Source organism: Microtus oregoni, unplaced genomic scaffold (assembly GCF_018167655.1).
Source record: "Microtus oregoni isolate MIOR12 unplaced genomic scaffold, Mior012 000069F_ref0000032, whole genome shotgun sequence".
Lineage (NCBI taxonomy): Eukaryota > Metazoa > Chordata > Mammalia > Rodentia > Cricetidae > Microtus > Microtus oregoni.
In genome coordinates, this window is record NW_024543976.1 from 6,948,128 (window position 1) to 7,092,306 (window position 144,179).

At 40.2% G+C, this 144,179-nt stretch overlaps 1 protein-coding gene and 1 long non-coding RNA gene across 3 annotated transcripts; both read right to left on the bottom strand.

The window, feature by feature from the left end:
• Positions 1 to 394: 394 nt before the first annotated feature.
• Positions 395 to 1,826, bottom strand: LOC121440630. Its single transcript, XR_005973373.1, has 2 exons — positions 1,777 to 1,826; positions 395 to 1,737 (listed from the first exon to the last, which is right to left on the bottom strand). It is a non-coding gene; the product is annotated as an uncharacterized LOC121440630 (long non-coding RNA).
• A 38-nt stretch (positions 1,827 to 1,864) lies between these two features.
• On the bottom strand, positions 1,865 to 72,128 carry LOC121440614 (solute carrier family 12 member 2). 2 transcript variants are annotated; one of them, XM_041641385.1, is made up of 27 exons: positions 71,289 to 72,128; positions 52,785 to 52,904; positions 51,807 to 51,882; positions 51,106 to 51,201; positions 49,845 to 49,984; positions 49,122 to 49,232; positions 47,647 to 47,755; positions 44,984 to 45,111; positions 44,804 to 44,888; positions 43,218 to 43,369; positions 42,042 to 42,149; positions 40,565 to 40,688; positions 39,805 to 39,906; positions 38,434 to 38,589; positions 37,010 to 37,109; positions 30,731 to 30,842; positions 28,425 to 28,565; positions 20,323 to 20,429; positions 16,801 to 16,880; positions 15,229 to 15,354; positions 12,875 to 12,922; positions 11,416 to 11,538; positions 10,030 to 10,141; positions 7,698 to 7,784; positions 6,756 to 6,891; positions 6,275 to 6,342; positions 1,865 to 3,402 (listed from the first exon to the last, which is right to left on the bottom strand). In XM_041641385.1, exons 1-27 carry the CDS (start codon positions 71,997 to 71,999, stop codon positions 3,267 to 3,269), a joined length of 3,594 nt encoding a protein of 1,197 aa, XP_041497319.1. In that variant the 5' UTR covers positions 72,000 to 72,128; the 3' UTR covers positions 1,865 to 3,266. The 2 variants fall into 2 exon arrangements, with proteins under 2 accessions (XP_041497319.1, XP_041497321.1); XM_041641387.1 differs by lacking the exon at positions 12,875 to 12,922.
• Positions 72,129 to 144,179: the final 72,051 nt, after the last annotated feature.

Sequence of the window (144,179 nt, forward strand, 5' to 3'; positions counted from 1 at the left end):
GAGCTGCTTTCTCAAGAGTAACAGGCCAGCACGGGTGGCACACCAGCAAAGGCCCGAATGAGAATGGTACAATGCTTCCCAACACTTCAGTCAGCTCACCAAAACCAAACCAAATCCCAGGAGCAAAGAATCAACAAGTTCAGGGAATATGAATCCTATTTAATCTTGTAGTTTCCCCTGAGAAGCCTGGCCCTAAATTAAAAATTAGAAAATCTAAATCAGTTCAAAAACAATCATACGGTGCTGTACTTCGTACAGTTCACTAAAGTCAGAACCAATAGTCATTCTTAGGAGAGGTGGTGCACAATTCATTCAGCTTCCCCAAGGTCACCTAAGTGAGATGAGATCACAAAGCTGACATAACATTATGAACAGGTAAAATTAAGAGTAGATATTGAAGTTTTAATGAGTCCACTTCCTTTATTGCAGTAACTTCTGTACAAAGCAGCAACTGCAATACTCAGGGTTAAAACATTACAAAAGCATTTGTGACAGGAACAGTACAGTATTATCAAAATATTACATTTTCAAACTTAGCAGATAATCATCCACCAGAGCTCAACTCTTTAAATTATTTCCATAGTCTTAAAAAAACACGCATGTAGAAAGCAATATGAAACGAGTGTAAAGGAAAACTTAAAGCACAAAGGAAACATTGCAACAAATAAATATTTGATTCAGTAACTGTTAATAATCAACACCAACATTCTCTGTGAACCCACAAATTCTTTACCCATCATAACAATGAGTTCAAATGCCACTGCATAATTATCTTCAAGTGATTATCACTGATTAGGACTAAAAAATAATTTGGCATCAAAAGAATCAAAATTCAGCATAAAATAAAAATAGCTTTAATACTAGCTAGCATCTCCAAGAATTGTTGAAACTTTTCATTTTAGAGTACTACCGCAACCTTGAAAATGTCTGACCTGGTATCTAGTGTTAAATGAATGTAATGTAGTTTTTAAAAGAGGAAAGCTTCTTACATTGTTTCACAAACAACGCTCCCTATTACGTGTACTGAGATCCATTTTATGTACTTTATACACAAATGTATGATGTATGACATTTAGTTTCTGTAGTACAGATCACAATCAAGTTTTCCTGAATGGGGAAAAACCTTTAAAAATAAAAGGCAAGTGTACCTGTGTTCATTTCAAGACAGCAGCAGTCAGCCTGGACCGTATTGTCCATTCAGAAAAATCATGCATGATATGGTTTATTGAATATGACACTTCTATATTGCCTCCAAACTCTGCAGAACTTGAAATAAATGGAACAATGTTGTATTATAATGTAGGGAAAAACCTTAGAAAAAAATCACTTAACTTCATTTTTTTTTTCATTTTCTGAATGGAAATGACCAGACATCCAGCTGGTATAAACGTAGGTCATATTCATGCAGCAGAAGTACTGCACCACTGAAAATGCTTTCCTAACACTTTGCTCAAGATGACGGAAACCTGCATGTTCTCCACTCCTGAAACTGATCACCTACTCAGCAGCACTGGATCTAACTGGATAACCACATGAAGCTACACTATGAGCTTCAAACTGTCTTGGTCCTCCATGAGACCTGTAACCCCTTGATCTGACTTCAATGTTTATTAAAACAAAACAAAAACCTGTCATCTACTGAGCTGTGGTCACTTTCAAGTTGGAGACACAGTGACAGACACACAGACATGCATGTGCACCTGTGCACGCATTGCACACACAGACATGCATGTGCACCTGTGCGTGCACTGCACACACACACACATGCATGTGCACCTGTGCGCGCACTGCACACACACACATACAGACATGCATGTGCACCTGTGCGCGCATTGCACACACACACATACAGACATGCATGTGCACCTGTGCGCGCACTGCACACACACACACAGACATGCATGTGCACCTGTGCGTGCACTGCACACACACATACAGACATGCATGTGCACCTGGTGCGGGCATTGCACACACACACACAGACATGAAGACACGAATCCCTTGAAATGTGTTCAGGAAATCCTTCCCTGGAAAATGAGAAACTTCACATTAAAAACTGTAGATAAAGCTTCAGGACAGCACATCACACTGTCAAGTGCTCGAGTAGGCGACAAGGTCAAACGCACAAACTGGCAGTTTTCTTTAACACAGAAGGTTTAAAGTATTAAGAATGGATTAAAATTCAATGCTCAGAATAATCTGTTCAAACCTGAGTGTATTAAGACTAAATGTACTTGACACTTGAATAAATTAAGCCTAAAACCATTTCCACTAAGAAAACAGTGGTCCATTTAACCATTGATAAAATTTTAAGTGATTTTTTTAAAAAAATAAAGGATGGCATAGGCTAGTGAAACTCCTGTAGTGTTTATTGAAAATGTTCTACTAAATGGCATTTCTTTGTCTAAATTTTCTCAAAAAACACCTGTCAGCATGTCTTAAAAGTCCCTCACATTTGAGAGGAATTCTCAATTAGAACACATCGTTTAAAAAATAATACAAATGATCTCAGATTTTGCTTGAAAAAGGACATGTGACTTTTCAGCATCATATAGGAAATACTGGGTAGATCCTCACCCTTCTCTAAGATTTACAAGAAATAATACGTAATTTCAATGGAATTAAAAATGGTGTTTTGGGCCTCTATTTCCTAGCTCTACATGTACACATACTCACAGAAACCTAAACTTGGGCTTCATTTTTTGGATACTTTCCCCCATATATTTTATTAGTTTGTTCTTAGTATCTAACAGATACTTTTACAAAAGTAATACAAAACACACAGTACTCAGAACTAACTGGTCAATGGAAGATGAAAGGAGTGTCTACTTAAAGTGACATTAGAAATAAAAATATCTGAAGGCAAAGTTTAACATTCTATAAATTTACAAAAGACAATAGATATATGGATGAAATTTGGTTAGTTTCAGAAGGCACCTCAAGGCTAAAGGCTTTTGTACTCCTTTCCTCACTCAAACAATAACACACTCTTATTGCTTTCAAGTAGCAAAGGACAACTTTACTCTCACGAACTTCAGTCCGACGGGAAAGACTACCCGGTCACTGAGACTGAGATGTGGAGTCCAGTAGAACTCAAGTCTACGTCTATCTACCAATGGAGCAACTTTTCCCTGTGCTTTCAAATAAAGAAGACTGAAACAAAGTCCCAGTTCACCAGTGTGATAGGAAGGTGTTACTGACGATTTCAGCGCTTTCGCTAGGCACTGAAGTACCATTCCTGGAGGGCAGTCCATGGTGCAGAATAATTAAGAATAGAAGGTAAGGACGCTCTGATGATTCCCACGAACTAAGAGGATTGGTGGCAGGTCTTTAGATAGAGCTTCTAACCAAGCCATATACAAAGCACTGGACACAGCACCTTTCCGTGCAACTGGGAGACTCCTAGGATCAGAATGAGAAGACAATGAGCAATGCTTTCAAGAAGAAAATGAAACAATCATTAATTAGATCCCAATTCCCATGATAAAATCTGAGTGGAGGGAAACTGCATATATACAACAGTAATTAGTATACATAGTCTCATTTCACTATCCTCAGATTCAATGGATTTTTCAAACATTTGTCCTTATTCATAAGTATTTCTGTGAACTTCAATATATGTAATTCATATTTATTATTAAAAATAATAACATATTATTATTCAATCAAATTTACTCTTCACTAAGGACAGGTTTCTTTAGAAGAAAAACATATTTGTATTAGAAATCAGACAGTGGAAGTTATAGATGAAAAGTGAAACATAATTAAATATGTGTTAAATTTAACTTTTCTTGTGAATTTTAATTTCTATTTATCAAGCTATTTATAGACCTATAAGGGTTTATAGAGGTATTCATAGACCTACAAGGATTCATTCTAAACTTCTATGGTTTAGTGTCTTTCACTATAAAACTCTACAAACCATCAGCACAAATTGAAAACATTGGGTTTGGAGTTACCCTAACAGTTCCTTAGCACCAAGGCATTTATTTCATCTTGGTTTCTGGGTGCCTGAGCTTTTCTTTTCTGTTTAGAGTCTCAGAACTGAAAAAAATCCAGGATCACATCATCTCTAATTAACATAGATCCGCAGAAAAAAGGCTGGGGTAGGCTCCAACACTTCTATCTAGTTCAGAGACAGCATGTCTGCATGGAAAACACTTGCAAGGGAAACATGGGGGTGGATTCAGGCAAAAACTGCTGTACCGGGTTAATATTCTAAACAACCTTTCACACTTATCTTTATATGAGAAAGTTGCCTGGGGTCCAAATTCTACTGTGAGCCCCTCCTGTGCCACCCACACCTGTGGCCGTGCTAGGGAATTTTGAAAAGGTGAAAAAGAAATCAAAGAATATGAATGTAAAAGTTCAGAATAACCAACCCAAACAAACTACTCAGACTGACACAAGGGTACACAGTATCTCTTGTTCATGCATAAATGCTAGCTCCACATACTGAAGGCAACCACATTTTAAACTTTGAGTTTTCCTTTTTATAGATAATATCTTTTCAATACTCTGAGTACTTATTTACTGGGCCTTGTAGTACAGGACTGAAATTCCAGCACTTGGGAGGTAGAGGCAGAGTCAAGTTTAAGAACAGCCTAGGCTATAAATTAAAAACAAAACAAAAAAGCAAACCACCCAAGCTGTGACTGTTACTGTGGAACCAACCGCGTTCTGACTGGATCTGAGGCCTGCTCTAGAGGACGGAAATCACGGCTGGTCTTGTAATCAGTGTCAAAAGCTCCTGCCCAGGTTGTCATTGGCCCTAGGGGTTAACCTACTTCTATTGTTTTATTAAACAGTTAGGTAGACAAACTACCTTCTAAATACCCATATTTAGAAGTGCTGCCCTCAACTCTGTTAAAAAAAAAAAAAGCTTCTCATAGAGGGCAATAGTTAATGCAGAGACTCATAACTTGTCAAAACACTGAGTAAGCAACTGAGTTCTTGGTCATGAATGGGCATCTCTTATCACACACGTGCCTTCCACTTCCAGCCAAGACTCAGAGTGCTGAGGAAGAAGACAGTAGGAGCCAGAGGGCAGGGAGGAAGTCTGTGAGAGGTTACTTTCTGGAAATGACAAGGCTCCTGTGCACATGAACGCACATTGATGTGGCTATCTGCACAGGTCAAAATTCCATCATGAACTGGGGAGAGGCTCCCAAGGCCCCAGCCCTATCTGAGAAGCTACTGGAAGTTAAAGGCTGCTTTGGGAGGGACAGTCTTCTTTGGGGGTTTGCTCACTGAGAGGTTGTCCCACATTCATACACATACGGCAGCACCAATTGGACGCAGTTTCTTATTTAAAAAACACAAAAAAAGGGACTGAAGGGATGCCATGGCAATTAAGAGCACACACTGCTCTTTGGAGGGCTCAGGTTCAACTCAGTGCCTACACAAGGGAGCTCACAACTGTAAACCAGCTCCAAGGACTCTGGAGACTCTGGCCTTTCCAGGTATATGTATGCCACACTCATATCCCATAGAACCTGGAGCAGAACCTACTAACACGACTTTTCTAAACTAGTCAACTTCTAACTACATTTTAAGTCCTTATCCTTATGTAGCTCACTCATGAAGAAAGCTTTTTTGTAGCACACAGAAACCATTACAGACTACAACTGGTCACAATGCATAGAACAACTGACTTTGGAGCACTCAGCCCCACTTAATACATCCACAACCACAACCCCTATACCTAAATAAGGCTTGGGGAACATGACTAAAGAGGGGGCGGCAAGACTGTAAAAGCCAGAGGACCTGGATGTCTGCATTCTATATCAAAGGGAAGTTGTGACCATGAGATAAGACCTAAACAGTGACAACACAAGCTGACATGCCAATGTGCATAGGGGAAATGCTGTGAGGCATCACACGAGATGAAAAACTAAAGGCAATTAAGCAAATTAATTTAAAAATAATAATTAAGTAGATTAATTAAAAAAATCCAGGGATGAGTCCCCAGTTACAAAGGCTGACCCAATTATAAGTGGTCAGCCTTAAAAACATACATATGAGCAACACTGTGTATGTGCATATCAGTTTATTATAACAATAATTATTTAGTAACTTATAATAACTAAAGAAAAGTGACAAATATGAGAGGAAGAAAAATGAACAGAGGAATTGAGAGGAGAATGATGTAAATACATTACTCATGAAATCCTAAAAACTTTTCAAAAACCATTAAGTACTGTTACAATAGAGACACAGACACATGCACACACCTTCATGAAAATAGTCCAAACCTTATTCCAACAATACTTACATGACAATAATATTGGCTGTATTTGAGTGCTCCTTTAATAATTCATTTAACCTGATCTGCCGGTATGTCTGAAATGGAAAAGGACAGAATCATTCCTAAACATCTGACATTTAGAACTGTGAACAAAGGCAGACTGTAGTTCAGTAACCAGTGTGTAAGCCCAGGTAGCTATGTGCTAGATCTTCAGCACTACGAGAGAAAAAGGAGGCACAGGAAGGAGGAGGAACGGGAAGAGGAGGAGAAAGAAGAAACCACTATGGTTTGTAAAACAAGTAGCAAAAACAAATTTTGTATAAAAAAACACTATTTAGAAAAATATTTGACGCTGCTTCCTAGCTTCCCACCATTCAAATATAAAACACCCTTAATGGAGGTTTAGCTTACATAAGCATTTGCCTCTGTTTCAAATCACAGTGCTTGGTATAGCGAGTCTATGAAATCACATGTAAGATTAGTGAAAAGGAGACAGAGTGAAGAGTACCTTGGTCTTATAAAGCTCAAGCTCATTGTCTGTTATTCGCCAAGGCTCGTCTTCCTTCATTTTATCTGCAATGTCCTGTTCTTTGTCATCTTCATGAAGTCTGTATGGCTCAATCATGTCCTCAAAAGCAGTAATACTTGAAAAAATAGACAGGATACCGACAATTTTATTTTGAATTATATATCACAAATAACTTGTTACAAACTTGTAATCATTTGTATCACTGGGTAAGAAAACAGTAATTTTCAGTCTCTCAGACTGCACAGCTAGAACTGCACAGGCGTTAATAAGGCTGGAGCTGAAGCTCACTCGTCAAGCTGTCTGCCCTCGCCTGTGTCAACCCTCAAACTAAAGAACGGCGCACCAGCCAACGTGATTCCTGAGCGATACCTAAAACACAGCAAATCATTCCCAACTCAATGTAAAACATCATCTTTGCTCAGCTCTGTAACTCATTTAACACATGCCAAAAATTAGTTATTCCTGATAAAATGTATACAGACTGTAACTGCCTCTCTGTGCCATTTTCAGGAAGACTATTTATTCCAAGAGTAGAAAGTGTTTGAGTAAGAGACTCTTGACGGCCACTATTACTGGGAAACTCAGATTTTCACTATAAAAGTAAACAATGGAAGTAATACACATGTAAGTTAGCATCAAATGCTTTTAGTGACTGTGGGCAAGAAACACCTGGAACATAAAACCTCTCTGCAATTTCTGGGGCACTAACAGTTTCCAGAAAGCATGTGAGAAGAGTGAACCCCTTCTGAAAACTCAGTTCTTTACAGCTTATTCAGTATCACTGGCCACCAATTACCAGATGGTTTCACAGAACTCGGGGCAGAGAAAAGGCCCTGATAATCATTCCAAGTTAAATTATCTGTGTCTGCACATGCCAAAAGAGTTGGAAATTTATACAGAATAATTTATCCAGCAACTTACTTTTCTTTATTTGGTTTGGTGTTGATATCTCCTAGGACCATGATATCAGAGAAATCTATTCGGAATTTACTAAGTAAAGTAGCCATCCTATGACAAAAAAAAACACAAACCAGCATTCAGACATGCAAAGGATGTTAAGTATTTTTACTCTCTACATATGTGATAAGGTAACTTAAAGAGAAAGTCTATCAGTTGCTACACAAATGTCCTGAATTAACTGATATTCTCCATTAAAAGAAAGCACTGAAACTGCCTGAGTAGAGATGACTAAGTCTCTATCCCTGCCTACTATCTACAATGGTTAATCTTCACTCTCAACTGGACTGTATTTGAAATCACTTAGGAGACATACTTCCGCGTGTGTCACTGAGGAAATTTCCATAAAAACTGAGCAGTGTCTTCTGTTTCCTGACTGCAGATACAAAGAGTCTTTGACTGCTGCACACCGCAGCCAGCATGCCTTCCCCATGCTGACTGTCTTCTGCAACCTAAGCCCTCACAAACACTCCCCTTTCCCACGCTGTCCCTCAGGCACTCAGTTACAGCAAGGAGAAAGTAACTACTACAGCCCAAAGGGCTGAGCCAGGGCTATCCATAATGCCATGTGACACCCAGCTTGATAAAAAGTAATTTTAATCAAGGCATATTGGAAGGATATATCTGATAACAAGCCTCTTTTAAGTTATTTTTGGGTTACTACCTATTGGATTTATGTTAAAATATCCCAAGGCCCAAAAAGAACTTAAGGCCAAACTGAAGATCCAGTTCATGAAAGAGTAGTTCATAGTGTTTGTCTTTGAAGAGGTCAGGGAAAGGAGTACAACAAGCCTGGCCTTTGGCAAATACCTCGTTCAAGGTCTTGTATGAGGGGGGTCATGTCAACAAAAATCTGAAACACCCAAGAAAAGCAATCAATAAAACAAGATCCTATGTTTTATAAAATGACAGCTTTAGAAAGAAAAATATGAGAAATATGTCTTCCATAATTCCCTGTTGAAAATGAATACCTAATTGAATTCAGTATCTCTTAGTCCCAAACTGCTAAACATTACAGAGCCCACAGAACTAAATTTTAAGAAAGTGATGCAAGTGGCCTCACATGTTAACTGACTGAGGAAGGAAATGTGCAGGAGAGAGAAAGGAAATATGGTAAGGCCCAGCACTGGAGAACTAAACCGGGTTCAAGAAAGCCCAACATTTTGTTGTCTAAGTTTCCTCCAAGTTTGATATACTCCACCCTGCAAAGAAGCTCCTTAAGCAGGAAGGCAAACAATACAAAACAGTCTCAGAAAGTTCTGGAAACTGACCATATTCACTGGGCTCCTCCCTCCCAGAGATGCCAAGCTCCCAGGAAGAGGGTTAGACCAGAGTCACCGGCAAAGGGCACAAGGGCACTCTCCCACTGTGGGCAGTGCAGTGGCTGCAGGTTTCCAGCTTTCAGGAGCTGTCACCACGCTGGGGTGGGCCTTGGTAATGCGACTGTCTTCGAGTCTTCTCTGCTCCTAAGAACCCCTCAACCATACTCCTGTAAGTATTCCCAATAAAACTCAGTGTTTCACCAGGTAGGACTTTGGGAGTGTCCGCGTGGTCTTGTCATGCGCTCCTGAGCTGGGGTGAGTAGATGTGTATGTTGTGTCTCCCCAGGAAAAGTCTCGCAGTACAACACATTTACACAGATGAATGAGGCAAAGGAAGAGCTATGTGTATAAGAAAGAGATAGAACAGGTAGACCAAAAATGCCTGAAATCCCCCAAATGTAGACAGCATGTAGGGGTGGGGACAAGAGAGAAAGGGAAGAGACAGAGTCAGAAACCTTTCTTTATGCCACACGGCTGCACTCACATGAGGAGGCTACAGGACTGTGGGAGGATCAGTCACAACTCTCAGACTTTCTACGTGAAAGTGGGAACAATGTGTGCAGTACCCTGCAGGGACAAGGCCAGGAGAGGAGCACCAGAATTGAGACTCATGGCAGTACAGATGGCAATAGTATGCTAATGTCTTCAAAGTCATACAATTTCTCTACATATGAAAAGGCAATTTCTATGCACTTTCTCTCAAATGATTAGAGATATGCTTCTAACACCTAAAAAATACAGGTATTAATAAAAACTTTCTAAAATGTCAATGTGTTAGTCTATCACATTTAAGTAAAATTATGCACTTATAATTTAAATATAAATGTCAAAAAATAAAGAGGATGAGGTTCTATTTAATGAAACTTTTGCAGTATCAGTTAATACTTCATGGTCTATATATGGATTTTATTTTATCAAATCTCTATCATGTCAAGGCTATTTGATTAATGCTCTCCAACTTAAAACAAACTTACGCTCTCCGGTCATGGTCTATTCTGTTTATTTTTCCACCAATGAATACTCGGATCTTACAATCTTTCCACTTTTTCTTGGTAGTCAGAAGATAGGGTATCAACAAGGTCAAACCTGAATTACAAAAATATAATAAACTCTTTTTAAAAAATGCTTTTATCTCAAACAAAAATATTTATTTTCAACTTGGTCTCAAAAACCACATTTATTATATAACTCAATGTAAAGTAAAATCTGTCCTCCCCTGACAGTTCTGTCAAGGAGGGAGTCCAAGGGAGTGGTTCAGCCCAAGAACTGCAGTTCTTTATGTAAGCAGTAGAAATGGATGGTGGCCTAGGGCAGTCAAAAAATTGGTTGTGGACAGAAAGGGAAAGGAAATGAATATAGTCTAATAGGGGCAAGTTTCACACGGAAATGAGAAAGACGAAAAGTTATATGGAATTGGCTTCTTTCAAGCTCTAGATAATGCACACATGCGTACATACATATTATATATATTCCCCAGCTTTCTCCCCTGAGGGGGCCTGGTAACGAAGAATTATCCTAGAAGTCACAGGCATACTGCTTCTAAGTACTGCTCTTGACTAAAAGGTCCTTTCCATATAGAGGAAGGGATAAGTCTAGGATACCATCGTATTTCAGGAAGCAACTGCCAAAATGAGTGCTCTACGACACATGAACATATTAAGTCACCTTAGGGAAGTGAGAGATGACCCTGCTGGCTGGATGTGGACAATCAGAGAACTAAACAAATGATGACAGTAATAAACTATATCCTTTTGGATAAACCAAGAATCAATGACTCGAAGAGACGAGCTCTTCTTTACAATGAAATGCCGACCAATCAATGAGGACAGAACGGTGGGGGTGAAAATGAATCACCTGGAAGCACAAGAGTCCTTCAGAACCTGAGCGACTGAATGTGAATCCTAGTGTAACGGCTGAGCCTCCCAGGAACCATTAAAGGGGGAAAAACTTCAAGGGTAAGTCTGAAAAATCACACTTTCCTCAACAACTTACTTTACACCAATATACCACTCTTGGTGAAATGCAGACAGAAGAGAGCAGTATCACTTTTGTGCTGTTTCTGCCAAAAATTCATAATATGAAACTAATTCTGACCAATCTAACTGCACTCCAAATCAAGTGACAGTCACAACCTGGTCTGTAGTAGTTAATAAAATGACACTGTCACAACGCTCAAGAACGGACTAAAGCACCCTGAAGGACCCTGAAGGGACGATGCATGATTCTCACACTGATTCTTGTGCTGTTGGAGTGGGATGCAAACCTGAATGTGGTAAACACATGAAAATTGTATGCCATTTCTTAGCACTGTTCTTACATATTAAGTAAATTTCTAATTATTTAAAAGATAATGGCCTTACCTCCATCATCAAAAAGCCACCAGACATCAATAGTATTCTTTCCTTGTTTTTTCTGGAATTGTGTACTGGCTTCAAGAAGCTTTTGGTCAGCTACATTTAAAGGTGCAACAGGATCTTTGGATTCTAAAGGAGTAAGCAAAAAATTACGACTGATAGGAAGTAAATGTCAAATCTCCTTTTACTATATTCCTAGAATTTCCTAGCATTTCTAAATTCAGATATATTTATATGCAGATAGTTGTATATGACTTCCATTATAAGCCAGTAGTAGCTTATAACAGATTTTAAAAAGTACTTTTTGTCTTATAATAGGTAAACTCACCCAAACTACCCAAGTGTCTAGTATTCTGAAGTATTCTGGTGAAATCTGCTGGAATGCTAAATCCATACATTTACCGATGGAGTTCAGCTTTCCTAGAGAGCTACTTTAGGTTAATAGATCAAGCCTTAATACTATACTTGTCCTGTGAGGTTTCTTTTATTATCTGCTATCTCAATGATTTAGAGTTCAAAGGCACTACTAAATAAAAAGCTGTATTTGGAAGATGGTTGGATAAATACTAATATATACTCTTACAATTACCAAGGAAGTGTGCTTATTAATCATTTGTCCTCTCAATATGTGATACACAATGTCAAAGACATAGCCACATCTTTCTGAGTCACAGACAGATGGTAGAAAGTCCTGGAAATGGTACAGATACGCTGCATGTCTGTAAAGAGTTCCAATTTACATTTCTAGGAATTAAAAAAAAAATCAGCATTGACTCTGTGAGCAAGCAGATGACTATTATGAAACTCCACTACCACAATTTTAAAAACAGAAATTTACAGAAGGAACTCTGGTCCTTTTTCCAGAAGGTCCATCATTCACTTTTCATGCTGCCATGATGTAAGCAAACATGACAAATGATTTGCATGATGACGTAATATGGCTACCAAACCGCACTGCTCCGTAACTCTCACCTCTATCTCCTTCTCTTAACATTCATGTACGCTGACATGACTGTATCTCCCAAACGCAGCACGACTGTGAGAAATAGTGCAATTTTTGAAACAAAAAATATATTAGTATCAAAATCAAGAATTTGGCTGGGTACAGATGGTAAGGAGTGTAAGCGATACTGTGGACACGCCTACTCCAGTGTCCCTGCTTATTGGACCATGCAGTTTAAATCAGGAAAAGACCCAAAAAACAAAAACCCTGACTTTTCAGGTTTGTGTATTTCAGAAACACCATGACGATTCAAAAGACTGTAATAACAGTTTGTCCCAGTGAGACTTAATGCTTTCATTGGAATAAAATTAATTTTACTAATCTGCATTTAATAGGTAACTGTAATATCACCTCACCATGGAAATAAAAACTAAATTAAAATAAAAGGAAAACAATAGAGCTGGAATTAGAGAGTTAACAGTATGAGAAGAGGATTAAAATAAAATGATGAACAATGCCTGCCTTTTTTCAACAGTGGCTGAGTTGGAGTCTTGCCATCCTCTTCCTCATCTAGATTATGTTTAAAAAACACAAAATATGAAGTTAATCGCCTTTATAATCATAGAGTAATGGAAATGTAAATAGAGCACATTATATACAAGACAGTGTGAAGAAACAGCCCATGAGAAATGATTACTACTGAAAGTTACTATTTTCTATACTGAGTGTTTAATATTTTTTAAAACACATATTTTTATAAAGACCATACAGAGTGAATGATGAACACCCACACTGAAATTTTATATCTGTAAAATTATTCAGAAGAGCCAGCAGATTTTGTAAACATTAAACTTTATACTTGAAATTAGCTGAGAATGTCAAAGCGTGTAGAGTGGATGCATGACTCTGAGCGACCACCTTGGCAGATCACACACAAGCTTCATACAGGTCACCGCACCACTACACAAACGGCTGAACGCACCTGGATTGTACGCGGCAATCAGAACTTGGAATATTAAGGAATTTCATCAGAGTAAAATGCCAGTTTATAAAGGAATTATTTTCTTCAAATAAAGTTTATGTACACATACATATGTGTGCATATATTCACCAGCTTATATTCAAATATTTACCAATTTGCTTTCTGGGGTAAGTAGTTTTTCTAACTCCTTTTTTCCCCATAAATGTAAATTTACTTGTTTAAAGTAAGCAAACTCGAGACTTAGAAATTTTAAGAACATTTTGCAAAGGGAGCCAAAGGAAAATTCCCAGCTTTCAATAGTATCTCTCACACTATCCTCTGGGAACCAGACCTGGTTAGTTGATGCCTTGTTTTCTCACTGGTAGAAATGTACCTACCCCTTAAGGCTATAGAATTGCAAGCCCTGCTCAAAAAAGCTGAGGCTGGTACAAACTAAGTACTTACAGGGTATTCTCTTCTTGTCCCTTTGTACACTATATGCCTTAGTAAGCAAGACAGATAAAACCAATACTTGGACTATATATTGGAATGTTTCTAATCCTGAAAAGCTTTTTTTTTTTACAAAGTTTCCATTTTTCTTAAAATATCTATGCTGATTTTGAGAATTTGTCAATAGAAAACAGAAAAATCAACCTATATAACTGTTACTTTTTATGCATGTTATGGAAAAACTAATTAAATTTTAAATATTACTGTTATAAAGTATTAATATCTGCTTTTGAAAATTTAGTAGTGGATGGTTTATATTCATTTAAAGGAGTTTATATGCCAAAGCCACAGAGGCATTTAAAATGACTGATAATATTACCTATCTGTGCAGGTGTCTGAAGGGGACAACTTAGAGCAGTCAGCTCTCTCCTTCCACTTTATAAGTCCCAGGGATCAAATTCAAGTCATAAGACAGCGCAAATGCCTTTTTCCAACAGGGCCTTACTACCCACCAAAGTAACTCTTTAAGTCAGGCTAAATGCATCTAAAATTTTACAACAGAGTAGAAATGTACTAACCTAGTTTCCTACTTTTTAAAACTATGAAGTTGTAGCACACATTGATAAGTTAATGTTTTATTACTATCTTCTTAGATGTGAGTGCAGAGTAGCTTCTAGGAAATGATCAATACAACTGCATGCATTGATTCGTAATAGACTACACAGAAAGGGTCTGTTTCAGACAAGAAAACGGGGGAAGGGCAAAAGAATGTACACATAAATTAAAATAAATGCATAACAAATAAACAGAATCAGTTTATGGAATGCATAGAGAACACAAAAAAGAATAATAAAGCCACCAAGGACTGAGAGGAGAAATGTGTGCAGGTCACACTTTCTACTACTGCACTAGGCAGGCAATTACACAGGAAAGAAAAGAATAAAAAGCAACATTAACGCTTTCAAATAATCTAAAAGATAAATTGTGCAAAGACATGGTTTGTCCAAGGCTATCAATTTCATAAAAAGATGGTAGTCATCTTAGAGAAATAAAAAGTACACTATGGCTTGATGATTTACAGTGCAGATTTCTTTCTTAGTGCGTTATCAGCTGGAATAGGACAGAGGAGATACGAGTCTCAACAGAGGTCGGAGAGTGAGGGTAGGAGAGTAAGATTTGGAAGTCATCCCTCTTCTTAGGGCAGAACACACAAGCTTGTGGATGGAACTATCTGTAAGCCTCATGAAAAAGGAGGTGCTCTTCCCAAGTTCAAACAAAAATATTTGAAAGCAAATTACTTAAAACTATATTAGTAATAATTAATTGGCATGGTTTCTGTTTTAAGGAAAAAGCAAACAATGTCTAGCTTAAGAAAAGGAACTTTGTAATGTATGTTATACTCAAAAGTCAATCCCCTCCACTTTAACACCAACTCTTGATAAAAATCTCTCTGAGTGGAAATTACCTTTATGTGTAATGGATTTTTCACCAGATGACTTGCAAGTATTTTGATCTGACTTTTTACTGCAGTCCACATTCACCACCACATCCTTGGTACCTGGGGATTTTTCTTGTGAAGATAGTAATTCTTCTGTAGATATGAAAGTATTTAAAACAGTATCAAAGATTGTATTTTAACTATTCAAAGTGACATGGCTTCATAGTAAAAAGGTAAACCAGTATCCCTTGTGAAATAGTAAGGTGTGATAAGTGGTTTCTTAAGAAACAACCGAAGTGTTTAAAATGATTGTCCATGTAAATATGTCAGTACTAGTGGCTAAGTAGGGTCCTGGGGAGTGAGTAAGTAATAAACGTCAACTGGAAAACACATATAAAGACAATACAATACAAAATTGATAATCTGTCCATAATGCTCATCACTAATTTGTATGGAGGTACAGAAGCAAAAGGAGATATGGGATCCAAGTGCCATAATCTAAGGGGTTAAAAGAATTCACCTCTTTACTGTTCAGGACAACCCTATGAGGTACATCGCTAGGCATTAACAGACAAGCAAACAGGCCCAGAAGCTACCAAACCTGCCCAGGCTACAAAATTATGGGAAAAGGCTGTAAGTTTTAGAAGACATCCACCTGGGCTTAACACCAGATATCAGCAAAGGACAAGGCCTTCAAAGAAGTACTTCATAATGATCATAGATACACAATACTTTTAAAAAATGTTTCAGTCACATTCAAACCCCACTAAATAATAGAATTGAATAACACATTATTCCTGTGAGTGACAGGGGCACGGCTTCTAATTATGCAGTGTTAATGGGTATGAGTCAGATTCTCTAAACATAGTCATTGGTACAAGGCTTCAAATGAGGTTCTGCTAGATTCATTCCAGAGAAAGAAAAATACATTTTCAGCCAGCAAAGCGTGTTTATTTCATAGAGAACTCAAAGTGTTTCTTCAAAGTTGCAGAGTTGCAAAGTTACTCTTAAAGGTGAGCAGTGTAAAGTCAAAGAGTTTAAATCGATGAGCTGATTACAAGTTTTTATATGCTTCTTGTCTTTTTCAACTAATCTGATGATTTCATTAATTAACTGTATAAGAGGAAATGGTAACTATTCAGTATTTTTGAATTAGCAAAAAATTAGAAGGATATGAAAATTTCCATTCTCATAAAATCTGCAAGAAAGTTATACCTTAAATTGGGTCTTAAAATTGTCACTTTAAAAATACTTTAAATGTATGCATTGTATTATTTAACTTACAGCCAAAGTAGTGATGTAAGTATTTTAGGAGAGGTTCAAATATTTTTCTCATCCAAATTTTACAAAAAATTTGGTTGGTCAATTTACAATCTGCCTTTCTTAAGTGTATGATTTATAAATCATAAATTCTATCCTCTCCATTAATAATAAATTAGCCATGCTTTATGATGCAGACATTGTTGGCTTCTAAGCAAGTCTGATTCAAGACATAAAAATGATGGCAATTATGAAAGTCAGTGAAGGACATGTAACAACTAGGCATGATTTTCTAACAAAGTGATACATACAAGGCAACCTCTACTGTGGAGCACTCACCTTGTCCCTGGAGGTGGGATATGTCCAGGCCCTCCTTCAGGCGGATAACCACAACTCCATATTGTATGTCGAAAGCATCACTGCGATGGAGAAAGGAAGCATCACAGAACCGTTATGCTCTGTAGGAAGTGAAAGGACCTATACACCTCTAAAATTACTGTCAGCTCTAAATGTCTGTTTTCTTTAATATGCTTTGAAAATCAGTCAGTGGGAGATGAATCATGTTAGTTCCGAATCCCACACCTTTCTTCTATAATACCCTTGATACTACGCAAGCTTCTATTACAGTAATGTGCGACCTGATGCTCTGGTCAGAAGCACACTGTATACACAACTTCCCACGCATAGCCTAAGTGCAGCCTAGCTCTCTGCACCTACTTTCTCTCAAAGCCACCTCACAATATACTTCCTGGAATTCACACCATCACCAAGCACCACAACTGACTCATGCAGCAGCTTTTTAGAGCAGGAACAGATTTGTTTGGTTGGTAATTGTTTGGTTGTTCATTTATTTAAATTTTATTTTATTTTTCATTTTGCGTCTGTGTGTAGAAATGTGTACCTAAGTGTCTGTGAGGATGTCCCTACAACTGGAGCTACAGCCACCTGAAGAGGGTTCTGGGAATAGGAATTGGGTCCTCTGGAGCTGAGTGGTCTTAAACACTGCACCATCTAGCCCCCTCCATTTGCAAGGCAATATGACAGAAAACAACTATTACAGCAATTCTACTACACTTAAACTTAGGTATATTCCTTTGAAGTTAAGAGAAACATATGCTAACTACCAAAGCATTTGGACCCTTTCAGGGCCATTATGATCGACTACAACTACTGCTAATGTTGGAGTATAAATCCATTTCCCAAATGCTGCTTCTCTATCTCCTAGGCTAATTACTCCATTGCACTGCTCTTGAGCCTGTGAAGAAAACAGCATAGCCCGGTACAGCTCACAGCTTTGAGAGCTCATCGTTTAATCTTTATTTCTACTGTCTGTCTTCTGAGGCATAGCATATACAAGGCACAGAACTAGACAGCTGCAGTGACTGTTCACCAGATGGTCAGGATGTCCTAGCTCTAGACTTTAGCCTTACTAAAATCACCTAACAATGTAAGGGTTCATTTGTCACCTGCAGGCATTACTAATCAAAGTAGACCTCCTAAAAGAGCAACTATGATCTCTGATCATTTCCGGAAAGACTTTTGAAATAAACTATGAAAAAAAAAATCTATAAACAAACCAGGAACTTCAGGAAAAGGGGCCACTGCAGTAAGTTCCAAGTAATCCCACCAAAATTCACAGGAAAACTGGCGTGTGGATTCCATCTTAGAACCTCTTTGCTAAAGGTAAGAGTTTCTCACTGATGTTTGTTTTTAAAGACAATTATTTATATGCAAGGTAATACTGTACAATAATAATGGCACTGTGAGAACTGTTAGTATAAATTACATTGGTTGAGCAAGTTTTAACAAGTAAATCTGGTAAAAAAAAAGTTCTCTCATTGAATAATTCAATTCTACAAAACACTGGTAGGATTAAATATATACACAAAAATCTATGAACCAGAAAGGCAAAGTAGCAAAGAAATAAAAAGAACCCACTAGACAAGCTGTGAGAAGGAAGTTACAGTGATGTGAAACAAAGCTAAGCTGCATGGTAAACAAGCAACCCAGAGGAAACGAGAACGGTGAGCTCAAAACAAGACTTCAAGTGGAAAAGGCAAACAAGCACGTGTAGCTGCAAACAAGAGCAACTCAAAGGATGAAGCAGAGACCAGCGTGGGAACAAAAGCAAATCTCTGCAGCTGCTCAGTGTAGGACATAATGAAGACCTTACAAAGCTGACTCTGTTCAGCTACTGCAAAAGCACAGGAAGAAGCCTACCAGCTTACACAGGAAGCAGGTACCTATACACACCCACTCTTGTTCACAGTAACACTTCTACGAAAAATTATTCAGCTGTTAAGAAAATTGAAAATGAAATTCACAAGTAAATTGATGGGAGTTAGAAACATGCACATTAAATAAGAAAACCTAAATCCAGAAAGATAAATATTGTATATTTCCTCTCATTTCTGGATGTTACCTTTGAATATTCACATATATGTGTTCCATTTGTAATGTCCACAGAAGTCGGGAATTTATTAAGGGGAGAAGTGGCCTTCAAGAATGTGGGGATAGAGCACAGTAGTACAAAGTATTAAGGGGGAGCAATAGAATAAAATGGGCTAAACGGGGGTGGAAGATGGGAGGCAAAGTAAAGAATGAAATATGGGGAGAGAGGGGTAATTAATATTAAAATCCTTTGTAAAAAACTTGGAGACCTACTACTGTAGAAGCTTCATAAGATATAGATGTATATAGAGGTATAATGGTGTTACCCTACAATGAGGGGAGGCCATACCCCAATCTAACAAATTACCCCAGTATCAAGAATTAGGTTACCATTTTTTTGAGTTGTTAGTCAATGGTGTCACACAGACCACTAAGTATAACATGCTAACCGTCATAACTTGATGCTAAAAACCTATTGCTGAAGACACTACATACTTGAATCACAGACCATGGGGACATTGAGCGGGCATTCATCCTTACTACCAGAGCTCATGGGGCTGGAAGAGTCCATGACCAGTGCTATAGAAAAGTAAGCCTCAACCTCATCGTTCATGAAAATCTGCAAGCTACAACGACTGGCCTGGCAAGACAATGTCCACTGGTGCCACCTCAGACGCCTCTCCTAGCAGTAGATGGCAATTAGCAGAGACTCCAATCTGGTCAAATGTGCAGAGATCACACACTGGATGCTTAGCCCTAAGTCAGACATTCACATCACACCCTTTGCCCCAAGGCTCAGCCATCATCTCTGAAGAGAGCATCTCTTAAGAGCTAAAGAGGAATGTCAAGGAAAGTTTTCTAGATAAACAGGACAGCTGCACATATGAACTCACAGTAAAATGACAACAAGCTCCAGCCAGACAAAATTCCAAGACAGAGGGAGGACAGTGGACCTGTGATCCTACCACTAGCTGAGGAGGAGAGAACAAGGGAGCATTTTAAACGGGATCCCTGGGAAACTGACCACACACTAGTTGGTCAAAAAAAAAAAAAAAAAAAAAAAAAGGACTCAATTGGAAAAGAAAAAAAAAGAAGCAATCTCAAAGTTGAGTAGAAATTAAAGAGTTTAAAAGGATTTAGTATGTCTCAGATACACTGAAATTATTAAAGAAGTAAAAAAAAATACAACAAAAAGGTCAACAAACCATTTTACATACATGAGCTATTCTGTAGATGTATTTGCATCTGTACCTATACGTAAGTACTTGTACATAGGTTTTATATGAAAAGAGAGATCATTATTGTCCTAGTAGGTCACCATTTTAAAACCCAAATAGTACATGAGGTTCTTTCTCATTTTTATGCACCTATTAAGAAAGGACTACATAAAATAAACAAGGTAAAAATTGAGGGAATGCTTCAAAATTAGCATTTTTCTGTTAAGTACATAACAATTCAGAACATACTTACTGAAATAAGTTTATATACATGTCCACATCCCTCATATCTGCTTGTAACCAGTCTTTCTTAAATCCAAGGACAAGCGTGTTTGGTTTCATACGACCAAGACCAGCAGCCTAAAATATAAAACACAATTTCAAATATACACTATTTAACAAGCCAATTTTTAAGAGGTGAAGTATTTCCACATTGACAGGATTTTTTTTGTAAATTATACATATAAAATTGACCCCTAATTACTTATACTAAATACAAATAAAAACAGATATTACAATGGAACACTTGAAAGCTACTAAATTCACTTTTATATCTTGATGACATGAAAAATTTTGTACTTTTACTAACCAAAATAAGGTATTTAATTTAAAAAGAAAAGAAAAACAACAGTTGCATTCCCCGCCTGCTTGATGTGTTTTGAGAACAGTCATTAATGCCTAGGTGCACTAATGTCCGGAGTTCTGAATTCTTCCAATAGGAAATTGAATTCTTTCAATCATTTACATGTTCTTTCTGAAATCTGTTTGGTTCCTTCCCACAACAGTTCAAGTATTCATCTTGCAATCTCACCAAGAGCTACGTTGCAAGCCAAGTATGGTGGGTGCATGCTAATAATCCCAGCATTCAGGAGGCAGAGCCAGACTGCAATGAGTTTGAAACCAGCCTAGTCCAGATATAGTGAGTGTCATAGGTTATATAGTATTTGAGACAGATAGGAAGATCCAGTCTTAAAACACACATGGACACAGAAACAAAGAGCTGCAATTAATCATAACAATTATCCCTCAAAGTCCAAAAGAATCTCTTTTCTGAGATTTTGTTTTATTTCTCAAGTATACTGAGAAATTATATCCTGGGAGGGTATGACTTTTTAAAAATTGTGGTAAGGGCTGAGGAGATAGTTTGCATGAAGACCTGAGTTCAATCCCAGAATCCATGTAAAAGCCCATGCCTTGTGGCACACACTTGCAATAACAGTGACAGAGACAGAGACAGGCAGATCTCTGGGACTCACTGGCCAATCAAACTAGACAGACTGGCTCGTTCCAGTAAGGAGTGAAAGACACTGTTTATTAAGTCCACACACGAACCTGCACAGACAGACACATACGTAAATGAATCATGGTAAAAAGTTAACAAGTTTACCATGTTAAATAGTATTTATTGTGTCCACAATACTGCCAAGTAATACATCACTATTTCTAGAACCTTCTCATCACCCCAACCAGAAATTCTGCAACGGCTGTGTAACAGCCATTCATAGCTAGTCATGTTCTTCTCCCTTGTGGCCCTTGTGACATTTAATACACTTTTACCTGGTTACTTCATGAGCAAAATCCCACAACTTTGATGGTTGGCTTACTTCACTTAGCAGGTTGTCTTCTAAGCTAATGCAAAAGTGAGTACCGTAGTCTTTTCCTCAGATAGACAGTATCTTTGTATTTAAATATCCACATGTCACATGTGCTTATCCATTCGTCTGATGATGAACACACTGGCTGTGTATAGCTTGTACCTTCTGGCTGCTGTGCACAATGGTGCAGTGGCAAATACCTGCACTAGAAAAATCTAACTGTTCCTTCAGTTTTTAGGAATAAATGTCAAAGAATGCAGCCTATCAGTTTATGCTGACAGTCAACAAAGCACAAGTTCTCATATTTCTACAACCCCACTAACAGTATCTCACTGTAGTTTTGATTTACAATTCCTTTATAACTAATATCAAAAATATTTTTCATGTTTACTGGAGATTATTTAGTTTTATTTTTTTACTAATTCTGTGTTTTATTATTATTGTTAGAAGTTTTTGAATACATATTATGGATATCAGAACCTGTGGTGGTTTGGAGGAGAATGGCCTCCATAGGCTCATATATATGAATGTCTTGTCCCCAGTTGGTGAACTGTTTGGGAAGGATCCGGAAGGGTGGCTTTGTTGAGGTGTCACTGGGGATGGGCTTCAATGTTTCAAAAGCCCACACCAGGCACAGTTAGCTCTTTCTCTGCCTTGCATTTGTGGGTCAGGATATAAGCTCCAGCTACTGCCAGATCTCCATGCTTGCCTGCCTGTCTCCCTGCCCCCATGCTCACCGCACTGATGGCCATGGACTCACCTCTGAAACTATAACCCACAATAAACTTTCTTTTATAAGTTACCTTGGTCATGGTGTTGCATTACAACAGCAGCTACTAAGTTATACTTAGTTACTAATGCAAACCCTTTATTCACAGTGACTGGAACTTTCTCCCATTCCCTAAGTTGTTTGCATTTTCTTCACAAAGTCCTCTGTGGAAGACATCTGAATTCTGAAAACGTCCAATTTATTGCTGTTTTAAGGTTCATGCTTTTGGTGTCATAACTGAGCCTACTGCCAGATCCAAAGCCATGGAAAATTTAGCTCTGTTTTCTTTAAGTTTTATGGTTTTAGCTCTCATTTATGTTGATGATACATTCTAATTTGTTTTTGTCTAATGGTTCTAAGTAACATCTTTAAATCTTTTTTTTTTTTTGCAAAACATAAAATGAATCCAAATATTTATCAAAGGCATGGCCATGAGTCAGTGTCCAAAGTATTTCAGTAATTAAGGTGCAGAAAGTAAGGGACAATAAAGAATATCCCAACTTTCTTCTAAAATGAAAACTATCTGCTGGGTGGTATAACCATAGAAGTCTCATATTTGTTTGTTTGTTTGTTTGTTTTGCAGGGTGGAGGCAGAGTCAAAGGTGTTGAACAGAACCAAGCAGTGTTTTCAGTATCTTCAGGCACAACAGCTGTTTAACAGAGTCAGTTACAAAACAGCAGTGACTTGTTGATGGCACAAAATACTATCAAGGTCATGTTTTTGGGGTAAAAACCTATGTCATAATCCTATTATAATGAAAATGGCACGTTTGTTTGAGTGCTAAGGATTAAACTCAGGGCCTCACACAAACAAGCAATGCATACTACCACTGAATAGTTTCTCAAAGTTTTAACTTTATAAAGTATGGAATAAACATCCTGTAAGACACTCTGTGTACTTACACTTTCAGAGGCATTAATGCACTAACTCTCTCTAGGATTACTCAGTATTTTCACTGCCACATGTATCTCTTTCACCTTTAAATATTTCACTCAGTGTAGCTATTACAAAAGAGATATTATTTCCAATTCCTATGAAGCAGTGTGTATTTAAGAAAACACTTTACTACTGAAGAAAAGCATCTTCTCCAGAAAACACCTCATTGGTGTAATCAGTTTTCAGATTCTATCCTTAAAGAAGAACAACACAATGCTTCCCTCAAGCCTCTCCTCCTGCAGTGCCAGCTCTGTATTTTCAGCACTGTTCTCTATGCACCTTGTGTCAGAACTTAGTGACAATAACCGCATTCACTCTGTCATTTTGTATGTCATCACAACCATAACAGAGGAACGGGCTATATAGCTTTTCATTTTTGTCTTCTACTATTAAGCAAAACGATGATGACCTCACTTTATCAACACTTAGTACATCACAGCACACTCTATTCCTAGAGCCTGGTTACAGTATTGGATATAAACGTGTAGTATAAACAATTTTATTAGCAATTCCCAAATTCTTTTGATTTATGAATTCTAGAAGAAAAACAAGGTTTTTGTTTGGTTGGTTTTAGTTTTTCAAGACAGGGTTTCTCTGAGTAACAGCCCTGACTGTCCAGGAACTAGCTCTTGTAGACCAGACTGGCCTTGAACTTAAGAGTTCCACTTGTCTCTGCCACCTGAGTGCTGGGATTAAAGGCATGCACCACCACCGTGTGGCATACCAAAACAAGTTTTAAAAACACTGTTAGCCAGATTAAAATTGTAATCTCAGCTCAGGAAACAGACACAAGAGGATCATATACTGTGATTCAAGGCCAGGTGGGTCAACACTATGAGGTCCAGGACAACCAGAGTGAGATCACAAAAACCTTTTTCAAAAACAGCCACCACCATCACTCAACTGTTTTAGCATGACCAATGAAGTCTAAGAAGATGCTAGACAAGATAATTCTAGGCTGAAATTATAAATAAGCAACTGAATTTGAAGAGTCATCTCTTTGGAATATTAAGAACAGTATCATTTTGCTATATAAAATAAAAGTTTAAAAATGGTTGGAGAATCAGATGTCTACTGCCTTTTTAAAAAGAAAAAATCCAGCCGGGCGGTGGTGGCGCACGCCTTTAATCCCAGCACTCGGGAGGCAGAAGCAGGCGGATCTCTGGGAGTTCGAGGCCAGCCTGGTATCCAAGAGCTAGTTCCGGGACCACCAAAGCTAAAGAGAAACCCTGTCTCGAAAAACCAAAAAAAAAAAAAAGAAAAAAGAAAAAATCCAAAACATAAATCAAGAAATTAACCATGCTAACATCTCACTGTTAAAGTTCTCATTAGCAAACTAGTGTAATGAAGGCTGATATCTGAATGCTAGTTTAATGATAAATTCTGATAGTCAAGATGAGCTAGACAGAAAGAAAGAAGAGAAATCAGAAGTTTAGAGTATAATTTCTTCTGAAAGAATCAACTACTTAAAACCATATTGCTAGAATACCGGCAGTGAAGAAAAATATGAACGGAACACTTTTTGACAATGATTTAAAAAACAAGATAAATCTAATACTTATGTGATAGGTTTCCACAAGGAAAAAGGGAAACAAGATCTTCCAGTGGCTTTACACTAACTCCGCAGAAGTAGGCTGCAAATAAGCGAGAACAACTGTCAGCTAGCTCCGCCCCTTCCAGAGGTGCAGTGCTACAGCTGTGCTTATTCTGTCTTCCTCTCACAGAGAGAACCCTCCTGATCCATAGAAAGCACGTTAGTTGGACGATGAACACTAGATTAGTTTGAAATCCTGCCAGATTACAAGGCTGTACAGCACACAGGCTTTCTAGGGCAGTGGTTCTCTGGCTTCTGAGGCCGTGCAGCTCCACTGCAACCTTTTTCACCATGAGAGGAAAAGAAATCTGCTCTAGTGAGTTCTCTTTAAGGAAGAATTCCTTCATAAAATTTATTACATATGTAAGTGGTTATCAAAATATTTCTGAAAGCTTACAAAAGCCAGCAGGATTAACTCATCACACACATCGCTACCAGACATAGTAGACACACGAAGTACTAAACTATTACAAACTACAAAAAGTTCACGCCTTTAATCCCAGCACTTGGGAGGCAGAGGCAGGTGGATCTCTGTGAGTTCGAGACCAGCCTGGTCTACAAGAGCTAGTTCCAGGACAGGCTCCAAAACCACAGAGAAACCCTGTCTCGAAAAAACAACAAAAAAAAAGAACAACAAAACCTACAAAAAGTTATAAATCACAAAGCAATAAGCACAGTTCAGACAGACATATGAAATACACATGAAGAACTGCATGTATCTACATGTGCACTTATCACATATATTAATAATTCTATTGTTTGGAGACATATCCAAGTAAAGGTTTTACAATTTTTAAAAATTGCACCTCTATTTTTTCATGTACTTTTAAGAGCTGCTATTTTTAACACTAAGATTTACCCACATGTGATGGAGGAAGGTCATTGGTTAAATAAAAAGAAACTGCTTGGCCCTCATTTGTTAGAAGATAGGTGGGAGGAGTAAACAGAACAGAATGCTGGGAGGAAGAGGAAGTGAGCTCAGACTCCACAGCTCTCCTCTCAGGGGCAGATGCCTCAGAGAGAGACGCCATGCCCCGCTCCCGGGCAGACACACGCCATGAAGCTCTGACCCAGGATGGACTAGGCTAGAATCTTCCCGGTAAAACCGGTTCTCACAGATTATTAGAGATGGGTTAATCGGGATATCAGAATTAGCCAGTAAGGGCTAGAGCTAAAGGGCCAAGCAGTGTTTAAATGAATACAGGTTGTGTGTTGTTATTTGGGGGCATAAGCTAGCCAGGCAGCCGGGGTGCTGGGAACGCAGCCCCGCCGCCCCTTATTACTACACACATGGCTGTGTGCAGTTTTCACCTATATGCAGAATTCTATAGTGATACACTTTACATTTTAATTATCTGATGTTTGTTGAAATTAATTATAATTGTGTTAAGCTATTACAAATGATGCTGCGAAGTGGCAACAATGAAATCTTCTCTAGTGACCTCACTAGCCTGTGTAATCTGGCTAGGTTTCCAGTACCAGCCATGATTACTCTCCTGATTGGATCTAATTAGACAGCTGTTGGTTGCCTCCAACATGTGAGTGCCACTTATGCATATTTTGCCATGCTGGTAAAGTATCATGTTTCAGAAACATTGCAACATTGGTGAATTATTTATTTAAGAGCTCCTCACCCCCCTCCCCCTTTAGCTTCTTAAATAGCACTTTCTGGAACCATGAAAGCTAGACTGTAGGAAAAGAGGCTTTTAGGTCAGACCCAGATCAAATCATCTAATTCCCATGTCCTAAGTGAATGGTGTCATCAGCAATAAGGGCCCACCCTCAGTCTCTGAGAGACAACCAGGGGCTCCACCAAAATTGTTTTGGGAGCTGATTAGACAACTCTAACTAACCATTCACAAGGTGGTTTCTTGTGCCTGAACTTAAAACTGCAGATTCATCTTTACATGGGAAGAGGTGTATGCGTGAAGTCTACTCTTGTTCTATCACCAGGCTCTTGTCTAGCAGTGATTGTGGCAGTTCAAACACATCCAACTTCTCTTTACCTGACAGAAGTGGTCCTGGTCGTTATGGCTACAGAACTGCTTTGACTCTAGTCATGGCATCTAGCTTCCTTCTTTGATCCACATCTTCCCCTCTCCCCCTTCATTTACTGGCCTACAGCATATCCAGACACACCGCTCCATTCTTTTACTGGCTATATTTCAGGATTAGTATGCTCCCATAATGTTTATGTTTCCCTTAAAATCTCAAAGATTTAAACTTTTAAAAGATTAGTGATATTTTTCACAGTTCTATTTTCTGGGTTTCATTTAGAAAATCATTCTCTGAATATTTTATATATTCTCCTAATTTTTAAAATTCGCATTTTATCTCTAGGCTTTTAATTCATCTTTAAAATAATGGTTTTGTTTCAATTTTTACTTAAGACAAGGTCTCACTATATAAACCTGGCTGGCCTGAAACCCATGGTGTAGACCAAGCCAGCCAAAAGCACGGGATAATCCCCAGTCTCCAAAGAGCTAAGCCTGCAGCTGTGCACTACTGCATCTGGCTCTCTTTCTATTTTGTAGCCATGGAAGGCTACATGGAAGCTTATCCTTACCATGTATCCCAAGCTGGTCTTCAATCAATGGCATCCACAAAACCTTGCTTCAAAATGACTTTTGCCCAGTCTTTGTAAGGACACATTTCATTCCTTTTCATTGACAGCAATTACAGACAACCTTTTCAAAGCCACCTGTATACAGTAAATTTTCTCATTTTCTGCCGTCATTAAATTGCAGCAGCTTCCATGCAGCAGGGTCGTAATTACTTACAACCTACTCACCGCTTGGCTTTCCTAAAGTTTATTTATTCCTAACAAAGCTCCAAAGATTATTCCTACGTTCTAAGAAGCATGCAGCAGAGCTAAAAATCTCACCTCACCTTTAACAGACAGTTCTAATCACAGCGCTTTTTACTTTTAATGTGTACTTGTTTGGTTTTAAGATTAAGTCGGTAAACACTGTTTCAATTTATATCCCCTATTATCTTTAGGAAAGTGAAAACAGAGTTCCGAAGTTAAGTAAATAGTTCGGTTCAAGATCCATAATAAGACAGCAACAGCACTAACATTTAAACCTGGGAATGATTCCAAATTTCCTATTGTGGTGCTTATAAAATACATAAAGTCTAAACTAAGAGCTAGTAAATGAACAAATACAAAAGACAAGAATTTTCGAAAAAGCAAAATAAAGATGGCTATGACTCAATGTTTTAAAAACAAACCTGGTGGGTAAAGGAAGTGAGAAACACCTAACAGAGAGAGGTGAACAGGTTAAGAGAATTTCTAATAGGCCCTTTGTGTCACCCAACAACACAACATTTCTGCAGATTTCTAAATTACAAAATGATTAGTGGTTTGCTAAAAGATATTTTTAAAAAGATATAGACTACATGAACAATTAAGTAGAAAACATAAAAGCTTTAATGTCCAGCCACGTGAAAAACTCATCACCTGCATCAAATACTGGGCACCTTCTCTCAAGTCATCTGCATGAACCGGAGCATAGAAAGCCTTCATTTTGTTTTTAATAAGCCATCGCTGATATTTGGCTTGATCAATGGACATCTCTTTCATAGCTTGTCTTCGAGGGCCCTTTAAAACAAAATATTATCAGAATTTTTTACTTGACACACAATTCCTTTTACACTTAGAAAAGGTATCCTCTTGCATTGGTCTGAAAGAATGTGCTTGTGTGGATGGGGGAGAAGTGAAATAACAGTCTTTCATTTTCCCTGAGGGAATTCTAATACCTAAGGTTATGCAAAAAGGCAGAGCACTGCTGGTGCCTGGAGAAGGGAGGAAAAAAGATTTTAAAACAAAATATTTCAATCCTAAATTAATGAGTGAAATTTGCAATTACTGAAAATGGAAAGATATTACACAATGCAAAATAAAGCCTTCTATTTCTCTACAGAAAGTCTCCAATTTTGCTTTCTGTTTGGTCTAAGTGTCTGGGTTACTGAATCACAGTAAATTGAGAATATCAGTAAAAAATCAAAGTAAGGCATATACTTCTATAAGATGAAGGAAATGGGCTTTGCTAACTCAAAATTACATTTTTTTTCAAAATTCCATTTTGATACTTTTATACAATCTATAAAATTTGTTAGGCACAGATATATAAAACAAAACTTTGAAAGTATTTAAAAGTATATATCTTAAAAATAAGTATGTCAGGGGCTGGAGATGTCAGTGGTTAAGAGTACAGGCTGCTCTTCCAGAGGACCAAGGTTCAATTTCCAGCAAAACAATTTCCCACAAAACAACTCACTGTTTCATACAGGCAAAACAAAGTACATAAAATAAAAATAAATTAAGCTATAAAAATAAAAAATATGTAGAGAAAAATATCTCCTAATAATGGAAACTGCCTTCTTTCTAACATCTTGTGCTCAAGGCACTGACTTCAAGGCTCAGCTAGAAACAAACTAGAACACTCCATGTACCCTGAGTGGGGTCAATGCTGACGACAAACCCTCCACACAAGCCCAAGTGTGCACATGGATATTTGTGGCCTTGGCTTTGCAACCATACAAGAGCGACTGTTACAGGAATTGCAATACAACGAACAACAAACATTCTGGCACCTAAATAATTGAGCAGAGTTTGGGGAAAAAACAAATACGACATTCTAGTTTTTCTTTTTTTACCCTCCAATGCCTATCATTTATTTGTTACTCTTAAAAGACTTATTTTTAACTGGACTCAGATTTACAAATAGAAATTCTCAGTGAGGACAGCCTACTCTCTTGGCAATCTGTTCCTGGCATTTTTTGGTGGCTTCCCTTCATTCTCTTGGGCAAATGTTTACCATATTCTGCAGCCTCCTCATTTTCTTATCATACTGTCTGTTCAGAGCAGTGTCACAGGATGCGTGGAGTGACATGATGCTGAGTCTTGGCTGGTCTGGTCCTTTGTTGCCTACCTTCTTTAAGGGTTTTCTGATAACACATTGGCACACATCATTTTAGAGAGACCGAAAAGTTTTCAGGTTATGCTCGCTCTTTTGGACCCCAGCTGCTGAGGCACAGTACTTACTGTACAGAAATATCCTTCTCTCCCTTTTTTACAGTAGCCAAGCTAACAGCCCTTAGACTGTGTCCATGATGCATCTCAAAAAGACTTGTGCCCTCTCCCCAAATCCTCCTTGATCTACAGCAGGAATGCCGCTCGCTCAATAGCAGGCACATGTTACTGTGGAGCAAGACACCTTGAGTCATGGAAAACTCTGTCATTCCCACTGACTTGGACCACAAAACCCTTCCAGAACATCTGCAGCTACTTCTGTGACCATGTGCTCCTCAGGAAAAAAAAAAAATTTTTGTCATCCACTTCAACAAGTATCCAACAATCAATGGCTGGGAAGGAAATAGTCAGCTTCTCTTGACGCAGCTGGCCAGGAGGTGCCACAAAAAACAAAACAAACAAAAAAAAAAAACCTCACCTCAGCTCCAATGCACAATGCATCATTTCACAATTATTTTCAAGATTCAAAATGATATTTTTTAAAAAAGTACTACTTTGGGGGTGAAAACTTACTATAGATATTTTTCTTACTCCTGATTCAAATCACAAAGTATCTGTTTAAAAATGCTACTTTGTGACTGTGACTTAAAGGAAAAAGCATTTTGAATAAAACATCTAAAAGAAATCCTACAAATTTGTCTAACGACTTCTAATCTACAAAGTTTGTAATTTACAATCCCAGTTGATGAGTGAAAGAATGATTTACTATAGAACACAAAACTAATACATACCATATGCACATGGCCACAGATCATCAAACCAACATTTTTCGTGAAGTCATGAACAAGATGAAGTAAAGCAGGGCGCGAGTTTGGAGACCCTGTCATAACAAGACACTGTGGCCTAATATGAGATAAAATAAATAAAATAAAATTAGAACAGTTTGAAATCTGAAGTTTGTATGTGGTTTCTCTAAGAGCAAAGCTACAGAACTTTAGGAAGATGCTGGCTATGTGGGACTGGAGGGATGGCTCAGTGGTTAACAGTGTTTGTTGCTTTTCCAAAGGACCCAAGTTCAGTTCTCAGCAGCCACGTCAGACAGTTCAAGGCTACGTGTAACTCCAGTTGGCTGTCAAGGGCCCCTGGAGACACAGAGCACATTCGTACAGACAAATAGACATATATAACACATAAATAATACCAAATGTTAAAAAAAACCTTGTAAGAAATAGCATACCAGATACCCCTCCAAACAACACTGAGTTTCTGGGAATGCCACAGAAATTACTATTTTGTTTAAGAATGAGATAATAATTTTTTATCTTCAAAGGTCAGAAATGTTCCAGCCATTTCATAGATCCTAAAAAACTTACTGAGCACAACGAAACCACAATATAAACAGGTGAGTTCCATCTCAGCATAACGGCATCACTTCATGTATCAACCCTGTCTAATCCAGCTTACTTAAGACTTCTGTGATGTAAGTAGAATCAACTACATGTTCTATTGGACTAAAATATTTTCATTCTAGTTAATAACCATGAATGCCAAAATTGCACTCAAGTATCTCTGCAAACATGAAAAGGTGAAAAGATATTTAGATGTTTTAAACTTGCTTTTTTGTTGGCAACAGCAGTGCACACCTTTAATCCCAGCACACGGGAAGCAGAGGCAGGCAAATCTCTGCGAGTTTGAGACCAACCTGATCTACAATAGCAAGTTCCAAGACAGCCAGGAGTACAGAGAGAGACTCTGTATTGAAAAATAAAAGCTCATTCTCACTAACTAAAAGAGGAAATAAATTTTGTTTATATAATATCCAGGTATCAATTTATCCACCAAAACAGATAGCAAAGTTCCTGAAATTAGCAAAGAACTGACTGATTCCTAAGGTTAGGATTGGAAAGATGCTCAGTAAGGACTCCTAAGGTAAGAACCCAGAGAGCCTACGAGCACTTCCTGTTCTTGCAGAGGATGAGGGTTCCAGTACACATAGGGCAACTACCAACAGGCTGACACTTGTTTCAGAGGATCCGATGCCCTCTTCTGATTCTCAGACATACATGTAGGCAAGGACACACATATACATAAAACAAAACTAAGTGAATCTTTAAATTTTTCTTTAATTCTAACTTAAACACTAACTTTTTGACTCATCCCTAAAATAATAAAAGTATTAACCAAGATTTAGAGATTTAGTGAGGTAGCTCAAAAATCAATTCTGTCTGAGAGGTGCTTTGGAGTAATCAAATGTAACGTTATGGCCCAAACAGCTCAGTGCCCTCTTCAGACTGTCTTGTCTCACCTTTCAGCTTCCACAGGTAGCATGATTCTTCAGCAAAGGAACTCTGAGTATTTTACAACCCATAAGGTGTTTGTTTTTCAGACTATGCTACTTAAAAGTGAGTTGTTTCCCATACTTTCTTTCCTGTAAGCAAGATCATGGGTGTAGTGATGACTTTGATCACAAAGACAAAACACATCTTCTAGGGGCAAACAGAATGGCAATGTATAAGGAACAGTAGTGCCACATGGCCAAATCTGCCTACTTGCCATGAACCATTTATGTCTGAACATCTGTCAACTCCTTCAACATTTAATTATTGCTTTTTAAAAAGCTTCTTGTTAGAGTAGACTCCCCCATAAACAATATAATTCTGTTAAAGTGATAAAACCATGAAATTAACAAACCCATGAGTAACAGCACTACAATATTGAAAGATATAAAGCAAGCAGCAGAATGGGGGAGCAGACCATCAGGAAACACTAAATGAAGAGGAGGCTGTGAAGCTGCTGATTCTATACCACAAGTGCAGCAACGCCGCCTAGAGTGCAAGGGTCTGGAAACAGCAGTGATGATGTGTTAAAGAAATCTGAATCAGGAACATAAGAAGTCTACATAAGAAGCAAGTAGACTGAGCCGTCATTTCCATCACCATGGCTTCTTGCTAAAGAGGCCTCTGTGGTCCAGAAGACACTGAAATAGCTAAGGGCAGAAGTCAGCAATCTAAGCTAGAGGATTAGAGGCTGTTTATGGGCAACACTCCGAAACATTCACCTCCTTCCCTACCTAGCTCTCAGAATTCTGGTAACAATGACATATAAACAGCTTAAAATATTCCTTTCTGAGAAATCTAATCAGATCAAAAGAAAGCCTTAAAAATGACTTAAATTCCCTGAAGAATGGCAAAGCCACATTAATCTACATTAAGAACTTGACTAGCAAGGAAGGCCTCAGCACCAGCGCAGAACTTCTTTGTCAAGGAGCATAGAGACTGCACTTTAGAAGAACCCAGACTCAAGAAAAAGGAAACTATCTTGTCTACTTCCCATATCCAGGAGGATAGCTATATGTTTTTCTTTGGGTTCACCTTCTTATCTAGCTTCTTTAGGATAACAAATTATAGACTCACTGACCTTTATTTATGGCTAGAACCCAATTATGAGTGAGTATATCCCTTGTTCATCTTTTTGGGTCTGGGTTACCTCACTCAGGATACTATTTTCTATTTCCATCCATTTGCATGCAAAATTTGAGAAGTCATTGTTTTTTACCGCTGAGTAGTACTCTAATGTGTATATATTCTACACTTTCTTCATCCATTCTTCCATTGAAGGACATCTAGGTTGTTTCCAGGTTCTGGCTATTACAAATAATGCTGCTATGAACATAGTTGAACAAATGCCCTTGTCATATGATCAGGCATCTCTTGGGTATATTCCCAAGAGTGGTATTGCTGGGTCCAGGGGTAGGTTGATCCCGAATTTCCTGAGAAAGCAAAACACTGCTTTCCAAAGTGGTTGCACAAGTTTGCATTCCCACCAGCAATGGATGAGGGTACCCCTTCCTCCACAACCTCTCCAGCAGAGGCTATCATTGGTGTTTTTGATTTTAGCCAATCTGACAGGTGTAAGATGATATCTTAAAGTTGTTTTGATTTGCATTTCCCTGATCACTAAGGAGGTTGAGCATGACCTTAAGTGTCTTTTGGCCATTTGAACTTCTTCTGTTGAGAATTTTCTGTTCAGATCAGTGCCCCATTTTTTAATTGGGTTAATTAGCATTTTAAAGTCTAGTTTCTTGAGTTCTTTATATATTTTGGAGATCAGACCTTTTGATGGCCAGGCAAAAATCGGGATCTTAAGGGTGGGGTGGGAGGGGGGTAAGGGGAGATGGGGAGAGAAAAGTGAGAAGGGTAGGATGGGGAGAACTTGGGGCAACGGGATGATTGGGATAAAGGAAGGTTGGATGGGGGAGCAGGGAAGCACATATCTTAATTAAGGGAGCCATCTTAGGGTTGGCAAGAGACTTGGACCTAGAGGGGCTTCCAGGTGCCCAAGGCGAGGTCCCCAGTTAGTTCCTGGGGCATCTGAGGATAGGGAACCTGAAATGATCCTATCCTATAGCCATACTGATGAATATTTTGCATATCACCATAGAACCTTCATCTGGCGATGGATGGAGATAGAGACAGAGACCCACACTGGAGCACTGGACTGAGCTCCCAAGGTCCCAATGAGGAGCGGAAGGAGGGAGAACATGAGCAAAGAAGTCAGGACCACAAGGGGTGCACCCACCCACGGAGACAGTGGGGTTGATCTATTGGAGCTCACCAAGGCCAGCTGGACTGTGACTGAAAAAGCAGGGGATAAAACCGGACTCTCTGAATATGGTGGACAATAAGGGCTGCTGAGAAGCCAAGGACAATGGCACTGGGTTTTGATCCTACTTCATGTCCTGGCTTTGTGGGAGCCTAGCCAGTTTGGATGTTCTCTTTCCTAGACCAGGATGGAGTGGGGAGGACTTTGGACCTTTCCACAGGGCAGGGAACCCTGACTGCTCTTCAGGCTGGAGAGGGAGGGGGAGAGGAGTGTGGGGAGGGGGGGAGGAGTGGGAGGCTGGGAGGAGGTGGAAATTTTTTTTCTCAATAAAAAAATAAATAAATAAATAAATAAATGAAAAAGGAAACTATTAGAAAGAAACATCAAGTAACTCAAACTTTTGGCAACATTGATGAAGGCTAAGATAAGCACAAAAATTAAATATAAAAAGAATTATTAATTTTAATACAACAAAGTAAAAAATTATACTGTATCTACCATTTAACATCATAAAAATACAAATATTAAATATGAATTAATCAAAGTAACACCAAACAATGTATTGCAAGTATGGGAAGAGTACATCTATGCACTATAGCCAGAAACAGAGAAAATAATGGCCATCAAAAAATCAGAAAGCACGGGAAGATAAATACGGCTTTATGGATACAAAATGAACAGGTAACAAAGCAGTCAAATTGCAGAAACCGCTGCCTATGGTGTAAGAAAAGAACATAGAGGATAGATAAGCTAAGTATTGGTTTTCAAGGCAAAATTTTACAAACTCTCCCCTTCATGCTATGTCTATTATAATTTTTATAAAAATTTAAAACAGGGGGCTGGAGAGATGGCTCAGAGGTTAAGAACACTGGCTGTTCTTCCAGAGGTCCTGAGTTCAATTCCCAGCAACCACAAAATGGCTCATAACCATCTGTAATGAGGTCTGGTGCCCTCTTCTGGCACAGAGGTGTATTGTATACATAATAAATAAAAAAATATATTTAAAAAAATTTAAAACATACATGGGAGCAGAGACAGGAGTATACTGAGTTACAGAATAGTTGAACTATATAAATTATTAAACAGCAAAAAACCAAACTGGGATAAAAAGAACTTAAAAAAATTCACTCAATTAAAATAAGTCCAATCAAGTTTTTACTTGGCTTAAGACTAATTGTAACTTTTGTTCATATATTCATTTATGTTACACAACTCACAAAACAATAATTTCTATTTTTCTGTCACATCAACTACCCAAAATACACTAACATTTGAGTTTTTCTACCAGGGTTCTCATTCTTATTTTTCCTCCCCTCTCTCACTTGCAAAGCTGCGGTCTCTGGAAGCTTTTCATTTCAGAGAAAAGGGACAGTGGGTGAGCAGGTGCCCAAAAGAGCAACATAAGGAACACACACAAATTCTCCTTCTCAAGGGAACAATTGTTTCCTGAAATGTATCTCCTCTTCAAAGATGTTCTCTGGAACAACTTGTGTGTTCCAGAAAGACAATTACAGACAGAAGCCAATGAAAGGTGATGACTCATGACCAGAAAAAGTCACCTCTTCACAGCTAAAAAATTTGATCAATTTAGAAAATATTATTTTATGAAAATATTAAGTATAAGAAAGCTAAAAGGTCTTAGACTTCATCTACATAATATTTCTGAATATAGAAAAGCACCTCTCTACAGTGCTTTGGCACTACATTAGAGAAGCTTCACTGGTGACTAATAGACTACTGACAGCCATTCCCTGAGAGAAGTACAAGGCAAGCACTCTGGCTAAACGCAGTCGATCACTGCAAGTGGTTTCCACTTAGTTGCTGAGTAATGGGAATAATTCAGAATTATTTAGTCTAAATAAATTACAGAAATAGGTGTATCAAAATGAGCCTACAGCAGCAGGCATGGCTGTGCTCGCAGCACTCAAGCAGCAGAGGCAGGTGGGGTCTCCGAGTCGAAAGGTTGTCTGGTCTACACAAAGGGAGTCCCCGGCCAGCTGGAGTGAAACATATACATATACAGCAAAACCCTGTCTCAAACAGATAAACAAAAAAACCCTTACAGGGGCCAATTACCAACACCACATAACAATTCACAGTTGTGTGTAACCCCAGTTTCAGGGGATCTAAGCCTCTTCTCTGGCCTCTGCAGGCACCAGGCATGCAAGTGCACAGGCACAGACACAGCAGAATGTCCATACACATAAAAAATATTAAAAAAACTCATAAATAGTAATCAACATGAATGATTACAAAGAGAAAAAAGTTATTTTTCTTTAAATGACAGTTCCAAAACTTTCATAACAGTTTGAAGGAAGACAAATTTTTTTGCATGATTTGATTTTGAATAATTAACTGCCCAGGGCCATCCAAACAAAACAGAATATCCTGTACTAATCCATACAGAAATGGTTTAAGAACTGAATGACCAGCGACCAGAGAACGCCTCCATGGTCCTCGTCACCTACCTGAAGTTTTTCACGTGGTCTTCCACCCCAGAGAGACGAATTGAATGCTGCAGTGCACTCAGGTAAGTCAGGGCTTGAGTGGACGATCCCCAGTTCACATCTGTGGGAAAACAGGGTCACACAGTGTGATACCAACAGCAGCCAATTCAGACATATGGGATTGACAGTAAATAGGGCAGAATCTTCATGTTTATAAGTCAATTGCTAAAATAAAGCACTATTCTATAACGTGGCATAGTTCCAGTATATAGAAATATATGAAGATATCATATCTGTCGACGCAATTTAAAAAGGCATAACCTAATAAGGGCATGATGATGGCATGTTCACATAACTCAGAACAATCTCTCAACAATAAAATATTTAAAATTATTCATTCTGTAGCTGAAGGCATATTTTAAGTACAGTAAATACATTCAAGCTATTTAAACATGAAAATGTCTTCTACTATTGAATAAAAAGGTTGGTCCTTAATTTTAAACACATTAATATATGCTTAAGAGGTATTTTGAAGGAATAATTGCTCTTAAAAGTTAAAAATATAGCTCCTTTGCCCTTTCACTTCTACAGCCACCGTCTGAATCCAAAAGCTCATCACTTCACATCCAGACCGAAATGTCTCATCGCTGCTGTAAACTGCTGGACCTGCTCCTTCTCAGATTATGCCAGTGGACCAAACTCTCCTGTCTTTTTTACGCTAGATCTTTTTCTGAACACTGAAAAAAATCCTAATAGCCCTCACCCTCATCACCTTACATGGAGATCTACCTAGACATCTTAAATGTGGAAGATGATAATCACTAATTATTTCTCAGTTAAGAACATTCGTTATTAGCTGGGCAATGATGGTGCACAGCTTTAATCCCAGCACTTGGGAAGCAGAGGTAAATGGATCTCTGTGTGTTCAAGGCCAGTTGGTTTACAGAGTGAGCTCCAGGACAGGAAAACCCTGTCTCAAACAAACACACAAATACACAAACTATATATATTTACTTTCTTTGGGAAAGACACATCTTCCCAGTGCCTGAACTCCTTGCCATACAGCAGCTCTAAGATGACAAGAGGCTACATATGTGTGTGTCACACATGCAAACATACACATACATATTTTGCTAGTAGTTACTAGAGTGCTGCAAATCTGGAACCTTCAGGACAATTTTAAAACATAACCACAACAGAATGTTAGTTTATTATTTTTCTTAAAAAAGGTTAGTCACATTTAATTCATGGGTGAGAATGAAATTCTATAGGAATAAAACATTTTAAATGTACTTTAAAAACAAAAAAAAATTTATTTGGAAAGAAGGTTTTGTAAGTTTTACATGTAACACCTTTTCAAATATACAAAAGATGCTTGAATAAAAAGTAACAAGAATTTGTCGACATTTTCTAAGTAAAACTACTAAGCAGAAAAGACTACTGACCTGGTTTTTTGTAGGTAACATAAATATACAGTCCGAGAACTATCACGTAGGTGAGCAAGGCCGCCCACCAGTTAATGACAAACATGACGATGCAACACAGAATGGCTCCAAGAAGGGAGATCCACATGTTGTAGTACTTGAATGCAGGACGCCATCCTAACAATGACAGACAGAAAACGTAATCAGAGTTTTCATCTGCTTTACACAGTGACACTAAATTATGTATAAAATAGTTTTCATTATGGTTGCCACACTCAATTTTAAGTTCAAGGATAACATCAAACAATAAAGTCAATGACTATTATTGAGCATAACTGGTTTTGATAATTCTTAATGACTGTGAAGATAATATTTTCCTATTACTGCATCTTCTCAGACCTTCAGTCAATACAATCTTTGAAATTTTAAATCAACCCATCATAGTGAACACTACAGAAGCACCATAAAAAGGAAAGACTTCATGTAGACGTGCTCCTGGGTGGAGCAGCTTTCCCCTCTGGTCATCAGCATGAGACACAGCCATGTTCTAATGAATTTACTAAACATTTCAAACAACCTACCCATGTAACTAAATCTTGGTGTGACTCCAAGAAATTCATACCTTTCCATTAGTATTAGTTACATACTAATAATATATATATAAATTAATAAAATATAATGAATTAAAAACTACTCATAACCTTATCACTAATAGTCAAAAATACTTTTTATTTAAAATTATTTCAATAAAATTTTATTTTGAAAGTAAAACTGAAGCTAAGACATGTGTTCATACTTCCTTTCCTTTTGAAAACCCCACCTGCTACTGGCCTGTTCTGTACTTAAATCCTTCTGTACTTTCCATTCTCTTCCTGATTTTAGCCCTGCCCCATTTAGAACACAAGCAACATGGTACTTTTTCAGTTGACAGAGGCCCCTATGCTAGAATTCTACAAAATTCACTGTGCAAAAACATGTTGGGGGCTGGCACTTAGGCTCAGTGGGGAAGAGTGTGCTGTGATTATCATGCCTGGAGCACCAGCTCAATCCTCAGTACCAAAAATTCTGAACAGTTATTAAATAATGACAAAGTTACGAGAACTGAATCAGATAAGCAAATAGTAAAGAAATTCTCAAAATAGGACTAATTCTTTAATATGCCAAATGCTCTTTAATGTTTTGAAAAGAAACAGCTTATTATCAGTGTACTTCATAACAAAAGACCTCTGAGCACTGAATTTGACATAATTATAAAAGAAAACAACTATAATTATAAAAGAAAACAACTCTAATGAGCTAAACTCACAAACACCAAATTTAGAAAACTAGAAATTTTGTTTTCTCAGAAATCATAGCCATTAGCATATACAACTTTCTAAAATGTGAAATCACCTGGAGATTTTGCAAGTGATGCATGGAACACTGAAAAATTGATTAACGCATATGAGGCAAGGAAGAAATTTGAGATAATTGGAGCAATAACATTCAATTCAGCTGCAAAAGAAACAAGAAAAAAATTAATGTATTTAAAACTACAAATTCTGAAATATTAACTTTTAAATAGCATAATAAATACCCCTAAATCTACCACAGACTGATACTAATATCCTGCTATCACAACTGATGGCATAATCAAGTTTCAATCAACTAATTTGAGGGTCTAGACAATTCTTTAGAAAGCCTAATGTTATCTTTAGAATAATCAACAGGATCCACAGCTTTGCACATGATCACAAAGAGGCATTATCTTCCTGGGCACACTAGTACCCTTTTCCTACACTATCATATATTTTACGAGTACATGCTTACAATCCTAGTCCTTGGGAATAGATGCAAGACCATCGGGAATTCAAGAGTATATTCGACTACAATTGTGAATAATAGGAGGCCACCCTGAGCTACATGAGTCTTAAAAAAAAAAGTGTAACCTCCTCTATTTCCTCCATCCCTAATTTCATGTAATAGCAACAATTTTAGTAAATAATATCTGTCACTATTATTTGCAGTATTTTACTTACTCTTCTTTGATTAGAAATTAATTTAGTGCACTAAAGCAAGGCACATTTTGTTAATAATTTGATATTCATGATTATAGGTAATGCTATATATAAACATACCAAAACCTATATAATATATCCTTCATAGAACTAACCAATTAGGATGAATCCAAGTGCAATTAAGAATGTTAAGATGTAACCACGAAGAGGTTCGTTATTTTTTCCATAACCTTTAGCAAACATCTGGAAAGCTGGGTAGATATTGTCCTTACATAGAGCCTAATAAAAGAATACAAACATTAAAATGAAATACATGAAAATTAAGATACACAAATCTGCTAACAGTTAAAACAGGTTAATAATGAATTGGAGCCCGTGTCTCTTATTTCCGATGCTTTTTGTTTCTTGTCTCACAGTGTTTCACCTACAGACTATAAATAAGGGCTAGGTAAAATAGTTCAAATAGCACAAGGGTAGTTTGTTTATATAACACTGCTTAAGATGTTGTCTTACCCCACCCCATGTGGAAACTCTTCCTTTGAAGAATCAGCAAAGCAGACATTTGAAATAATAGTACAATAAAAAAGAAAATTGGAAGCTGGTAAGTACAATACAGTGTACCTATGACTTTAAGAAACTAAGTTCAGGGATGCTGGAGGGATGGCTCAGAGGTTAAGAGTACTGACTAGTCTTCCATAGGACCTGGGTTCAATTCCCACCCATGTGGCAGCTCATGTGTATGGCTATTCATGATTGTCGGTGACTCTTAAGATTTGACACCCTCACACAGACTTACATGCAGGCAAAACATTAATGTACATAAAATAAAAATAAGTAATTTTTAAAAAAGAAACGTTAGGTCCAAATCTGAAACATAAAAGTAGATTTAAAACCCTAATTATAAAGTTTAATCACTTTTCTTTAAATCTTAATAGATGCTACCTTAAAAATCATATTCTACACTATTACTATACTTTTTTTGGCTATAAATATAATATTAAGAACAAGGATAGAAATTTAACACTTATATGACTTAGTAATTAAAAATATCCAGTATTAGCTACTTATGATCACTACAGGGAACAATGCTCATTCTAGTTATCACTGTACCTACTACAATTACTGTAATGTTAGCCACATAAAATATTTAAGTTGGCAACATGCTAACTGAAACTATTATTTACTACTTCTGATTAGTCTTAGACTGCACTCCTAAGAACCCTAGACTTTTATGCTAAGTATGTCAAAAACTCTTTTATCCCTAAAATACTTACTTTGGTCATTTTTAATTATGTATATGTCTGGAGTCATAAGTGATTATGAGTAACCCAATGTACAATCTGGAAACGGAATTTGGATCTTTTGCATGAGACCATACAATTGAGCCATCTCTCCAGATCCTCAAATCATCCTTTCTAAGCATATACCATGACACTAGAAAAATGCACAAATGTTTGTATGGATCCACATAGCATTTATATACATAAAATTTATACCAGTTTTAATATACGTATAGGCAAACATAACAAACATGTGAGATTGATAAAGGTAACCTACTTGAATATAGCAACAATCCAAAAATTGAAATGTCTTAACATTCCCCCAATAAAAATTATACTATGAAACATTTACCTGAAATATTTTGGGAGCACTCACGAGAGAGGCTAGAGCTGATGAAAGTGTGGCTGAAAAGATACCTGCAGAGATCAAGGGTGCAAACCCTGACACCATGCTCATCACCTAAATGAAGTGGCAGAATTGCAAAAGAAGTCTTAAAAACGGTTGACAAAGAGCAGAGGATTGAATAGTCACAGTTTGAAGATTCTAATAAAGGAAACTAATACTGGGGAAATCTTAGAGTAGTTTGGTAAATAGCATGAAGAAGTAAAGTACAAGTTATTAAAACAGATTTACCACTAAAAACCTCTCTCTTGTAAATTTCCAAATGAACATATGACAGAAAAAAGAGGATGATGAAGCGCCACCTGTCACCAGGTTCCAATCACGGACAACTGGGCCCGAGCCCACATCATTTGCAGCCCTACATTTTTAATGCATAAGGTTCAGTGTGTGTCTGTTAACAGGCAGACATTTGGAAATTGTAGCTAAAGCCGCTGGCCCGGCTTAATTTGGCCAGCCCATCACAGTAACACACATCTAGTTACCAATCAAATTGCTCAATTGTCCCCATTGTCCTGGTCATTTCAAAACAGGCTTTTTATTTTTTTTTAAATCAGCTCTCAAAAATGATTATTATATTTGGGTGATACAGTTTTTCTCATACTCGATCTCTCACAACCCTCAGTTTATCATGGGCATGGTCACTGTGTTAATGCAAGACGCAGGTGTGTGCATACTGCTACCATTCGCTACCTCCACTCAGTGCTTCATTTGGAGAGCCATCTTGCCTTTCATCTTTGCTGCTGTGTTGTGCTGCACTGATATTACCAGTGGTTTTGTTGAGTATCACTCTGTCCAGTCTCACCATTAGTTTTAGAGAATGCCAAATATTCAACTGCAGAGCCAGAGTTTAGTTGGCTTTTCATTTCCCAATACTAAGCATAGGGCATTGATGTTGATTTGTGTAAAGGACAACACAACCAGAGAATGAGCCTGATTCATGAATCGTCTCAAGAGTTTATTTACTCTTTCATGTATTTTCCATTTGCCTAGTTAGTGATAAACAGAAAGTAACAACTGTCTTCCCTTCTAATGTATAGCTATATTCTAAATGGCCAGATTTCATAGTGGTCTAATCCCTAGATAAATACAGAATATCTTTATCATTGATAGAATGTCAATGCTTACCTGAAAGTTGTTCATTAGTCCATAATAACAAGGACTGCTTTCACAATAGGAAAAGTCAAAGTTTAATTTGCAGGCTGCAGAAGTACAGTTCGTTAGCTCTGTGGTAATGGTATCATTAACATTCCCAGTGGCATCCCGAACAACACAAGAACCTGAAGCACAAGCAACAGTCAGAGTAACTCATACACGCATTCCTCTTAAAATCCTACACCCATTCATAAAGAAATCACAGTACTGTCTAGGAACATATTCATAATAGCATACACTTCATGCATATGCACCTTTATTCTGAAGGAAGTAAGAAACTTTGTGGTCACTAAAATTTAAGTAATCAAACTAAACATTCTATTAAAAAAGTGCTACATTTCAGGCATTTTATAAGTGGTGGGAAAACTTGAATAAATATTTCAATCATCATTTTTTTTTCTCTGCCTTTCAATCATGTTGCCAAAAGCATCTACCTCTAAATGCACCTCTGAACTATTACAGGACTACAGAGAGAGAGAAAACACTTAAGTCTCCAATCAGCTTGAGAGCAGGCATACTTTCATGTTCTGTGCATCACATTTACAAGGAAAATACTGAGCACCAGGACCACATGTGTGTGCTGTACCTGACAGCTTGGGGATAGAGGTTCTGTTTCTTTGAACTAGCTACACAGGCACTGGTACTGAGTGAGCTCTTTCCCAGCCCTCTCCTGAACACCAGGAAGAAGGGTCAGTTCCCCTGCTCACTGAGGACAGACAGAATGAAGTCAATGTGAAGTCTAGCAAGACCAAAGGGTCAGACTAAATAGCAGAAATGTATCAATGGCAACAAAAGATTTTAAAAGTTGGAACATAATCAGTTATGATATTAGTTAAATTAAAAACAAACCTTTTTTAGCTAGGCTATATATTATATAAGCATATTTAAAAGTTTAGGTAAGCACTTGGTTTTTGCAGATGAATTTTAGAAATATGTATTAAAAATAAATTAAATCCAAAATCATTTTTAAAACACAATTTGGTCCATCATGATATTGTCAGCATTTCTAACTTTTGTTCAGCCAAATTTCAAAATTACCTTGAGAAATAGCAATAAAATTCTGAAATAGAATTGTCACTATTTCTGAACAAAACAATGAAAAAATGTGGTAAAATTTAAATTATTCTTAGTAAAATATACATGGACCCCTCTTAACATGAGATTAACAAACTCGGAACTTATATTTGTATGAGCATAAAGAGGTACATGCACAACAGTGTGCTGGGCCTCCCAAATCTTTACAACTTTAAAGAGTAAAACTTACCTCCATGTGTGAATACAGCATATATGTTCAAATAAAATGCGAGTTTACAGGTACCATTTTACATATATTTTACATATACTTAGTATAATAAATAAATGACAGAAAGGACCCCACAAAGCATTTGGTGGTTTTATGTCTCTGTAAGTCGCCACTAGTCCTTAAGCGGCCTTTGCATTAAAACAGGCAACTGATTCTGTGCCTTTTTACCTAAACTATTTTGGAATGTTCAAGTCAGAAAACATGCTATGAGCATCACAAAATTTCTAAGACATATAAAGAAATGAAGGTTATTTACCTACGGACACTGCAATTCCTATGTAAACCACTGTAGTAATTAAAATGGCTAAAAGTGTTCCTTTGGGTATGGCTGACTGAGGGTCCTAGAAGACAAGAAAATTTTTTAGTCTATAAAAATAAACGCATGGAGAGCATTTTTAACATATCAGTAATCAATACAACACTTTATAATACTTACTGCAAGATCACCTGAGATGTTTGCCCCAGCTAGAATACCAGTTGCAGCAGGGAAAAAAATGGCGAACACAGAAAAGAAAGTCTCTTCGTCTCGGAAATCTGGTCCAAAGTTCTCATTAAATATTTCAGCTACAGAGGACAAAACATTGCATCAGTTGCTAGACAGCAAATGAGAACAAAAGAACTTAAGTCAAGAATAATTAGTATATATGGTCTCCCCACAATGGGTCATTTTTACTTAATGCTAATTCAGTATCTGTGCTCCTATTATCTGATGAAATTGTTTGCTATCAAAATGGTGATGTAATCTAGGATATGCCCTACCTTTTGATACCTTTTATGAGTAATTGTTTAAGAACCTCCAAACTTGACTGTCATCACTAACTCAAATGAAAATTACAAGTATAGATTACTGACCCACTTTCCCAGACTTCAAACTAAGAAAACACAAGAAAGAAGGTAGGGAAATAAAAGGAAACACACTGATCTGGAGCCAGCCTCTACCCTACTCTCCAATACCCACTTCCATTATCACCTATATAGACTAAAAGAAATGGTTTAGAGGAGCAATTAAAAAATAAAAAGATAATCTCCTGAAGTTACTTCAAACTATGAGACTAGATAACACCAAAATAAAGAATATAGGTGGTGGGCTTATATGATGAACACAACTGTGTGCACGGGAAGGAAAAAGAGGATTGCAGCAGTTTTGTCAACTTGACAAGCTGAAGTCATCTGAGAGGAGGGAACCTTAATTAACAAAATGCCTCCAGAAGATCAGGCTGTAGGTGAGCCTGCAGGACTTTAATTAGTCATTGATGGGGAAGGACCTAGCCCACTCTAAGTTATAGACAGAAGTTTCTCTCCCGCCCAGTCCCAGAGTCAGTCCCAAATAAACACACAGAGGCTTATATTAATTATAAACTGTTTGGCCTATCGTTCAGGCTTATTACTAACTACCTCTTACAACTTAAATTAACCCACAATTCTGTTCTATGTTTGGCCATGTGACTTGGTATCTTTTCTAAGTAAAGTGTTCTCATCTTGCTTCCTCTGCATCTGGATGATAACTCCATCTCTGCTTTCCTCTTCCCAGAATTCTCTTAGTCCGGTTGCCCCACCTATACTTCCTGCCTGGCTACTGGAAAATTAGCATTTTATTAAACTAACATGAGTGACAAGTCTTCACAGTTTACAGTAGGTGGTGCCATCCCTGGGCAGGTGGCTGTGGGTTCTTTAAAAAAGCAGGCTGAGAAAGCCATGAGGACCAAGCCAGTACTTGGCACTCTCCATGGCCTCTGCATCAGCTGCCTTCAGGTACCTGCCCTGTTTGAGTTCCTGCCCCAACTTCCTTCTCTGATGAACAATGATAGGGAAGTGAAAGCCAAATAAACCCCATCCACCCCAAGTTGCTTTGGTCATGGTGTTTCATCATAGCAACAGAAACCCTAACTGAAACAGAGGGTAAGAGGAGTAATAGAGCAGTCAATGAGTCAAGCAGAACATCAATTGGACAGCCAACAAGGAAAGACTTTCAAAAAGGAGAAGACTGTGACTAAAGAAGACAGAGCAATCTATGCTGCTCCACGTCATTGTGACTTGACAGACTGATGGATTACTAATAAAACCATCTGGCTAAAGTCAACTGGGGGCAAGGCTAAGCACTGTCTCAAAGTATTGTTTATTAGCTGACAACCAATGGCAACTTCCCAACCAAGAAGCCTCTTAGTCCTCACCTTAATAAAGACATAAAAATTAACATCAAAAGTAGGGAAAGCTAGTTCACTCTGACCCCCTATTCTGGGTGCTGAGGACACACTGCTTTCTGGCTAATGTAAATAACCCAGCTGGAGAGATGACCCCCCCAACATACACACACACACACCACACACACCTATTATCCTGAAAACTGTCAAGATGAAAAAGCCTAATGAGACTGAGGATTACGTCTTGAGTCAGTTTTGTTTTGTTTTAAAAAGGAAAGTGAACAACTTAATGCAACTGATTCTGGACAAGGAACCTGCAGTTGCTATTAGGATCCTCATGAAACCTGAAAAACATCTATGCATCGTGCCAAAGAAAAAATTCCTGAATTGCCCTTTTCCGTAGTGGATATGTGCTATAGTATTTAGAGATAAGAAGTCAGTATTTTGGCCACTTTCATCTGCTTTCACAATTCATAGCACTTTTAAACTGGTATGTTTTTAAAAAAAGTCACATGCCAAGTAGCATTTTGGTCAATGATGGGCAATATACTTAAAGGGGTCTATAACTCTATGATGTCATCGACATCTTAGTTTGGGTAGGTATACCCTCAGATGCTTGTGCAGCAATAAAATCATCTAAAGATACATTTCCCACATCCCCATCACCAAGAAACACATAACTAGATGTATAATGAGAGCCATGCAGGCACCTCCTTCTTAGTACCACTGGCTTCTCTATACTGAACCACCTGTTTTGCTATCATTGAAAAACAAGATGAAAACGAAGCAATTTTACTCTAATTGTACAGTCTATTTAAAGAGGACAAAACTGAACTATGAATTAGTGTGAATCACTAGACCAAACTTAATCACTATATAAAATACCTAAAATATACTTAGTTAACAGCAGAGTGCTGTAATTTGCATTCTTAACAAAGTATCCATCCTTTATACTTACATTTATAGCCAAAGAACCCCTTGGGCTTCTTGCTCTCCAGTGAGATAAACGTTCCTATGACAAAGTCAGCGATGGCCAGCAGAAGAATCACCAGGAGGACGATCTGAGCCTACGGTTCAAACCCTGAGAGTCACAGTCTATCTCCACATTCTCCTCCATTACAGACTGCCTGTCTCCTGCACTTTCCTCCAGTATAGACAATCTGTCTCGTTTTGCCTTTCTGCCAAATGTCTTAACGGATGCAACGCATCAGTATAAGTATCAGTAGATATTCAATAAATGCTGTTACATGAATAACAGCTCTTAAAGAACTTTCTTAAAGTCAGGGCAGGGCCATGAGCCTGAAGTTCCCATCTGTCAGGAAGCTGAGGCAGAAGGACCACAAGTCTGAGACTAGTGAAACTCTGAGTTAGTAAGACCCTGCCTCAAACAAAACTATCTGAGAATGTTTAATTATGGGTAGAATCATGCCACTCATTTCTACAATAAGCCCTAAACATTGTTATATCACCAGCCAAGTCACAGGCTTTTCATTCTATAAAGCCCTCCCCACCAAGACTAAAGTCTCAACAGGGAGAATATGCTTGTGAGCAACACGAGTTTCAGAGCAGGTCCAAACACAGTGGTGTGTCTGCCTGCAATGCTGCAGGAAAGGAGGAAAGACAGAAAAACGTGCCAAGTGGGGGAACTCAGAAACAGTGACACTGGGGGGACAGAAAGCCCTTAACACAAACTTTTCTCTAACTTTAGCTACTCAAAAAAGGTAGGCAGATACTATTCGCAACCAAAACTTTTTTTTTTTTTTTTTTTTTTTTTGGTTTTTCGAGACAGAGTTTCTCTGTGGTTTTGGAGCCTGTCCTGGAACTAGCTCTTGTAGACCAGGCTGGTCTCGAACTCACAGAGATCCGCCTGCCTCTGCCTCCCGAGTGCTGGGATTAAAGGAAAGTATTTTCAAATATGATTACTATGGGAAAGGGAGCCACATGCGCTGCAGTTCATGTGTGGATCCCGGGGGACAACGTTAGGGAGCTGGGTCTCTCCCTCCACCTGCCTGTGGCTTCCAGGAATCCAACTCAGTCCCCAGGACATCCTGTAACAAGTACCTTTACCACTCAGCTGTCTTGCTGGCCCAGCAAGAATTCTTGTCTATGACCCAAGTAGGTGTTTTCAATAAAGTCAATGTGCTACATGAGTAAATAAATGAAGGACTGGAATATACTCAGTTGTAGACAAAAAGTCTATCATGCAATGGGCCTTAGATGCAATTCTTAATTACTCAATGATGAGCAAAGTAGTGTTTAACTGAATTTAAAATGGGTTATCTTTAAGTATATCATTTTAAATTCCAATAAGCTATATACCATAAACTTCTATAAAAATGGCTACCTTTCCACTAGATTCTGAAAATCAGTTTTAGTTTCACAAAACTTGGGTTTTTTGGAGCAAATGCTTAGAGATGCTCTGCCACGACTTACCTTGGCTTCCCACTCCATCCCGGCTACTGAGATGCCCAGCAGAATCACTACTGTGATGGCTCCAATAATTCGGATGTCATTGATTTCATCTATCATAAGTATGGAATGTTCCTACAAAAGAGAAAAAGCTGTAGACATTCAATCAATGCTTATTAAGGGAATAGACAGAGTATGCCTGTGTTCCCAGCATGTGTGAGTCAGAGGCAGAAGGACTATCAAAATTTCAAGGCTTGCCTGGTTTATACTACACATTCTCAGTAGTCACACTACAAGACCTTGTCTCAAAACTAAGTACTAATTACCATCAGTTGTCATTCAGGTACCTTATATTTCTAATTGAATTACACATGCTAGTACATCTGATATGGACCCAATAAATCAAGAAGAGCAATTACCAATCAAGGAAATTATAATCTGACTGGCACAGTTAGGTTTTATAAAGTGACACAACAGAAATGTGTTCTGTGTTTGGTATGATTAGTGAACCCATGTTTTAATGTTCTTTTATGATATAAAAGGGAAAAAGAATAAACCTTCATGCTATTGTCAAAACCACACAGTTCCTATTACATAAGCAAATTACTTATAAGTGTTAATAATGTTGGCAGCATTTTTTTTTAAGTTCACCAATAGGTTAAGCTGTGTGTGTGTGTGTGTGTGTGTGTGTGTGTGTGTGTGTCCTGTCAGTGAAGATCTGGCAAGCGAATGACTAGGCCCAATTACCTTAAGCAGCTCCACCACAGTTTCAGCAAATCCAACAACATACATAGCAACTGCCACCGCATTGGCAAAGGCAAAGATCAAGCCAATTGCACCACCAAATTCTGGCCCTAGACTTCTAGAGATTAAATAATATGCTCCTCCTAAGAAAAAGAATGAAAAAGTTAGAGTTTTAAATGCCAACAATTCCTTTAATTATACGAGGGAACTCACAAAACAGATTTAGCCATGTATATGAGTGTATTTTCAGAAGAAATACTCCAGAAGACAGGTATCTGAGCTACTCATGCTTACAGGAAGTACTGTAGTACAGTCAGTTCCATTAATAAAAAAGGAACTTCAGAACTGTCTTTTGTAGCTTCTACAGATATTTCATTGATCTGAAAGTTACAATTTGAAGGAATATACCTATCACAGGAAAGAATATGGAGCTTCCTGCTTGGTAGTAAGTACTAATCATCCACAGTTACACAATGGATTTAAAGACAAAAACTTGACCATCGATATAGCCTGATTTTATTAAGACAGTGCTTTTTGACACATAGTGGAAAATGTTAAGGTTTCTTCAATTTCAGTGTTTTGATTTTACTGTTACAAAATGAAGCTTTCAATTATTTCAAAAAATATTTTTGGACATTTGAGACCAGGCTGCATAATCTCCATCAAGTTTAAATTTTAATAAAGCATCCACATAAATTGTTTCCTATCTGGTCCCATTAGTCATACAAATGATGACAGTAATAAACAACAATATTGCATTTATCAAGATAATGTATGTCAGAACCATGATATCACTCCCAGTCCCTAGGTGACAAACAATGACTACTACTATTTATTATATGATCTTAAGTCCTTAGAAAACTGGATCTTGCCTGACACTGTTACAAACCCAGCATGTGCCACAAGGTGCTCAAAATTACCTGACTGATTGAAGTACAAATAAAATACACTTCACCTAATCCATAGAATAGGCTAATTCATATTAATTTCGGCAGTAAACTTAAGTAACTTTACATGGTGTTCATCTTGGTGCCTGTGGTAGCTGTATTCAGCTGTAGATGGGAAGAGACTGATCTGTGCAATGGAAGAAGTCAAGTCTGAATGATGAGACTGAGAAGCAGTATTATCTAAGGGCAGAATCAACACAACTCAAGCAAGGCTGGCCAAGTACAAGCTCTCAAGAACACAGACTTGATATACAGAACAGGCGACTTAAAAAGCATGAATGTATCTTTCAGGTTGGGCCTGTGCAAAGGCAACTCACCTCCTCTTACAAACCCATTGGTAGCTATTGCTGAAGTAGACAATCCTGTGATAGTCGTCACGACAGTGGCCATCACTATTACAAGAACGGAGAGACCTTTAAGGAGGAAAAAGAAACCATGAACTTTATATTCCTAAACTTGCCACTTCCTAGAACTAGCAGAGTTAAGCACTGATTTGGACTGTGGTGCTTTGAAAGAGAATAGTCCCGGTATGTTCACATTTTTGAATGTATGGTTTCTAGTTGGTGGACTGTGTGTGAAGTATTTGGCTTTCGGAGGAAGTGCGGTACTGGGAGAGGGCTGCAGCAGGCCCAGACTCACTCTCTCTGCCTCCTGCTTGTGGGTCACAAGTAAGCTCTCAGTAACTGCTCCAGCGTCATGCATGCTGCCTGCCTGCCATCATGCTCTGAACTATAATGGTTATGCGCTCACTCTCTCAAACTGTAAGCAATCCCTCAATTAAATGCTTTCTTATGTAAGTTTCTTTGGTCATGACATTTCTCAACAGAAAGAGATAAGTAACTAAGACACAGGCCATAAATTACCTAATTCCAATCTCAATTTTGAGAAATAAAGTCAAAACTGTGAAAGTCAATTATGGTAGCAATCTACATAATAAAGACAACACAGCCCAGTCAGCAACTGCAGAAAGGCACACAGCTAATATAACGTAGATCAAGAGGTGTGAAGCTTCCCTTACCTATTCCAGCTTGACCCACAATCCACGACAATCTAATAAAGAGCATCACACCCCAAATGTTCAACATACAACGTACCTGGGAGAGAAAAAAGGGCACAAGACACAGCAATAAAAATTAAACAAGTCAAAAGATAAATGTGACTGAAACTATGAAAGTGTTTTGAAATCTAACTCCTTTACCTTAAGTTTGTCAAAAGGGCTTACTGAGGGTTTATGTTAGCTGATGTACGTAAGAGCCATCTAAGTACGTTTATAAGTAAATGTGCTCACCAAGAGTGTCAGAAACACAACAGAAGACTATTTTTAAGACTACTGACTGTTTGTTTGTTTTTGAAGACAGGGTTTATTTTTTCTGTGTAGCCCTGACTGTTCTGAAACTCAGAGATCCACCTGCCTCTGCATCCTAAATACTGGGAGGCACTAAAGGCCTGTGCCACCACACCTGGTAACACTTCCAATCTTAAAGTTACAATTTGTCTTTATCATGTAAGTTTTGCCTATGCTTTGATAACATCTGCCATGAATGGTTAAGGCAGAGTTAAGGATTGCGTGTACACCAACACAAATGTCAATGGATCACACCATTCCCAAAAATTTAAACTAAGTATTATACTCCCACAACTTGAGCTTATATTAATTTTTTATTCTATGTTCCTCTCTGTGTATTGTTACAACTGATTCAGCACCTGGGAGGCAGAGGCAAAATGAGTTCAAGGTCAGCCCGGTGTAGCCCAACCAGGGCTACCAAAAGCAGAAACTTGTTGAGTTTCCAATTCTATCAAGATGATGTGTATAATAATAAACATTTCTCCCCTAATGAACATTAATATCATAAAGGAAAGAATACACAAGGCATTACTGGGTCTTCCATAGTACCCACAAACAAATAGGCAGAAAACCAGTAATTCTCTCGAGAACATGAGCTAGGTTTGCTAATCAACAGGATTGGAACCATAAGCAGGGTCTATGCATACATACTAATACGCCCTTGATCCAGCCGAACTTCACAACCCCTTTACTTTCGGCAGTGTACGTAACCACAGCATCCCTGGTTGGAGTGCTTTCTTCTCCATTTGCAAAACCATCCTCAAAAGGTTCCTGGTTACAGAAAGAAACATGAATGCAAATTAAGAATTAAATAATCTTGAATCACTTGATAAAAAACAAACATAACTAAACATGGTTAACTACACGTAGGATGACAAAAACTTATGAGAATGAAATGTGATAAATTACATAGTTTATTTCTTAGACAGGTTCAAAAATGGGGAGTCTGGTCCCCAGTACAGTGGTACTGGAGATGTGGAACCATAAAAAGAGAGGCCTAGTTCAAGGTCCCTACATCACCAGGGAAGCTACCCTGCCAGCATGTCTTCTGGATGTGGGTGATGTGATACTCTCACCTGCACATGCTCCTTCTACTGCACTATAAAGTGACACAGTAATGGGAAAGTCCTTACCAAAGCCTATAACATGCTGTCTGGGCGTTCATCATTCACAACTGGGAGCCAAATAAGCCTTTCTTCCTAAATAGCTTGACTCAAGTATTTCAATATAATAAAGATAGGTTGCTCAATCAAAGCAATAAAGTAAAAGGAAAACCTAAAATAAGTGTCACTATGACATAAATCCATTTTAATGATTCCAATTTTTAAAATGGGCCTAGTGGTACAAACTTATATTCCAAGCACTCAAAAAGCAGAAACTGAGTTCAAAATCTGGACACCAATATAGGCAACAAAGCATGACCCAGTCTGTACTAATAATGAAAATAACAATAACGAATGTTTTTATACTTTGATGGTATCTGAAGTCTGCAGTGACTGCTGCCTGCCAGATTAATCCAGACAGGACAAAAAATTCAGAGCTACTACTAGGCACGTGGTGGGATGGGCCTGTAATCCCAACAGTCAGGAGACCAAGGCAGAAGGACTGTGAGTTCAAGGCCAGCCTGTCCCAGTTCCAGGTAATCTTAGTAAGATTGCATCAAAGATGACAAACAGGCAGATAGTAAGGTCTTGGCTCCTTAGCACAAATTTATATCATCTAGCTGCCATATTCTTTCCCATATCTGAAATATCAACATTAACAATTTAAAATTCCTTTTTTGTTTGTTTGCTTATTTTTCACAACAGGGTTTTTCCATCTAGCCCTGGCTGTCTTGGAACTTGCTCTGTAGACCAGGCTGGCCTTGAAGTCAGAGGTCCAGCTACTTCTATTGGAGCACTGGGATTAAATATAAGCACCACCACTGCCTGGCTTAAAAGTCTTTCCCATCAACCAATACAGAATATTCCCAAGACTCTTAAGATTCGTTCAGAGCCCCATCTCTACACTGATTCTACATGTTCTTAGTCACTCTGGTCTATTGACTTTTTCAGAAATCACACAGTACATTCTTGCTGTTGGTCTTTCTTTCTTAGGTAAACTTCATGTCTAATGCTGTAGCTCTTAGTTTTTTATTCTCTACTTTATGTCTCAGTGGTTCTCACCATCGGTTCAGTCTTTACTGGAACACACAGGGCCAGACATCTCCAAACTAGTACTACCAAGACTTAAGGCAAACTGTACAACTCAGGGTAGAAGGAAACGGCTTAGAAGACAGACGCTCTAAGTCTAACATATGACCTTCAACACCATTACCATGGTTTTTAATCCATACTCTCAACACCAGGGAACAAAACACAGCTATATTTTGGGCACTAAATTTTTTTATGAACACAGTCCAACTTTTAAAACTAATTTTAGTGCTTCAACACTAAAGTGAATTATGAATATAATAATGAAAAGAAATGAGTGATGGAAAGTTATGTGTAACCACAGAACCGCATCTATATACTTATCCAATCTTCCCTGGCCTCTAGCCTATTACTGTTCTTCTCTTTATGTACACTCCGGTGTAAACATGGCAACTAGCAGTCATTAACCTTAACAGAAATGTGGAGAAATTAGTTTTTCTTCAACGTGACTAGACGTCAGTGCATCACAATCCCAGTTGGGTTTTACTCCCATTGTTAAATGTTTCCCATACAGCAGAGGGGCAAAACTGACTCCAAACAGTAAATAGAAACTCTTAATCCAGATTTCACCATTCCCCCCAGCTGCTCAATTATTCAAATAAAGTCACAAGGAGAAACAAGCCTATCAATTTATTAATCTTGAAGCAAAAAGTCCTTAATTTTCATGCTGCAATAGAAAGCCTATAATATGCACAGAAAAGGAATCTCTTTCCATCTCTGTTTAGAAACTGAATATGTATGTCCCTAATCAGCTACTTTTCCCAAGGCTAAAGTGCAATGTGGGTGTCTTTTGAGCAATGCAAAAGTATGCAGGCATCCTAAAATTTTTGTTGTGGGTGCTTATCAGAAACTCACATGCAAGTTGAAGGTCTAGCAATTATGCTGGTTTCTACCACAGTGTGAACACTGTGAAATACTGTTCAAAAGACAAGTATTTTCTAGCTTTTATGAAATAACTTTAGAAAACTAGCGATGTGTTCACAGAAAACAAAAAGTTACCTTCCTAATCACCCTCTAGCAAACCTCCTTTTAAAAGTTTTAGTATTAATCTCTAAACTACAATATACAACTAAAGCTCGGTGCAGTGGTGCACACCTGCACCCTCACAGTTATGGGGCTGGTCCAATAGCAAGCTGATGTGAGCCTGAGGCACGCACCCTGAGCTCCAGGCCGAGCAAGGCTACAAGACAGACCCCAACCAACCATCCAAACAAACATCCAAAGCTAATCAAATAACTGTGCTATTTGTGGCTGAATAAATGGACTGAAGTGTGATGAAACTGGGATCGGAACTAAATTAATTTCCCAAAATAAAAAGAAACCAGAGTTTGTTTATTTTGGTGATGTTGGGTATCCAACTCAAGGCTCTACTACTGAGCTCCAGACTCAGTTTTGAGTTGTTTGTTTAATATATGAGCTTTCAAGGAACAAGAAAATCTCAGGAATGACACCCTATACACCTTGGCAAAAACTTACATGAAAACATCACAAGTAAATAAAAGTTCAAATATGAAGCTAAGTAAGATAGGCCAAGACAAAGGTACAAAAATAACAATTTTCAGTATTTACTATCTTTTCCACAATAGTAGGTGGAAAGTAAAAACTATTTAGTGGCATTTTAGTAGGTAGATAAATTAATTTAGCATTATTCTAGGAAATACAGCTCTGAAAAAGTAGCACTGTGATTCTGAGTTTGGAGTCGCAACAGAAATAAACTCAGAAGAGAGGGAGATGGGAAATAATGGAAGGCAGACGGATGTTGCACCTGCTGTAACTGGAAGGATTTCTTATAAAACAAGCAGACCCACCAGTGCAACTAAAGAGAATATGTCAGCATGCCGAGAATCCTAGGACTGGGCTACAAGATTATTCATCTGAATTCAGCCTGGGCTACAAAGCAAGATTCTGTTTAAAGGGAAATTGATGAAAACAACAACAACAACAAAACAACAACATTCAAACGAAGTGTAGAATAAGGGGGCCAAGAGACAAGAGAATCTATCAGGCAGCTTAAAAATCCATGAATGGAACTTAGAAGAGGGGCCAGGGATAAACAGCCAGTAGGTGAGTGCATGGGAACAAAGAGACACATACAGAGAGAAAACATGGGCGTGGTGTGTTTCTAAAGATTCAGAAAAGACAAGAATGGAAGAATTCTAGCTCCCATGGTTATTGTTTCTTTGCAGGAAGTAGGAAAAGGAAGAATTTTCTGTGGACTGGGTGTTGTTTGTCTTGTAGATTCAAAGCTCCCCCTCAAACATGGACAAAGTCAGAGGACACACTGGTATCAGGATGCAGGTCCCTGACTTGCTTGAGACAGGGTCTCTTTGTTACTTCACAGAAGTAGCAAGCTGATTTACAAGCCTCCAGGGACTGTCTCTGCCTCCCATCTCCCCTAAGTAAGGAACACGGTATTACAGACACATCACCATGACTGGGGGTATGGGGACTCTGGTCCTCAAGTTCAAATGTCCAGGCTGGTCGCCAACTCAACCATCCCTCTACTGAAGCCTCCCGTGTGTAGGACTACAGACATGTGTAATCACCTTTACCTACAAAAACTATTTTTGTCACAGGTCTCCTCCCTGCACCAGGGAAGGCATTAACGCTGAGGAGTGCAGTCCTTAGTACAGCGGAAACACTATTATAAAAACAGATTTTAGGCAATGTTTATTAACACATATTCACTTTTAGTACAAACTTACTTTATTTTTTTTTTATAAAAAGTATCTTTACTCGGTGATTTTAGGCAAACATAATAAACTGTATACTTTTGTAACTTGGGGTGTTTTGCAAGAACAGTGGGGCAAAGCTGTGTCATAGTCTCTTTAGGGCTCGGAAAGCTATGTCTCTAGAGTAATTTAAAGCCAGCTGAACATCAATACCTTTTAAGTAGGAAAATGAGCCAGTACCTTAGTGGTGCCAATGTGCAACAAGAGTCCTAAGTAACTCTGATGTTCTTCTCCCTGTATAGTTTTGCACTCACAAAAGCAGTTTTCTGGGCATAAATAACAACCATATCCTTTGACTCATTAGCACACAGATATTAACACCATGCTAGGTGTTAACATCAGTCACCATGCTAGGGACTTGTGAACCATCTTTAAAGGTGTAATTTATTTTTTCAATAGAGACAAATGAAAAAGGTGTCTCCTACCATCACTGAGGACCTTTTCATATTGAATGCAGCCTCCAGGAAATGTTTAGCCCTGTCAAAGGCTACATACCTTTTTTCAATGCCCACACTTTACTTTTTATGTTATATTCCCTCTCTGAGAACTGGTTTCCTCGGATAGATGGAGATAATAATTTCTCCCCATCAATATCATATCCTGGAAGGTTTTAGGCTCTCTAGATAATATGACAGACATATATAAAGCAAGTGAGATGTGTTTTTGGCTACTGAACTGATACACCATAATTTAAGTGTAAACGTCACAGTCCAAGTGTGACAGCTGTTAAGTCAAATCTATAGAAAGACATTTCAGGTGGTTTTTGTTTGTTTGTTTGTTTGTTTAGTCAGCAGATAGTGGGAAAGTTGTCCTTAGGTGACCTGCCTTTTCAATTTCTGGCTACTCTTCAGAAGGAGAAAGTTTAGCCAGCTGACCTATGTGAGTGAGGCTAAGCTTTCCTGGACTACATGCACTGGTGTGGTCATCCGCTCTGGCTACTCCTGCTTAGAAGCTCTGATTCATTGTGATAAGGGAAGATCAAAGGCAGGGTTCCCCAGTGCTCTCCACTCCTTTCCCAATGATCACCGGTGAATACACAGATTAAGTTTTTGTCAGTTTTGTGGACAATGAACAAGTCTGCTTTTAGGCAAAGAGATACATATTTAAGAGGAACAAGTTTTCCTTTTAGCATCACCTATGAAAAATGAACCATCAACTACTGTATTACTTTACATAGTGAGCAGGAAGGAAATAGAAGGCACTCATTTAGCAAATATACTAGGATGGCTATTCATTAAAGATGAAATATTGGAAAGAAATATTGGAAAGAAAGAATATTGGATATAGAAGGTTTTTAGTTTTTCAGTAAGTCAAAATCATATGAACTGGAAAACATACAGTACATTCTCCTGACAAGATCTATTCAATACCACTGACCCTAATAAAAGACAACAAGGGATTGCTACACTGAAAGCCTTTCTCATACTCTACCTATGAAATAAGTCTCGATTCTATCACAATTTAATTGGTGTACCTTTTATATTGTAAATCCAACCTTATAGTGACCTAAAGAGACAGCAAAGGAACTGAACAGAAACAAAGATGGAGAACAGAATACTCAGAGGATGAGATGAATACAGAATAGTAGCTATATCTGAGGGGAAAAGGGCATTTTAGAAGTCAAAATCATACCCTTATTCAAGTTATCCCTTTTCATTACTCTGGGGTCACACCATCTAAATGACTAAACACTTCAGCCAATCACCAAAAACAGACAAAAAAAATTAACAGTAAAGAGGAATACACATAAGTAAAACAAAATGAACCTTCCCTGAGTTAAGCTTTAAATGGAAAAGCAGTAATGAACTGTGCTGCCCTCCCAGCTATGCACAGTCCCATCTGCTTCTGAGGCCTTCCACTACCGCCACCACCCACCAAAGTCTACAGTGACAATCAGGTGCTTTCTCCACTAGTGTGCCACAATGCCAAGGAATAATCTGGCTCTTCAAAGTCTGGGGAGCAGACCCTGGCAGAGACTCCCACCCAAAGTAACTCAGGTTTCCTGTGGCAAACACCAGATCCTCCTGTGCCTAACACGGCAAGACACAAGTTTCTTACGAGTTTTAAAAGACACAATGACCACAGCCAGCTGCATCACACCACCTTCGAAGGAACCTGCCCAGATGTGTTCCATCCAGGAAGGGATAGAAAATGTGTGACACGGAACAGGTGTGCACACTAACTTAACTTTCAAATGTACTGAGGCTGTTTTGATAGGTGGAGAAGGTCAGTCCAACTGGCCAATCATTCAGTCCCTGGGTTGTAATGAGCCACTCAAACTTGCCATCTCCTTTTAGTCAATATTCCTGGTGATACTCAGCTCTCTTATTCCCTTGCAGACTTTACCTTCACAAGCCTGGCGTCTGGGCCTAAAGTGTCCAAGAAGGCTAGGAAAATAAAAGTATTCACACTGAATTCTTTGAATTCAGTTTTTTAATAAATAATATCTGATACAATTAAAAATAAACATTAGACTGCTAACAAGAGGGAAATTCTCACACTCTTTTTTGTGTTGAGTACACTTTGTTTTGAGGAACAAAGAGAAATTCTAACTTTGAGACTTTCTCTAGTCAAGTCTATAAAACTATGACTGAATTTTTTCACTGTCTTCAGAGTTTACTGCCCAATGAGATATGCAGAAATGAACATGAAATGACACATACACACACAACATTTATAAGCAAACAAAGTTCTCATATTTTTCTAACCAAAGACAGCTCTAATTTTATTAATTTTCTTTGAAACGCTTCCCCTGCCAATTCTTATGCTTCCAATTAGAAAATTATTGCAAGTTCACATCAAAATATTAACTGATGCAATTTTCCTTCAGCTGACAGGTTTTTCTGTTTATTGAGAAGTGGTCTCACCAAGAAAAGCAGTCTGGCCTTGAACTCCGAGATTTGCAGGTGTTTGTGTCTGGAGTGTGGGGACTGACGGCACACACCATCACTCCCAATGTGGGAAATCAGTTGTAAACTATTTTCTCCTAAAGGACTTTCAGCTCAAACTCCCTCTGCCTGTAATTTATCTTAAAGGGACCTAGCACTTTCTCCACCCAAATCCTAGATAGACTGAGTCTAGCCTCGCTGACTGGGTGGGTCCCACTGCTCAATGTTTCTGAGCTCCATCAGTGCATGCACCATATGCTGCAGTCCTCTTTAAATACAGCATTCAGATTTTATAACGCACACACTCACCTCCACTCCTCCAGAATGTGTGAAAATGGAACAGCATTTTAACTGAAATACAGTAAACTAAAATAAGTTTTTATGGTAAGTCTTTTCTCTAAATAATACCTTAAAATAATATACTGGGTCAAAGTGTTAGCTCCCAAATAATCCTAGCCCTGCTACTCATTACCTATAGAATTAATTCCTAAAAGTTTGGTTCCAATACCTGTGAAAAGGGATACCCATCACATATAGTTAGAAAAGACAAAATGAAAAACTGTGATGGTTTTATACAACATAAAAACTCTCACACCAGCTAAAAATAATTTCAAAAGAGAAAAGCTGTTAGTATTTTCAAGTTATGCCCCAGGATTTCATCATGAAAGCTTAGCCTGGCCTTAAACTCACATTCTCTGAGTACTGGGCTATTATTGCTTTAAATAAACTCAAACTAATACATCAAAAATGTAAAGGCTCATCAAAAAGTTATTTACATCCTAAAAATAATTTTTGGATTATAATACTGATAAAAATCCTTAAAACACCAAAATTTCTCATACCATTAAGCACAGCTTTCAAGTCTAAGCCAAAATGTTACATTAAAATAGCTTACTTAGAATTTAAAATACAAAATATTGTATATATGCATATATGTAGCATATAAAATACTGTGTATATGAACAAATCTAGATGTCCAAGAAGCTATTCTAATAACTGTTCTAATTTTTTAGCAAGTACTAGCTAATTATATCATCCCAAAGCTGCAAATACTTCCTATCCGTGCTGTCGGTGATTGGTGTATTCAGTGTAATGCTCCCCATACAGACTACGCTTTCAAAACAAAGTATTGTTTTACACAAATCCAAGTTGCTTTGGTTAACAATGCTCTATTAATATCCAGAGGCATTAATGCAAGCTCAAAACTCAAGTGCCACACAGATAAAAGTGGTCAGTGTGATCATGTGACTTCACAATGAACCAAGTCAGAACTGCTGATCCAAGTCAAAGAATTCAGCACTAGAACTAGCTCTGCATGTTCTTTACCAAAACTTCAAGTATGAGCTACAAAAGAATGCTTTACAAATAACAACACAGGAATTACTTCAAATCCCACACAACGTGCTAATGTCAACAGATTAAGAGCTTGAAACATTTTAGATAAAATTCCCAGGAAAAATTTACCTTCTGTTAACAAAAAGTAGCCCTGCCAACTTGTATTTCTAATTGTTTAGGGGAAGAAGACCCCAAAATTAGGAAGAACCTGAAAAAACATGACAAGCAGCATCCGAACCAAGTCAGCACTGGAAAGGCAATCTGCATGGAACCCATGAGCGGACAGATAGCACTGGGTGTTTCTCTTCTGTCATCTTTCCTATTTTCAGTTCAGGAACTCAGAATCAGAGATGGTATATCCTTTTTCTGAAGATGTATTAGGTGGAATGATCCAGATTTAACCAATGGCCAAGAACTGCAAACTGATAGCCCACCTGTTTGCTCATGGAAAAGAAACCAAAGAAAGTAGGGCTGGGAGCACAGACTGGAGAGGAAACATCTATGTAACTGCACTAGTGAAAGTATGAATTTGCTGCCTTTTCACTAAGTCTTCTCAAACTGACTGTGGTAAGAGAGAAGCCACACCAGTTTGAAATAACAGAACAGAGTCACAAATCAACAAAGGAACTGGGAAAATCATTTGAATTTCTGAAAAAACAAGAATAACAGTAAGGGTAAATCCCCATAACTAAGCTGGCCCCCAAATGTAGGGGAGACTTCCAGGAGCCAAACAACAGAGGCAGGTACAGAACAGAGACAGTAGCTACCCCATGATGTCTGAGCCTAGCAAGGCACAACACACCAGCAATCTTAGCCTGAGCTGCACAGAGCACCCAGGTCAGTGTGAAATACACGGTGAAATACTGTCTCAACAAAGAAAAGGGAAATCAAATTCAGAATATTAAAAATAAAATTTCACAGTCACCACAATGTATTATCTACACATTAATTTTCCCCTCCTCAAATTAATAGATGTACAAACAAATAAAATGTTTCCCATTCAAATGTTTGTGGTAGGAACCAAATATCCTTTACAAGACACAAATACTTCAAAATCACTATAGAAGTCAAGGGTAAATCACATTAGCAAAGCATCTAACAGAGATGTGAAAGCTTCATTGGAAACTTCAGAAATTCTAGACTTTGGTACATTTTAAAGAAAAGCACAACATGTGAAATGATAAATTCACTGAATGGACTTCAGGTGGAAATAACAGAGGAGAGAAATAGATAGAATCACTAACTGATGGATGCAAGAAACTCAAAAACCTAGAAAAGACACACACAAAGGAAAGTATCTGCAGACCAAACCTTCAGTCCTAGAGACACTACCCATCCTCTCCTGTTGGCAGACTTCTGTCCAGCAGCAGTGGAGGCCAGACACATTGGGACAGTACAGTCAAAGGGCTCAGGGAGAACCTGTCCACCAAGGCTATAGCTGGAAACTATCAAGTGCGAAAGAAAGACATCTAAATAAAAACAGTATGTTGGCAGCCTCCCTCTATTACAAGAAGTTCTCAAGGAAGGAAAGAAACATTAGATGGAAGAATGTATTTCTGAATGGAGTTATTTTGGCCTCAATTTTTATAAAGCTGTATGTTAAAAATAAGGAGTACAACAATGTATTGTTGGGCTTATCATTTATAAGACAATGACAAGGCACTAGAAGTATTCTCTCTTAAGATGCCTGTATTTTAGCTAAATAAACTCAATACACCTAGTAGAGCAAGCACCACTAGCCCCATCATGGCAGAACCTTAGTATTTGTAAGATCCTATTTCAAACCTACCTCTTCTATAGAGGGGGTCAGTCTTACAAACAGCTACAGTGTGAAGCTGTTCAAGTTCTAATTCATTAGTACCTGCAATTTTCTAGGACTTGCCCCATTGTAGAACAGGTTTAGAGAATTATATCCCACTGGATCTACCTAACCCTACTCCTCCCAGTTCTCGCCTACCTCCTTAAATAGTAATTCCATTCTAAAAATAAAAAATAAAAATAAAACGTAACATTTTTCTTTCCATACACATTTCATCCAAACTTCAGCAAACTCCCTACAATCCTCCCTTTAAGAACCCTTGTATCTGAACCTCTGCTCTACCAACCAGCTCACCTCTGTAAAAATCCTATTCGGCTTCTGTTGTCCTGGCTCCCATCCTTAAACCCTACAGTATATTCTCCACATGGCAATCATTCACATTTTTAAGTTTTAAGTCAAATCCCACCAAATCTGAGTTCAAAGCCCTCTCAATGTCTCCTCCATGTTACTGAGAACAAAACAAGTCTTTATTACGAACTGTGAGGCTCAGCACCAGCCTCTAACTTTTGTCACGGTCTTCTCTCCCCAGCCTTGGCCTCCCTGGTCACAGTCCCTCCTCAGTCTCAGGCACCTGTCCTTGCTGAGTCTAGAGCAGCCTTCCTGGTATTTGCATGGGGGAATCCCTTTCCTCTTGGCTGGTGTCTTTTATTAAGACCTTGCCTCAACTACTCTAAAATGGCAACTAGGCCACCAATTTCTCTCCGTGTTTTAGTTTCTTCACTGTAGTACATCTGCCTTATTTGCCAACTGTCTCCTACAACTACAAAGTCCTGGGACTTTGTTTTGCTTACTGATGTATCCCCCACACTTAGAAGAGTGCTGCTGTTGATGTTCAGTTAGGATTTGGTGGATAACCCATGTCACTCAGCAAGGACCTAAATCAACTGGTATTGTGGACTTCCCAAACACATGCAAAAAATGATGAAAAGTCACTGCAAGCAAAGATATGAAACATAAGACCCAAGAAACTCAACTTGCATCTCTCTGGTTCTAGTCCCACAGCATAGGCATGAACATAAATATACACAGATAATGCATCAAGTGCGACGAGTAATGCACAGACCTTTTTCCTGCCTCATTTTAGATTCCCAAATTTATCTTTCATTTTACCCAAGTAGCATTTGCTATTTCTACTTTAAGAATGAATACAGAAACTGAAAGCCAGACTATAGTAGCCAGTAACGTGGATATAGCAGGTCAGGGCCCCAGCAAAACTGAAATCTGACTTTCCACATGCAAATGTTTATCAGGGGCCACTTTACTCATATCTGGAAACTATTCAGATACCACCCAAGCTGTGACCTATTCTTTTTCTTCCAGGGTGACTTTCAAGGCACCAAGCTATATCCTGAAATAATTATTTGCAGGACGTAGAACCAGCCCAGTGTTAAGAGGCAATACAGCGTTTTCCTTAAAGCCTTGTTAAGTGGCAGGAACTGCCAGCCCCGATACATCCAGTGAACAGATCTGCACTGGTACCTAATCTCTGTATGAAAATTAATGAGACAAATGCTCTGATTCTAGTGAAGGACTAATTAACAACTGCACCATCAAGTATCCTCTTCCTTATTGTCAGGATGTCAACACGCTGAAGTGATGATGGCGACCCTTCCAGCAGCTCAAACATCTTACAGCAGGTCGGAGAGATAGCCAAACAGATGTGATACAGAGAAAGACCCCGGTAAATATTCTAGCGTCAGACAGAAAAGCAAGTATGAAGTCTTGCTCTATAGTTTAATCAAAATGGCTAGTAAACCGTTTTCAGTTTCTATGAGATCATTTATTAGTAGTAAATGTGTAAAAGATTTCTTAGGAATTAAAAGGAAAAAAGCTCATTGATAAAACACTGATGCTTCCTTTACTAATGAGAAAGGCAAAACAGGCCGCATCCAATGACTTGCCAATGCTAACAACATGATTCTAACCCCAGGTCTAAGAACAACTGCAAAGATGTTATTTTTAAAAGAGGAAAAGGTCAGGTGGGGTGAAGTCGGGCTTAGTAAACAGCCAGGTGTGAGAGCCCAGGTTTGTAACCCCAGAGCAGGGGCTCTGTGGCCAGCTAGTCTATAGCCTAATCTGTGAGCCTAGGACACTCAAGGTTCAAGGCTTCTGATGAACAATACCAAATGTTTCACCACAGTGGTAGCTCTGCTCCACTGAAACTCTTTCCTAGGGTTCTAACTGCAGTTACAAAAGACAATGATGGATGAGGATACTGAAGATGATGCTGAGTCCAACAGCAGCAGACTGTGTACCTACCACCCCACAACTGATAATTATGCTCCCAATCGCACATGCTAAAGTTGTCCAGATCAGTTTTGGTACTCCACTTTTTATTTCTTCCTATAGGAGAAATCAATACTCTGATTGGGGGGGGGGGGGGGAGGACACAATTATTTTTAAATCAATTCCTAGCATCAATTTTTAGAGTTCCTACCCTTTTGAGAGAGAGTTTCCCTATTGAGCTCAGTCTAGCCTGGAACCATCTAAACAGCCATGGCTGCCTTTACCCAAAAGGTGCTCCTGCCTCAGCCTCCCAGGACTGTAGGCATGTACCACTATGCCCTTAGTGTCTGCCTTCTTCCAAATGTCTGCCCTTCTAGGATACTGCTTTCCAGACTATGAAGTCTAGTTATTAAAAGTCCCCAACATAACTTTAGATGATCTCCGGACCTAATCCTTGACCATACTTTATGTTTCTTTATCAACCCAATATTTCACTCATAACTAAGGTACTTCAACCATTTACACACACACACACACACACACACACACACACACACACACACACCTTCTGCCTGAAAAATGTGTCTTACAAAGAATACAACTAGAATTCTCATCACTCAAATCCATTCCAACTTAAATTTTTTCCAAGTCAGGGTGCACAGCCCCACTCACTATTCAATTACTCAAGTCCAAAACCTGAGAGTCAGCCTCTCTCACATCTAATCTGTTTTGCATAAATCCTTATAATCTCTAAGTCACACCAACAGTTTAAGGTTTTCTTTCCAGTCATACCTTAGAACACATTCTCTGGCCAGCAAAGATTTTCAAATAAAATAGATCATGTACTCTGTCCCAGAGCATCCCTCAACAGCTTCCAACTACGTCTACAGTAAGATATACAGGCCTTTTGTGTCTGTTGCATGGACACAGCACGCTTCTTCTCACTACCTTCACAAATACAGTCTTTATTCCAGAACGACATTCCACCCATCAACTTATCCTTCAGGCCTGGGCTCCAATGCCACACTTATTTCTTCCCAAGGCCCAGTCAAAACTGAATCCCATGATACCCTGACTGGTGATGTTTCCTTGCACCGCACCGCTGTGTTAACAACTATTATTGTTTTTATGTCTGTGCAGGCAGAGACAGACTTGCTACTCACTTATCCACCATCCCACATTTCTAGAGCACTGTGGACAACACAGTCACCCTTTACCTGGCCAACAGTTCCTAACTGGAAGGCCACTAGCCTTCTTCCTAGAGTGGCTCATAACAGCAAGGATATTTGTTTATTCTCTGCAGCTGGCTAGTAGGGAAAATGTTGACTGAAGTTTCTGTCCCACCCGGTCCCAGAAATGGCTCCCACGTGGACAACTGTATCCACATAAAGCCTGAGAGAGCTTGGGAAGTAATTCTAGACAGAAAAGAATAGAGTTAAGCATGGCTTATTGATAGCAGCACTTTCTTGGGTGGGCTCTCTTTGCTAGAGACAAGCGCAACTCGTTTAAGAGAGGCTTCCTGACTCAGCTTTAGCAACAAAACCTTGCAGCTCTTTTAAGAGCCCCTGCCACCATACATTTAAATGGTGTTTATGAATAGCTGACAACATGCTTTTTGGTGGTGGCAAGGACCATGAAATGCCATAGAGTTGTGGCAATAAACATGGCTCCAGCCAGTACCTCCACCATGAGGCTAGACTCTAAGAAAGGTAAGAAATAGGGTGGATCCAGCCATTAAAGCCAAGGCTTTAATCCTAGCCATATCACTTATCAAATTAAAGACTCATGTGGGTCAGAAAAAGAGAGATATAGTAAAGATAGATTCAGATGAAGAAAACCTCTAAATGGTTTACAGTGTGTTTAAAAATATATGTAGGCTTGGGAGAGAAAAGAAAAAGGATAGAGTCCTTAATATAAAAAAGAGAGTAGTCGGGTGTGGTAGCACACATCTTTAATCCCAATACTTGGGAGGAAGAGGCAGGCAGATCTCTGTGAGTTCAAGGACAGCCTGGTCTACAGAGTGAGTGTCAGGACAGCCAAAGATACACAGAGAAACCTAGTCTCAAAAAAAAAAAAATTAAAAACAAAAATAAAAGAAATAAGAGTTTAAAATAAAGCCACTTAAAGATGGAAAATACACATAATCTGTTATTGTGTTGTCTTTGAATTGTTTAAATACTAAGGAAGGAGCAACAGCTAAAAGACATTTGATTTTAAATGCTGTTGGATTAATCCAACATATGTATTTTGAAAATGCCCTGACTTAAAAATTTAAGTCAAAAGGTATGTTACTTTGGAGAAGAGGTTTTACTTTTGTTTCCACTGGAAATGAGAGGCTGTGGATTCATTCTGGATTAAGAAAAATAAGGTTTGATCAAGAAAGACGCCCCCCAACCCGAATCTCTGATAGGAGCAAATGGCCCAGATGTCTGAGTTCTACATCCAGAACAGCCTCAAGACTGCTAGCTGAGATGATCAAGCCTCGTGGAATATTCCAGCCAGGACTTGACCTTAATTCTAAATTTTCTTTAGTTCCACATAAGATTATCAGCACCCTCAGTTAGCAGTTAGTAGCCTGGAAAACTATGCCCACATTCCCAAAAAAATGGATTATGGATGTTTTTCTTTGTTTAGAGTGTTGGTTACAAGTTGTATGGATAAGGGTCAGGAAGAAAGCTAAACAAGTGAGATTCAATTCATAGTTCTTGTTTTGAAAAGGGAGGGAGTGTTGTGGAACAATGGTTTTACCCTGTAAAGACTTGTTTCTTGTACTTGTTTAATAAAACACTGAATGGCCAGTAGCCAGGCAGGAAGTAGAGGCAGGGCAACGAGAACAGGAGAATTCTGGGAAGAGGAAAGGTCAGTCTGCAGGCATCACCCAGACACAGAGGAAGCAAGATGAGAATGCCTTGCTGAAAAAGGTACCAAGCCACGTGGTTAACATAAACAAGAATAATGGGCTAACTTAAGATGTAAGAAAGAGTTAATAAGAAGCCTGAGCTAATAGGCCAACCAGTTTATAATTAATAAAGACCTCTGTGTGTTTCTTTGGGACTGCAGGACTGGGCAGGACAAAAACCTATGTCAACAGGAAAATACTTTAAAAGATCAATGACAAAGACAACTCTAGTCTTTTTTCCTAGTAAGTTTGTAGAGCATTTATCTTTCACATCCTCTGATCTCCCATTGCTCTTGGCATCTGTAACTTAATCTGCTTTAGACACTTCATGGATGGTATAGTACTCAGTTACCAGAGTATAGTACATGACAATCCAATACTAGAGCATCAAAGAAACTATAGATAGCATTACTAATAAGGCTAAAAGCGCTCAAGTTGCTGCCAATCTATATGGATGAGGACCATATATGGACTCTATATGGACTCTGGGGAGTCAATCAGAGATCATCGTCATGTGTCATACCTTCGCCCACGCCTCCTACAACTCTGAGCAGTGCTTCTGTACTATTTAACATGGCAGGTATCTAACCCATTTGACGCAATTATCTTCAATAATTGCTTATTAGTTAACACCATCAACTTCTGGTTACTATACAGAATTTGAGTAGAGGCTGAGGGTCCATCTGAATAGAAAAACATCTGTCTAGCATGTACTATGGAAGCAAAGAAAAACAACTGAAGAATTCACTATGCTATTCTGCACAATTGAGACTCTGAATTGAGCATGTTATAAACTATATTCACCTAGTAACAGAATTAAGAGACTCTAAAACTGAAATCTTAAAAGCTTAGCCTTATACTCTGAGGAGTCAATGTAAGAGCAAAATAAGAATCACTGCGCAGTGATATTCCACAAATTTAGCATGACCATGGTCCATTATTTCTGTTGCATTTTTTTTAATTTTTACAATAATCTCGAAAACTGAGGAAGCTGAGGTTGAGGGATTAGGTGACTTTTTCAATTACCACATAGCTGATAATGTGTCTATCTTTCAGATGCTCTAAACTGAACAAAAATAATAAAATCCACACTACAAGCCACACACAAAATAAACTCAACCGTAGGGGGCTTAAAGTGCAAGATGCATGACACCTTTCAGCTTACATTCTACAACTTACAGATACAGTGCTATACTGCTGAACTTGACTTTACCGAAATAAACCTGAAATGTATTTGTAAAAAAATTATGAATACTAAAAATGCTGCAGTAAAATATCATTTACCAACTCCATTTCTGACTGAGCCTATAAACAGAAAAGATTGGATGTGAAAAAATCTAAGTGTGAGTGTTTCAGAAAGTGCTTAGCTTCTGATAGGACAAAATACAACAATAGAACAGAGGTAGTATTATCTAAGGCTAAATGATGTCAATCTTTTAAACAATCCACAAGCTTGTAAGGGCTGGGACCTATCACTTACTTCAAACCATGATTATTACTTTATCAAACACTGGGACAAGTGCAGTCTTGTAAGACATGAATGTATGAGATCAAACCATCACAGTCAAAACAAATCACATAAACTTCTTCATGCTGATCATCTCGCCCTGTGTGGTACCAACTCTGAAGTCACAAAAATTCCACTATAGACTTGCTGAGGCAGATGTCAAGTAATTCAACTCATAAAAAAGTTAAATATTAATCAGGTCTCAAAAGCATCAATGTTATCTTCAAATAATTATCTGAACCCCGAGGAAATAAAAGACTTACGAGGCCATAAAAAAAAAAAACAGAAGGAAAAGTCAGTAAGAGTGTATGGGAATGGTTTTTTGTTTACAAAGTAAAAGGGCTTCACAAAAATAAAGACTCCAGACTTTTCCTCTAGACATCCTCGAGGGGGAAAAAATAAAATAAAATCCTTGTTTCCTTTTTTCTCTAAAAACTCACCCATGTCACTTTTTAAAAACATCTCTTTTTTAAATATTTTATATGTATGAAATGTTTTGCCTGCATGCATGGATATATACCACATGCGTGGTTGGTTGGTGCCTATTAAGGTCAGAAGGCATGGAATCTCCCTGGAAGTGGAGTTACAGATGGTTGTGTGTTGTGCGCTTCCTTGTGGGTGCTGAAAACTGAACCCTCTTGGTTCCCTGCAAGAGCAACAAGTGCTCTTAACTTCTGAGCCATCTCTCTACCACTGCCCTGCACCGATGCAGCTCTCTTTCCAAAAAGTTTACATTACAAACAAACAAGACCGTGCTATTATCAAATACAACTTTTCCCAAGATTTGAGATGTGTGTGCGGGCATGGTGGCAAACGCCTTTAAACCCTAACGCTGGGAAGCAGGGAAGCAGGGAAGCAGAAGCAGGTGGATCTGTGAGTTCAAGGCCAGCCTGGTCTACTTTGCAAACTCTAGGTCAGCTAGAGATACACAGAGATCCTGCCTAAAAATAATAAACAAACAAAAAATAAAAAGGAAAGAAATAAAAAAGATTTCTATGGTCCTCTACATATTCAAGGTTGCAAATAATGGGCTTTAATAATTAATAGACTATAAACACATGTTATTAAGATTTTCCTTCAAACATCAACCTTTCTTTCCACTCAGGATCCCTAATGGATATGCATAAACCATACACTACAATCTAAAAAGAACCCAGATGGTAGTATGTTCTCTCCACCCTGTCCCAAGAGAGAGCCTCTTCCACACCTCCTCCACACTCCCTTCTCTGGGCTCTAAACACATGCGTAACTCAAAGAGGTGACACACTGTCAAGACGGGGTGAAAAAAGACAGGGGCACACAAGATACATAACTGGATGGGAAAGGCTGCTAAGTGCTGCCTCCTCTATATCGCATGACCAGCCTAACCCGCTGCAAACTTTTGAAGGATTAAGTTACATTCCGCTGCAATTCCACACTTGACAGCTGAATCCAGAGATGCCAGCAAGTCGTTCCTCGGGTCCTGTGCTGCCACCTCACCAGGGAGAGTCGGCGGCTGCATCCCGCGGCCAGCACGCACCAGGGCATGACATGGGAGGAGGGTCTGGGCGAGCTCACCTTTTCCAGCTCATCGTGGAGCTCTGCCAGGCTGGGCCGGAGGAGCTTCTCGCCCAACTGCGCGGCCGTGTGCCGGTAGTGGTCGATCCTGGGCACCGCATCCATGGTGTTGTGGCCGAAGGTGCGCAGGTAGTAGGTGTTGGTGTGGGTGTCATAGTAGTACTGCTGATGGTGTCCACTGCCGCCGCCCGAGTGCAAGCTGCTGCCCTCGCTTAGCACCGTGTCCCCGCCGTTCTGGAAGCTCACGTTGGGCCCGTCGCCTCCGACCCCCGCCGCATCCGACAGGCTGTCGTCCGCGGACGATGAGGCAGCCGGGTCCACGAAGTTCACGCGAAAGCGGCCCTTGGCTTCCTCGCTGCCCTTAGCAGCGCCGCTCTCACCGCTGCCTTTCCCGGCCGCCGGGGTCTCCTTGCCTGTCGCCCCGGCCGCCGCCGCAGCCGCCGCGGCCCGCCCGGCGTTCTCGGAAACCGGGTCCACCTGGAAGCGGCTCTGGCTGGGGGTGGGCCCCAGAGGTCTGCCCAGACCATCGCCCGCCGCCGCCGCTCCCTCTCCGCGCACCCCGCCGGCCTGGCTCCCGGCCGTAGCATCCTCTCGACCGGAGGAAGGCACGGCAGTCCCGGGCAGGTCCACCCCGGCGATAGCCAGCGGCGCGTCCCCATCCCGGGCGGGCCGCGGTGCGCCAGACGAGGGCGCCGCGGGCCGGGGCTCCATCTCCTCCCGACGCTCGGGGAGGCTGCGGAGCCGAGCGGAGCGGGTGAACGCTTGCCTAGGGTTCGGCTCTGGCTCGTGAGCCGGCGGTCCCGCTAGAGAGCTGGAGGAGAGAGAGCGCGCCACAGAGAGTCGCAGCGCCTCAGGAGCCCGCGCGCCACACGCTCGCCGCCAGCCCCCGAGTGCCCGCGAGCGCGGCCGGCCCGCGGTTTAAAGGCGCGGCGGGGCCGCGGCGCTCCGTGCAGCACGCGGGAGGCGGGGCCGCTCAGCCCGCCCCTGGGCCCGCCCCGAGCTCTGCGCCGGCCAGCCCGGCGCGCCGAGCCCGGAGAGCGAGCGCCGGCCTCCGCGGCGCAACGAGCAGGCGCGGCCCGGGCTGCCGCACGCGTCTCCGCGCCGACCTGCGCACCGCCGCCCCTTCCGCTGCCCCCTCCGCCCGCCCGCTCCACGTTCTCCCCCGGCCGCCCGCCTGCCCGTCCGCAGCCCCGGCCCTGGTGCCAGCCGCCGCGGATGCTGGCCCTGCAGCACCGGCTCTGCAGACTCCTCTCGTCGCTGTCTTTTTCTTTTTCTTTCTTTTTTTTTAAGTTCTAAACTCGCAATACTTGCGGCAAGCCGGCGAGATCTCGCGAGACGCTGCAGGGCCTGTGGGCGGTTTCCCTCAGGGCGCGTGGTACCCAGGCCCGCGGCGCTCCGGCTGCGGGTGATGCTGGGGTCTTTCCTGTTAGACCCGCGCGCGCTTCCGGAGGCGCTGGCCACGCGCGCTCCCGCCCGGAGGATGCGCGCACCCCGACGCGGGCGGGCGAGCGGCCAGGCGCCCAGCTGGAGAGCCCCGCGCCAGCGTTTTTAAGATTTGCATAACCAAAGAGTAATTCCAGCCGGGATGCGGTGGGTGTGTCCCCACTTGGGTGACACCTTTATTTTTAAAAGCTGGTGCTTGGAGGTGGCAAGGGAACCTCGTTCCGATGATGGAAGACAATTTTTAACTTCACTGTTAGGAAACGCCTCTCTCGGGATACAGTGACAGCAGCTGCCTACGCTACAATTACGAGTTTTCCGTTTGGCTGCGGGAGAGAAGAATTCCTTGGTTTTAACACAAAAATGCTCTACAGGCTTGTTTTCTCTGAAAATTTAGAGGAAGAACACCTGCTTTCCAACTTAGTAGTCTCCGTTAACTTGCTACCTCTCCGAAACCCTAAGAGAAAGCGAGCCATCACAAATAGTTTCCTCGGGTCATTGTCTGCTATGCTTGTGTTTACTCTATATTTAAAGAATTGTAGGAATAAACACCATCTCTTGCCGAATACTTTAAGCAAGATCAAAGTATCCAAGACCTCAGAGCCTGGGTTTACAAAAATAAATAAACAACCAGTCAAAAATTTAAAAGCCTTCAACTGCGATCTTACTTGCCCTTGACAATTGGTCAGCATATTATCATTATCTGTATTTTAAAGATGGAAATCAAAAAGAACAGATCTTGGGTCATACACTCGGGACTTCTAAAACCACCGTGAACTTTTCTAAAATTAATGGAAAATCAGAAGAGGCCAAAAAAAAAAAATCATGTGTTCTTTCAAGCAGTGTAATTTTCTACTAGGGAACACTGCTGTCCTAGTAAACGCTCTATGTTGTGCCTTCCAGCCTAAAGCTAATTTATGGCTGTAAGAATTCAACGTTAATTTACTGAACAAATGTTGACACACCTGCTATGAGCCTCCCTATGTCCTTAGGATATAGCTAAATCCAACTCGTGGATGTCATAGATAATGTAAAGAGATAAGATATTTAGCCTGTCTATCAGAAAGAAATGCTAAGGGAAAGGGGTAGGGAGATGGTAAATCTTCCTTAGGATGACATCATTGAAGTGACCTTTGAGTGAAAAAGTGTGTTGTGCAAATATTTTGGAGCAATCTGTTCTAAGTAGAGAAAGCAAAGGCCCCAGAAGTGGGAGTAGGCCTGGTATGGAATTGCATGTCGGGCAGTGTGAGGGGAAAGAATCAAAGGCAACAGGATCAGAGTTGGAGGACGTGGGAAATGTGTCAAGCCTCTGGCTGTTGGAGATACTTTGGCTTTCTCTCTGAGTGGAATGGTAGTTCAGGCTTCCATAGTAAAATACCATGGACTGGATGACTTAAGTAAAAAAAAAAAAAAAAAAAAAACTTTTTACCATAGTTCTGGAGCTCTCTGAGTTTGAGATCGAGGTCCCAGTGTGGCTAGGGTCAGGTGAGGACTCTCTGGTTACAAACAGCAGCCTTCTCACGGTGGCCTTACACAGTAGAGCAACCACTCTGATGCTACTTCCTTTTCTCATAAAGGCACAGTTTTATTGACCCCAGCTTTAACCCTAAGAGCTCTTTTAACCTTAAGGTAACGTGAAGAACCTTCTTTCCAATTCAATCAAGTGAGTGGGTGAGTGTGTGTGTGGTGGGGTAACTTCAGATACAAATGTTTGGGCTGTACAGCACAGTCCATAACAGCTGTCAAATCATTGAAGAGTTCCAGGAAGGAAGAACATTTTAAATACAGAATTATGTCCAACTCAGTGACGTTTCAGGAAAGCTGTCACATAATGTCATGATGGAGCCCTGTTTTTGTTTCCTTTTTTCAGTTTAGAAACACACGCAACATTATATTAAGCCTACAATTTTCAGATCCCTAATGCTATACAGATCCCTGACTCTGCCTAGGAGAAATAGGCTATGCCACATAACACATGTATGATGTAAACTATATACCATGTAGATTTCAGTATGTATATTCTACGTGATCCGTCAAAATTACCACACAACACACTTGTCCCTCTAGGTAACCAACACAGGACCATCGTAACTGCTCTGCAGGCAAAGAAGTAAGTGACAGAAAGATCAAGATGTGTTAAAGTATGCTAGAATAATCCCCAAATGGACAGTGTTGCTTTGGCCACGGAGGTTAGTAGTAGAAAGTGGGGTAAGGGGTTGGGTGGAGCAGTAAGTGGTTGACAAGGGATGTGGCAGCATTTGCAGACAGAAACAGTGTGTGTGGAGTAAGAACCCAAGGCTTTGGGCCTGAGCAATTGAAAGAAGAGTGGACTTTCTGAGATGAGTAGAGAAGGAAAGGAATAGGTTTGAGTGAGATGTAAAACAGGAGCTAAGAGACCTTAGAAGAATGTATGCCTGGGACACTGGGCTAAACTCTTTACATCATGGGATTAATGGCACAATGCTATGAGGAATAAAATGGCAGCACCCTCATGTGCTATGCTTAAAGCTGAGTTCAGTAGGGAAATGAGTAATTCCAAAACTCAATTACTAAAGACAGAAGGCAGGAGGAAGAAGGGACCTAAAAGATGAGAAGAAAGCCAGCTGAAGTCTTTTGGATGCAGGACCAAGAAGAGTTGAATATACTGAATTACGTAACAGTATCGGCCAAGGGAATGGGAGTCGGTGTAGTTCCAGAAGAAACAATCAAAATATGCAAATGAAACTTGTAGAAACAGTGTCAGGAGGGTCTCCTTTAGTTAACTGTCCGTCATGGGGCTGTCTGATTTGCCAGGTGACAACTAAGGGACTCGCCATGGAAACAAATTCATCTTCAGTGACATGGAGGAGGACCTGTACACTGTTTTGTTCAGTTTTCCACCTTTTGCTAACAGCCCATCCCCAGGTCAATGTAGTATCAGCAAATTTAGCAATTTGTACCAAATGCACATAGATTTGGAGGCTAGATAGGTCTTGGGTTGTTATATCATATCAAACTTGCCTCTTTACAAATGCTAACCGTCCTGGTTAGCTTCGTCATCAACTTGCTACAACCTGGAAAGAAGGAACCACACCTGAAGAGTTACTTAGATCAGATGAGCCCATGGGCATGTCTGTAGGTCATTGTTTTGATTCCTGATTAATAAGAGGAAGGTCCAGCCCACTGTGAGCAGTATAATCCTCGGCTCTGTAGGACAACTTAGCTGAGCATGAGCCCAAGTGAGTCAGTTAGGAAGCAGCATCTGCTGTGGTTCCAGCAGTACTTTTCTTGCCTGTAGGTCCCTTTCCTGGTGGGAGGTAACGCTGCATGAAATAGCAAGCAGTCTGCTTTCCTGCTCCTGCCCTGGGTTCCTTGCCCTGAATTCTCTCAATGGATTGTGACCAGGACGTCTAAATCAAATGAACCCCTAGCTCTCTAAGTTGCTTTCAGTGAGAATGTTTTATCACAGCTGAAGAAAGGAAGCTAGAACACTAAGGTACTCTAAATGGAGGTGTAAGTTCCCTATAAAGGTCTCTATAACTATCTACAGTGTGAGAATAAGTACAGGACCGCGTAGAACCTGTCAATACCTTGGTTCTAAGACCAGCTCTCACAGCTCTCACTGTAGCCCAGGCTGGCCAGGAACTCACTCTGTAGGCCACACTGTCCCCAGAGTTACAGCAGGTCTCCTGCCTCTGCCTCCTAAGAGGTAGAGTTAAAAACATGAGCTGCTGCCTGACTTCATGGGGAATCTTTAAAATTCACACACACACACACACACACACACACACACACACACACACGTGCACGCGCACCAAGACAATGAGTTCAGTTAGACAAGCTGACCTGGTTATGGTTTTCTGCTTTCACTAGCTGGCATTACGCACACTGATGAAGTCAACAGTATTTCCCTTGAGAAATAAAGTGATTATCCTATCATGGAAAAAAAAAGTTGCCCTAGAGAAACTTGATCATGCTGTACATGTTATATTGTTTCCTTCCCTAAGTTCCCTTCCCATTCTTTTTCATTAAAAATATTGTAAATATTTTCAAGTAAGTATGCAACATTAATTCAAACCTTATTATCCTTTTTCACAGCACAATATTGAAATTCATGTTTATAAGTTATCCCTTTTAAAGTAGATAACCCAAAGCTATCTGTCTGTCTGTCTGTCTGTATATCTATGTGCCTCTGTTTGTGCGTCTGTCTCTCTGCCCTACTCCTTCTGTGTGTGATGGTACAACCTCAGCTGTCTCCGTCTGTGTATGTGTAAGCACGTGTGTGTGCATGCGCGTGTGTGCACGTGCGTGCGCGTGTGTGTGTGTGTGTGTGTGTGTGTGTGTGATGATACTACCTCAGTCCTTTCTCAGGAGCTGTCTAACTTGTTTTTTGAGATAGTCTCTTAACTGGGTCCTTGGGTTCATTGATTAGACAAGCTGACTGGCCAGCTAGCCCCAGGGAATTGCCTGTCTCCATACCACCCCACCTAACTGGGATAACAAATCTCTCCATCATGCCTAGCCTTTCACAAGGGCCCTGGGGATCAAACTCAGCCCCTTGTGCTTATAAGGTATGTACTCTACTGACCTGTCTTCCCAGCCCCCCACTTTTTTTAATTTAAATGTTTTATGTTGCTCTTATCCAAATTGTAAATTATAGTTAGGTCTGGTGGCCCACACTTTTGATCCCAGCACCTAGGAGGCAGAGGCAGCCAGATCTTTGTGAGCTCAAGGCCATCCTGGTCTATAAAGAGAGTTCCAAGACTGCCAGAACTATTATTACACAGTGAAACACAGTCTCAAAACAAAACAACAACAAAAATTAGGTGATATTTTATTCAGAGAAATGGCCACCAGGCAAGTCTTTTAAGTGATGTCCTTTGTCTTTCTCTGTGTGGGGGTACAACGAAGCTTTCTCTGTTTCTCCAGCCAGCTCCTAAATAACAACATGGAGACTTAGTATTAATTATCAAAACTTGGACTTAGTTCAGGTTTGTCCCACTAGCTCTTATAACTTAAATTAACCCATTTATATTAATCTATATTCTGTCACATACCGCCCATCCTGCTTCTTCTGTATCTCCTGTCCCCCTCCCCCCTTGAGTGTTGTGGGTGTTTTACTCTTTGGGTGTTTTTTTTTTTTTAATGGCTCGCCACCCAGCTCCCAAATAAATCACGCACAGAGGCTTATTCTAAGTTATAAATGCGTGACCATAGCTTGGCTTGTTTCTTGTCAGCTTTTCTTAAGGTAAATTATCCTCACTACTTTATGCCTCTGGACTTTTATCTTTCTCTATCCCTGTATACATTTCTTTACTTATTTCTTCATAGCTGGCTGGACAACTGGGTGACTGGGTAGCTGGCCCCTGATATCCTCCTTTTCTTATTCTCTTACTCCTAGTTCTTCCTCATTTCTCCTTCTCTTTATATTCTGTCTGCCAGCCCCACCTGTCCTTGCTCCTGCCTCACTGTTGACCATTCCCTTTCTTAGGACCCATTAGGTGTTTTAGACAGGCACGGTAACACAGCTTCACAGAGTTAAACAAATGCAGCATAAACAAAAGTCACACACCTAAAGATAATATTCCCTAACATGTGAGCCTAGATCCCTCTTCCTACTTCTTCTCTGTCTGGAAGTCCCACCTGTTCTCCCCGGGTAGCTATTGGCTGCTTAGCTTTTTATTAAGCCAATCACACTGGATAGGCCAGTCTCAGATTCTTGTCTACCCTGGCATGGAGTCTATCTCACAGACTGGGCCTTAAATCCACTTAAATCCAACCGCGGAGTGGTTGGTTACTTCCCCAGGGTATGTGCTATTATTTCACCAGCACGTGTCACAGGCAAGTCCTGGTTCTAGGTCACAGCCTTTGTAGCTGGACTGTGATTGCCTTTCCCTGTTAGTATGCAGAGTACCTTAGAGTGCAATGAAAGCCAGCCAGTCAGAGAAAAGCCTCTAGTTAGGCCAGACTTCTCCAAAGCACACACCTCTTAATGACTGCTTCACCGGTCCCCAAGCTTTCTGAACTGAATAATGTGACACAGTCCTCACTAAGCTGCATCCCTATATATCTTTCACTACTAATGGGAAAATTCTTTAATAGCTTAATCTTCTGGTGCATTCCTTCGTGATTAATCCATTTCTCACTTTCAAAAAGCTACAAATGCAATTCAGACATATTTTTATAAATGTTTTAAGATGTGGAAAGTATTTTTCCTTTAAATGCAGGAGCTTAAGCACAGGTCCTGACACATGCTAGGCAAGCATTCTACCACCGAGTTACAAGTCTGGGCTTTGAAAAGGATCTCAAATGGGTATAAGTAAGCTCTCACTTAAAAAAAAAAGCTAGGCATGATGGCACATACCTTTAATCCCAGCACTGGGAGGCAGAGGCAGGCAGACCTCTGTTGAGTTAGATGCTAGCGCTCTCTACACAGTGAGTTCCAAGAGAGCTAGGGCTATGTAGACAGAAACTCTGTCTAAGTAAATAAATGAATAAAGAAGTATAAATAAATAAATAAACAAGAGGCGAAGAATTTGAGCTGGAGAGATGGTGCAACCATTAAGAGCACCTGGATGATCATCCAGAGGACCAAGGTTCAATTCCCAGCACCCACAGAGCAGCTCACAACTGTCTGTTTTTCCAGTTGCAGGAGGTCAGAGTCACTCTTCTGGCTTCTGCTGAGCATTTCTTGCATGGGGTACACAACCTATATACAGGCAAAACACCTATACACATAAAATAATAAACAAATAAAATGTTCAAAAATAATTTTTTAAAAAAGGTTTTAGCTTGGCGTAGTGGCACATGGCTTAATCCCAGCACTCTGAGGCAGAGACGGGTGGATCTCTAGGAGGTTCAAGCCAGACTTGTCTGCAGAGTGAGCTTCAGGACAGCGACATAGTAAGAGCCTGTCTTGAAACAAAACAAAAATTCTACATTTAACACCTTGAAAGGGTGACTTTTTTCTATAGTAACACACTAAAACCGATTGTTTATTAGCCCTAACATTGAACATGTAAGTCACTTTAGTACATGTTTTAGAGGGTCTTCTTCCTCACTGCTAACCCATACTATTAGAACAAACAATTCATATTTTTTGTTTTTTTTTATCATGTTCAAAGACTATGGTAAAAAAAAATGTCATTTCCAGTTTTATTTTCTGAATGGTTTCTCCTGTATGTCCTTATGGAACCCAGTTTCTAAACATATGATTTTTTTAAACCAGTTGCTTCTGTATTTTCCAAGTAATTTACTGTTTCATTAAACATAAGGCAAAACTATTAGGCTTAATATTCCAGTTTTTAAAATATGAGCCAAAGGGGGCACTAATAATTATGAGAGTAAAAATAAGCTCTTATAGTTCAAGTAATTTTTTTCATTTAAAATTGAGCTATTATGGACAGGACGATGGCACAGTACATAGAGACACTTTGCCACCAATCCTCATGACTTGATCAAGCCCTAAGACCCATAAAGTAGAAAGAGAAAAGTGACTCTTGCAATTATTTCTCTGACCTCCGTATGTACACGTTGGCATCTATGTGGACACACCTGCCCTCCCCCACACTCATGCAAAATTCTTTTAGTGGGCTTTTAGTTTGATGTTGTAGCTTAGTAACAAAGGACCTGCCCAGCATGCATAAGGCCCCAGGTTCAATCTGCTACATGGGAAAACGGGAAGCAAAAGACAAAACAAGCAAAACTTTAAATCACACTGAGCTATCGGTTGACCTCCAATATGTCCCTGAGGAGCAACTCTTTACAGTTGGCCAAAAACGTTGCAAGCTGACCATGGAGAGTCACATATAACTCTGTCACTCGGGAAGCTGAAGGGAAGAGGCTTGCCCCAAGCACCAGGCCAGCCTGTACCATGCAGTTCCAGGTCAGACTCAGCTGGGAGTGACGTGAGAGCCTGTCTCAAACAGAACAAAAAAATATCTACCTCAAGTTGTGTGGGGAGTGTTGGCACATGGGTATAATTCTCGTTCATCAGGAGGCTGACACTGTGGGACAGGAGATTTAGCTAAGTCTAAGTGTAGCAGTTTGAGTAAGAATGACCTTCATAGGCTCATAGATCTGAATGCTTAGTCATAAGGGAGTAGAACTCGTTGATAGGATTAGAAGGATTGGGGTTGTGGCCTTGTTGACGAAAATGAGTGGTCATTGGAGGTGGGCTTTGAGGTTTCCATCCAGGCCCTGTGCCCATTCTCTGTCAGCCTGCAGACCAGGATATAATTCTCAACTACTGTTCTAGCACCATGCATACTGCCATGCTCCCTGCCGTGATGATAATGGACAAGCAAGCCCCTGATGAAATGATTTCTTTCATAAGAGTTGCCTTGGTCATGGTGTCTCTTCTCAGCAATGAAGCAGTAACTAAAACACTAAGCTATACAGAGAAACTCAAACCCTCATTTAAAAAAAAAAATCCAGGGTCTGAAGAGTAATTAAGAGTACTGGCTGCTCTTTCAAAGGATCCAGGTTCAATTCCCAGCACCCACATGGCAGCTCACAGATGTTTGTAACTCCAGTTCTAGGGGATACGATACCCTCATACAGACATACATGCAGGCAAAACACCAATGCACTAAAAATAAATAAGTTTTAAAAATCCACCATTATTACCAGTTTCTAAAATATATAATTATATATATATATATATATATATATATATATATATATATATATATATATCATCTCATTTAAGATCCCAAGTAATTGGGCATTTATTACTTATCATTTTATTCTGCCTCAGACTCCTGTCATAGGCAGACACCACTCTGGGCTTTTATTGCTTTCTCCTTGATTGATTTTTCCTAAGGATAGATTCCTAGAAATAAAATACAGGATGTATGTATTTTAAAACTTGACATACATTGCAAAAACTGATCGTCAGAAAAGTTATTCCGTTGGCATTGTATCTGATTGTTGTTTTTTGCTACCCTTACAACTTCTGAAGATGACCCCCCCCCCTCAGCCTATGGCAACCTGATAAGCAAAAGATAGTTTAATTTTCAGAGCTTAGACTTAGTAGTCTGAGGATGCATTTTTAAAGTTTATTCACCTCACTCCCATCCCCAGGTAGTGCATAACTGTAGCTCCCGCTTCTCAGGTAAAGGGGGTTTCTAGAGTTCAAGGCCTGTCAGGACAACGGAGTGGGAGTCTCAGGAACCACCCCTCCCCCAAGGAAGAGCCCTTATTCATCATTTAGGTATCTTTACTTTTGAATTGCCTGAGATGCCTGGAATAGATGTTCGCTGGGTCCTGAAAGTCTGGCTTCCACCCTGTCTCGATGTGAACATACAAGTGGTTTTTGATTCTTATTCTTGTTTCTTTGCCTCCCTCCCACTTACCCCCTCACACACTTACTTAGTAGGGTGGATGGTTACCTCTGTGTACAGTTTTGTAAGAACAAAATAAGGACCTTGCCTGCTCCAGCCAATTTGTGAGCCCATCGTCAAAATGTGCCGACCTGGCTCTTTCATACTTTGAAGCCCGGGGTGGTATGATGTGAAGTAAGAAAATAAGTCAATTTGTTGTAACTGTTACCTCGTCCTAACTCACTGCCTCCTCACTAGGGAACTGCGACGGGGTAGTCCAATGTGGGTGACTTACTGGCTGGCTGAGATGGAACACAAAGGCCTTGCTTGCCTGGGACAACTCTAAAAGGATCCAGCAAAGAACACCAGATGAGGATGGCTAAGCCTTAGCACCCGCCTGCTTTTAGACTGGCCTGCTCCAAATCCTGCCTTGCGATTTTCTTTTGAGATACACCTCTTGAGCTCTCTCCTCCCTCTCTCCTCCCGTCTCTCTCTCAGTCTGCATCCAGGGACTGCCCATCTGGTTCTGGTGATAGCATTCAGAGGACTACACAGTTGTCCCTGCGAGACCTTCTGGAACAACTTCTCTTGTCTTCTTTGCACCTGACTCTTCCTTTTTAGCTTTCCTGCAGCAATATCCATCCAGCAGCTTACCGTGTTTTAATTAAGCAGAGTTGGCTTGCAACCAAGAATCAGTAGCTATGCAGTAATTGTGATTTTTATGGATTATGGCTACACACCCTTAAACTGAATTGGTTTTCTCTAGTTTGTTATTTGCATGGTAGTTTTTGCTCATCATACTGTTAACCTCCAGTTATTGTGAGCTTAGTAGGGTTTTGGTGGTTATCTGTGATTCTTTGATAGATTGCTTGGAGAATCCTTTACTGTCAGAATCATATGAATAAAATGAGCCACAAGATCGTATAACTATATATATATATATATATATATATATATATATAGTTATAAATATATATGTGTGTTTTTGTTGTCTTTACCTCCTTTTAATTTTAATGCACAGCAATGGTGTAACAATCCACGGGACATATTTTGAGTCTTTAGACTTTTGTGTTTTGCTCTAAGTGTATTTTCAGCTCAGATGTTGGTGCTTAGAAAAGATGTCCCTTTATATTCTCCTCAGACAGCCATCAATCTACAGGCAGCCTTCTGAAGATAATCAGGCTTCCTTTTCACCAGGAAGCCATCTCAGTGATAGGGGGAAAAAAAGCCTTCCCTTGTTGCTATTTTCCTATCTGGGAGAAAAAGGAACTGGAGAGCAGAGAACAATCACCCCCTCCACCCCAGCCCCACTTTACATAACAGATTGAGAAGGTAGGATTTTCGTTTTGTCTTGTGGAGGTGTTTGTGTGAGCACACATGCATTGGAGGTTGAACACAGGGTCTTGGGTGGGAATAAACCTTACCTAGCAATCACATGGCCAGCAAAGTGCACAGATTTCTGGAATTCCCCCATAAGGAGGAGTCCTGCCAGAAAGTATAAACCTGTTTTAAGGGGTTAGGAGACATTTGCTTAATAATTAAATGTTTAATATCAAAATGATAATTATGATGAATATGGAACCAAAAATGTGCTTACACTGTAAAATGAGAAGGTTAAAGCTCACATTTTACAAGGCTTCTCCCCACGCCTTGAAAAAGTGTATGTGCATGTGTGCGTGTATGTATGTGTGTGTATGCATGTGTGTGTGGGTAAGAATTCTAAACATTCTGCTTCTATCAGGAGTACTATATACAGTTCTCTATACCTTAGCACGAGGACCATGGTTTTAGAGGTACTTTTTCATATGCTGATGGCTTATTTTGCTGCTCCACATATGTGTGTGTGCCTTTCCATTTGACTCTTGTGTTCTGGGGGTTGAGCCTATGGCCTTAGGTATGTTACGAGCTAGGAAGGTTTCTGCCACTTAGCCAAGTCCCCAGTCCTTCATTTCTCTGACTGCTTTTAGCTGAAGATATGGTTTCCATATTGTCTAGGCTGCCCTGGAATTTCTCCTGCAGCCCAAATGGCCTTGAACTCACGATTTTCCTGTTTTGGCCTTGTAAGTAGTTGGGCTTATACTATCACAGGCTTATACTATCAGATCCATCTGCTTAGACGTTTCAACTCTCAGGTCCTTCAGGTACAGGCTAGATACGTGATACTGGTAATAGAAAAGGAGAAAAGGAGATGGAAGAAAGGTTTACAAGTCACTCACACACACACACACACACACACACACACGATGCATATTCTATAAAGGCAAAATGTTATAAAATATTGCTGCATATTTCTACTTTACAGTTATAAATACATTTTCAGATCCAAGGTCAACATAATTATCACAATAGAATATATTAGTATGATTAGTTAGAGAACCTGGCAATTTATGAAATAAACTTATCATGAAATGCAATACCTTTGAAAAAGACTGTCCTGTATCTAATTTAGAAATGAATATTTGAAATACAGTCCTAAAAAAGGAATTAGAAATTCTATCTTCTAATCTAAATATAACGCTTCTTCTTGGGACTGGAGTGTGCCTCTGCTGTGATGATTTAGACACAGTTCCATATTTAGCCTCTCTATGCTTTATTTTTGGATTATTAATGTGTAAACCTTGGGCTTCTTCCTGCAAGCTTATGCCTAACTCTACACCAGCATAAGGTTTTTCTTAGAATTGTAGACTTCTAGTCTACAAGTCTTTGATTATAAGATGTTCATTGGGTGGTTGATTTTTTTTTCTGTTTATTTGCTTGTTTTTTATTTTACTTTTGTATTTTTTAAAGATTTATTTTTATTTATGTATATGAGTGTTCTGTCTGCATAGTCCTCTGCTCAACAGGGGAGGGCATTAGATCCCATTATAGATGGTTGTGAGTGTCCTGTGGTTGCTGGGAAATGAAGTCAGGACCTCTGGAAGAACAGTCAGCACTCTTAACTGCTGAGCCATCTCTCCAGCCCTTACTTTTGTATTTTGTTGGGTTTTTGATTTGACATTATTGGGGAAATTGTTTCGTGCTGTTGGAGATTGAATCAAGGCCTTGGATGTGTTAGACGCCATTGAATCAGATTCTCTACTCTATTTTACTTTGGTTCTGTTTACATTTTGCAAGAGGGCTTCACTATGTAGCCTGGGATAACCTTTAACTCTGGACTGTCTTGCCTCTCCTCCCTGGTGCATAGGTTATGGTATGTTCCACTACACTGGACTAATTTTTATGGCATGCATACCACACAGAAAGAGAAGTGTTTAAAACATGTATGTGCATTTTGATTAAAATTATAAAACTGACATATATGTAAATCACCATATAGTTTTGAAACATATTTCCAGGTGCTCAAAAGCCCCAAATGTGTCCCTTCAAGATCATGTCTTTCCTTTAATCCCAGATAATAATCATTTTCTCAGTTGGCCTATCATGGCCCTCCGACACCATGAATGCATCTATACTGTATGCTTTTTGTTTCTCCTCGGAACGTAAGACTGTTCTATTTTTCCCTCTTAGTCATTTGTAAAACTGGTAGATTTAACAAACTAACTTTTAAAGGTAGTTTTTGGGGACAAATAATTTCAAAGTTAATTTTTTCATTTCATTTTGTAACTATTTGTACCTGATAATATTCTTTTTTATTATTCATGTTATGCAAAACTTTCAAATTGCTTAGAAGCCAATCTTATGAGTTGTCATACAATAAGTACATGAATTGAATTATAAATGAGTGCTCCATCTTTTTCAAAGTCTGTGAAAACATTCCTAGAAAGAAACCCTGCAGACACATTGTAAGTTTCTTTCAAAACAAAAATATATTCAACATTAAAACTACTCCTGCCTCCTTTCTTTAAGCACCCAAAAAGCCAATAGGTAGAAAAGTTTTATTACAAAAATCATTATCAAACATTATCTGGTCAAACATAAGAAAAGCCCTGTCTCTCCAGCTTCCTTTCTAATCAACAGCCCCCATCTTTCAGAAGACACCATCTTACAGGCCGGGAGTACTAACTATTGGCTGGCAATGACAAAATTAAGCAGATTTATCCGGACCTACAATAAGGGTTGGGTTTGGTGGCACAAGCCTATATATAAACCTAGCTCTCAAAAGGCAGAGACCAGTAGATTGTAACAAGTTTGGGGCCAGCCTATTAAGACCTTGCTTAAAGCAAACAAAAAGCCTATATCATTATTTTCACAGAATCCTTAAAATATAATCTAAGCAAAGCAAATCTAAGGTGTCTAAATGAGTTGGTATTTTGATATATAAAAAGAGTCTGTGTGAAATGGTCCATGTGCACCTAGCCCCTACCTAATTCTCAGCAAAAATGACTTCAGGTTTAACACACCAAAACACACTGCACAAATCTAAATAGGAACACTTAGGGGATCAAAGAGAGAAGCCGATGGGCGTCTTTCTTGGTTTACTAATATGCTCTTGTTCCCTCGATGTTGTAAAGCTGCTTACAAATGACCAAGGAAGATTAACTAACCAAACATCAAACCATTTCTGTGGTTTTGCTTCAGCTGACTGGGGACTGAAAATTATAGGTCAGACTTGGTGGGCTGTCACCATCGGAGTAACATGGTCTTTTCAGCATTGTACTGGTGGCAGGATAAGGGCATTCAGATGGGATTCTTTCATATGAGAATAAGATAATTCTGCTGACAGCCCCAGGTCTTATGTCTTAAGATGATCTATGTTTACAGCGCTTATTGTTTTCAGTAAAAAAAAAAAACTCAATAAACATTTAACTAAATGCTACATATAAAGTTGAAAAACTATAAATTTTTTAAACTGTCTCAAGTTTAACGGACATTGTTTCATTTATGCTTTGAGAAAATGTCTTAGCTTATTCTGCTAGAAATTAGACAGTAGTTATAACATTTCTTAAGACAGTATATTGAGAATTCTGCTTACAGCGTTTAACTCTTCCTCCAACACAGGTATTTCTCATGACTTTCTTCTGAAAATGGAGCATGTGAGCTGATCACAGCATCCATCATCCCCTCATCCCTGATGGTGGATGCCATGGGCTCAGCTGCTCCCAGCTGCTCCCAGCTGCTTCCAGTTGCTGCTCCTTTGACTTCTCTGGCGAGACTCTTAAATCGTGAATGGAAATAAACTCTTTCTCCCTTCAGGTGCTTATATATCATGCTATTTTAATCACGGCAACGGGAAGAGAAACAAAGAGAGCTGAATTTCTCCATCTCCTCATGCACTTCTGTACGTCTCACAAACAGAGGCACTGACGGGCAGTCCAACTATCTCTTCTTAAATGTACAGCCTAAGCCCCCGAAGACTGAGCTAACGTCTCCCTGCCGGTGAAGAGCAGGCGCGTTTACTGCCCCTTATGAGAGCTCCAGAGTCTCTGAGCTCAGGATCCCTCTCCTACTGTGCAAGCAGGTGTCTGTCCCGTGGATCTCTCCGTCTCACTCTTCGGGAATCTGCGTGTAAGTAACTGCAGCAGATGGTGCCGTGGTAGTGAACTGGTTCATATTTTCTGACCCTGGAGCCTTCTGTCTCCTGCTGGACCCATGACACTTCAGTGGCCTCTCTTGTTAGCTTCCAGGTAAGATAAAATCTCAGAACCTTCATGGGTTGTGACTAGAGGACACGTAGCAGGTTTGATGCTTTTCTGCACAGAGACAGACCTAATACATAGGCTCTTGTATGAGCGTATTTGATTTTTGTTGTTGTATCACCTTAAAATGTAAAGCCCATTCTTAGCTTGCAGGCTGGGGGCAAGATTTGGCCCATGCACTGTAGGTACTGGCCACTGCCCTGGGCATTTCCCAAAGCTCTGAGTCATGACAGCTTCTTTTTTCTAAAAAAAAAAAAAAAAAAAAAACAAGCCGGGCAGTGGTGGCACACGGCTTTAATCCCAGCACTCGGGAGGCAGAGGCAGGTGGATCTCTGTGAGCTCTGTGAGTTCGAGGCCAGCCTGGTCTACAAGAGTTAGTTCCAGGACAGGAACCAAAAGCTACGGAGAAACCCTGTCTCGAAAAATCAAAAAAAAAAAAAACTTTTATTTATTCTTTGGCAATTTCATACATGTTTATGTTGGTCGTATCCACCCCAACTCCCCATACCCACTCCTCTCAGACGCCCTTTCAGTACGTCTCCTTCCTTTCTACCTCCATATCTTCTCCTTTATGCTTTCATTTTCAAAAATGATTTTCCTATGACTTAATATAGATTTCCTATGACTCAAAATAATACAGCAAATCTGGTACAGTTATACGTCTACTTGGAAGTAGACTGTGACTAAGAACTAGACCATGAACAGAAACCACTGCTTCTTCCCAAATTTTCTTCTAGCTCTGAGTGCTGGAAATCAGTTAATCTGTAGAGAGCAACTAGCCCTGATTCAGGCCACAGCAGCCCTTGTCATCTCCTATCTGTACTATAACACTTTCAGTAGTAACTGACACTGAGTCTTATTGGAGAATTTGTCTCATTATAATATTTTTCTCAGATAGGTCCTATTTTCATCTGTGAGATGCTTGCAGTTTGTGTGAGCAGAATTTCTCAGGCAATAAATGTTGGGTCAATAGTGTCAATGTGTTAAACTATTTAAAAATCATTTTTTCCTTCTGAAAAACACTTATGATGTCTTTTAAAAGTGTGAAGGTTGACCGGGTGTGGTAGCTCACACTTCTAACCCTAGCACTTATGAGGCAGAGGCAGATGGATATCTGTTAATTTTAGGCCAGGCTATCATGAGATTGAAGCTATATAGTGAGTCCCTATTGAAAGAGAAAGAAAGAAAGAAAGAAAGAAAGAAAGAAAGAAGAGAGGGAGGAAGGGAGGAAGAAAAGAAAAATGTGAGAGTATCTCAGAATCAACTCAGAAGATCTGAGAAACTGGGCTGCTTTTCCCCATGGAACACAACAGAAGAGCCTGACCCAGGATTTCCTGCCTGCCTAAATAGTTAAACGTACAGATAGAGCCTAGGACTTGTCAGTCAAGAAGTGTGATGAATTACTTGTCTAATATTGAACACTATGGCCCAAGGGTTACAGCTTAGAGGGGAAGGAGACGCATGTAAGGACCAGCATACTCAGCTACTGTTATCAGTTTTATACCATCTTAGTGTCTGCAAGCACACAGAAAAGAAGACCCTCCCCAAGAGTGGGAACTCAGGAAGGCTAAGACCAGGCTCTCTGAAGCCGTTTCCCCAAGGCTATGGTTTGACAGTTTGAAGAAAGACAGGATAGGTGGTTGACTCACGATTCTTGTACATACACGTCATGATTTGTCTTTGACCTTGTTGAGCCATTCCACCAGTAGAGGCTCTACAGGCAGACGGAAAAGCCCATAGGGCCTTTGTTTTAATCCTCTAGGCTTTTGTCAGGACAAGAGGGTGAGGAAGAAGCCATCTTGGAAGTTCATCATCTTTATTACCCAGTCATTGTCCCTCTCTGTCTGACTGTCAGGAAATCCAACTCCTAGTCCTTCAACACTACACATAGGGGGTTAATACATTTATTGGTTTACAAGAAGAGGAAAATCACAGGAATGTGATTATCAAGTAGACAACGTCATTCAAAAACTTTTGTATTGCTGCCAGGCAGTAGTAGCTGGCACATGCCTTTGATCCCAGCACTTCGGAAGCAGAGGCAGGTGGATTTCTGTGAGTTCTAGGCCAGCCTGGTTTACAGAGAAAGTGTCAAGATAGTTTCCAAAGCTACACAGAGAAACCCTTTCTCAAAAAAACCAACCAATCAACCAAACAACCAAACCAAACAAACAACAACAAAAAAAAATATCTTTTTTTTTTTTTTTAATGGAAGATAAGATGACTGGAAAATGTAGAGAGGCTGGGGGTTTGTAAATAAAGACTGGGAGGAATCGGAAGTTTGTAAAAACATTGGAACCTGAACCTGGGATACAGCATTAGTTTGAGATAGTGATTATCTGCAGCAGGACAATGAGATTAGCAAGACAATGAGATTTCCAAAGGAGATGGGGAAACAGGATTTAAGTAGGGAAAGGAAGCAGTTTCATTTCCTTTCTCAGTTTGGTCTAAATGCAGATAAGGGAACTACAGGGCAATCTTATTTCTGCAACAAATTACTCATTGTGCCCCCAAACAACCAAATTTAAGAGGTTATTCTGAAGCCTGACCATATATCTATATAGCATCAAAAGAAGCAAAAATTCAATTTGTGCAATGGCACCATTTCTGTTAAAGAATAAGCACATCTTAAAATGTATGTGTGCACACATGTGTGTGTGTAATTACCAATAATGTAGAAGTTTCAAATAAAACTTGCAAATTTTAACATTATGTGGGCGCACATATCTGTTACCCCCAACTCCTCCTGTTCAAGAGGATTTTGAGATCCACAGCAGCTTGGTCTAAGCAGAGAAGACCCTGTCTCAAGAACAAACATCATCACTCTACTGTTTTCTACTCCATAACCCAGGGACAAACATGATACTTTAAGAGGCTCTTAATCTGCAAAGGAGATGATTTAGGCTAGTCGCGAGAACGCGCGAAGAGAGTCACCCTGTTCCTAACTTCTTCAGACACCCAGACGATGGTTTTTTTTCTTTCTGTATCTCCCAGATATAAAACTGAAAACAGCATGTTATCAACAATATGGGTGATGGATGATGCCCTGAGAGGAATTCTCTAAAAGATGCAGAGGAGTTCCCCGCTCTCTTACATTGTCATTAGTTGTAACTGTATCTGTGATGCTATGCCTTATGGTCAGACTAGCTAGATCCCAGAGACAGAGTGCATCCTTAGCATGCACAGGTTCCAGCATTGTACATACACATGTCCCTATGTTCCTATTCACACAGAGACACACAGAGTTAAAGAAGAAAGGCTCCCTTTCAAATGCCAAAGCTCCCCCTGTGGGGAATTCAAAAGCTCTGACTCACACTCATTCCTCCAGGATTACCATGTCTCTCAGGATAAATCAGTTTGCCCAGGGCATCAGTCATTTCTGCCCTCTACCTTACCAGCAGGTAGATGTTGACAGTGTAGTAGCCCAACATGGCTTCTGCTAAACGTTCTGTGTTGTCCAAATGCCATTCTCTTTCATTGCTGCCATGACTGTATTTTTGTAGGCCATGGCATGGCAGACTGAGTAGCAGTGAATAGGATGGAGAGTTCTTGGAGCTCAGCTCTGCCCGCTGTTTATCATCTGTGTCTAAATAGGTCACCTTCTCAGGTGCCTTACTGTCTCTAACTGTAAAATAAGAATATGATCATCTTGACCATAGAAAAGGCAACTACCATTTTTTTCCTGCCACACTGTTTAGAATCTCACAACGTTATGTAAGTAAAACATTAGGAATGAAAAATACTGAATTTAGTCTTTGTGGACGTTATACCTTTCTCCCTAGTCATTGGTAACCACTAAGATCACTTTGGTGCATACTGAGATATACAGAAATGTGTAGTTTGTTTCTTTGTTTGTTTTTTAATTGCACACAAATAAATAGATGGAGACTTATTTTTACTTATGAATGCCCACTGCCCAGCTCCCAAATAAATACATAGAGTCTTATTCTTACTTATGAATGACTGGCCTTAGCTTGGCTTGTTTTTAGCCAGCTTTTCTAACTTCAATTATCATGTTTCTCTTTAACTACATTTTGCCTCTGGAATTTTTACCTTTCTTTATTCTATATGTCTTTCTTTCCTTCCTATTCTGTGGCTGGGTGACTGACCCCTGACATCCTTCTCTCCTTCTGCTTTTCTCGATCCTCACTCTCTTCTCTAGATTTCTTCTATTTTCTCTGCCTTCCAGCCCTGCCTATTCTTTCTCCTACCTAGCTATTGGCTGTCCATTTCTTTATAGGACCAACCAGGTATCTTAGGCAGGCAAAGTTACACAGCTTCACAGAGTTAAACAAATGCCACATAAAAGAATGCAACACATCTTTGCATCATTAAACAAATGTTCTGCATCATAAAAAAACAAATGTAACACATCTTCAACTAATATCCCACAACACAAATGGACAAGACACAGACCTCACAACCAAGCAGAATGCTGACACAGCCTCTGTCGAGATAACCTGATGAGCCAAAGGAGAGGCCCTGAAGCAATCAATCCAGAAGTGTCAGGGCTCAATCAATGACTTAGCTTCAAACTCAGGACCAAAGAGAGAAAGTCAAATAGGAACCCCCATCCAATCACAAGAGAATTTCCACTTCTAGTTAGCCTACCCCTAGCTCCTCAAGCAAACCATTTCCAACTGGAGCACACCAAAACTTTTCTTCTTTTATTATAAAACCTCCCAACATAGAATCCTCCCTTGTCTGCTTTTGAGTCTCTGCCAAGCATAAATAATAATGTCTGATTTCCTTGTATGACAAGCCTGGGAGAAATAGCCTCTGGTTATTCTCATTTGAATGTCTTTAGTCCCATGATATCTGTCCTGGTTTGCTTTCTACTGCTGTGAGAAGCACCCACAACCAAAAGCAACTTGGGGAGGAAAAGCTTTATTCATTTTTATAGTCCATAGTCCATCATGAAGAGAAGTCAAGGCAGGAACTCAAGCAGAAGAGGCCATGGAGGAAGGCTGCTTATCGGCTTGCTCTCCATGGCTTGCTCATCTTGCTTTCTTACACAACTGAGGTCCACCTGCTTGGGGGTGGCATTTCCTACAATGGGCTGGGCCTGCTAACATCAATCACTAATCAAGAAAATGCTCCACAGGCTTGTCTATAGGCCAATCCAATGGGAGCATTTTCTCAAGTAAAGTTCTTTTTTCCCAGATGCCCTCTAGCTTGTGTCAAGCTGACAAAAAACAAAAAAACAACAAAAAAAAAAAAAACAAAAAACTGCATTGGGGATGGAACCCAGACTCTCACTTATATAATACAAGGTTCTACCACTCTTCTGTACTCCCCAATCCTATTTTGAGGAGTTTTATAGACAAAGCAGTTGCTGTCTTCATACACACGCACACTTACGTACATCCACGTTCTCCCATAGCCTGGCTTCCTTCACAGTCAGCTCCCTGAATCTCCTCTAGTTGCTTCATGTGCCAGGATTGAGTTTCGCACCTCTAGCACACTTTCCATCCCCAGGACCTTCCTCTGTTAATCCTTTTTGGGGCAGTTGATTCTGCATGACCCTGGTCAGTTCCCTCTCTTCAAACTGCTAAGAATAGGCACACTCAGGCTGCTTCCTCTCTGCAGAGTTGCCTGGAGGTACCGAAGGGACAATGGCTTCAGTTTGGTCTAAGTCTTATCTTACACACTAACTCATCACTGGCTTGTGGTAAACTGTGAATCTTATTCACTGTGGATTCTTTCATCTTGAGTTAGTTTTTCAATTGTATGTAAAGAATTCTTTTTTCCAATGAGAACACATGCCAGCCTCCGAAACTGGTTTCTGAAGGAAGTGAAATAAAGTTAAATGCTTAATTATCTTTGCTTTTTAAACTAATTTGGATGAACTTCACAGTCACCCAAATAGTGTCCCTCCCTAGCATGTACCAAAGCATTCTGAACTGAGATACCTGAGAGTAGGTGCAAGAATGGCTTGTTTTTGTTTGTGTTATGAGTGTGTATGTGTGTGTGTGTGTTTCTCCAGGGGTGGGTGGGGGAGTCAAGCTGCCACTTCTTCAGCACTGGAATTAGAGGCAGGTGACACTTTCCTGGGAAGCTGGGGCTCTGAATTCAGCGCCTCCTGCTTGTGCGGCTTCATTCACAGGTTACGGCCAGTCAGGTCTCTACCCCCAAGGTTACAACTTAAACGGAGGAAAAAGACAAGATAATAATTAAAGAATTTATTTGTTTTTCTGTGTAGGAACACAGAGAAAAATACAAATCCCCAGAGAGCAAAAGGTGGGGATTTGTAGCCACAGCTTGATAGAAGAGGGAGGGAGAACGAACAGGTAGCCAAGGCAACAAAGGAGACAGTGTTTGTGTTTACAGCTGTCAGTGGTTGTTTCTGCCTTCTGGCCAGTAAAATTCTCTCCAACAAAATTTATAGCGGCCTTACTTCCAGGAGTTTGTGCCCCTAGTCAGATAAGGGAGGGTCTCAAAAGAAGTTGTTCTGGGTTTGCTGACTCACAAGTGTCTGAAGTTTAATCTGTGTGTCAATCTGGAGGACCAGGAGAAAAGACGTAGGCTGCCCTGAGATAACCAAGGTCATCTAGCTGTGCACTGAGCACAACAGCCCGCAAATATTTGCTCTTATTTTTGATATTTGCACATTGGTCTTTCTTCTTTGACGGGAGTAGCAGATGAGAAACTACGGTGAAGGTTTTGTTCTCACATTAACCAGCATACTAGATCTCAGCCAGCCTGCCTCTTACTGGATCAACATCTCCTCAGTGGCTGAGTTGCCTCAAGGTCAGTTATATTCTCAGCCTAACTCTTCCAAGCCAGTTTATTACAGACTTAGAATGCATTGTAGTTGTCCAAAATAATCTGAGCAGCTGGCGAAAATTAACGTCTGCTGAGATTGATTCTTACCTTTCCTAGTTTCTCTCTGGCTTCTCCTGAATGACACTTTAGGCTAAGTCATTCAAGGCTTGGCTGTTTGTTTTTCATCTATGTCCTCTTTGCTTCATTTGACTTCTTGACCATTAGAGGAGAAACAGAGAGTTCTATCTTTGCGTTTGCAATTCCTTCGGGCACCCAGTCATTTTAAATGCTTGGCATGCAGTGGGGCACTAAGGGTCAGTGGGAAAAATGCATCTTGTCAACGCACATCACAGTTTTGCTATTTGATTGTGTTAGGTTTTCTTCATGGCTCTGTAAAGGAGCAGAATGAGCAAAATCTTTGTTCTTTGGGGAGGGGGGAGCTTATGATACAAGGTTTCTCTGTGTAGCTTTGGAGCCTGCCCTGGAACTTACTTTGTAGATCAGGCTGGTATCAAACTCACAGAGATCCAACTGCCTCTGTCCCCAAGTGCTGGGATTAAAGGTGTGTGCCACCACTGCCCAGTGAAAAATCTTAATATGGTAAAGACGGACCAGAAGATGTGTGTGGTTGACTGCATGCTTCAATTCTTGCATTAGTTATATGTTGAAACTTTAATTTTTAGCACTTTTGTTTAAAAGTCAAGCTTTGAGAAGTCAGTTATTCATGACGGGATTAGTGAGCTCACAAGAAGTCTCTTTCTGCAACTCAGAAAAGGCCCCTTCTCATGTTGATACCCTAGTCCTGAAATTCCAACACCCAGAGCTTTGAGAAATAATTCTGTGTTCTTTATAAGCTATCTAATTTGTGGTACTTTGTGATAGAGGCTCAAACTGACTTATATAATTTGAATATGAGGTTGTATTCCTTACAGCAGGTATCTACTTCCTTGACCTATACAGACTGCCTATACTAATACTATCTTTCATCTAATTTGACATTATGAGATTTTTCTGTTGTTTGAATGGTTGATTTTTTTTTTTCAGATAGGCAGGGTTTCATTCTGTAGCCCAAACCTAGCCATGAACTCAGGATGTACCCAATAATAGGCTTTGAACTTGCAGCAATCCTCCTGCTTCATCCTCCCAAATGCTGAGATTGGATGTATGAGCCAACATACCCAGATTGATTTACTATGTTTGGATAAAAAAATCACTTGAGACAAAAGACAAAAGTCTTTGATATATGAATGTGCTGGAATGTAAACAATGCAATTATCCATTTTGAAGTAGTTATCGCTAAACAAATATGCAAGAGGTGTGTGTGATTTCATTAAAATTATTTAATAATTGCTAATGTGGCATGCTATATGTTTCTCACAAAAATGCCAAGGTTTTTTTTTCTATTGCATTTTGCTGAACTATAGCTGGTTATTGAACCTATATATGGCCTCATACATGCTAGGCAAGTACTTGATCATGCTACACCTGTAACCCGTAAAAATGATTTAAAAATACCTTAGTCAGTTATTAGATATGGAAATCTCATTCCATTTTGAATTCTGAAGAAAACATTTAATGTCATTCCTTGAAGAACAGTAGATTCACGATTAGTGGAACCACCAAAGAAGTAAATTCCAGAGCTGAGACCCCCTCGCTGATCCTCCGGTCGACTTGAATGAAAATCCAGCCAGCATTCAGCTAGCTTGCCAAACGGACTGGCAAAATGCAAGAGAAAGAACTAGTTTGACAACCCTAGGAAATATTTGTCATAAGTGATCTCAGTTTCCAACTGAATAGATGATTAGATTATTTTAAAACCAGTCACATCTTCATTTGATTATGTGATTTCATATTAGAGAATTAAAACTCTGTCTACACAGGAGAATAGAGATCACTTTAAAATTCTGTGTTTGTGGATATGGAATTGGTTTCTGATTTATTTTCAGCAATTATAGTACAAGGTGTGTATGTGGGGGGGTATGTAGGTATGTATTCATGTTTACTTGGCTGTGTGAGCCTATAAAGGCAGGAGATTAATGTCAAATGTCTTCCTTTATCACTCTCCACTGATTTTATGAGGCAAGCTCTCTCACTGTATCTAATTTGGCTAGGCTGACTTGGGAGTACATTTCTAGGCTCCTCCTGTCTGTATTCCCCCAGTATTGGGGCCATCAATGCACTCCCATGCTTAGCTCTGACTTGGGTTCTGGGACTCCACACTTAGATCCTCATGCTTGTGTAGAAAATGCTCTACCCACTATGCCACACCTCCAAGTCCCAGAAATCTTCCTTAGCTTTTCTCTGTTTCCCAGGAAAGAGGTCAAACCTTAGGATGTCATTATAGACAGTGACACTACAAATTAAAACATCATTTATGATGAGAAGACAAGAGCCTAGGAATACAATCATAATTACCTGGGGAATTGAGGACAGGAAGCATTCAGAGGTTTTTTTTTTTTTTGTTTCTTTTTTTTGTTTTGTTTAAACTGCCAAGATAATTGAAGCGTTAAGGAATCAATTAGATTGAATGATCACAGTGGTTGTTGTGAAATAATCTTTTTATACTCTGTGAAGATGTGTTATTCTGATTGATTTAATAAAAAGCTGAATGGCCAATAGTTAGGCAAGATTTCCAGGCAGAGAAGAGGCTGGGAAGCAGAATGGCAGAGACACTAGAGGATGCAGAGCAGACATCATAGGCTTTACAAAGTAAAGGTAACCAAGTCATGCAAAAGAATGTAGATTAAAAATATGGGTTAATTTAAGGTGTGAGAGCTAGTGAGAAGCAAGTCTAACCTACTGGCCAAGTTTCACAAATAATAAAACATCTCCAGGTGGTTTTTTGGGAGCTGGTAGGTGGGACAGAAAAATCCACCGGCAGCAGCTATCAATGTGATTCACATAAACTAACTCCGTACTTCATACTTTCAAGGCATGCATTAAAAAGGTAGCCTGTGTCAAGTTTGGAATTATGTTACTTAAAATTTAAGACACTTTATTGTCAGAATTTGAAAAAAACCACTGAAACTATTTAGCATAACATCCTTTGCTTGGTGTGCTCTTAAAGAATCTGCTTGATTACTTTTAGTTTCTCTATTATTTAATCCCTAGCCCCTTATTTCTTCTCCTTAAATGAATAGTGTGAAAACACTGTCCCCTCAACTTGAATAACTGGTCCCTTCAGGCTCTCTGGGACAAAGCCAAATGTTTACAAGATGAGAAGTCGAAAATAGGTGACTGGTGATCTCTAATCTGAGCACATGGAGGCTTGATCTAGAAGGATGTCACAGACTTGAGAGAATGAAGCAGCCAGGCTCCTAGGCCAAGCAAACTCTCTTTCTCTACTGGAAAGAGTGAGAGCTGGGGCCAAGGCAGACCAATGTTGAATTATGCTATAAGGGGTGCAAGGAAGCTACAGTGAGCCCTACTTCTTTAGCACCCCAACCTGCTTCTCCGTCTTCCTTACTTCTGTAAACGGTGCTGCCTTCCATTTTCTCTTTATTGATGAGACTCTGTGCTGCTGTGTCAACTCCCTGAAAATTATCAACTTAAAGAGAGGGAAGATTTTCTTTCCTTGTGGTTGTGGAGGGATTGATCTGTGGTTGCTCCGAGCCATGGGTTTGGGCAGAGCATTGTGGCTATGGGGACATGTGGCAGCCGCACATCTTCTCTCAGTGACGCACAGAGATGACAGACCCCAGGACACACACCCTAGTGACCTACTTCCTTCACCATGGCCCTACTATCTGTTCTTTACTGTCAAAAATACCGTCATATCACGCCGCTTTCAAGGGATTAATCCTCTGAAAGGCCAGAGCCCTCAAAATGCAACCAGGTTCCCAAAACCTGGCACTCGGCAAGAGCCAGCAACGGTTGCCTTTTGTGTTCTCAAAGCTTTCTGCTTGCTCTGAAGAATTTCTACATTTTGTGTAACTGTCCAAGTAAGGTGGCACATGTCTTTAATCCCAGCACTTGGGAGACAGACAAGTCGAGAGTTCTGTGAATTTGAGACCAGCCTGGTTTAAAGAGTGAATTTTGGAACAGCCAGGGCTGCACAGAAAGTCCATGTCTCAAAAAACAAAACTTTTACAAAACAATTTTGTACAAATAAGAAAACAAGTCATTTTCTAAAAAGCGATGAAGACATCTTATATGCCTTATAATGTTTTATAGTGCCCCTTCACACAGAATGCTTAATGGGTATTTACTGAATGAAAATACATTCTCAAATTTTTGTCCTAATGCTTTAAAAACATTACAGACATTTACTCTTGGTTAAAATTACTTCTCAACTCTTTTTTTTAAAAATATTTTATTGAAAAAAGAGATTTCCACCTCCTCTCAGCCTCCCATTTCCCTCTCCCTCCTCCCGCCCCTCTCCCCCTCCCCCCACTCCTCTCCCCCTCCCTCTCCAGTCCAAAGAGCAGTTTTGGAGATATTTTTTGAGAACTTTATTTTAACACAAGAAAGGCTCTGATGAAAGAGTAAAGGGCCTGGCAAATTCCTTGAATGATATATTTTAACCAAAGGATAGCGAAAGTGAACGTGTTTTCTCCATCTCATTTTTAGACTATTCTAAAAATAAGCACTATTTTTATGTAGGATATAAGCATAGTTAGGATGTTTTCCTCTGATTTGTACATAAGAGAAACTTTTGAAGTCTTCCAACTCATGTAGATGGAACAGAGAACAGAATGCTAAAACAGTATTCATGTAAGCTGTAAATACAAGTAAATTCAATGGTGGCCAACCTAAGCTTCTGAAGAAATTTAACCTTGATCTAAGGGTAAAAGGTTAAAAAATGCCAGGCATTGGTAGTGCACACCTTTAATCCCAGCACTCTGAGGCAGAGGCAGGTGGATCTCTGTGAGTTCAAGGTCAGTCTAGTCTACAAAATGAGTTCCAGGACTGGAAGGGCTAGCTACACTTAGAAATCAGTCTAGAAAAAACAAGTTTAAGTCATCTGTGTAATCTTTGGGTAAGAGGATTAAGGCATAATTAATAGCATTGCTAACTTGGGCAGATGCTCTATAATGTTAAAGAAAACCAGGGAGCCTGCATGGGACTGACTTAGGCCCTTGACATACACACACACACACACACACACACACACACACACACACATATATTAAATTGAATGTAATTGTTGGATTAACCTCTTCTAATATTTTTGTTGTTGTTTCTTTGAGATAAGGTGTAGCCTTGATTGTGCAAGAACTTGCTATGTAGACCAGGCTGGACTAGAACTCACTGAGATCCACCTGCCTCTGCCTCCCAAGTGATGAGATTAAACACATGTGCCACCGTGCCTGGCAAAGCCTTTTAGATTGATGTACTTTATTATTTTATGTGTGAGTGTTTGGTGTGCATGCGTGTAGAAGCACTACATGAATGCCTGTGCTCTTACAGGTCAGAAGAAGACATCAATTTCCCTAGCACTGGTTGTTAGTCGTTATGTGAGTGTTGGGAATTGAATCTGAGTCCTCTGCAAGAGCAGGAAGTGCTTTTAACTGCTGGGCTAATTGTCCAGCCCCGATTATAATATTTTAATAACACTGAATAATCACAAGCCACGGAGGTAGAATCCCACTGTGGAGAGGAGACACAGAGTAGATAGATATTTAAGAACAAAATACAGAATGCTCCTTTAGACTGGAAGTCATTCAAGCAAGTGCTTGTGGTCCCAGCTACTTGAGAGACCAAGGTAGGAGAATAACAAGTTCATGGTGTCCTGTCTGGCAGGAATAGAAATGGCCCCCCAGATAAAGTTATACAACAGGGGGACAGGTACTTATAAGTTGGTATTGACCTTGTTCATCTCCTGGGTGAGTTTTGTAAGTGGTGTTTCATAAGCTTCATGCTGGGATCCTGGTAAGACCAAGTACCGGTTACTATAGTCAACTGCAGAAGGAACCTTTGAATTTGTCTTCTTTCCCATCCTTAAGAATCTCTCTTTTTTTATATACTTTTTGGGATTATTGCTCAAGAAACCACCTATATACAATCCTATGTTTTAATTCTTTTGAGAGATTCAATGTTAAACAAATGTTGGGAGAAACTGGAACATAAATGACTTTATATAAAAGAGGAAGGATATTTATTGGAAAGAAAATTGAAGAGTGTGATAGCTTGAATAAGAATAAGGCTATATATCTGACTGCTGAGTCACCAGGGAGTTGCACTGGTAAAGAATTAAAAGGATTAGGAGGTGTAGCCTTGTAGGAGGAAGTGTGCCACTGGGGGTGGCCTATGGGGTTTCAAAAGCCCATGTGAGGCTCTCTCTTCCTGTTGCCTGCGGATCTGGGTGTCGAGCTCTCTGTTATTGCTTCAGCACCATGTCTGCCTGTGTGCTGCCATGCTCCCTGCTATGATGATAGTGAATTAAGTCTCTAAAACTGTAAGCAAGCCCCTAAATAAATGCTGCTTTCTTTTACAAGAGATGCCTTCATCCTGGTGTCTCTTCACAAGACTAGAACAGTGACTAAGACTAAGTGAGAAATTTAAAAAGCCAACTCTCAAAGAAGTGATAAAATTTAGTAACCAAACAATGAAGAAAGACAACAGCTTGGGGGTGCATGATGACGGGTTTTATCCTAGATAGGGCACAGCTTGACGGTATGTCTGACATTTGTAGCTAAGATAAAGGACTCAAGTAAAAGATGAAATCTTATTAGTACATAAGTTCTCTAAAAACATTTAGAGATGGGCAGTGTCCTGTAGACCAAATTCCAGAGAATGGTCAGACTCCAGTGTTGGGGGATAATCTTTTTGAAGACTCTGAAGATGTATTTTGCCTAAGGTGCCTTCTTATTGGTTTAATAAAGAGCTGAATGGCCAATAACTAGTCAGAAGAGAATAGGCAGTACTTCCAGGGAAAGAAAGGAACTGGGGAAGGATCTGAGGTGTGTGTGGTTTTTTTCCCAGGGAGCTGAGGAGGGAGTTAGACATACAGTCTGAAGGTGAGGTAATGAACCAATGTGGCAGATCATAGATTAATATAAATGGGTGAATTTAAGTTGTAAGAGCTATTTGGGAATAAGCCTATGCTAAGGCCAAGCATTCATAATTAATAAGAATTCTCTGTGTCATTATTTGGGAACAGGTGGCCCAAAGAAAGTCCAGCTGTACTCCAGTGGTAAAGTGGCAAAAAAGGTAAGTTATGAGGTGATCAGAAAGGTTGAAGGCATTGTGGAATGCAAGGAGAGTGGAGAGCATGCCATTCTGTGCCACACTGAGCCAGAGGCTAGACTAAAGAAGCTGTAGGTAGAGACAACAGACAGGCAAGACACAAGTATATATAACTCATGGTACAGATTAATGTAGAGGGAGACAGTAACTCCCGCTAAGTAACATATTTTCTAGGTGTGTACTGAAGGAGAGAAATTAGGGTTCATCTTATTTGCAAATAAACCTAATTAAAATTAGTCACTCACTACATAGAAAATCTGCCATTTATTTAAACTTCTCACATTTATGTATTTTTAATGCTGAGAACACTAATTAAAAAAATGACGAACGCTCCTGTGCACTTTCTCTAAGATGTTGGCCCACAGAATGGCATCATTGAAAAGTACCTCTCTTCCAGAAAGTATTGGAAGAATTCCACTTGAATAAATATTGCATAACCGAATGCCTACTCTTACATACCCATATTTGTGGCAAGCTAATCCCAGTTTCCAAAAAAAGGTTTTGTACTGTTGAAAAGCATTTCTGAAATACTGCCAATCCCATCTTGTGATTGAAATTGCTTGGTATAAAGTAGGTTAGAAGGGGCAATATGCCAAGCAGGTAGCGGGAGAGAGAAAGAGGGAGAGAGAGAGAGAAAGAGAGAGGGGGGGGGAGTTTCATTTGTATTTTTTTAAATATTTGAATGAGTCATAGTTTAAATAATTTGTATTTGAAAAAAAAAGCTTTTCCATGCAGAGTCTGATGATTTTCTACCTTTCTGTTGTATCTTTTCAGTCTTTGTCAGTTTCTGTTTTAAACATAAGTGGCAGTCCATCACAGTGTGCTCATATTTTAGCACACACCTTCCCTTCAGGGAAGATTTATTATCTGTAGGATTTACATTTTGGATTAAAATGTTACTGATATGAGTGAGATGTAGGATAGTGACTATTTGCCCATGGAGAATGACTGAAGCTTACAAAACCACATGCTGTTTATCTGGTTACATGTAAGCCTCTTGTTTGGCCACACAATATAGTTGTGACAATCAAACTCTAACTCATTTTCAGGGGATTCTTTTTTGTTGATTTCACAGTCTCATGATATCATAGGCGAGTTTTAATTGATATTAAGCTATTGCTTAAGTCTCTCCCATTTAACTTTTACATATTTTACTTTTGTTTATCTGCTCACTCAACTTCTGAACCAACAAATTATACCCATTATGCTAATTTTAATTTTGTGTAGAATTTCCTTGTTTTTGAATGTAAAAGAAATGCAAGTTCCTTACTGATGACAGAAACATTTTTTTAAAATGAGGAAATAAAACTTTTCCAATTTTGCCATTCAGAGAAAGTTATTGTTGACATTTTTGTCCAGACATTATTATCATTTCTGTGTGCCAATTGACAATACAAAACTTATAAAGGGATCATAATTGGACATAAACTTCCATAATTTTTTCATTTACATGTATTAGGTACACATAACTTTATTGGCTATTTCCCCAGAACATGGTTTATATTGGTCATATAATGTTGAAGGTTTAAACCATTTCTAGCTTTTCAGTGTGTGTAAATAACTGCATACTTAAATCCTTCCCAGTCTCCTTAACTTATCTTTTCAGGTATATAATTACATTATTTTTCTACTGGATAGAACTCTTATTTTCCAGCAACAGAAACCTTACTGAGCTTAACAAGAAGAAATTTAAGAAGAAAAAAAAAATAGGAGGAGGAGAAGGAGAAAGAGGAAGAGGAGGAGGAAAAGGGAGGAGTGGGGGTGGTGAAATTCAGCAACATCTTCAGAATCCCGCAAATGAAGACAGAGTTGAAAACACTTTTGAATCCCTGTACCTACATCTGTGCACTTCTACCCATACTTCCCTTCTCACCCAATGTTGTTCTTCCCCTGTTCCGTCCTAAAGGAATGAAAATGCAGTCACATTTAGCATGCTAGTTTACGTGTCAATTTGAGCCAAATCTGAGAACAGCAATTCCATCCCAGTCCTTTCTCATCTCCCTACTCACTCAGTATTCCAGATTTTCTGAACCGTTGGTATTCACTTTGACATACAGACTGATGCTCTATTAGCCATGTACATGGTAGGGCAAGGAAGTTCAGGAGATGGAAATGTGGAAAGACACATGTAAAACCCTTCATATTCTTCATATTCATCACACCTATTTTCATTTTTAAAAACATATTTATTTCTTTCCTTTTAATTTTTTAATTGAAAAAATTTCATTCATTATATTCTGATCATGATTTTCTTCTCTTCCAATTCCTCCTAAATATTCCCCACATCCTCACCTACCCATCTCTGCACCCTTTCTCCCTCTTAAACAAACAAAACATGAAACATGCTAACAAACCTCTCACCTGATGTGGGAAGGTCGTTTGTCAACCTGTTGTTTCATTGGTTAATCAATAAAGAAAACTGCTTGGTCTGATAGGTCAGAAAATTAGGTAGGTGAAGTAGACAGAACAGAATGCTGGGAAGAAGGGAAGTGAGCCAGACGCCATGCCTCTCCTCTCCAGGACAGACGCAAAGAAGCTCCGACCCAAGATGGACATAGGCTAGAATCTTCCCGGTAAGCTACCACCTTGTGGTGCTACACAGATTACTAGATATGGGTTAAAGCAAGATATTAGAGTTAGCCAGTAAGAGGTTAGAGCTAATGGGCCAATCAGTGTTTATATGAATACAGTTTGTGTGTTGTTATTTCTGGGGCTAAGCTAGCCAAGCGGGAGCTGGATGGGATGAAAAGCAGGCCTGTCTGCAGCTCCTTCTACACTCACCAAAACCAGAAACCAAAATATACAAGCAAAAGACCAAAAAGATAAAAAAAGGCCTAAACAAGCAAAATGAGACAACAAGTTTACAAAAATACCACTGAGTTAATTTTGTATTACATCCATTTTCAAGTAGAGATATATAAATTGCAATAAATTCACATTATTAAGCCAGTAAAAGAAAATTCTTGAGCGAGGTAGTGGTGGCACATGCGCATGTCAGGGTGCAGAGGCAGGCCAATCTCTGATTTCGAGGTCAGCCTGGTCTAGAGTGATTCTGGTAGAGTCAGGGATTCACCACCTAACTCAGAGAGATTGTATTCTAACTACATTTCTTCTTTCCTTTCTGTTTCTCTAAAGTTTAGAGGTTTTAAATCTTCCTACACAGCCCTTTCCTCTCTCCATCAGATTCATGGCTTTTTTTTTATCATTTGCTACTGTGTGCATGTATACACATACCACACACACGTGTGTGTCTTTATATATGTATATATATATATATTCATAAATATAGCCTACTGAGTTCATATAATGCTACTTTTGTGTATGTTTTCAGGGCTGACCATTTCACATTGGACAACCCAACCATTATCAAAATCTTACTAAATTAAGAAAAAATCTGTGATGGAATAAAGATTTAAAATTTGACAGGTGATCCCATCTAGACTTACTTAAATGTAAAATCCCGTTTCTCACATAATTCTGCAGTTATAAGAAAAATACCTTCAGCATTCAAGAATACGACATTAATATTTGTAGAAAAAAAATCATGCCCAACTTGAAATAAATCTATGTTCTCTCAGACTTTCATTACCCTACTAGAAATGTATTTCCATTGGATTGTGACTTTATTACCTTGACACAAATGGCCTAAAAATATCTATCTAAAATTGAAACTGATTTTGTAAATCTAGATATTTGGAGACTCCAAACCTACTTGTACTTAAGTGAGAGATTCCAAACTGATAGCCTGTAGATATTTTCTTCCAAAGCCAATGACAGACATAGGTGTCTTCTTTGCTCCTTTTGGTACGCTCCGAGATCTCCAGAAACCTGGGGGACTGGTGACTGCAGCAAACAGGACCCAACAGGCCACATCAGGCATCTTTACCCGGAAGCTGGGGTCACAGCTCTTACCTTTTATCCCTAAGCAGAGTGAAGCCAAGCGCCAGTAGTGACAGCCAGACACTATCAATCAGATGATCAGCGCGCAGCCAGACGCTGCTGTCCCAGATAACCAGGTCATTAATGAGTGGAAATTATACTCCAGCTCAGGAGATTGCAGGAGGCGAGGGATGTTCACACACAATCTTAAAGAACGATCAAGGTTTCCAAAGCAAGCAGATGTGGATCTTGAGAGAAATGAAATACATAAATCTTTCACCTTTGGGGGCAATTAATCAATCCATTAATTAATGTATTTCTTTGAGATCAAACCTGCATCTTGTATGTGTGAGGCATACATACATACGACATCCCTGGCCCTGGGATAATTTTTAGTTATGAAGAAGGGTATGTGATGTGTGTGTGTGTGTGTGTGTGTGTGTGTGTGTGTGAGAGAGAGAGAGAGAGAGAGAGAGAGAGAGAGAGAGAGAGAGCAAAGAACAACCAGAAAATACATGGATGCAAAGGACCAGAGTGAGAGTAGCTGTAAGCAAACACTGACTCCTAGCATTTGGAAATTGTCACCGATGCTTTGGGGTTTGTCTTTTTATACTTGTATGCATCTTTACAAATTATAACTGTGCCGACGGGACTGCCAAGGAGCTCATGGGTCTCCAGGAAGTGTGGTCATGTGGCATGACTCTGAAGCAATAGCCCCTCCAGCATCTCAGGTCTACATTCCCAGTCTCCTGCCAGTAAACACACCCAGTATTCTTGAGAACATGTGATATCTTTAGGATAAGGAGAGGTTAAGTCAAACATACAAAACCAACTCGAAGGTAATAACAAGCCATTCAGCAAGAACCCTGAACTCCCCCACATTGTCGTCTTCTTTGTGGTGGGCTTCTTTGTTCTAGAACACTCTAGCTGTGCAGCTCACTGTCTCCATAATTGTAGTCAGCAGGAATCAACTCAGGACTTTAAATCAGCAGTTCTCAACCTGTGGGTCAAGACCTTTTTGGGGTTAAATGACTCTTCCACTGGGGTTGTATTTCAGATATCCTGCAAGTCAGAAATTCACATTATGATTCATAACAGTGAAATTAGTTAGAAAGCAACGTATGGTTGGGAGTCACCACAAGATGAGGAACTGTATCAAGGGGTGGCAGCACTAGGAAGGTGGAGAACCACTCTTTCAGATGGGCTGATCAGAACTTTTATATCATGAGAATAATCTTCAGTAAAAATACGCTTGTTAGTTGCAACACAATAAGCCGGTTCAGTCATCGTCAGTGTGGTAAGCTGGGACCTTCTCATCCAGGCTCCAGTGGGCCAAGCTTCAGTGCTGGCATGAGTTCAATTGTCTCTGATCTGCAGCCTTGTTCTGGGTTTTGCTGCCTTTAAGGAGGGTCTTGGCTACAGAGCAGATGGCCAAAGGGGTGGGGTTCATGCTCTTATACCTACATTTTTAGGTTGCTATCATAGGAATGCTCTCAGATACTGGGTATACATTTATAAAATAATCTGTCAAAGTCACAAGGGTGACAACAGTAGAGACCCCACCGCCAGCATGTTGAAGGCTTAGGTACCAAAGCTTTGATGGCACCTGGCTCTGTAATGGTTGTGTGGCCTTTGTGCGAACCTCGAAAGGCCTACGTTTGCTTTGAGACAGCTTGAAACCCCACCATCCTGTGGGCAATATAACATCCATTGAAATACTCTGGTTCAAAGAAACGTTACATCCTTTCAGTTTTCTGAATGAAGTTTAATCTCTGAGTTTGCTTTAACTGGAATGAGAAAAGAGTCAGTTTGTCACTTTTAGAATCCCCTTTCCTGCTATAGGATGTTGTGTGTCCACACATCTAACTCCAGCAGATACGAAGCACTATTAACTTACTCATTCTGTAATCCTTCAAGGCTTCACAAACAGAGGTAGTTCAGTGTCCTTACGCTTGGCAGTGGGATCCTTAACCCTTCACCGTTATCTCCCCTGTGTGAGTCACTTGCTCCCATCCCATCTAGTTTGTAGATGGTCGGAAGCCTGCAAGTTGCCAGCTTCAGGCTCCTTTGCCCGCTTCAGGCTCCTTTGCCCACAGACCTCTGCCTCCAGACGCTAGAAGATACCAGCAAGATATTGGAAGGCAGAGATGGCAGAGAAGGGGATTCACCCGTAGCTTCTGGTTTCTCAGTGCCTCAGAGAATGATGGCATTTGCTGCTCCAACTGCCTTGTCACAGTTCCATCCCTGGCTGGGCGGTGCCTCATCTGTGGGGATCTAAAGCAGAACACAGTAGTGTCTCTCCCAGCACCATGGCAGGCACAGGCTTGCGAAGCCCAGCCCGTATCACTCACTCCCTTTTCATTGTCTCCCAGTCTTCCTTCCCTGCTTTCTCCATTCTAACATTTTGTAACAGAATCCTTGAATTAGTTTCCCCCAAACGGAATGCTGTATTAGTTTTCTTAACTATATTCTCAACAACCGCCCCTGTCCCCTTGCTAGCTATCCTTGAGCGGCAGCATCACAGATCAGGCTCCTTCTTAGGGGACCCTGTATAAGGATAACATGCTCTTCCTGTTATTCTTAGGTCCTGTAAACTCTGGTCCACTTAGAAGCCTCCTGGTTGCAAATACTGGGAACCAAACTAAGGAAACAACAAGGAAAATAGGTGTAAAATGAGCCCCCATGCATGGTGTTTTCAGCTGATCCAGGCTTTCAGAAATAGTCCTGGCAACGTTTCAGGCAACTGTATCAGTTAGCTGAATGCTGCTTAACAGTACACACATATAACAGCAGTTTACTGTTTTACAGACGTCTGTGGCTGGGCCTGACAGCTTTCTGTTGTTGTTGTTTTTTTTTTTTTTTTTTTTTTTTTTAAATCTAGGTTGGGCTTGGGTGAACTTGAAATCAGCTGGGCTTCCAGTCTTTTTAGGATTAGCTTGTTAGGATAGTCTTTCCTGGGGCCACAGCTATGTATGTTCCTTAAGCTAAGCAAGCCTGGCATTGGTGAGTGGATGAGTCAAAGAGAAAACGGGTATACATGTGTGCTCAAGTCCCTCAAAGGCCTGTACTGAAGGTTTGGTCTCTCTCTCTCTCTCTCTCTCTCTCTCTCTCTCCCTCTCTCTCCCTCTTTCTCCCTCTCTCCCTCTCTCGCTACCATAAGATGAACAGGTTTTTTTTCTGCTTAGTTCTTTTACCATCTCAGGATTCACCACAGGGTCCCTAAACTGTTGGGGAATGTTATTTTGAGGTGTGTTACTTTTGTTTAACTCTGTGAAGCTGTGTTACTGAGCGAGGCAGGAGAGAGGAATACACAGGGCTGGTAGTCAGAGAGGATAAATATGAGTGGGAAATCTGGGAGAAAAGGATCTGGAAACTAGAGAGGAAGGAAAAAGACTTCAGGGATCAGCCACCCAGCTACACAGCTAGACAGAGTAAGAAGGAGAGAAAAAGTATACAGGAATAGAGAGAGATGAAAGCCCTCAGGCTAAGGGTAGATAGAATCATTTAAGAAAAGCTGGCTAGACACAAGTCAAGCTGAGGCCGGGCATTCACAACTATGAATAGACGTCCGTGTGTGATTTATCTGGGAGCTGGGTGGTGGTCCCTCCAAAAGTCAAGTGTAAAAAGAATAACAGCCAACTACAAATGGACCGACAACACCAAAGTGGCCCCTTTCTCTCTGTTGATGGATCATCTAAGGGGTTTTAGCAGTATTGGAAAACTGACTAACACAATGTATGATGCTCCTTGCGATCTAAGCCATGGTACAATTCCCTTCTGCCAAATCAAAAACCAAATAAAAATCATATTCAAGAATAATAGGCTTTGTCATTGTTTTCTTTTTCCTTTTTTATTTCCTCTTTAATTTCTTTTTTTTTCTTTTTCTTTTTTTGATTTTTTGAGACAGGGTTTCTCCGTAGCTTTTGGTTCCTGTCCTGGAACTAACTCTTGTAGACCAGGCTGGCCTCGAACTCACAGAGATCCTCCTTCCTCTGCCTCCAGAGTGCTGGGATTAAAGGCGTGCGCCACCACTGCCCGGCCCCTCTTTAATTTCTTGAGACAAGTTTCTCTCTAGCCCAAAGTAACCTGAAACTTGTTGCGATTCTACCACGGCCTCCCAAGTAACGAGGTGACAGCTATGATCCACCGTGCTACTTAGACTGAACCATTGAGGGAAGAGCTACAGCATCATATCTTAAAGACAGAAAAACAGAAGGAGGAGGTGAAAACAATAAGTCCAGCTATGCATCTGTCTTAGGGTATTCATTGCTGTGGAGAGATGCCATGACCAAAGGAAAACATTTAATTGGGGCTGGCTTGCATTTTCAGAGGTTTAGTCCCTTATCATGGTGGATAAGACAGACATGATGCTGGAGAAAGAGCTGAGAGTTCCACATCTTGATCTGCAGCCAAAACGAAGAGAATTGTGTCACTGGGTATGACTTGCACATAATTTGTGAGACCTTCAGAGCGACACACTTCCTCTAATAAGGTCACAGCATCTAATCATGCCACTCAATATGGTCAAGCATTCAAACACATGAATCTGTGGGGGCTTCACCTATTAAAATCACTGTTGTGAGGAGACCGCTTGTTCATTACCAGCTGCCCCGACCACAGAATAATCACTCAGAAACCATATTATTTGACTCACCACTTGGCCCATAGCTTAAGTACATTGCCAACTAGCTCTTACATCTAGAATTAATCCATTTTCATTATTTTATATTTTACCATGCAACTTGTGGCCTACCAGCAAGGTTCCACACAGCAGTTTGCATCTTTCCCTCTGGCGACTACATGGAGTTTCACTGACTCCACCCTCTTTCTCCCAGCATTCAGTTTAGTTTTCCCCACCTAGCTCTAATCTGCCCTTCTACAGGCCCAGAGAAGTTTCTTTATTAATCCGTGGTAATCATAGCATACAGAGAAGAATCGCACATTAAACCACCTCAGCATTTATTTACTCCAGTAGCCCAAGATAGCCCTCACTTTTCTGGGAATGTTTGTTGTCTGCTTTTCTTTTCTCTGCAGACCAACACTCTCTAGCACTTGGACCATGTGATGGAAAAGGGCTGCTGCCATCAGCTTCTACATTTATTTATACATTCGGTGTTCAAAGAGTTAGCCAGGCTAAAGCCAGACCCTTGACCTCTTTAATTTATCCCAGACAAGGTCTAGTAGTTCAAGTCTAGTGTCCATTTAGAAAAGAGGGTCTGCATTCAGACATGAGAAGAAGATAGGCATGAGAAAAAGAAAAAAGAAGCAATACAAATGCCACTCAGCTAGAGGTGCAGAATTTACACGTGGTTCTCTTGTATCTTCAGTTCTGGGGGTAGAAGTACCTTTCTGTAACCATGGCTTAGGTCATGAACTAAGGATGAAGATGGGTTGGGATGGTGCATGAGAGCTTAGGTTCTTGAATACAACTGCCTATATTGGTATATCATATCAGCTTCAACCTTCCTGTGTGACATGAAGCAATTCTTCATTTCCTTGGGATCCAGTCACCTTACTTTTAAAACTGAGGGGACAAAAAATTCTGTCTTGTAGGTGGCAGTGAAGATTCAATTAGCCGTCCATGTAATAGTGTTAATGCAGAGTGAACAATTGATAGTGTCACCAGTATGAGCTGACACGGTGGCACTGTGGCACATACTGTAATCTAAGCTCTCAGGAGGCAGAGGTAGGAGGTTGCTACAATTTTAAGTCTAGCCTGGTCTACATGAAAAGTTCCAGGCCAGCCTGGAACTACATAGAGAGATCTACAGCTACATAGAGAGATCCTGTCTCTAAAGACTAAGACAACATACATACACACTCACACATACACACACTCACACACACACACACTTGCGAATACACACTCCACTTAATAGTACACATCCTGTGGATTTTCCTATTAACCTTCATTATCAGAATCATTTGCTTGGTGCTTCTAGAGACCCATAGTTTGAAATTAAACTTAGTACATTATATTTCCATTGGAAATTCCAAATGGTTTATCGTTCTGCCGTCTTTCCAAAACATTTCTTGGTTTTATGTATGTTCCCAGAAAGCATAAAGCATCAAGTCAAAGTGTACAAATGCTGAGAAGACCAAACTGGTAGGTCTAAAGAAATACTGGGGTCTATCAAGATAGAGATCATAATAGCTGCTTTAGGTCTCACCAGATTTCATTTCTGAATTTTTTTTTCCCTTTAACTACTACACAAAGCCTAGAAAACCAATGAGACTAGAAGTTATATGACGGAGTATTCTGGGCCCCTGGGCAGGGGAAAACCCATGTAAATATTGAAAGAGGGTCTGAGGATAAGGCTCAGGGGTAGAGTACTTGCCTCTCATGCACCAGGAAATTCTGACTTCGATTTCTAGCACTGCAAACAAGAGGCACAGGTATGGAAGGGGGTGGAGGGGATATTCATTTAAAGATATGTAACTCATGCTTCATAAGATGCACATAGACAGGAGTTTAGATGATGCCAACTTGGGAATGAATTTTAGCAAAAATAGAATTATGTTTTCTTATTTAAATTGTTCTGTGATTTTAAAAGAACAGATGCGGTGGAGGAACGGTTTAAGAGTGCACGCAAGATGTTAGGCAAACATGTGAAAATAGCGTCTTGTGTAGTCTGGGCCCCACCTACATTCTTTGTGTATGTCCACATAGGAAGCGGTTAGACTGGAGGCAGGCAATCCCCTTACGACCTTATCAAAAATAGAAGCCAATAGCTGTAGTGACTCACTCGTTTCCTTCTGCTCGCAACCCTTATCTTGGGCTACAGATTGCGTTACAGTTGGTAAGTAATTGTACATTTTTTTTGTGAAGCACCTTGAAATGTTTTGGCATGATAATGAGCTGGCTGCATTTTAGAATCCCTGAACAAAGCTGAGTTTGTGACAGGGTCCTCTTAAATGTGACACTTCGTAGTAGTGTGAGAATCCACAGAGTCACTCAAAAAGAAACAAAGAATAAAGATCAGATCTGTGTATTTGATAGGTAAGAAACTTTCCTAGAGCAAAACCTGTTTGTGTTATCCTTTTCTTCACTTCTCATGTTCTTTCTTATAAAGTCTACATCACCTTGTGTTGAAAGACTTGATTATTTTCTCCTTTACTGTCCCTCCCCCCCAACTTCAGTTTTTCTTTGCATGTTGTATGATTGAGTAGCTGAAAACAATGTATGATGCTAGCTGGGGTGAGGATCCAGCTGAGATTAACCAAGACACAACTGATTTGATTACTAATACACACAGCTGCCCCGAATCAAGGCTGGGTTCCTTAGCATTCCCAGCAGCTGAGGATGGCCCAATAGCTCAGTTCTGGACAATCGGATCTGAGTGGCATTAGGTAATATTACCTCCGAATTTTTGTCTGAGAGGAATAAAGCCCTGTTATCTTCATGTCCCACCACCAACTGTGTCTCATCCAATAAAGGGAAAACGGGATGGGTAATAAGGTTAATTCGCCCTCATTAGGTGCACTCAAAAATAAAGAACCAGGAGAGGCATTTGTCAACACTCTAGTGTGTAATTTAAGTGGCTGTCCTGAACCTTTGATAGCATGGCTAATTTCAGTAGAAATACATTTTTTACTTATTTATTATTATTTTTATTTGAGTTGGACACACTCAAATAAATACATGTGTGTGGCTGGACACACACATGTACATATCACACACACACACATACACACAGACACACAGAGACACATGTATGGATATGTGTTACCTATTTGCTCTTTCTCAATCTATGAGGGAAAATGGAAACCCGATCCAAACCATGGCAAAAGAAATTGGTGCTCTAAAGAATTTTTAAAAGAGGAATGAAAAAACACTAACATTGATAGGGAGTAAAAATATAATCCAAAATAATTTGAATATTGAGTGTGGAAGTGCATGCCTTTAGTCCCAGCACTTGGGGGGCAGAGGTGGGTAGATCTCTGTGAGTTCCAGTATAGCCTGGTCTACATAGTGAGTTCCAGGATAGCCATGGCTATATAGTGAGATCCTGTCTTGTAAAACCAAAAACAAATGAAAGAATAATTTGGATGGTTTTATAAAGAGAATAAATATCTGACTTTTGCACTCTAGCTTCTCCAATTGTTTCTGGTATATAGAGTTCTGAGCCCCTAAATATTGCATCTATTTGAAATGATACAGCCATTTTCTATGAAAAATAGCACCTTTTATTATTTTTATATTTCTCTATGGAACAGTCTTTGAAAAATGCATTTATATCCATATGCAAGTAATTCTTAGGTAAACTAAATATTGCTTATATTTTTATCTTTATCAAAACTTAAGTAGTGAAGTAAATATATATTTAATCATATCAAAGCAGACAGTTCATGCTATAATTTCTAAACCACTTTATAGGTATATGTAAGATAAAAGTTCTTCATTTCAAACTCTAATTTTTTTTTGGAGTATCACACAAGATTGTTTATAATTTTGGTTTTTAAAATAAAATTTAAAGGGCTATCAATTTAAAGGAACAAAACAGGTTTATTCCATTGGCCACCATAATATAAGGTCTGGAAACCGTGGCAGTCATTATGCAAATAATCAGGCCCGGAGTGCAAATGATTCTTTCTTTTAATTTAATTTTAATTTTTTTTCAAAAATAGATTTTCTCAATCAATATATTTGCATTATTGTCTCCCCTCTTCCAAATTCTCCCAGATCCTCCTATTTCCTATCCACCCAAATCCTCATTAGAAAACAAACAGGCATGAAAAAGGCAATAAAAGAAAAACAGACTGGAATAGGACAAAACAAACAAACAGTAAAAAAGAGAAAAGGAAAAAGCCCAAGAAAACACACAGAGTAGAGACACATTCAATATCCACAGAAACCCATAAAAACACAACACCGGAAACCATAATATATATGTGAATGATCTATCAGGGGTAAAATGTTCAGACAAAGCATTATAAGACGATGAACCTCCAACACCACTGAGTTCATTTTGTGTTGTCCGTTTACTGCTGGGCATGGGGTCTGTCCTTAGGAGTAGTTTGGATACCCAGGGAGACTGGGTTGGAGAAAAGTAAGTTTTCATTTGCAAGTGGTTATCAACTGGAGCTGGGTTCTGGGATGGGTGCTTGTGCCTACTTCCCATGTCAACACAGGGGCCCATCTGGTTTAGGCCTAGGTGGGCCTGGCACATGCTCCATTAGCACTGACGTGTCTAGAAGACCTTGTGTCCTTGTGGTTCTCCATCCCCTCTGGCTTTTAAAATCTTTCTACTTCTTCTTCTGAAGCATTCTCTTACCCCTGAAGAGAGGGATTTGATGGAGACATCCCATTTTGAACTGAATGTTCCAAGGTCTCTCACTTTTGGCACACTGCTACATTGTGAGTTTCTGTACATGTCCCATCTGCTGCGGGAGGAAGCTTCTCTGGTGATGACTGTGCAAGACGCTGATCCAATTCTCAGGCCAGGAAAAAGGAACCCCCGTGAAAAGAGAAGCAGAGCGGCCCCCGATAGTGCAATCTTTGACTTGGTCACTTCCTTTCTCTAGGAGAATAAAGTGTGGCCCCGAGGAACTACTGCCTTAAACCTCTACAATAACACAAAACTGATCCTAAATTTTCGGCTCGGTCTTGAGAAAGCATTTTCCATTTTGTTTGCGTGTGCTGTAAGATGTGTGTGTATGTTCATATGTGTTCACATGCATGTGAATGCCAGAGGTTATGTTAGGTGTCATCCTCAATCATAGTCCACATTAATTTTGAGACACGGTCTCTCGCTGAACCTGGAGCTCCTTGGTCTGGCTAGACTAGCTGGCCTGCAGGCCCCAGGGATCCTCCTGTCCCTGACTCCCCCATTCTAGGATTTCAGATGTATATGGTTATGGTACCTTTCACATGGGTGCTGGGAACCTAAACTAAGGTGCTCATGTTTGGTCAGCAAATACTTTATAGTTTGAGCCATTTCCTCAGCTCCTAGAACAATCATTTCTTTCAAATCTAACGTGTATTCAACAAAGTCCCAGCATTGGCCAGCATACTACAATCAGACTAGTATGTTTCCTGATTCTCTCCTCTGTTCTCTGATTATGTTCTGCTAACATTGAACAGAATAAAACTGAACAGAAGAATGGAATACCATATCACCACCCGAGCATTTCTTTCAACATTTTAGTGCTGAATTATTTTCTTAGATTTATTTATTTTACGTTCTATGTGTGGGTGTTTTACCTGCCTGTGTGTCTGGGCATCACCTGAGACTCTGGTTCCTGGCGAGGCTAGAAGAGGGCACTGGATCCTCTTGACCTGCAGTTACAGATGGTTGTGAGCTGAGAATGTGGGTGCTGGGAATCAAAGCCAGGCCTTCTGGAAGAGCGGCTGATGGAGGAAATAAAAAGAAACTGCTTGGTCCCCATTGGTTAGAAGATAGGTGGGAGGAGTAAACAGAACAGAATGCTGGGAGGAAGAGGAAGTGAGCTCAGACTCCACAGCTCTCCTCTCGGGAGCAGACGCCTCAGAGAGAGACGCCATGCCCCGCTCCCGGGCAGACACACGCCATGAAGCTCCGACCCAGGATGGACTAGGCTAGAATCTTCCCGGTAAGACCGGTTCTCACAGATTATTAGAGATGGGTTGATCGGGATGTGAGAATTAGCGTGTAAGTGCTAGAGCTAAAGGGCCAAGCAGTGTTTAAAAGAATACACTGTCCGTGTAATTATTTCGGGGCATAAGCTAGCCGAGCAGGCAGCCAGGGTGCTGGGGGCGCAGCCCGCCGCCCCTATTACTACAAGTGGCCAGTGCTCTTAACCATTGACCCATTTCTCTAGCCTGTGTTCAATTATTTTTAAAATTATGATTATTATCAGTTCAATGTGACACAGCAGGAAGGAAGAAATCAAGCATTATGACGTCTGGATTCTGTTCCCACCTCTAACTTTAGTTTGTACTGGTATATAGAGAACCAGTGTGCATCTTTCTCTCACTCATACTGTGAAGAGGTTTAAACTAAAAGATCGCTGTAATCTGTTTCCCTGCAAATTACAATATCCTAAAGTTATATTGTAAACAAATATTGAAGATGCTTAATTAGTTAGGTCTTAGTCAAGAACATTGGGTTTTCAGAGCAAGTTCAAGGCCTGGACAGCTTAACAAGACCTGACTCTAGCCCAGGAGTGGAGCACCATGGGTTCTGTGGTAGTTATTAGTGTTCGGGAAGTTGAGCATATGGAGCACTTTTAGTGGAAATTTGAAGTTAAATTTTACTGATGTTCAAAGTGGTAACTCTCTTGGGAGAACAGGTCCTGTCCCTCGTGTGGGCAGCACAATAGAGTCAACTCCATTGGCAGAGGTATGGGGGAGCCAGTCCAGAAGTTGTGAGCATGAGAGAGCAGTCCCTATTACCCATCTGTCATGTGGTGGCAAGGGCAGGGCGGGGGGAGAGGTCTGCTCTTCCCGTGTTCATTAACACCTGAGGCTGAGGCAGGTGGGAGAGCCGGCCCTGAGGTCCTAAGAGCAGGAGGGCTAGCCTGTCCCCATCAGCTGCAGCACTCAGGAGAGTGGCCCGTACACCTGCCTGTAAGCATAGTAAAGCAGGCCCTGAAGGGGCAGGTGTGGGAGACTCACCCCTGAGGACACAAAAGCTGGAGAACTGGCCCTGCCCCTTGCTCATGGCTGCAAGGGGTGAACTCACTAGGGCAATGCAGGAGAGCTCACCCTGGTGGTGAGGACAAAGGACTGGCAGGCTGACCAACCCTGCAAATCCCCAGGCCCAGAACCAGGGTTATGGGTTGGCCCACCCCAACATCCATCCCATCTATAATCTGCTGTAGTGCGTGAAGGGACTACTGATCCTACAGACCCCAAACTGCAGGATTTTCACAACATAGGGTAACAGCAGGATAGTCAAGAGGAGTCCTAGTGAAGGCCTGGCATCAATAGTGTAGCAGAAACCAGGCCTCGAACCAGACTCTTGGCAATGCACACTCATAAGTAAAGATGTGTGGATAAGAGGATTTACTGTGTGACTCACTGGGTTACACCACAGCTTCCCTGATGAGATTGATTTTTTTTCCCTTTTCCTTTTTTTATTTCTTTTTTTCTTTTAGATTTTATTTTATTTTTCCTTTATTGGGAGGGGGAGGTTGCAAGGGCAGAGGGTTGATTTGAAGGGATGGGGAGATGAATGGGATGGAAAAGCCTGCTGTGAAAGGCACAAAGAATTAATAAAAAGAAGGGGAAAAAGTTGCAACTGTGAATCATCTCTTTGAAGTGGGTATTTGGGTTGAGTATAATTATTTCATACTTGATGAGAATTTAAATATAGAACCAGTAATTATAGCCCATAGTTACACACGGAATATGTTAAGTGATGAATAAGTCTGCAAATCATTGCGAAATTAATATTTTTTTCTTTGTGTTTGTTTTGCAAACTCTTTCAATTTACCAATGCCTAAGCGTTTGGGGAAAACTTTGACATTGCAAGAATGTCAACTTTGCTCAGTCCATAAGATACAGTAGAAATTAACCTAACACAAAAAGTCCTATATTTCACTATAGCGCAAAATACAGACATCAGCATTTTCTGTAGCCCATTCTGTGCCTTCTCAGAGAACCCATTCCTCTTCTTCAATATTTTTTTCTGAGTTAGAATTTTGCTCTGCAGCCCAGACTGGCCTCAATCCCACAATCCTCCTGTCTCAGACTCCCCAATGCTGGAATTACAGGCTTTCACCTCATGCCTAGCTTTACTGCTTTTTCCATTCTGACTACTAAGTCTTTGCAATTCGCACAATACTCCCATCACCCCTGACTCCACCAAGATGCTCCCCCTACCTCTGTGTCCCGTAGTCATGACGCATCTCACTGTGACCTTTCTCTACCAGCTGCCACACAGACACTGACACATCTCAAGGGAGCAGTCTGCCTCTCATTTCTCTTGGATGGTTTTAGGGTTGAGCATTCATCCTTTGTCTGTGGCTAATGCTCCTATTTATACCATGTAGTTAGCATTAGCCTCATTTACACCAGATTCAAATCCTTACACATTTCATCCAAATTATATCATCCATTCAGGCCGGTTTCTACTTGACCTTCAAATGTGTAAGAAATGTTAGTGATTCAATGAGTTTGCCTCAGGACGTTCGTTACTGCTGTCCTTAATTCTCAGCTGATTTATGCTGATTTTACAATTCTACAGAGAAAAAAAAATGCCCAATTATTTAGATGCTAGGCAGTTTCATCAGCTGCTAAATGAATACAGATAATGAAAGGAAGAGATGTAAGTTAAGGAAACCTGATTTATATGCATAAGGCAAGTGCTTCCAACTGAATGCCAACAGCTGCCTTCATTATTCCGAGGAGAGTCATCAGAAAATACAATCAGAGTTGCTTGAGGTTGGCTGACTGATTTGGACATCGGGGACAGGTAAACCGTAGATGAATGAGCAAAGGCTGCATATGGATAATAACTGCGGGCACTGGGAGCCACGTTTAGCTTAATATTATAAGCTGGATAATGACGAATACTCTAAAACAAAATCTTCATGATATTGAGAACTGGAACAAGAAGATAGAGCTAGGTTAGCAGGAACCCCAGCGTGCTGACAAGCCAGTGTTAACATGCATGCTTGACCTCACTCTGATGATCAGGTTTTCTTTCTAGAGCTCCTAGGTATAACCTATAGGTTTCCAATAGGCAGTTACACTTTACAGGAGACACTCAGAGTTAGAAGCATTGTCAGGATTGAGTCATCAGTTTGGGGAGAAAAAAACTCAAGTTTTTAGATTGTTTTTACACAATACTGAACCTGTTTGTTTAGGAGATAATTCAAAATATTGAAAGACTAGTATTAACTAACTCAATTCCTGGGCTTGACTGTGTTATGTGATCTTGCTGTCAGCACCTATATTGCATTTAATTGCAAAAAAAATTGTTTTTTCTTAGATCATAGTACGTCTATATTCAGCTAGTGAAAGCAAATTATTTAATAAGTTGTCGCTGAATTCTTGTCATAATTTAGGAGTAAAGTGCTAACTGCTCATTCTGTCTGGCGTGTGGGTTTTCTCCAGTGGAACCCAAGAAATCTTACAGACAACAGACAAATTTCTCCCGCCTTTGGGGATATGTCATTGGTAAGCTAAGCACTGAAATGCTTCGCTTCTACTGAATTATTCACAGCTCTGTCACCCAACTAACAATTCTGTCTTCACTTTAGGAGAATAATTCCTTTTTAATGTCACATGAAGGATTCATAATAAGACATTCATGTGATAAATCTGAGATATTGTATTATTTTGTCTTTAGGAACCTCTGTAACACATAGATCCAATGGCAAAACATCAATGTTTTCAATTACTATAGTAAGCTATGCTGGTGGTGTATACCTGTAACCCTAACACTCGGGAAGCGGAGGCAGGAGGTCGTTCAGTTCGAAGCCAGCCTTGGATACACAGAAAGGCCCTGTTTTTTAAAAACAAGAAGCCACAACCTAAATCCCTTTGTTGGATTACCCACATACTGGAGCTTTAAACAAAGCTGTGACAGTTTTTGCCCTGTGCAGCCTCTTTCAGGAGACCGGTGTCATTTTCTAGCCTTTCTAAAGCTCGTTACACTCAGCCCCCACCTTGTTGCCATTCCAGCACTATCGAACACTTCCTGCCTTGAACTTTCTCTGGCCTGGGCATCTATCTCACGAGTTTACAGATCTCTTTCTCTGTCATGTGTTCCTTGACAAGAGAAATCTGTTCAAGGGCAGAGAACTCTGTGCAGCAAATCCTTTCAAAGTCAAAGTCAAATGTGTTCCTAAAAGAGTGATGGGGACCAGGAAAATGGCTCCACCAATAAAGTGTTGCCCTGCAAACATGAGGACCTACGTCTGGAGATCCAGCATCTACATAACACTCTGGGAGCAGTGGTGAGTACCTGTAATCCCAATGTGGGGGTGAAGACACAGGAGGATCGCTGGGGGTTCCTGGCCACACAGTCTAGCCTAACCATCAAGTTCCAGGTATAGTGAGAGAGGCATTGTCTCAAAAGAACTAAGGTGGAAAAAGAGGAGGATATTCAACATCAATTTCCGACCTCCACACGTTCGTGCTTACATGTATACGCTTACCCACACACACATATGCACAGATGTACACATACTCATATCACACACAGAAAACATTATAAAAGATGGATTATGTCTAGATCCACACAAATTATAAAAGACAAACTAGTTTCAATTAGGAATATGAATTGAGGAATATGAAAAATCAAGAATATGAAAGATGCAGAGTGTTCTGTCAGGCAGAAAAGAAACCAATGTAACTAAAGCAAAGCAAATAAAGCTTTATTTTAATCAGGATAAAGGTATAAAACACTAACTGCCTCAATTGGGTCATTTAAATTGGTTTGTAAGGAGCATAGACTTGAAAATAAAAAGAGGCAGAATCCAGTGTTTTTTCTTTTTTTAAATATGAGGAATGTTTCTTCTTTTCTTCCTTCTTTTTTTTCTGGATTAGGTTGTTTATGCCTATAATCCCAGCACTTGGGAGGAGGAGACAGATAGATTGATTCAAGTTGCAGAAGCGTTCCAGGCCAGCCTGGGCTACAGAGTGAGAACCTGTTTCAGGAAACAAACAAAAAAACCTAGAAACTTTTATTAGCATATACTGTACATGAATTTTGACAATTTTATACATGCATATAAAGTACTCTAATCATATATATCTCCCTTATCTTCTCTTATCTTTCCTCCACCTCCTTAGATCCCTGACTTTTCTTGAGACAGAATCTGGTTATGCAGCCCGGCTTCACCTTGAAATCACCGTCCTTCTGCCTCAGCCTCTTGAATACTTGGATCACAAGAATGCAACACACGCCCAGCTTCTCATACACTCTCTGTCATAATTTATGGAGCAGCAATAAAAGTGCAAACATTTTTTTCTTTTCATTTATCATTAGATGAATCCACATTTTCCTCCATCTGATTTTGTTTAGAGTAAGGTTGAATTTTTTTTTTTTTTGGATTTGGATACAGTACTATGAAGACATTATTGAAATCTGTGAAATCTTGGTCTTTTGTAATACGATTCCTGGCTTAAAATATGTCATCATGGCTGGCTTATCTGCTATTTTAAAAGCATCTTGATGCTTAAATATTGTAGCTGCTAAATGAGACAAATGTCTGCAGTCTCAGAACAGTTGTACAAAAATAGAACTTAGGCAAGAATGCATCTGTGGTACTCATACGCAATCACCATAACAACCGGTGTGAATGGATACGAGGCTGCTCTCTAATGTGTAAGGAAGCACAAAGCTTTCATTGTTCAAAAAAACTGGATTGCCTCTGAGATTAGAGCCTAGAGTTCCTAAATTGAAAAGATATCTTCTCTCTCTTTCTCCCCTGCCTCTTTCCCCACCCCTCCCCAGACAAGGTCCAACTATGGCTAGCTAGAACTTACATTTCTCCTGTCTGGTTGTTGGCATTATAGTATGCACTACCATGTCCAGTTTACAAGGGGAACTCTCTCAGTCTACCAAAAAAACAAAAAACAAAAAAACAAAACAAAAACAAAAAGGTAATACAAAAATATTGCATGCCAAAAACCCTGTCTTGAAAAACAAACTAAAATGTTGTAAACCAAAGGGTGTACATTTAGTGGGTTTTTTTTTCTATCAACTCAATGTAATTAACATGATGAAATTAATTTATTTACCATAAATGCAGGTGATGGATGTTAAGACTTAAAAAGCAATTATAAATGAATTGGTGAAAGCCAGGATGAGAATTACAAGATTTGTGGGGAGCCAATGGCAGCACAAAGCCGAAAGGGGGACAGTTATTTGGCATCGTTGAGTCTCAGGTTTTCATTCTCTTAAACAACCACCACAGAAAACCAACAAATCAATCACTCCCACCTAATTTTATAAGTGAAAAAGTAAAAAAAAAAATGTTTCTAAAGGCTTCCTAATATAAGACCACTTTTAACCGAACTTCGTTCAGAGGCTTGCTTTACACTGTTTTGTTTTTGTTTTGTTTTCTTCCCCTTCTGTGTTTTTAAGAATACTATTAACATTGTCTTTTATACTTTAATTATACCTGGATCATTTACAACTAACACAATGTACGTGGAAAAAAAAAGAATACTCTTGAAGCTGGGAGGTGGGGGCACAGACCTTTAACCCCAGTACTCAGGAGGCAGAAGAAGGTTGATCTCTGAGTTCAAGGCCAGCCTGGTCTATAGCGTGAATTCCAGCACAGTAAAGAACACACAGAGAAACACTGTCTCAGAAAAAAAAATACTCTTGAGTGTATAATCTATTATATCACTTTCAGAGAAGTATGGTTGTATTGCTGTCAAGGAAATGGTAAATCATAAAATGATATATAAAGATCCAGAAATGGTTTTGTTTATGGCAAAAAAATATCAAGAGAAGGAAATCAAAGGAGGAAACGAATCTTGTAGTAAAACTCATATTTTGAATGTGTGAAATGGGGATGAGGGCAGGATGCTTATAGACTAAAGAGAAAATAATGGAGTATCTGTGAAATAAACAATTCAGTGGAAAAAGAGAGAATGAAGGACCATGAGAGGTGTGATGATTGCATAATTGAAATGTGGCAGCTTCGGGGTGAAGATCAGCAATGCAAGGACAGAGATCAGTAATGGAGGGACGGAGATCAGCAATGCAGGGATGGAGATCAGCAATGCAGGGATGGAGATCAGCAATGCAGGGATGGAGATCAGCAATGCAGGGATGGAGATCAACAGTGCAAGGACAGATATCAGCAATGCAGGGATGGAGATAAGCAATGCAGGGACGGAGATAAGCAATACAGGGACAGAAATTGGTAATTCAGGAATAGAGATCAACAATGCAGGGATGGAGATCAGAAATGCAGGAACAGAGATCAGCAATGCAGGGACGGAGATACCCAATTCAGGGATAGAGATTAACAATGCAAGGATGGAGATCAGCAATGCAAGAACGGAGATCAGCAATGCAGGGATGGCAATCAGCAATGCAGGGATGGAGATCAGCAGTGCAGGGATGGAGATCAGCAATGCAGGGATGTACAAACAGCAATGCAGATAGAGGAAATGTGTAGGCTGGAGATGAAATTGGTACAGCCACGTAGCCTCTACAATTTGAATTAGAAAGAAGAACTGCTCGATAACAAAGAAGGACTCCACCTTGAACTAGAAGGAGCAGGAGGCTTATGGGAAAACGTGATGCTTTTAAGCTTGACCTCATCTGTTGCAAAAGCAATGTGCCAGAAGACAGAATTCTGTAGACCAAGCTGTGTCAAGAAGTGTGGTGAAATGTGCTCAGGTAAGAAGGTGAGTTAGAATCTACTTCTGTGTGACTTGGTGAAGGGAAAGAGTTATGATATCGAAGATTAGGTTCTATTACTAAAGAAGAGGGGAAGAAATGCAGAAGCATATAAAGGGGGTCGCAAGAGAGCAGGAACGTATGGAGGAAAAAGTATATACAGAAAATAAACAGGCTGAGGTTAGAGTCCCACATCTTCCAACGTAAGACACAATCTAAGGGCAGTTGCTAACTGGTTTTTAGCTATCTGATGGAGACCCCAGGTCAGTGGCAGTTGTCAGGGGTGTGCTGTACCATCCCTAGCATGGACACTGTAGGAGTGTGAGCCTGAGAGGTTGAAACGTGAGTGACTGAAAAGGCTATGGAGTGGCAAGTTGAGCCCAGGAGCATCATGGGTAGAGAGGAATGGTTAGGCAAGGCTGGTCACAGATGATGTGATAGAGGTCTATATGGGGCCCAAAGATTGGGCATCTTTGCATTCATCCTGAAGTGACTAGCCTGAAGAATATAGGAAGGGCACTACTCTTGCCATTGTCTAGGTGAGCAGCAATACAGGGTCATAAGATGTGTGCTGAACTTGGCACAGTCTACAGATGGATGCAATTGTTCCCAGGCAAGAACTGTGGGGCACTGGCACAGACAGACAGACAGACAGACAGACAGACAGACAAACACACAAACACCGTGGATATATGTGGGAGGACAACCATTAGCAAAGTAACCCTAGAAACTGGGTCTATGAAAATTATTAGAGACATAAGTGATATATACAAGTATATTTTACTTCACTGTGAGCACCAGGATTTCTATGAAACCATTGTTTCTGTTACTACAGTTGGGGAAAGTCATAAAAATCTCATGTAAAAGGTTCTCACTACTAGAATGGCTTGAAAGAATTTGCTGTGAATGTCTGATTAGGTGGTAGTCATTTGCTTTTTGCCAACAATTTTGCAATGGAAAATTACACTGCAATTTAACGATCATGAAATACTTACCGGATGCTTCCAGCCTTTTTTTTTTTTTTTTTTTTTAGCATTGCTAGATAAACTAGACACATCCCTTGCCATGAAGGAATGCCTAAATGTAGTTGACTGATAGTTTGTTGCCCTCATGGAAGAACCCAATACAGTCTCTTGTATAAACATTCTTCTTACTCAGAATTTTTTTCCTACCTCCGAATTGCCACCCTGTTTAAAAATACCCATTCTCCCTGTTTCTATAAGACAGACAGAATCTTCGTATGAGTCCCTTTGTATCTTTTTTTGGTATCATACATACTTTTATCTTTCCAACAAGTATTCATTTATTTATTTATCCATTTATTTATTCATTTATGTGTGTGTATATGCCATTGTGTACATGTGGAGATTAGGGGAAAACTCACTGTACTCGGTTTTCTCACTTCACCCTGAGAGTCCTCAAGACTGAACTCACATCACCAGGCTTGGGGGCAGACACCTGAACCTGCTGAACCATCTTGCCATCCCCTTTCACTTTTAACTGTACATGATTTTGAGATAAAACATAGTATTTTGATACTATATACGAAGTGCAATAATCTGTTCATGGTGATTGGCGTATCCATCACCACAAACACTGTGGTGGGAAAACTCAAAATTCTCTCTGATTTGAAGTGTCCAATTAATTATTATCAGCTGCACTTTCCTTATTGCACTTTGAAACATCTGAGTCATGCCTCCTACCCACTCCTGTGCCCATTTACAGTTCTCTCCCCTTCTCTCTTTTGCCAGCTCTTGTGAACACTTCTATTCTCCATTCTTCGTTATCTTCGTTTCTAATGGGTTTCCATACCAATGAAATGGTCATGAAGGGTATGTAAGCTCTACTTTCCTTATAATTTTATTATCATTGATTATTATTGCTGTTGTTGTTGAGACTCATTATGTAACCCTAGCAGGCCAGGAATTCACAGCAATCCTCCTGGTGTTGCCTCTGGAGTGTCAGGTTTATGGGAATATGCCATCATGCTGAGCCCACCTTGGAATTGTGTTTTTTTGTTTGTACATGTCTGTGTGTTTCTGTGTATCGTATGCATGTTTGTATGTGTACGTATTTGTTTTGGGGTGCACTTGACTAAGTATGTGACATGGAAGTCAGAGGTCAATGCTGGGTATCTCCCCTTCTAACTCTCAACCTTAGTGTTTGAGACAAGGTCTCTTGATGGACCTGGAGCTTGTTATTGGCTATCCTGGATGGCCAGTGAGCCTCTTGAATGTGCCTATCTCTGCCCTCAGTTCCCAGATTACAGATTCATGGCGGCTAGACATCTGAAGTTGGGTCCTCATGCTTGCCTAGCAAGCACTGTGCTCACTGAACCCACCTCTCTAGGCCCTCTTTTGGAGTTGTGGATCACCAATATCAGAAGTTCCATTATGTACATAGGACTTAAAACCCCATGAATATTGACAAAGGTGAGACACACTCAGCAATGAAGATGCCATTGATGAGACTTCAAATTTGCACACTGATTTTCTTCTTCAAATTTGATATATTTGGTCCAATCCATGCACACTATTGAATAAATAGAGTTTTGCAATGCTCTGGAAGGAAAATTTTATTTATTATTCTAATTTTTGGAAAATAAAATAAACTTTCAGGTTTTAGAATCACAGGATTTTAGCGATAGGGAGAAGCCATTTAATAAAAAGGTCCTTAAATTTATATGGGTCCTTTTATTTGCTGTTAGTTAAATGTAAAGTAGTTCAACCACTGAGGGAAATATAAAGAGTTCTTTTTTAGTTATGATAAAAGATAAAATAGATATAACTGTAATTCTTGCTTTATAACTGTTATATGTAATTTTACTATGTTAAAGTTAAAACCTTACTTTTTATTTAAACAGAAAAGGGGAGGTGATGTGGGATTTCCCTTTGTATGCTGTGAATACAACTGGTTAATTAATAAAGAAAACTGGCTTGGCCTGATAGGGCAAAAGAATAGAGGTAGACAGGGAAAACTAAACTGAATGCTGGGAGGAGGAAGGGCAGAGTCATGTAGCCCCATCAGAGACAGACTCTGGTTGGAATCTTGCTGGTAAGCCACAGCCACATGGTGATACACAGATTAATAGAAATTGGTTAAATAAATACGTAAGAGTTAGCCAATAAGAAGCTAGAGTTAATGGGCCAAGCTGTGATTTAATTAAAAAAAAAAAAGCTAGAGACAGGACCATGGTATGGTCTGACTATGTTATTGTGTGGACTAACTGTGTTACTGTGTGATCTGACTGTGTTACTGTGTGGTCTGACTGTGTTACTGTGTGGTCTGACTATGCCACTGTGTGGTCTGACTGTGCTACTGTGTGGTCTGACTGTGTTACTGTGTGGTCTGACTGTGTTACTGTGTGGTCTGACTGTGTTACTGTGTGATCTGACTGTGTTACTGTGTGGTCTAACTGTGTTACTGTGTGATCTGACTGTGTTACTGTGTGGTCTGACTATGTTACTGTGTGATCTGACTGTGTTACTGTGTGGTCTGACTATGCCACTGTGTGGTCTGACTGTGCTACTGTGTGGTCTGACTGTGTTACTGTGTGGTCTGACTGTTACTGTGTGGTCTGACTGTGTTACTGTGTGGTCTGACTGTGTTACTGTGTGATCTGACTGTGTTACTGTGTGGTCTGACTGTGTTACTGTGTGGTCTGACTGTGTTACTGTGTGATCTGACTGTGTTACTGTGTGGTCTGACTGTGTTACTGTGTGGTCTGACTGTGCTACTGTGTGGTCTGACTGTGTTACTGTGTGGTCTGACTGTGTTACTGTGTGGTCTGAGTGTGTTACTGTGTGGTCTGACTGTGTTACTGTGTGGTCTGAGTGTGTTACTGTGTGGTCTGATTTACTATACTAATGTGTGGTCTGACTGTGTTACTGTGTGGTCTGACTGTGTTACTGTGTGGTCTGACTGTGTTACTGTGTGGTCTGACTGTGTTACTGTGTGGTCTGACTGTGCTACTGTGTGGTCTGATTTACTATACTAATGTGTGGTCTGACTGTGTTACTGTGTGGTCTGACTGTGTTACTGTGTGGTCTGATTTACTATACTAATGTGTGGTCTGACTGTGTTACTGTGTGGTCTGATTTACTATACTAATGTGTGGTCTGACTGTGTTACTGTGTGGTCTGATTGTGTTACTGTGTGGTCTGACTGTGTTACTGTGTGGTCTGACTGTGTTACTGTGTGGTCTGATTTACTATACTAATGTGTGGTCTGACTGTGTTACTGTGTGGTTTGATCATGTTACTGTGTGGTCTGACTGTGTTACTGTGTGGTCTGACTGTGTTACTGTGTGGTCTGACTGTGTTACTGTGTGGTCTGACTGTGTTACTGTGTGGTCTGACTGTGCTACTGTGTGGTCTGACTGTGTTACTGTGTGGTCTGATTTACTATACTAATGTGTGGTCTGACTGTGTTACTGTGTGGTCTGATTGTGTTACTGTGTGGTCTGACTGTGTTACTGTGTGGTCTGACTGTGTTACTGTGTGGTCTGATTTACTATACTAATGTGTGATCTGACTGTGTTACTGTGTGGTCTGACTGTGTTACTGTGTGGTCTGATTTACTATACTAATGTGTGGTCTGACTGTGTTACTGTGTGGTCTGACTGTGTTACTGTGTGGTCTGACTGTGCTACTGTGTGGTCTGACTGTGTTACTGTGTGGTCTGACTGTGTTACTGTGTGATCTGACTGTGTTACTGTGTGGTCTGACTGTGTTACTGTGTGGTCTGATTTACTATACTAATGTGTGGTCTGACTGTGTTACTGTGTGGTCTGACTGTGTTACTGTGTGGTCTGATTTACTATACTAATGTGTGGTCTGACTGTGTTACTGTGTGGTCTGATTTACTATACTAATGTGTGGTCTGACTGTGTTACTGTGTGGTCTGATTGTGTTACTGTGTGGTCTGACTGTGTTACTGTGTGGTCTGACTGTGTTACTGTGTGGTCTGATTTACTATACTAATGTGTGGTCTGACTGTGTTACTGTGTGGTTTGATCATGTTACTGTGTGGTCTGACTGTGTTACTGTGTGGTCTGACTGTGTTACTGTGTGGTCTGACTGTGTTACTGTGTGGTCTGACTGTGTTACTGTGTGGTCTGACTGTGCTACTGTGTGGTCTGACTGTGTTACTGTGTGGTCTGATTTACTATACTAATGTGTGGTCTGACTGTGTTACTGTGTGGTCTGATTGTGTTACTGTGTGGTCTGACTGTGTTACTGTGTGGTCTGAGTGTGTTACTGTGTGGTCTGATTTACTATACTAATGTGTGGTCTGACTGTGTTACTGTGTGGTCTGATTGTGTTACTGTGTGGTCTGACTGTGTTACTGTGTGGTCTGACTGTGTTACTGTGTGGTCTGACTGTGCTACTGTGTGGTCTGTGTTACTGTGTGGTCTGATTTACTATGCTAATGTGTGGTCTGACTGTGTTACTGTGTGGTCTGACTGTGCTACTGTGTGGTCTGATTTACTATGCTAATGTGTGGTCTGACTATGCTAATGAAGAAGACTCAGTCAGCATCATTAAAGACCCCTGTATTCCAATATTTGTTCTTGTATGATTCACTATAGGTATGGCGTAGAATATACCTAGAGGTTCAGAAGAGTAAACAAAGGAGGAGGGGTATTATTCAACCAGAGAGAGGAATGAAATCATGCCATGATAAGCCTTGGATCATTTTGAGATTCTGATTGAAAACTATCTATACTTTCTCTCCTTAAAATTTTATGATATAATTTTGGAGAATATTCAGATGCCCTGAAGCAAATCAATGGCTCTTTTGAGTAGCTTTTTGTCATATTTTCAAACAGCTTTGAATGCTTGAAAATGTATGTTATATTCATTTATACACCATACCATTCTCACGTGTTACATTCATGATTAATGGATTTTAGTATATTTTACTGATTTATACCACTATCACCACCGCCCCTACCACCTAATTTTAGAACATTCCCGTCGACCTAAAAAGAAATCATGTCTATCAACAGTCAGTCTCTATTAATATCCTCTGCCCATGAACAACTATTCTTTGTCCCTCTTCATTTGCAGGGCTTCATTAAAAAAAATGCACTTTTATCCTCAATAAAAGAACACATTAACAACCAATTCTTAGGTATACAAACAGCCATAACGAGAGTTTGTAGAACATTAGTCTTGTTTTTTGGAATGCCCTCTTACCATTCCAGCATAAAACTTAATTTTATAACCATCTGGAGAATTGTAACCTCAGATTGAAAAAGTCTACCCTTAGAGGTCCGCCCTAGGTAAAACCCAAAGGAAACCAGCTTGGACCCTGAAGTGGGTGCCAGAAAGATGTCTAAGAATCTGGCTATCCTCAACCAAATGCCTGGTAGCAGCAGAGGTAGGATTAGATACTAGCTCTGCTTTACTCTAGGACAAGTCATCATTCAGTTTAATTCTTATTTCTATAGGTGAAAAAAGAGCACAAAATGTGTTGATAAGTAGTCACCAAATTTTGGTAAGTAAGCAGGAAAAAAGCTGTTTAATATATTATGTTTTCAGGCAGGAGATGAAGTTGATTGTTCTGGGGAACGGGGGTGGGGCAGGGAATTCAGGGCCCTGTGGTGCCAGTTTGCTTTAGAGCACAGAAGGGCACACCTGTTGCAAGGTGACCAATAGTATGCCCTGGAGTGCACAGCCTGAGGCTAATTGCTTTGCACATATTCGGGTTATTAGAGCCGAAGGCAAAACCTTTTCCACTGAGATGTCTCCTGTGGCCTGGTTGCGAAGGAGAGTCTGGCATGGGCAAAGATGTGTTTATAATCTTTGTAGGGACTGTGTCCCAAGTGGGATCCCCTTCACTTGCGTTCCCAGTGCCTTCAGATTGCCATATGCAGACCACACGCCTAGCGGCAGACCAGCAGCATTCTTCCTTGCCTTTTCTGCCAATTGAAGAATCGGCTCTCCGTATACTGCTGAGCATTTAACGCGATCGTTGTGAACCCCCTCACTTGCCACCCGGAGTTTTGGAGAATTCGGGCAGCAAGCAGATAATCTCCCAAGTAATTCAAATTTATAGAGGGTTTTGAAGGAAGGGTTCAGCTGCACCCCGTGCTAAAATCACACAGCGTTGGGACCTGGGAAAGCCTGGTGGGGATGAGACCCAAGCTTTTAAGACGAAGCAAACGTGTTTTTCACTTAAGAAGTGTCCCCTAGACATCCTTGCTCCTAAGCGTTAGCCTTCTCTGAGCCATTTTAAAACTACGCAATTGAAGAGCGTGGGGGATTTCCAGCGCAAGCACCTGTTTCTTTGGCAAGAAAACGCTCAGCTCGCCACTTTGCCATGGAAGGCAGTGGCGAGGAGGCACGATGGGCGAGGATCGCATTTCAGATTCCAGTCCTAGGAGGAACAGAAAGGGAGCTGAGGGCAACTTGGAAAATGTGCTCTGTTTATCTTCTCGTCAGAGGGAAGAATCAGACACGTGGGCACTAAATGCAGTCTGCCTTGAGCTGGTGTGAAGGGACTTGGGGAGCAGCAAGTGCTTAAAAGCTCTTGTGGGAAACCAAGGAAATTTGAAAAGTAGAAAATATAGGCTGCAGCAAGGTGGAAGAAAATTGAAGCACGAGCCAGGAGAATACATGAGAGGAATGTGCTAAGACCAGACAAGAATCTCTTTCGGAGAGGGGTAAACACCATAAAGCCACATCGAGAAGGACGACGAAGCTGTCTTGAAGAAGATGCAGCACGCCCGCTCCCTAGAGTGAGGATGTCCTCAAGAGACATCAATCTCTGGCTTGCGAGAAAGGAGAGTGGAAGAATGTGGTGTGTAGAAGAGAACAGGAAACAAATGTAGGGCAATGAGAAAATATGACCTGGGCACAGGCATGGTGCATCACAGAGGGCTTTAAACATGGGGAGAAAACCCCCTGAGTCAAAAAAAAAAAAAAAGCAAGCAAACAAACAAAGAAATGGAACTCTGATTTCTTGAATGTGGATTTAATGTAGCCCTTTGGCCCAGTTAGCTTAACCGTCAAACTTAGCCTAGATTAGTACTTCTCAACCTGTGGGAATGACCCTTTCACAGGGGTCGCATAACAGATATCCTGCATTTCAGATATTTACAATACAATTCATAACAGTAGCAAAATTACAGTTATAAAGTAGAAACGAAAATAATTTTACGGTGGGGATCTCCACAACCTCAGGAACTATATTAAAGGGTCACAGCATTAGGAAGGTTGAGAACCACTGGCCTAGAGACTTCTGAGTGGAAATACTGGGTTGAGAATTGCCTAGATCTCATTGGCCTATGGGCATGCCTTTGAGGGATTGGGTTGAGTATTAATAATGCAGCAGGACCCAGCCCACTGTGGGTGGCACCATTCCTAGTTTGGTGGTCCTGGGTATATAGGAAAGCTTAGCTGAGTGTGAGCTGTGGGAGAGAGAGAGACAGCAACCAGCATTCCTTCATGGTTTCTGCTGTGTTCCCCTGGTTGTGAGCTCATTTCAGCAGTCTGAGCTAAAGCTGTATGGAGTAACAAGCAATCCTACCTTCAAGCTCCTAACTGATTTCCTACCCTGATTTCCCTGAGTGATGGACTGTGACCTGCAAGTGTTAAGATAAAACAAATCCTTTCCGCCTTTTAAGTTTTTTTAGTCAGTGATTTTTAGCAATGGAAATGATTGTCTTTTCTGAGCACTACAGTTGGATAGCTTATTCGTTAGGGAAAGAATGGGCTTGGAAGATGGTTTGGGCAATTATTTTCTAGGGAAGAAAAATCTGACAGATTTGAAGCATAGGAAAGTTGTCATTTACTTTTCCAAGTTAACATCTGTGGAGAGCAGGCAGCTTAGTGAGAGTCGGCTTAGCCATGCCAAGAGTCTGCGTTTGATTCCCAGCAAGGAAAAAAGAAATTAAATTTAAAAAAGCATAATACCAATTAACTCTCTGATTTTGGATGAGGGCTAAGCTTTTATACATAAGGATCTGAGGAGGATAGGAAGTCTCCAAATTATTGTTGTAGTGGATATAAAAAGATATGGTCTTTTTAGGCTGAGTGAGAGGCATATCTTATTAAAATTAAGAGAGGTGTATTTACCTGCTATAATCTTCTGTGATCTGAATGTGTTGGGTGTGGAGAGAAACGCCCAAATCTATCGTCTATCGTCTGTGGAAGAGCTGGATCACAGTAAGATTGTGGGAGTTCCTCAGGATTTCACAAGTTCAAGTTGGTAAGGGAACTAAAAGATAACATCTAAATCCTTAAAATATACCTCCACTCTTTGCTAGGGACTAGAGCGCAAACAGGGTAAACAGTACGAGTGTTGAGACCTTTGTCAGCAAGCACAAGTTCAGAATCATCACCCAAAGGTGCTACAGCCCCTCAGAGAGAAACATGTGGCAGGGCAGAGAGGGAAGAGAGGAGCAAGGGCTGTCCTATTTACCCTTCTATTGCTCTAACAAAACACCATGACCAAGGTGATATAAAATAAAGCATTTAGTTCGAGACTCACTGTTCCAGATGGCAGTAGAGTCTATCACTATCATGTCAGAGACCATGGCAGCAGACAGGTAGGTGTGGTGTTGGAGCAGTAGCTGAGAGCTTACATGTTGAGACAACAGCCTGGAGGCAGAGAAAAAGAGAGATGGAGATAGAGGGAGGGAGGAGAAGAGAGGAGAGGAAAGAAAAGTATAGGAGAGGAGATAGAGGAGGAGGAGGAGGAGGAAGAGAGAGAGAGAGAGAGAGAGAGAGAAAGTTAACATTTGAAACCGTGAAGCCCACACCCAGGGACACACATTCTCCAAAAGGCCACACCTCCTAATCCTTCCCAAACATTTCTACAAAAGGGAACCAGGAATTTACACATGTAAGCCTACAGGGTGGGGAGGTGGTTCTCATTCAAACCATGACACAGGGTAAGATGCTTTATAACAAGAAGGGACTCTTCCTTTCTGCAGGTGCAAGCAGGTAACAGAGTGGACAAGAGGGTGCAGGAGAAGAGGATTTGTCATTCTGCTTGTGGAGTCATGGTCATCTAGAGAAACAGTCAAAATGAATAATGCATTTCTGATGCAGAGTCTAACACATGCCACTAACATATGTTAATGTAGAGTATTTCGGATGGCCCACCATTTTACTTAGATGACACTAGCCAAATTCTTGATTGGTTTTACAATTCTATTTACCCAAAGTGGCCAGATGGTTTTAGCCAATTTGAACATTTTTTACTGGCTTGCCATGTGACCAACACGGCATTGTAACTCCTTTAGAAGCCAAATTAGGTCTGATAGTATATTGGTTAAAACCAAAAACAACAACAACAAAAATAAATAAATAACCCTAAAATATTATTTTCCTAATTTAGTATTTTCCCCACTCAATATTATATAAATTACAGAAAAACCAGTTATAATACTTGTCTTCATGGGAGCTACTATTGCTGTAAAGAAAACAGCATAACCAAAAACAAATTGGGGAAGGAAGTGTTAATTTGGCTTACACTTCTGCATTTTAGTCCATTCTTGAAGGAAGTCATAGTAGAAGATCACACAGGGTAGAAACCTGGAGGCAGGAGCTGATGCAGAGGCCATAGAAGGGGCTGCTGACTCACTTGCTCACCATGGTTTGCTCGGCCTGCTTTCTTATAGAACCCAAGACCGCCAGCCTAGGGATTGTACCACCCACAGTGGGGCTGCCCCCTTCCACCAGCCGCTAGTTAAGAAATGCCCTCCGGGCTTGCCTATAGTCCCATCTCATGAAGACTTTTTTTTTCTCACTCAAGTCTCTCTTCTTTCTGATGACTTTAGCTTGTGTTAAGTAGGCAAAAAATTATCCAGCACATAAAGAAATGTGGTATAAAATGGGTCTTATTGCAGTGTTGTTTTATCCCCGCTGTGGAACAAAACCCAGGTTTGGGCAAGTGCTGTGCCATGTAAACAGATTACAGTATAAGGCAATCCTGATCATGTAATTGGCCAGTAAACTGTGGAAGCCCTGACACGGAGCTAAGTTGTTTAAATCTTACATTCAAGATGTTGGAAGTTTTAAAACGTTAAGAGTGGGAAGTGTTAAATGACCATGACGTCTGGCCCGAGTAAAGTGGAAGGCTAACGGAGTTAGGAGTTAGACGATCCTGAGAGCAGGGAATCCTGCAGGGGAGTGTTCCAGGAGAGCAATAGAGGAACGAGAAACCTGGGCAGAACAGATGGACCATGGAGGGCATGGAAAAGAGGTTATGCAAAGAAAGAATTGTTGGGTCCAGAAAAGAGGAGGAGAAGAAATCGGATCATGCTGCAATTGTGATCCCAGATGATCAGGCTAGTGGAAGCAAAGATGAAAAATTGAATTATTGTCACACGGGCTCTTAATGAGGATAGAAAATCTTGAGTGTGGGAGTCCAGGGAGCAACATGAGGGCAGGAAAGTCAGACTTGGGTGTAGATGTGTCAATTCAGAACTCATCTCTGCATAGCAAGCAGAAACTAGAGGGGCGTGAGCTTCTATTGAAGTACCCATGTCCATAGAACTAGCTTAACAGATGCTCACTTGTAGGGCTTTTATTCAGGCTTTGATCATTAGCAATAGTCTGGCCTGTTTTAACAGAAAGTTTCTTAGCTATTAAGATATTTGTGGAGTCATTGTTGGGAAGCAGCTGAAGAAACACGCTCAGAATGAGCTTCTAGGGCTGCCCCCACCCCCAACTTCACTACAGGAAGCTGAGCTGTTTGAGCTGGCCCCACTCCCTAGCCCCCAAGGATCTGCTCCACCTCCCCCCCCCCCCCCCCAGCACTGAGAGTTCGGCCTCTGATGCAGGCCTTGCCGGGAACCTTCTTTCCCTCCTCGTGAGTCATTCTGAATCAAAATCCCAAACCCTGATTTCAGGTGGATCAAAAGATTTCTGTTTTTTTTTTTTTTCCTTCCTTAAAGCTGCCTCCCTGAAGGAGTGGGCACAGGAATTGAGTGAGCAACCCACAGTGCCCAGTGCAGCCGTTCAGTCCGTCACCGTGAGTACCTACAAGTAAGTAGGGCTTTCTGTTGGCGCGTGTCTCTTCACGCCCACGAGACTGCAGTTCTGACTTTCTCCGGTATTTTGCTGGTCGTCTCGGTAGGGCTGCCGTTGAAGACGGACAGGAAAGAGCCAGGAAAGTCACGGCATAATTGATTTGCAGTGTCTGCCTAAGTTAGGGTGTGGAGAAGCAATCGTGCTTTCTGCCCGTCGATAGTTCTTACTGTTGTGCCGCTAGGGAATACTTTTCTTATCTGTTAGAAGAAATAGCTCGTCCAGCTGGGATGCCAGGGCTGTGACACCCCACCTGTCCTGCTGACTGCATTTTTAAGATTTTTGCTAACAGAAAACCAGGGGGCTACATACTATGTCCTAACTCCCCCAAGCATATTGTGTTACTCTATTAATTTTATTTTTTAGCTATATTTATTTAGTCGACGGCCCCCTACTTCCTCTATGACTCATCTGCCAATTTTACTCTCTCCTTTTCCTGGCTGCAGCCTTGGGGGGAATTGCACACTCAGTGAATAGTTTTGAATGGGAAGAAATGCCATGAGAATCAGGCAGTGAGTGTGTGTGCGTGTGTGAGTGTACTTGTAGGTATATATGTGTCTGTATGTATGTGTATATATGTGTATGTACACATGTGTCTACTTATAGCATTCACATATGTATACATAGTATATGTGTGATGTGTTCATATATGTATGTATATATGCTTTATGCATATGCACGTAGGTGCGTACATACATATGTGTACATATATGTGCCTATAATGGCACGTGCATGTATATAGCGTGTGTGTATAGTCATATGTACATATATGTACATATGTGTATTTATATCTGTATGAACCTGTGATGTGTTTATATGTGTATGTATGTGCATATACGTGTGTATATATATGTGTGTGTGTGTATGCATGTGTGTGTGTGTGTGTTGTGTGTGAGGTGTGGGTTTTGAACTGGACTATCCCAGCACCTGAGTCAATTCTGGTTTCCCAGAGCAAAAGCATCCTCAGCTTGAGGGGATGAGTTCTTTTGCTGATACAGGGATGGTGCCTCTCTCTCTAGAAACTGGGTGGATGAAGTCTTTGCTTCTCCTCCCTTTCATGCCCACTTGTCGTCACCTTTCTAGTGTTTCACAGTGCTCTGCTCCCATCCCCATCCAGACAGAACTGGCCACTCTTTCTCTGCATTCTCAGATCACACAGTACCCTCTCTGTTGTAGAAATATCACTTAGGTATTTATGCACATGTTTATATTTTCAAACTGGTTTTCTAAAGGGCAGAGGCTGCCATCTAGAAACCAATATTTGTGTTTTCCCCTGTGTTTTATCATATTTAGCTCTAACAGTAAACACACTCAGAGGAGTTACGTATCAGTTCCACTGTAGTATAAAGACAGGACAGAAATAGGCTTTGAAACTAGGTCATGTTTCATATCTAAACCTAGCATGATATAAGGTATGTGGGGAGCTGAATCAATGCTCATGAAATAAGTACTTAGATTTATAACTTGTAGGCTATACATTATTAAGAAAGAAAAGCCTTCCAGCCTTTAGTTACAAACAGATTACTTCTGTTACAGCTCTGAGCATGCACCGAGGTCGTTCAAACTCTCAGTATCCATGAGAAGGATGTAACACCAAACCAACCCACTCAGAGAAACCCAGTGACTGCCCCATGTGAGGTCATCCACCAAACCGAGCCTTCCCTGAAATGTTGCTCGTGTTATCATCCTTAAAGATTCGAAGCAAAATGTCAGCTTGTGAAGAGAGTACTGCTGTGTCCCCTTAGGATGGAAAGACTTGCTGAAGGGTTACATGCTGCAGAGTTAAACGGGATTCCTCCCTATGATCTGGGTGAAGAAAGACACTTTCCGGTTAGACTGGTTTTAGAGCTGATGCTTTTTTGTCTGTTGACAAGGGGCAGTCCGGTGTCTTTCATGAGTTCCTGGCTTGTCTATGTTCACCATGCACAGGGCTGGGGGTCAGGAGCGGCCGAATGCATTCAGGGTGCTCTGCCTGGAATGCTGGGCTCCACTCCCCTGGGTCCATGAGCTCACCCTATTTCCATCTGTCACCAGGCACGTGCTGGATCTGGTGGAAAATAGCTTTGTTTAGGTGGAAACAGCAGGGAGGGGGACAGCTGGGCTTCAAGGCGTTTATTTCCGTTTCCCCTGTGTATAGCTCACAACAGGTCTGGTGAGTATGTGGGGCTGTATACTTTCTCTTATATCTTACCTTTTTATTAGGGGTTTGCTATCACTCTCCCTAATCATAAAAGCCAGATAGCATTCTCAGTGCTTGTCTTCTGGGACTATTAATTTTATCTTGCTTACTGTTGTTTTTTAAAAATCTATTATAAGTTCTTGGGAATTCTCCTGAAATAACCATGGATTGTTTTACAATGGAATTGCCCACTGTGAAATTTGTTTTATCTTTCTTTGGAAGCAAATGGAGTTGGGGGAGCGATGTGACCGGTGAGGACCCTGCAGTGATTAGATAGAGGGATTTGGTTTTAGGTTCCCGCCCTGCGGCAACTATACGATTGTTTTAGAGACGTCTCTCAACCACGCAGGACCTGAAGAGAGTTAAAGGCCAACTAGCTAATCTCTAAAATTCCTTCAAAATATTAAAACATGATTCTGAGGTTTTGCCCATCTAGAGCCACGTATCCTTTTCCTGGGTCCCCAGCATTGGAGTAGAATTTACAGGGGATACAAACCGTAAACAAAGCTATTTTTATTGGGGACTTTCTACCATGAATATATTCTCCATTGGTTTGTGGTTCTGCCGTTTGTGAACTAAATTCTTCAAAATTATCTATGATTCATAATACATTTAGAAAACACTAGAAAATAATTAAAGTCGCTTCAGTGACCCTCGAACTGTCCACTGGACTGTCTCTGGAATGATGTGAGTTTGCTGGGAACAGGGTCTTTGGGCTTTTGCGGTGAGGAACAAAGCAATGCACAATTAGGAAGCCACTTTCTGGAGAGACTTCGTCTGAGTATGTATGCTCTGGATTCTACTCCCTACTCACTCCTAACCTCTGTTTCTCTACTTGATTGTTCTCCTTTCCTTCAACAAATGCATTCATTTTGGGGCCACAACTAAAGGACAAGGGGATTGTTTCTGAATAATCTGGAATTTGAGGGTTACCGACTTAAGATCTGTGTGAAATTTTGAGGTAATTTGATTAAATGGTAAGAGTATCTTATTTTGATGTCATTTTCCTCTCCAAGGCCATTAAAAACACTCCATGTGAGACAAGATATTTCTGCCTTCAGGTATAACTTCCTCAAAGCATGGACCATAATCAATGTTCTTCAAAAGGAAAAAAAAACTTCCAGCCATCTATTGTGCATATGTGATAGCATTTCGATTAAACGATGATCAACACTGCAAGCTTCCTGGGCATGCTCCAATTTCCATCTATCAGTGACTGAAGGTATCCCATATCCAGCAGCAAGAGGGTAAACTTCATTTGTCACAGAGGGAGACCCAAGTTTTCTTCTCCCCAGAGAGTTTAGATGGTTTCGGTTTATGTAGAGCGAAATAGAAGGACACCTTCCTTGGCTTTATAAAGGCCACTTTTACCCAAGGACCTTTTCGTCTCTGGCTCTACTGAGTCACAGTTGCCCTTTCAAGTTGAACAGTACCCATGACTGATAAACACAATCTGCAGGGAGATAGAGCCGGCAGCAATCTAGAGTCGCCTTTGGCGGTGGAATTTCAAATCGGTGTCTGCAGATTAAAGTCTAATCCACAATGAGTAATTGAAACCTTCAAAAGCTTACGACGCTTTGAAATAGCCGGCCTGTGAACTAACTGTATTACAGTCACCTACATATTGTTTCTAAAGGTGGCCTTCAGATGTTAAACTAATTGAAGTTCTGTGAGGCCAGGAAGGGTATTTTCCCTACCAACGAGGCTGATGCCAGGGTGAGTTCTGAGTCTGGGGTCCCTAAGCCTTCCTAAATAGGGAGGAGGGTCTATTCTAAGAAACGAAGAGAAACTGGTGTGGTAGTAATGCATACTGGAGAAAGAAACTGCACACATAGGCACCTTTAAAAGTGCTGATAAATATCACACATTTATGTAAAGTCCATACAGTAAACTTCACATTCCCTGATGTTTTTGGATATGGACTACTTGAGAATAGCTACCAATAAACTTTTCATTTTAATGTAAATTTCTATAAAGAGATTACAAAAAGTGTTTTCACTGACATGTTTGATTGAAATTTGGTTTTCTTTGTGATAATAGTTCACAAAACCTCTTTAATTTCCATAGCTCAATATCGGTAATGCAAAATAAAACATTGCTGTCAAATTTAGGGGAAATCTACAGTTTTATTCACATATATACATTTGGAATTATTCTTGCAAACATAGAAATTGTAGTAAATCTCATTTTATGTAATTGTCATTAAAAGAAAAGGCTATGGTGGCTTGTAATTGTACATGTCACATTGATAGGTCCTTGGGCAGCTGAGGAGAGAGCCTGAAACGGCCCGATCCTATAGCCATACTAATGAATATCTTGCATATCACCTTAGAACCTTCATCTGGCGATAGATGGAGATAGAGACAGAGATCCACATTGGAGCACTGGACTGAGCTCCCAAGGTCCAAATGAGGAGCAGAAGGAGGGAGAACATGAGCAAGGAAGTCAGGACCGCGAGGGGTGCACCCACCCACTGAGACAGTGAGGCTGATCTAATGGGAGCTCACCAAGGCCATCTGGACTGGGACTGAAAAAGCATGGGATAAAACCAGACTCTCTGAACATGTCAGACAATGAGTGCTGCTGAGAAGCCAAGGACAATGGCACTAGGTTTTGATCCTACTGTATGAACTGGCTTTGTGGGAGCCTAGCCTGTTTGGATACTCACCTTTCTGGACCTGGTTAAAGGGGGGAGGACCTTGGACTGCCCATAGGGCAGGGAACCCTGACTGTTCTTCGGACTGGAGAGGAAAGGAGAGGGGAGTGGGATGTGAGGGGAGGGGGAGGGAAAAGGGAGGCAGGGAGGAGGCGGAAATTTTTAATAATAAAAAAAAGAAAGCAAACCAAACAAATATATACCATTTAGGCCAAATGGAATATATACTCTACTCACTTCTTCCTTAGTTGGAGCTTAAAATATCCCAATTAGGTGGTCAGGAGAGGAAAGAGATCATGGTCTTAACTAGTGGCTGTTAAAGTTCTCTTATAATTTTCTGCAGACTTTTCAGAAATATAATATTCTGAACTCTTCGATACCCCAGGGTCTTGAAAGCTACTGTGGATTCCTAACCTTAAATCGATTTTATTAGGTTTACAGAGAGCCTATCTCTGACGTAGTGCCTGCTTTGTGGTTTTTTTTTTTTTTTTTTTTTTTTGTTAGTTTTTAGTCTTTGGAAATCACACCTTTTTGATGTTGGGGGTTCCAGCATTGGTGTGAACACCCACTTGTGGCCCCATGGCAAGATGCTGATGGCAGGGCCTGGCGTCTGGTGTGCAATATACAAGCAGACCTCATTCTTTCTCCTCTCTGTGTTTCTTTTTATATCTGGTCTCTCAGTGCTGGGCATTGGACGTGGTCCATGGTCCTTGGTAAGGCATGGGGACACCATTCCCACAAAGCAGATCCCACTCTGCCACCAATATTTAAAGAAGTCTTTACTGTTGGGAGGCTCAGTTACAACTAGGGTTTATACAACATGCCTTGGGAGACTTCTGTGGGATCAGAGGTAATTAATTACATGTAAATTAGTCAATTTTTATGAGCCTTGGTGTCATTAGAAAGTGAAATTCATAACGCATCTTAAGTGGTTGATGGCAGCTTTGAGATAATGGACACATGAAGTTGGGATGTGCTTGAGATGTGAAAGTCAGCTGCTTCTGGGGAAGACACACGAGATGCAGTCACAGTTTCCCGTGCCCTTCTCCACTGCCAGCCTGTCTGCAGTTAGGTTAGAGTTACGGAACTAGCTTTGGCCAAGGACACATGAGTAGAAAGACGTATTTCTGGGCCAAAATAGTTAAATGCCAGAGTACTCCTAAATCTCTTCTTAATCTCGGCAGCTGGCTTACCTGCTGGGTACAAGATTGTGGATGCCTGAGTCACCATCAAAGGAGAACATGTCAGGAAAGCTTTGGGACCAAGTTGAAATTTGTATGAACATGAATAAGATGTGTGTTGTGTGACTGTGATTGTATTTATTAATTGCAGTTAATCCGGTCATCATTATTGTGGGATTTTTTTTGTTCTTATTATTACCATAGAATGGATCAGAATTGCTCATAAACTTTGGAGTGATACATGGAACTACAGTGTTGGCTCCTACCTTCCCTAATAAGGAGAGAAAAATATTTCTTTTACAAATAAATTATTTAGTTTTTTCCACAAACACAGATTTGGAAAAATGTTAAACAAAAAGGAGAGCGTTACAGTTGTGTGCTGGCTAGTTTTATGTTAACTTGACACAAGCTTGGTACATCAGATAGAAGGGAGCCTCAAGCGAGAAAAATGCCTCCGAAAGATGGGGATGTAGGCACGCTTAGAGAACATTTTCACTATTAGTGATTGACTATGGAGGGCCCAGCCTAAGGTAAGTGGTACCACCCCTGGACTGGTAGTCCTAGGTTCTTAAAGAAAGTCGTCTAAGCAAGCCTTGGGGAGCAAGCCAGTAAGCAACTCCCCTCCAAGGCCTTTGCATTAGTTCCTGCCTGTGGGTTTCTGCTCTGTTTAAGTTCCTGTCCTGACTTTCTTCGATGATGAATAGTGGTACAGAAGCATAGGCCAAATAAATCCTTTCATCCCCAACTTGCTTTTGGCCATGGTGTTTCAGCACAGCAATAGTAACCGTAACTACAACAGAATTTGGTACTAGGATGTGTGATTTGTGATGACAGACCTGACCACAGTGTTTTGGGGAAGATTGTGGAAGGACTTGGAAACATTAGGTGAGAAAAGCCATGAGTGTTCAAAGCTTGGTGAGCTGTGGGAGCTTGGAAGAAAGAGTTTTGAGAGAAATGCAGACAATTGAGGGAGGCCTGTCATGTAACATTGCAGAGGGAAGTTTGAGAGTTACTTCAAGACTGTCAGGGCTGTGTTTACGGTCAGCTGGGGCTGAAGAGTCATGATTAACAAGAGACCAGTATCACTGCAGTGAAACCTTTGCTTCACTGGCACAACGGATGCTGGTCAGCTGGAGCTGAGAAATCGGTGGGGATTCAAAGGGACCAGCATCACTGAGGTGAAATCTTCTAGGAAGTGTTTCCTTAGAGTCAGTACACACAAGCTGGGTTCCAGAAGTGGCCAAGGTTGTACCTGGTATTGGTGGTGAAACTTGGTAGTGTATGAATCACCTAGGTGGTTTTGAAGGCGTGAAGGGGTCATGAAGAGCAACCGAGGCCTGGCTCTGTGAGAAGCCAGAAGAGGACAGTGGTGAAGGTACAGCCTCGGAAGTAGCTGGAGGCCTAAGATCGAAGAGGCCATGTAGAGAAGTTGAGGCTTGGCACCGTGAAGAGAGCCTATGAGAGGCTCTTGGTGCAAGTGCAGCCCAGTTGCAGCAGAAGATCCCAGTGTTTTGGAGATTTCAGTACCATGGGATAACCATCAAGGATAGCAGTGGAATGGAGCCAGAGAGAACCTAGAAGACAAGCTGTGTGTGCTGCAGAGGGCAGAGCTAGAGAAATGACCCAAGTCCTTTGGAGCAGCCTAGAAGATCGTGAGTGAATCCCGGACATTGAATTATTTACACTCTCGAAATTTGGTTTTGTTTTGATCTGATTGTGATGGTGCCCTGATTCTTTCCTCATGAAGAAACTAATGTATTTCTGATTTGACATAAAGCCACAGTTGAAAGACTTAGAACTTTAAAAAGACTTTGGATTTTTAAAGAGATCAAATATTAAAGTGTTTGAATTTGTAAAACTGTGCAACTTTTAAGAACGTTTTATATTGTCAAGTTTATATTAATTTGTGAGCTTAGGGATGGACAATAAAAGAAAGATTGTGGCTTAATAGTGATGTGTTTGTGTGTCAAGTTGACAAGAGGTCAGATGTGCTGACTAGTTTTATGTCAGCTTGACACAAACTAAAGTCATCAGAGAGAAGGGAGCCTTAGATGAGAAAATGCCTCTATAAATGCCTGCAGGGCATTTTCCCAATTAGTGATGGATGGGGGAGAGCTCAGCCCATTGTGTGTGGGGTCTCCACTGGGCTAGTCCCAGGTTGTATAAGAAAGCAGACTGAACAAGCCGTGGGGAGCAAGCCAGTAAGCAGCATCCCTCCACGGTCTCTGCATCAGCTCCTGCCTCCAGATTCCTGTCTTTTTTGAATTCCTGTCCAGACTTTTTTGATGATGTGGAAGTGTAAGATGAATAAACCCTTTCCTTCCCAAGTTGCTTTGTTTGTGGTTTCTTCACAGCAAATAGCAGGGCTAGCTAAGGCAAGGTAGGCGATGA

Coding starts and splice junctions, on each gene's coding strand:
- LOC121440614 (XM_041641385.1), bottom strand. CDS start 71,999: ATGGAGCCCCGGCCCGCGGCGCCCTCGTCTGGCGCACCGCGGCCCGCC. Junction 43,370..44,803: donor AGGAATTGCAGTGTCCGTAG/GTAAATAACCTT, acceptor CTTGTGCTTCAG/GTTCTTGTGTTGTTCGGGAT. Junction 6,343..6,755: donor TTGAGCTTTATAAGACCAAG/GTACTCTTCACT, acceptor TTTCCATTTCAG/ACATACCGGCAGATCAGGTT.